This window comes from Vombatus ursinus, unplaced genomic scaffold (genome assembly GCF_900497805.2).
Source record: "Vombatus ursinus unplaced genomic scaffold, bare-nosed wombat genome assembly UNPS02014770.1, whole genome shotgun sequence".
NCBI classification, from domain to species: domain Eukaryota; kingdom Metazoa; phylum Chordata; class Mammalia; order Diprotodontia; family Vombatidae; genus Vombatus; species Vombatus ursinus.
In genome coordinates this window covers 36,500,050-36,643,224 of record NW_020954548.1, presented here as the reverse complement: position 1 = coordinate 36,643,224, position 143,175 = coordinate 36,500,050, and the positions used below count along the sequence as shown (strand labels likewise).

Genomic DNA, 143,175 nt, shown 5'->3' with positions numbered 1-143,175 from the left:
CACACACACACACACACACACACACACACACACACACACACACACACTTCAAAATCTTAAGAGCCTAAGAGAAAACAGTATGTGAGCTTTGAGGAGGAAAAAATTCACATTTAACTTCAGGAGGGGCAGTTTGAGAATGAATGAATAGGGGGAGAAAGCATTTATTCAAGTCTTCAAAATACAAAAGCAAAAACAATTCCTGCCCAGAAAGAACTTACATTCTAAAGGGGACAACAACACCTATAGGAGTGTAGTGGTCAGAGAGAGATCACTACTATGGAATGGTTTTCTTGGAGAGGCAGTCAGCAATGGAGATGAGGGGTGGGTGGAGTAGAATCATGTCTGATCTTGAAGATGAGTAGGCAGAGGGTCCAGAAAGTTGCAGGGATGATAAGTGAGGCCATAGTTAAGCATGTATACACACACCCTTCCAAGGAACAAAGGCAGAGGGTTCCAGGCCTGGAGGAGAAGGAAGTCGGGGAGGAGAGAAGGTCATATGCTTAGTAAGCAAGGCTTTTGTTATTGTATAAGAGTGAATCATTGCTAGTGTGTAAGTTAGTGTGTAAGAGTGAATCATTACTAGGGCTTTCCTGAAATAGTGATCTGGGTGAGGCAGTCATCAATGGAAATGACAGGTGGGTAGAATAGAATCATGCCTGACCTTGAAGAGGTGTGGGTAAGGGAAGGCATAGGAATCTGCATGAGCAGAGACATGGATGTGAAAAAACACAGAGAAAGGTTTCTATATAGTTGTTAAGTAAATCCTTTTGGCCAAAAACAAAAAAAAAGTAGTCTGTGGAGAGGATTGTATGAGGCCCAAAAAGGATTTGTGGTTCCAGATGTTAGGTCTTGATTGCCAGTCTAAGTAGAATAGAATTTATTCTGCAAGCAGTAGAGAGCCACTGAAATGCTCTGAACGGAAGTACTCAAAGTGAGTTGGGAAAGGGTGCAAGATGGATTGAATGGGGAGACAGAAAATAGGGAAGCCAATTCCCAGGCTGTTTCAGTAGTCCAGGCAGATGGTAATGAGGCATTGCGCTGGGGTGGTTAGCTGTAGGAATAGAGAGGATCAGACCTGCATGAGAGACTAGAAAAAGCTACTTGGTACATGATCGGATATGAAAGGTGAGGGAGGTCAAAGATAGTAAAGCTTCAGACTTGTGAAACTGGGTGAGCATTGGTGTCACTAATAAGAATGAGGAACGTGGCCAAACTGGAGCAGAAGAGAAGCGAAATCCAGACAGGTCAAATAATGTACTATCACAGGTGAATCGATAGTCTCAAACGTTAGGAGGAGGAGTTTGCAGGTAAAACTGTAGCCGAAGGTGAGCCCAGGAGCCTGTTTTAGAAGAAAATTCACCAACCTACTTGACAGATGAGTGAGAGCTGGTTTGGATCTTCGAGAGTAGCACCTGGGGGCAGCTAGGTGATGCAGTAGCTAGAGCTCCGGCCTTGGAGTCAGGAGGACCTGAGTTCAAATCCAGCCTCAGACACATAACACTTACTAGCTGCGTGACCCTGGACAAGTCACTTAACCTCAACTGCCTCACAAAAAAAAAAAAAAGTAGTACCTGGATTCCCTGGGTAGTTAAATGAGAGTATTGAATGGGGACTAATTGGCAGTGGCTTCACTGGGCTTCCAGGGTTGAACACAAATCCAGGCATAAAGACTGGGGACAGCAGAGTGAGGTTTGGCCCTAAAACCACCCCAGAAGCCACCTGTGAGCCGACCTTCAGTCAAGGATAATTATAATAGTCTTATAACTGGTCTGCTTGTGTTTCTCCCAATCCATCAACCATTACACTTTCCACGTGATCTCTTAAATGGGTTATTTTAAGCAAACCACTCTTTTACATAAAAACCTTGAGTGGTTCCTCATTACCTACGAAATGAAGCAAAAATTCGTGTCCTTAGCATTGAAGGCCCTCTACAATTTTCCTCTAATCTATCTATCTAGACTTATTTCGTACTGTTTCCCTTTATGGGCCCTATGTTATAAATAAATTGGACTACTCTCCCTCCCTCATTTATGTTTTTGAGCAGGTAGTCCAGGCATGGGCCTGAAATGGCATCCTCTCTGAAACTCCCTCACTCATAAATTATTAAATATTAAAATCTCCTTTAAGACCCAAATAAACAGTTACCGCCTCTATAAAGCTTTTCCCAATATGCAACAGGTAAAATCTCTCTCTCTCTCTCTTTCTCTCTCTCTCTCTTTCTCTCTCTCTTTCTATCACTCTCCCCCCCTTCAGATTTCTTTTCCACATTTCCTAGTCAACAAACATTTACTAAATACCTACTGTATGTACTAGGGATACAAAACAAGGCAAGAAGGGTCCTTATCACACTCTTTTCTCTATTATAGTTCCTTCCTCCCCCTCCCCCTTCAAATAACTTGAGAACACTAGGTTTTTGAGCTTGAAAGCATATTAGAAGACATCTAGTCTAATCTCTTATTACAGGTGAGAAAACAAACCCAGAGAGAAGTCACTTGACATAGTGAGTTAGAAGTAGACTTGGGCAAGGATATTCCCACTCTAGCATTCTTTTTCTAAATTATAAGTTCCTTTAGAGCAATATTTCTGTCTTATTTTCATTTCAAGGTACAAAATTGGGCACATAATAACTATTTGTTGGATTGGATTGAGTTGAAGTTCTACCTTATACATGAATCCTCTTGAAAGCATTCTCCTAAGTGGGTATCTAGCCCCCACTTGAAGATTCTACCCACTCTCCCCCAGTGGTGGGGAGCTAACTTCTCAAGGTTCCCATTGTTAAACATATATCTCATTCTTAAGAAATAGTCAATTGCCTTTTTAAAAGCCTGCGGACCAAAAAATCCCTACCTTTCACTATGAAGGTCATACGATCATTCTACAAGGAAGTTTGCAGTCAAAATTGTTCTCCCATTAGGGAGAAAAACAATTGCTCTCTGATAAAGTATATCCCTAGGTCTTTCAGGAATTTATCTTGCTCATTCCATAAAGTGGAGTTGATTTTTTTTTTCTGTCTAAAACCAAATCATTAAGAAGTCTTTGCAGATCTTCTAAAACAAAGTTCTTCAACCTTTCCATCCCTGTGGTCCAGGGACCTGTCCAAGATCAGTATTAATTTTCCAACTGGGTGACTATCTGCTTGCTTTTCCATGCTTGGCTAATTTGAGATGCTCATTTAACCTTCCTAGGGCAAAGTTCCTGGGCATGGGCCACCTCCAGAAATATGGACTTAGTCAAGATTGGCTCATAGATTTACTGAATGTCAGAGGTGGAGGGGAAAAAAGGAAAGGCATGTAGATTTAGAATTAGAAGGTACCTTAAAGGTCATCTTATAAAGGTGTTCTTAACTTCTATTGTGTCTTGAACTGCTTTGACAGACTGGGGAAGCCTTTGGACCCCTTCTCAGAATCATGTTTTTAAATGCAGGAAATAAAATACATAGGAAACCAATTTTATTGAAGTAGCTATCCAAATCATCATCATCATCATTATCATCATCATCATCATCATCCTCCTCCTTCTCCTCCTCCTCATCCTCATCCTCATCATCTAAAAAAATAGTTCATGGACCCCAGCTTAAGAAGCCCTAATCTAATGTAATCCTCTCAATATACCTGCCAAAGGTTACCTAGGTAGCAGATGTTAGAGTCCATTGCTGGGACTAAAAGAGGCTTTACAACAAAATTGTAAGATCCAGTCAGCATTGAATAAATTAATGAAATAAAAAACACTTATTAATACTTATTATATGCAGGCATGGTACTGAGCACTAGGTATATAAACACAAATAAGACAGTCCCTGTCCTTAAGCAGCCTACACTCTAATAAGGAAAGGCAACAGATAAGAGTAATGACAAATCAAGTCAACAAACATTTATTAAGCAGCTGCTATATGCCAGCCATTGTGCTAAGAGCTAGGGATACAAATGCAAACAGAGACACACCTGTCCTTAAGAAGCTTACATTCTAGTTGGGAAAGGCAACACATTAAAAGAAGCTGAAAAGGGGCATGGAAAGAGGAAAAGGTACCTGAGCATAGTGGAGAAAGTCCAGAGAGTCAAGAGTATAGTCCAGAAAGGAATGAAGACAGAGCTGGCTTGGCCAGCCTGCCAGGGCTGGTCCCTTTCCTTAAAATTGAGGCTCTGGAAGAACTGACCAATCAGAGAAAGAGGCCCTAGGGGTCAAGTGAACTTCCAGTATGAGAAGGCTGATGCTTGTCTATCTTGTTGTTTGTGAACACACCTGGCCTGCAATACCCCTTGCCACATAGTCGTAATCATGCCACATAGCAGTAGTCAAGGAGCCCTGACCTCTAACAGAATATCTGGATTTACAAAACATCTGATGGTCTTTCATAAGATTTCCTTGTACCAATACTGGAAACACATGGAACTAAAGCAAAAGAGATACCCACCATCTGTGGCAGAAGGAAAAGAATCTTTTCATTTGTGGCCAAGGATTTAGTAAAGGAAATTGGAAGAAAGAGTGACTGGAATCATAGGACAATGGACACAACCTTTCCAGGAATGGAAATAATTATGTTAATTTGAATGCTCTCAAAGCTAGAGTTGGAAAGTAGAGGGGAAGCAGGGCACATGTATGGTGACATGGTATAGAAATAAAATGGTGGATCAATCAGAAATCCAGGATTGCAGGTTTGGAGCTTAAGTACTGGAGAAGAATGGGTTTGGGAAAAAGATAATGCATTATGTTTAAACATATGGAGTTCGAGATACCTATAGGACATCCAGTTTGAAGTGTCTGCTAAACAGTTGGTACTTTAGGACTGGAGCCCAGGAAAGTAACTAGAGCAGAAGATATAAATCTGGGAGACATTTGTGTGGAGGAAGCTAAGTGGTTCCAAGGATAGAGTGCTGGGCCTCAAGTCAGGAGGACCTGAGTTCAAATTTGACCCCAGACTCTCACTAGTTGTGTGACCCTGGGCAAGTGTCTTAACCCCGTTTTCCTCAGTTTCTTCATCTATAAAGTGAGCTGGAGAAAGAAATGGCAAACCACTCCAGTATCTTTGCCAAGAGTACCCCAAATGAAGTCACAACGAATTTGATGTGACTGAGGTGATCAAACACCACTTATTTCCCCCATTAGACTCAATGAAATCAATTTCACAATCCATATAGGAAAACCAAATGAATGAAGAATACCTGTTATTATGCAGACTGATATTTCTGTTATAGTCATTTCATTAAGTACATAATTGCCTGTTATGGGGAAGGCATAGTGCTAGGAACTGGGCATACAAATACAAAAAGTTGAAAATAGTTCCTGCCCCCGAGGAACTTACTTTCTATTGGACTACTACAGGTGGGAGTGGGGGTGAGAGCGGTAAGGTAAGTAAATAAAAAAAATATATACACAATGTAATTTTGTAAGGGGTGGAAATAGTAATAATTGGATGGAATTGGTGCACTCAAATAGGCAGTCTATTGAAACAGTCCTATATATCTTGGATAGGCAACATCAGAAAGACCATCATATGAGTCTATGGATAAGAGAACACTTGAGGTTGTATCTGGAAAATTGTGCATTGCTTTTAACCACCCCAAAGTGCTACCAGATAAAAAACTCTTCTTTATATCATTAATATTCTTCAAATGATGTTTTACATTTGTAACGTATGAGAGGGAAAAATTATGAATTGCCTAAAAGACCATGCTGAGGTTCATGGAGGGTTTAAGTAGCCTATGGAACATTACACATGATGTATTTTGTGAAAGGAGAGGTAGGAAATGTATCCTATAAGAAAGGTATGATGCAAAAGGAGTGGGAGACAGACCATGTGGCAAGAATGGAGGATCACACTTAGATGGCCTGGTTCTGAACCAGGACCTGGGAAATGTTATTGAAAACCTAGAGAAGAGATCTTGACTTGGGGTCTGTGGATTAATTAATTAATAGATTAATCTCAGGGGGTCTTCGAACTTAGATGAGGAAAAAATGACTATCACCAATAGAAAGAAAAACAATTTTCATATTGCATTACAGTTGTTGAAGGTATATTAAAACAGCATTTATGAACATATGTACTTGGAAATTATTAAAGTTATTAAGCCTATCACTAGATCAAATGTGATCAGTTTTTCTTTAGTCATTCTATAGTAAAGAAGAGTGCCAAAACAGCAAAAACTAGGGTCTTTTAACCGAGGCTAGGGAACTGCAGTTCGGGTCACCACATGGCACCAGGATGCAAGAGTGCCCAAGAGGAGCAGAGGGGGAAAGGCTTAAATAACAACAGGAAGGGAGTCTCAGGGAAAGCACAGCCTGGGAATCTGTTACAGAAATTGTTTTGCGTAACAACCTAAAGTCCATAGAGAAGGCTGGGGGAGGCTTGGAATTGGCAACATCTGGTCAAAATGGTGAGCTCCTTTTTTTTTTTTTTTCTTCTCTTTTTAAAAGTTGGTTTTGATTGACCTCAGGCAATTTGAAATTCAGGGATCATCAAACAAGGTCAGCAGCTACATTAAACACTTTCTACAGTCTATATTTCAATAAAACGGCTTTCCTTTATCATCTTATATAGTTGGTTTTACACATTTCACTCAGTTAATAAACATTTATTAAGCACCTACTATGTGCCAGGAACTGTTCTAAGTGCTAAGGGATGAAAGGCAACAAAACAGCCTTTGCCTTCAAGTAGCTTACAGTCTACTGGGGGAGACAACAAAGAAATAAATATGTACAAATAAGTTATATACAGGAAAAAAAAGGAAATAACTAAGAGAATGCAGGCATTAGAATTAAGGGGGTGGAAAAGGCTTCCTATAGAAGATGGGATTTGAGTTGGTACTTCAAAGAAGCCAGGGAAGCTGATAGGTAGAGATGAGGAGGGAAAGCAATCCAGGCACAGGTGGACAGTCAGTGAAAATACCCAGAGTCAGAAGACAGGAGCATCCTATTCATGGAACAGCAAGTAGACCAGCATCACTGCATCTAAAAGTACATGGGAAGGTGACAGAAGATTGGAAAAGTAAGAAGGGGGCAGGTTGTTAAGGTCTGTTATTTGGTCTTGGAGGTTATAGGGAGAGAGGGGACCAAACACATTTATTAAGAGCCTACTATGGGGGCAGCTAGGTGGCGCAGTAGATAGAGCACTGGCCCTGAAATTAGGAGGACCTGAGTTCAAATCCAGCCTCAGACCAAACACTTGACATGTACTAGCTGTGTGACCTTGGGCAAGTCACTTAACCCCAATTGCCTCACTTTAAAAAAAAAAAAGAGAGAGCCTACTATGTGCCAGGCACTGTGCTGAGCACTTTACAAATATTTTATTTGATCCTTGCAGTAAACCAGGGAGGTAAGTGCCATTATTATCCCTGTTTTATAGTTGAGGAAACTAAGGAAGACAGGTTAAGTGACTTGCCTAGGGTCACAAAGCTAGTAAGTGTCTGGGGCTAGATTTGTGTGGGCGTCTTCTGATCTTCAGGCCCAGAGCTCTATCCATTATACTACTCAGCTGCCCCTGAATGAAAACTTCACTATACTGCCAGAAGAATCTAGGACACATACACATACAGAAAAGGTTAAGAACCTTGACTTCAAGGTAGGTCCCAATTGCATTCCTTATAAATGATGACATTAGAAGATGGACAAGAATCTCTCAGGATGAGGAGGTGTGTATGACTTGCAAAGATCCCCTGAAAACCATTTGCTGTTGAATAAGATCCTAGGACCTCTCAACAACTGAAGTATGTGAGCCACCTCCCTGCCTCACTTGGGCCAAGAAGGGGCATGGTGAAGTTACATGCTTATCAACCTCTCATTTTGCTGATTAGAACCAATTAGCTGCTGGTCAGTCTCATTAAGTAGGAGCTGGGCTTTAGGAAAACAAATGGCATTAGCCGGTCTGCAGCTTCCTTCAAAGTCAGAAGTACGGCCAGAAGTGAGATTGTGGATGGAGGATGGGGAGAAGAAGGAAGGGAAAGGAAACAAGCATTCATATAGCACTTATGTGCCAGGCACTGTGCTAAGCACATTTTTAATATAAGTAATATTTTATTTTTTTCAATTACATATAAGAATAGTTTTCAACATTCATTTTTTAAAAAAGATTTTGAGTTCTAAATTTTCCTCCCTCCCTTTTCCCTAAGACAGCAAGCAATCTGATATAGGTTGTACATGTACAATCATGTTACACATTAATCATGCTATAAAAGAAGAAACAGAACAAAAGGGAAAAAATCAAGAAAAAAGACGAAGAAAGTGAAAACAGTATGCTTTGATCTGCATTCAGACTCTGTAGTTATTTCTCTGGATGTAGATAGCATTTTCCATCATGAGTCTTTTGGAGTTGTCCTGGATCATTGTATTACTGAGAAGAGCTAACTCTATCATAGCTGAGCATTGCACAATGTTGCGGTAACTATGTACAATGTTCTCCTGGTTTGGCTCACTTTGCTCTGTGCTAAGCACTTTTAAAAATATTATCACATTTGATCCTTACAATAACTCTGGGAGGTGGGCACTATTATTATCATCCCCATTTACAGATGAGGAAACTGAGGCTAACCAAGGTTAAGTGCCTTATTCAGGATCACACAGCTATTATGTATCTGAGGCAGAATTTGAACTTGGGTCTTGTTGTTGCCAGGCCCAGATCTCTATCCACTGTGCCACTGGAGATGTGGGTGGGGGAATAATGAAAAATGAGAGGGTAGTCAGGGGAGAGCAGTCATTGGTGAGAAAGTTATCCATTGCATCACTTTTGCTCAGAGGCCTTTATGATAAAACTTGTAGCCATATTCTAAAGAAAAGCAGCTGCAGCTAGAGTACCCTGTGCTTGCAGAAATTGTGTGGTGAATTCTGCTCAAACGCACAGAAAGAACATCATGTTTCAGAGTCCTTAAAGGGATGCCATGCTGCTACCCTTCCCTCCATTCTAAGAATAGAGGCCATTCTCCATTTCCTGCTATTAATCCTTGAGCTTTGTCCTAGATGATCACAGATGGCGCGTTTATTACTTTCATCCTCATACTCACATCTGGGCTCCAAGGGGCAGTGTGATTTAATGGAAAGAACACAGTGTTTGAAACCAAAAGACCAAACCTCACTGCTTCTTCCTATATGTGAGACCTTGGGCAAGTTCGCTTCAGCTTTCTGGATCTCAGTTTGCTCATCTGCTAAATAAGTATGGGCTGATGCATGCTTTCCAGCGCCAAAATTCTTGGCCTGGATTCCCAGATTTGGCCAGGCCCAGAGAAAGTACCATGTTCAAATGCATCTGATAGAAATCACCACTGCAAAGCGGCCTGGCTCCTAAGGCAGGCCTGTGGCCTCCTCGAGGAATGAGAAAGGTACTGAGGGGGTACTGGTGCCCATTAACATATGGATGGAAATGATTGTTTTGGATTTTACCTCCAGAGAGGAAACATTTTAGTCTGTCTGCCTTCATTGGACTGAGTCTAGTCTGGTGGAAAGAACAAGGGTCTGGGAGTCAGTAGCCATGGCTCTAACGTTCAGTGGTTGTGTGGGTCCCTGGAAAAGTTCTCATCTGTAAAACAAGGTCACCAATAATACTGATGCTGTCTATCTCACTGGGGGGTTGCTATGAAGAAAACACTTTGTAAGCCTTAAAACATTATTGAAAAGTGAATGTGAGGGAAAAGGCTAGAAAGCATGTTAGGATCCCCTCAGAGGCATCATGGTAGGGTGGAAAACGGTGCTGGATTTGGGTCAGAGGATTCAGGGTTCAAAACCCACTTCACTCACTTACTACATGTATAATCTTGGGCCAGTCATGTACCTTTCCTGGGCCTCAGTTTCCTTATTTGTGAAATGAAGGGTTTGGATGAGATGGACAATAAGATCCCTTCTAGCTTTAGCTGTATGATCCTATGAACTAGGAATCTAATAGAGGGCACTGAAAGGAAAACAATCTCCATCTATTTAAAGGAATTTCATGTAGGAAGCCTCCCCTAAACAATCTTCAATATTTGGTCATATCGTGGAGAGGATCTTGTGCTCTCAGAATCAATTATCTTTTAGAACCTCACAACAATGCTGGGATATGGATGGTATTATCTACAGTTGAGGAAATTGAGGCAAAGGAGGTTAAGTGACTTGCCTAGGGTCACAAAGCTGGGAAGTATGAGAGGCTGGACAAAAACTTGGTTCTTCCTTAGCTTGGTCCCGAGTTGAGAAGATACAATCTCTGTTGAGGTAGGGACTCTTCTGCCACTTCAGTCAGTCATGTGGAAGAGGGAGCAGAGCGATTCCACTTATCCCTGGAAAGTTACTCGAATTGGAAGATGGATGTGATGAAGAGGCAGATTCAAGATCCATATGAGGAAAACTTTCCAAAGATCGGCTCTCTGAACAGCCATGTGGCTGCACAGGGAACTCTCCAACCGATTTAGATTGTAGAGAGATGTGTTTAGAAAATGGGTGCAAGAGCCAGTAATGGAGAATTTTTGAAGAAGGATGGCATTGTCACATCAGAGTCATGTCAGAAATATTAAAGTTTACAATAAAAAGAGGTTAGTTATAAAATCTTAGGATAATGGCAAGGATTGAATTGTTGTTTTTAAGCTATCCTGGGGAAAAGAGGAGACTCAAAATAGGGCTATGAGCACTTATGCAGCTAGGCAGGAAAGCGGATAAAGTGGTGGATTTGTGGAGTCAAGAAAAACTGAGTTTGAATCCTGCCTCAGACACACACTAGTTGTGTGATCCTGGGCAAGTCACCTTTCTCAGCCTCAATGCCCTCATCTGTAATATGGATATCGTAATATCGTTGAGGTTTCAATTTGTGTTGCTGGGTCATCTCGAAAGAATTCACAGACTCGGACCATCTTCAACCCAAACAAAGGCATTTATTGATGATCACACTCTTAGCAAGTGGGCTAGGCTCCTTAGAGGAACTAGCAACTAGCAAAGCAAGACAGGGATTTTAATAGAACAAAAGATGCTATTACATAACAAAATGTGTTAATATGCATTATAGAACATATGAATATTAAGATAGAGGAGGGGTTTGTTAAAATGAGGAAGGGTCCTTACCTTGATGGAACTGTGCATGTGGCTACCCATAATGCATACATAAAAGCCCACTGGAAAGGTATTAATGTATGATAATGATATTTTAATAAGCCTCTCTGTGTCATAAGTTCACGTAAGGGCAGTTCTTTGCTATTATTGCTCAGGCACCTACTAAGGGAAAGCCCCTTCTGTGATCTGTGGTCAAGCATCCTGCTCAGTATCCTGTTGGTGATGCTTTCTTATTGGCTGACTATCGTGGTCCTGTTTGAGACTAGCTGGATGGGCTGGTTATTGTGGTCCTTTTTGAGACTTGATGGATGATGTGGTTGAGAACATAAGCACACCTGTTGTTCTAATGAAGCAGTGAGGCCTATGAGGAAGTTGGGATGTTGGGTCTGGAGGCAGTGGCTAGCTAGGGACAGTGGCTAGGATTCCCCCAAAAGCACATAGACAATAGCACAAATTTGCTGTAAGGCTCAAGTGGAATAACATTTGAAGCTTTTCAAACTTCAAACTGCTATGTAAAAGCTAAACTATTATTAGGGAGAATGGGAAGGTGATAAATGAAAATAGAGAGAAGGCAAAGCTGCTAACTCTTCTTGTTTGTGCTCTCTGTCAAGAAAAAATGACTTTCAGACTGGAAAGTACAGAATAAAAATGACTACTAGGGAGTTGATACTGAAGATAAGTAAGGAAATAGTATTTGAGCACCTAGTTTCCCTGGATGAATTCAAGTTCCTAGGCTCAGATGTACCCCATCCTTGGATAATGACAGAATTAGTTCTTGCAATTTCTGAGTCATTGTCAGTGATATTCGAAGGATTACAGAGAATAGAAGAAGTACCACTGGGCTGGAGCAGGGTAAATGTACTCTAATCTTCAGAAGAAAAAAAAGAAGAAAGGAAGAATGAAATCTCCAGATTACAGGGGATCAAGTTTTGACACATCCCTAGCAAAATTCTAGAACTGATTTAAGATATTAGTAAGTATTTATAAAACAAGCAATGATCCCAAAGAGACCTCACAACTTCATCAAGAATAAGTAGAATGTCAAAAATGTGAATGCATAAAAATGTTTGTTTGTCTCCCCCCTCCCCAATCTGGACATTTGGGTTGCTGAAAGAGGAAGAAAAAAAAAAGAATATTGATTTCACCAGCTTGAGAAAAAACAAAAGTGTTTGAAGAAAAAAGTGCTTGAAGAAAGTCACGGACAGTTCTGAAGGGATCTCTCAGAGGCAAAAGGTGTGAATAGAGGTGGGGATGTCTGCGAGGTATTTTTGTTCATCAGTTCATTTTCAGATAAATTGTTTTCAGATCGCTTCCAAAGATATATAACTGAAGAACTATAAGTCAAACAACTGTTTGGGAACCATGGGAAGATTATATAGGGACTGCTGGGGTCATTTCTGACAGGTGGATTTTTTTTTTTTTTGGAGTGTCACATCATAAGGTAGAGATGAGTCATTAAACACAAGGAGGCATTAGTAGCTTTAAGGGATAGAGAAAGAAGCTGAGTACAAGAGGAGAATATGAGCATAGAAGACAAAGAAGGCAAGGAGAGACTTACAGAAGACAGAATCCTGAAACTGACAGAAACCTACAGCCTGACTGACAGGCAGGCTTTGAGGATGTCAGGGAGCTGTTTGATTTCACAGAAGCATTATAACTGCTAAAGATAAGAAGCATCCTCTGTTACTTGACAAACTATCCAGGCTCATTGCCCTTTGGCACTATCTATACCCAAAGAGAGAGGAAATCTCTTATGGTTGCCAGTGTTGTCCCCTTAATTGTCTTCTGAGATTGAGGAGGGAAACACCTTCTTGGCCTCTAGAGTATAGGCCTGATTAGCTTGTCATATCCTAGCCTTAAATGAACTGCTTTTCATTGAAAGTGTAATGCTATGTATTTTTCCAAAATGGTAACACATTTTTCAGTCCTGTCATGGAATGGCCATTTTCCCCATTGATGTATTATCCTTAGTTTTGCAGGGTAAGTAATTCTTGGTTGTAGTCCTTGCTCCTTTGCCTTCTAGAATATCATGTTCCATGACCTTCGATTCTTTACTGTTGCAGCTGTTGAGTCCTGTGTAATCCTGATTGTGACTCCACAATATTTGAATTGTTTCTTTCTAGTCACTTGTAGTATTTTTCCCTTGATCTGATAGTTCTGAAATTTGGCTATAATGTTCCTTGGCATTTTTATTTTGGGATCTCTTTCCTGAGGTGATTGGTGGATTCTTTCAATGCCTATTTTGCCTTCTGGTTCCAGGACATCAGTGCAGTATTCCTTGATAATCTCTTGAAAGATGCTGTCCAGGTTGTCCTTTTAATATGACTTTCAGGCAGTCCAACGATTTTGATATTATCTCTCCTGGATCTATTTTTCCAGGTCCATTGTTTTTCCTATGAGGTGTTTTACATTTTCTTCCATTTTTTTTTCATTCTTTTGAATTTGTTTGATTGACTCTTGGTATCTCATAGAGTCATTAGCTTCCACTTGCTCAATTCTAACTTATAAGGTATTGTTTTCTTCAATTAACTTTTGTCCTTTCTTTTCCATTTGGCCACTTGTACTCTTTAATGAATTGTTTTCTTCTGAGGATTTTTGTATTTCCTTTTCCATTTGACCAATTCTATTTTTTAAGCTGTTTTCCAAGCTGTTGACTCTTTTTCTCATAATTCTCTTGCATAACTCTCATTTCTTTTCCCATTTTCCTCCACCTCTCTTATATGATTTTTAAGCTCCTTTTTGAGTTCTTCTATGAGTTCTTTCAGGGCTTGAGGTCAATTCCTGTTTTTCTTTGGGGTTTTGCTCATAGGTATTTTGACATTGTTGTCCTCTTCTGAGTTTGTGTCTTGGTCTTCCCTGTCACCATAATAACTTTCTATGGTCATTCTTTTTTGCCTTTTTCTTTTCTTTTAAATTTGAACTCTGCTCCTGGGGTAGAAAGGGCTCTGTCTCTGGCTTCTTGTGCTAATGGCTGCAGGCCCTGGCTGTTTACCTGGTGCTGTGCTGATGTTGCCCTGAGGCTGCTGGGGGAGCCTTATGCCTGATGCTGTGCTGAGGGGAGTTGAGTAGGGGGCAGATGGCACTGCTGGAGCTTGTAGTGTCTGGCAGCTTACCTGGTGGTGATCTGGGGTACTAGTGCTGGTGCCTATTGTGTGCTGAGGTTGGTGGGCTGTTTCTGTGTTTTCCTGGGGCTACAGTGAAGCACATGGAGGTCTGCTCGTGGAGGATGCCTTTTTGCCCTGGGCTGTATGGAAGCATTTGGAGGTCTGGCCTCTGGAGGGTGTCTGCCCAGGGGCTAAACTGAAGCACATGGAGGCCTGGCCTACTTTGCTGTCCTGCTGGAGTATGCCTATTTGCCCTGGTCTATGCTAAAACATATGGTGGTTCTTGGAAATGGAGTCTGCTGGTCCCCCTGGCTACGCTAAGGTGTGTGGGGTTTCCTGGTGTTGGCATTTGCCTGTTCCACCACACTAGGGCCACCACACTAGGGCTCAGGATCTCCCACTCATTTGCTGAGATGGGGCTTGCTGCTGGTTTGCTGGGATGCTTCCTGTCCTGGAATGTGCTCCCTTTATACCTGAGTCAGAAGGATGTTTCTCGCCAATCTTTCAAGTTTCTTGGGCTAAAAGATTTTCACCCTTTTTGCTGGTTCTATTATTCCAGGATTTTGGGGGGGTGCTATTTTATGGTGGTTTGGAGGTGAATATGAGAAAGTTACAGTGATTTACTGCTTATGCTGCCATCTTGGCTCCTGGAAGTGGAAAGATTCCAGGGTCCTGTCAAAGGTACATTAAAAGAGCATGACACTGCAAGACCCAGTTGAAACAGGGAATGAACTTTTCCTAGTAGGAGATCTTTGAGGACAAGGAGAGGAAAAGATAGCAGAGAACTGGTTTTGCCTAGCAGGTGCCACATGGTGTATATTGTTACCTAAAGAGATTAAGGACCTGCCAAGGCTTCAGGGGTCCAACTGGTGAGTTGCCCTGGTCATGTGGTTTTCCTTGTTCATAAGATTCACTAGTAAGTTTCTGTAAATATATGTTCACTCCCTCTCCATGCTTCTCTTCCCTACAATGAGCAGTGTGTGCTGTGATCTGGGTTTATGGAAGGATTATTGCATTTTGATTTTACTTTTTTACCTTTTATTGAGTAACTGTTATGTTCTGAGTATTTTAGCTTTCGCCTTTTAATGAGTAATTGTCATCATATCTTTTGTCCTATCATTTAGTGAGTCTTTAACGTTTTGAGTCAATAGTGTCATTGTGACTGATTTTATGAAAAAATGAAAAATACCAGTGGTGGTTCAATGGTGCATAGTAGGAGTATATCCTCTACAACAGGGTTATCCTGGGGACTCTGAGAATTTTAGTTACATCAGTGTGTGGCAGCCATGATCACCACCACCAAACCTTGGTAGCATATTCCTCTCCCTGCCAGCAAGATTAAAGGAAAGGAAAGTAAACTAGTCTAGAGAGAAAGAGGAGGAATACTGGTAGCAAATTATGTTGGGTCTCTGGGCCACACATAGATAAAATAAGCAGACATCAATTGAGAAAATAAGCTGTCGTTTAGGAAAATAATTTGGACTAAATACAATAATAAAAAAGTCTGCAAGGGATAGGGATAAAACCTGTGATCTCATTGATATAAGGAATTGATAAAGATGAGGAGCTCTCTCTCTGCCAAGTTTATTATACAATATACATGTTTGTGTTTATTCCCTATATAAGCTCAAGAGCTATTTTCAATTTGATAAACTATCAAAAGATATGAACAAATAGTTTTCCCCATTTGAAAAGTAGTATAAATTCTCCAATTAAGTGGCCTAAGGACATAAAAAGTTTTCAAAAGAAGAATTTCAAACTACATAAGATTATTTGAAAACATGTTCCAAATCCCCCAAAAAGATAAATGCAAATTAAAGTAATTCTGAGGCTTATCTCACATCCTGAAAATTGACAGAAGTTATTAAAAAATGGAAAGTCAATATTGGAGAGGCCATCAGAAGGCAGGCAAACTAAAACATTGCTAGTAGAGATTTAAATAGTTCCAACTCTCTGGTTCTCAATGTGGAATAATGTAAGAAAACTGATTAAACTGCTCATACTTTGGACCCAGTGATTCCACTACTGGAATACACCCCAAAGAGATCAAAGATAGAAATAAATCTAATCTAATTCCATAAAATTTACAGTGTCGCTTTTTGTAGTAGCAAAGAACTGAAAATAATGTGGGTACCCATTAACTGGGAAATGTGTAGGGAAAAAAACTATGCTGTGTGAATGTAACAGATTATTATTATCCAATAAGAAATAAGGAATAATGAAGGATTCGGAGAAACATGAGAAAATTCACATGAACTGATGCAGTGTAACTAGCTGAGGCAAAAGACTAATATACACAATGATTATAACAATGTAAGTGAAAGGATTACTAAAAGAAACTCTGAATTATTTTTAAAAAACTAATACAATTACTAATGAAATATTTTCCCTTATTATGGCAGAGAAAAAACGGTGTGCTGGGACAAAATGTTTGATGTAAGATGTATTTACTTTATTGGATGTTTTGTTTAACTGATTTTATTACAATTAAAGATTAAATTTGAGTTGTGGGAAGTGGTGGCATTTGAAGTGTGTTTGTCGGAGGTGTATCTCCAGAAGTAGTTAGGCTATAAAAACAAAAGCTATCAATAGAAGATCTTACAAAAAAAAAGATGCCAATTCACATAATCCTTATTCTTTTACAGACATGGTCACTAAACTAGCAGATAAGGAGAATGTTTAAATTCAACCTCAATTAGATTTTTGCAAAGCATTTAAAAAAAATCTCTCTTGAGAAAAAGATGGCAGATGAATAAGCTATACAATAATACAATTAAATGCATTCAGAATGTGTAATCAACTGTGTAAACCTGGAAGCAGGTGTCCTCTGGGAGTGGCCCAGGCATCAGCTCTTAGTCCTTTGTGGTTTAAGTTTTGTTTTTTGTTTATTTTTGTTGTTGTTGTTGTTTTTGCCATAACTCGGATAAAGACAGATGGCACACTTAGCAAGTTTGCACATGATATAAAACTTAAAGGAACAGCTGACATAAAAATAGCAATCAAGACCTAGAAATATTCTAATGTGCTGACACATTGACCCAGTTCCACCAAGATGAAGTTTAATATAGATTATTAACAATATCAACTAGTGAATCAAATAAAATCAATGTTAATAAATAAACATTCATAGTTACACCAATGAATTATTAATAAATTGTCAATAAATAATTCATGTTAATATATAAATGGCATATATTGTGCTTTAAGGTTTGAAAAATACTTTATACTATCTCAGATGACCCTCACAAGAGCCTTGTGGAATAGGTGCTATAATTAGTCCCATTTTATAGGAGAGGAAACTAAGGTTGAGAGAGATTGTGACTTGCCCAATCACACGATTTCCAAGCCTAGATTCAAGCTTGGGTCTTCCTGACTTTAAGTCTAACACTATTCTCTATGTCACATAGGTGGCAGCCAGGTATGTCAAGAGCAATATCCTAACACATACACCCCAACAAGTTAGGCTAGTTGTTGTTGTTGTTGTTTTTCCATTAAAAATTATTGAGATATTCCTTGACTTGGTTGACTCAGGGACTAAGGTTTCAGACTGTTGAAGCCACTTCCTCATTGCCTGAGTACAAAGCAGCCATGAAGAGCACCAAGGAACTTGGATGCTTGGCTGATAGATCATGATGGAAGCATATCATCTCTGATGGGGGAATCTTTGAGCCTATGCTTCTGCTACACTCAACTCTTTTTGTTCACTGCAAATGACCTGCAAATGTCATTTTCTTCCAAAAAACCTAAACAATGGTGGACTGGCCTGAGTCAAGTCCAGCCCAAAACACTAGGGGTTCAAAAATATATGAATACAAGGTAGAGGATGCATGGTCAGACAGTGGTTTGTCTGAAAGAGATCTGAGGGGTTTAGTAGATGACTGTGGATTTATATTGAGCTTATAGTGTAATGTGGAAAAGCTGCAAAAAGCTAATATGATCTCGGGCTGTGTTAAGCAAGGCATAACCTTCAGGAATGAGTAGGCAATAATTCCACTGCAATCTGCTCTGCTCAGACAATATCTGGAGTTTTGTGTTCAATTTGGGGACCACATATTAGAAAATACATTGTTAAGTTAGAGAATGCCCAGAAAAGGAAATGCCACATGAGGATAAGTAGAAGGAATTAGGGATATCTCTTTGCACAAAAAGATATGAGGGAATTTGATAGCTGTCTCCAAATATTTAAATGGCTGTCATATGTAGAAGAGGTTAGATTTGTTCTATTAGACCCCAGAAGTTAGAACTAGAAGCAATAGATAGAACCTGAAGTAAATTTAGGCTTATGGTCAGGAAAAATAAATTAATTAGATATTAATTAGACTTTATGACAGTGGAATAGAGCTCCTTGAGAGCCTTTGTCTTGAGCCAGCTGAGTGGTTCAGTGGAGAGAAGTCTGAAACTAGAAATGGGAAGACCCAATTTCAGATATGGCCCCAGATACTTATTAGTTGTGTGACCCTGGGCAAGTCACTTAATTTCTCTGTACTTCAGTTTCCTCTTCCATTAAAATAGGGGTAATAGTAATACACTTACTTCCCAGCATTGTTGTGAGGATCGAATGAGATATTTGAAAAAGATTTTGTGAACCTTAAATCACTATGTGAATTCTAGCTGTTATTATTAGATACAGGGTTTCCTTTGCTGGAAGTCTTCAAGGCTACACTAGATGATGACTGGTCTATGATATCATAATAGGAAGACATGTTTTGGAAAGAGGTTGGGCTTTATGATCTCTGAGGTCCCTTCTATCTCTGGGATTCTGTGATTTAGATGCCTGTCATGCTGGTCCCAACCATAGTCACTCCTAGCTTCTTAAGTATTATTCCTTCTCCAACTGTTGTTACTTCAGGTGCCCAGCCACTGGATGTGAGGGCTGTGTTGCTTCCGTAAACCTACAGAAGAGCTGCCTACTTGCAGGTCAGAGAATGGGACTGAATGGCTCCTAGTGCCAACTCTGTGTTATGAAGTTTTGGTTGATCCTAGGCAGGACCGGCAATCTTTCCCCTATACAGTGGTACCTCTCACTAAATTAAATACACTCTGTTTCTAGTGATTTTCTGCCCTATATAGCACCTTCTTCTCTCTAGGTGCCCCATTTTCTCAAGCCACCCAATGCCAACATTAGAGCGTCTCTAAGCCTCCAGACCTTTCTTCCTTCTACCTCACCTTTGCCCCATTTTATCCCCTTAGCATCTTGTTCTCTGAGCCCTTTCTAATATGAGAAACTGATGCCAAGGTGTCAATGGCCAATAATAGTTGAAACTGTTACCCAAACAGATAACTAATGACAGTCTTCAATACTTCACAAAGGCTGTCCAAATATCAGAGCTAGAAGGCACTTTGAAAGATTGTTGCATCCTGTTCACTCATTTGAGATAGGAAAAAACTGAGGGGATGAAGAAAGGGGAAGGTCCCCAAGGTCACAGCAAGCTAGAGGTATAGATAGAACTGAAATCCAAGGCTTCCTGGTGTCTACCTCATCACACTAATCACAGGAATGACTAATGGTGGCAACTGCAAGCCATCGGATAGGCTGAGAAGGTCCATATTTTTACAATGGAGGTCCCTCAACTGCTCTCAAATCAAGTCATGTACACAAAGACTGCCTATATCTGAGCTAAGCACTGGAGGAAACGCTATGGGTAGGAAGGATTCCCATAAAGGACAGCTGGACACTTGTCATGGTGTTTGGGGCTAATCTGCACTTCTAGGATGGAAGAGGGTAGATGGTGGAGAGAAAAAACCCAGAGTGGCTATGAAACACCGTCCATTTTCTTAGTAGCCTAAAATTGAAGGGATCTGATGGCTGACTTTGAGAAGGGCATTCCCTCTTAGACACATTCTCCCACCAACCAGGAGATGTCCTGTCTTTGAGCTGCCTGGCATTGTATGGTGGGGAAAAACAAACAAATAAACAAAAGCCCAACTTTGGTCAAAAGACCAAGAAGGAAGGAAACAAGAATTTATTAAGTTCCTTCTATTTGTCAGGCACTGTGTTAAATACTTTACAGATAATTTGATCCTCGAAACAACTTTGGGAGGTAGGTGCTATTATTATCTCCATTTTACAGTTAAGGAAACTGAGGCAAACAGTGGTGGAGTGATTTACCCAGAGTGACATAACTGGTAAGCATCTGAGGCTGGATTTGAATTCAGATCTTCCTGACTCCAAGCCCAGAGCTCTATCCATTGGCCCACCTAGCCTCCTGAGTACTCAAGATACTTGTGTGACCCTGGAATGTTAAATTACTCCATCTCTTTGAACCTGTTTCCTCATCCATAAAGTGAGAATAAAACTTCCTCCCCCTCCCTTCCTCACAGGATTATTTTGAAAAAAGAGCTTCAAAAACCTTGAAACATGGTAGATATAGCCCCCTGCAGTCACTGTGGGAGAAGGGGAAATCAGATTCATTGTCTCCACTCTTCTATAATTATTTTCTGTAAATATTTTCTTCTTCAGTCTCAAACTCCCTTTCCTGGCTAGCTAATTGGAACCCAGTGAATTAGAATGCCTGGTGTTATCAGCTAAGCCCTGAGCCCCTTAACGCAGCTCAGAAATATTTGAATGGAAAATGACTTATAATTAGAGAAATCTTAATCACTTATTCTGAATAAGAATTATAATTAAGTTTGTAATTTCTCTTCTGTTTGGTTAGTTAGTTTGGGGGAGATGGGAATGGGGAGGGAGTGGGCATTGGGAAGGACCCACATCATTTCTTACATGAAGACAAAATATCACCAGTGGAGAGAAGGGAGGTTTCTTTCTGCAATGCTGACTATCACATCTTCTCAGGAAAGGAAAGACCAATGTGACTTGAGGCATAGTGCACAAAAATCTTTGCTTGTTTTTTGTGCCATCTTGGGAAGGAGAAAGGCATTTCAGAAAGGTCTAACCTAGTAACTTATCTCATCCTCCTTTTTGAATTCTGTTAGCTCATGCAGTGCCTTTGCACTTCAGCTTTGAACTCCTATCAGACAGGATATTTCCTGCCCTGGGCAGAACTGGCCGAATATGCCTGGCTGATGTCATTTATTGGAGAGCAAAGGTTTGGACTTTTAATTTCCCAAGTCAGAACGGTTAGCAGCCAGAGCTGGCTTGCTCCGGGGATAATGGGCCTCAGAGTGAAATTGGCTGCCACAGAGGACAATGCTCCCCCTAATGTAGTTCTCTGCATCATTTCAATTAAAGTACAGCAATTTTAGACTTAGTTTCAAAAAAAGCAGCCAACTCTCAGCTCTCTGTGTTAATGGGAGAGCACAGATAAAGGGAATCTGTGGGTCAGCTTTAAATGCCATCTGCACTACATTGTCTGAGCAACTGAACAGACCAAGTTGCTGCTTCTTTGATGAGACTGGTTAAAACAGTCAGACTAAATGTATGGTGCTGTACTTGTAGGCAGAGATTTCAGTCTTCTTCTCCATATGTAATCATAACATCTCAATGTTGGGGAGTTCAGAGTTCATCTCATCCAGCCTCCATTTGTGTCCCTTTACAGCACCAATAAGCATCCACCCAATCTTTGCTAGCTAGCTGTCCTCTAAGTGGTCAAGAACTTTCTGGTCATGGACCAGAAGGATGGAGTAGCAGATAGAGGTGGCCTTGTAGTCAAGAAGCCCTGGCTTTAATTCCTGCACACTTTAGCTGTGTGACCTGGACTGGGCAAGGCATTTAACATTTCAAAGTCTCCTTGGTGGAGGGAATTTACTTATTGAAATGTCCTTATGCTGGTAAACTACAGGTCTGTATCCTTCCACTACTACCAAAAACATACCCCAAATCCATAGGAAAAGGGATAACGTGCTTAGCAAAGTGCCTGGCACATATTAGGTACTTAATATTGATTGATGGATTAAAAGAGTATTTCTATAACTTGGACAATTAAGTTTCTTGTTTTTTCCCCATGTCATGGGTTTCAAAGGAAGCCTTTATAAGGGAGTGAGTATCATGATTCTAAAGTGGTCCTAGGGTATGGGAAGGCCCAAAGGTTCTCATAGATATTCCACAAAAGGGTATTCAAAGCAGCTTTCTTTAACAAGGAACATAGAGAAGCATAACTGTGTGCCTACCATGCTGACCCCAACATTTTCACTCCAAAGATAAGTAATATATCCTCAATATACAAGCCCTTTACTATCTCCACCTCTACCCTGACCCTGGCTTTACCTAAACAACTGCCATACTCTAATGCTATGTTTAGGGAGGGGAAGGCATGGGGGAAGAGAAAAAGGAAATGGAAGGGAGAAATAAAGGGATGGAGGAATATGATGCTAAGGAAAGGTCTTTGTAGGGAGAAATGGCGATAGGAAGGGTCTCTGCTGGGAAAGGATCTCTGTAGGACAGAGTATGATGCTACAGGAGCATTGCTATGGGGAAATGGGGTGTCCAGGAAAGAGTGTGTGGAAGAGAGCTGGGTGAGAACGTGCTTGGGAGACATCTGAGCATGGTATAAACGGAAATACCCTTGGATATGGAGTTAAGAGATCTGAGTTCACATCCTGGCTTTCTCCTGCCCTGCATGACCTTGGCACAGGTTTCCCTTAAGTTTTCCCATGAGTAAAATGAGGGGATTGGACAAAAGTCCTTTCCACCTGCAACACTTATTTGATTCTATAATCTGCTCTGCCTTGGCTTTTGAGAAAAGCTTATTGACTGGTTAATTAGGGGGATTAAAGAAACATGAACAGATGCTCTGTAGTGTCTTGGGAGCCAACTTGTTATGGGGAAAGGGATACTATATTTGGAGTTAGACTTGACTTTGCCTCTTGGCTTTGCTACTTACAGCCTGTTTGACTTTGGGCAAGATTCTTCCCCTTTCTAGGTCTTAGTTTCTTAAACTGTGAAACCAGGAGATTGGACTAGATAATTTTTAAGGTACCTTTCTGCTTATTCCCAAAGTCCTATAATCTATGATTTACTTAATTTGTGTTATCATATAATACTAATGATGATGATGAATCTTTCTGCTTATTCCCAAAGTTCCCTAATCTATGTGTGTGTCCATCATAGAAAAATAACGATGATAATAACTAGCATTTATATAGTAGTTTAAGGTTTATCTTCCCAACAACCTTGGGAGGTAAATGTTATTATTATTCCTATTTTACAGATGAGGAAACTGAGGCAGGTGGAAACGACTTGTCAAGGGTCACTGAGTTTTTAAGTGTCTAAGGTTAGCTTTAATATACTAGGAGGAAGATGTGTAAAAAATAAACACATTTTATTTAGCATAGCTAGTGTTTTCTATTATACTGTGAGGCTAGTCTTTTTTTTTTTTTAAAGACTAACAAGTATCTCTGTGAGTCTTCCTTTGCGATGGAATGGTTTTAGGAAGAAGGGTTTGTATCCCTATTGGTAGCCTGCCAGCCTGAGGGTGGTGGGGTAGCGTGAGCGATGTGCCATGCACTTCTCCCGGTCGATGAACAGACTATTAGCCTTGATAGAAATTTCCTTCTCCAGGGTCATTCGCGTATCCTCCAGGTTCCTCAGGGCCTGCTCTGATTCCAGTAGCTTCTGCTTCAGGGCTTGGATAGACATGTTTAGCTCTTCAACCTCGCTGGTCAGTCTAAATCACAAAGACACATGGGGATAGAAAACAGAAGGATTATGGGTCCATTCACCAGAGCCACTGAGGGGTGTGGCAGGGGAAGAGATGTCCTTGGATCCTATCATCCTCTGGTTCCATGAATTCAAACTGAATAGAATATCAAAGATAACTGAGTACATATGTATGTTTTCATTTTACAGGTGAGGAAATTGAGGCCAAGGGAAGGAGCTTCAAGGATTTGGTCATGTCACCATAGATAGTAAGTAGCAGAACCAGGATTTGAACCCAAGCCCTAAGATGTCCAATTAAGTGCTATTTCCATTATACCATTCTGCTTGTCCAAGTGGAATGGTGGTAGCAATGAGCTATGAAACCAGACCTCTGGCTGTGGTATCTCTTTTAATGACCTTGGATGCCTAAGTAGGGAGGTGTATAGTGGAAAATGGTGGGTCATGTGGATGTAATCCATTCAGCATCCACACGACCCACCATTTTCCACTATATATCAATAAAGAATGGAAAAATTCCTTAAATGTATTTATTCTCATCAAATAGATAGCTTTCTTTATTTTAATAAAAGGCTACTTAACTAAATTCAACATTTTTTTTGGTTGAATTCCATCAAAATAGGGTGTGTATGTGTGTACAGATTTAGTCTGGCAAGAAGAAAATCATCCTGGACCAGGAATCTGGGAAACTGGGTTCAGTGGTTTGCGAGAGGCACCTGCCATAGCCTCACTAGAACTGATTGTTAAATATTCAGTGTGAGAAGTAAATATTTTGGAAATTGGCAAATGCTATAAATCAGGGCTTGATTTATTATTTAGTTGATTTTTTATACTTTTAAATTTAATTTGCATTGTTAACATTTTCTCTATCACTTTTTCAAAGTATGTTTATGCATCCCACCCCCATCACTGCTCCCTACCCCAGAGCTGGTTGTTAAACATTTACCAGGAAAATCCAGCCTGGGTTATTATAATCTTGGCTCTACCTGATTTGTTGTGTGACCTTGGCTAAGTCTCTTTTCCCTATCTGGGCCTGTTTTGTTGTCTATAAAATGAACATTAAAAATCCTTGCTCTGTTTGGAGTTCTAATGCAGAGCAAGTGAGATAATGGATGTAAATGAACTTTGAAAACTACAGGTGCCAAATACCTAGAGGTGGGGTGCGAGTAAGTATGAGGGTGGAGGTAGGGAACACAGTAGCATAGTAGGCCCTACTTTTTGTTGTTGTTGAGTCATTTCAATCCTGTTTGAGAACTCATTTGGGGTTTTATTGGCAAAGATACTGGCACAGTTTCTATTTCCTTCTCCAGTTCATTTTACAGATGAGGAAACTGAGGCAAACAGGGTTAAGTGACTTGCCCAGAGTCACACAGCTAGTAAGTGTCTGAGGCCTGATTTGAACTTAGGAAGATGAGTTTTCATGTCTCCAGGCCTGGCACTCTATCCAGTGCACTACCTAGCTGCCCCATCTATATATCTTTAACAATCCATGAATCCAAATGAATGAAAACATTTTTTTTAATTTTAAATTTTTTTGGTCCTAGGAATTAATGAACCTGTCTGCTGAGTCATGGAAGACATGTGTTCTGTCACAGGGGAAAGAACCTACCCTGGCAAAATCATGAATCTCTTAAAGCATCAAAGCAATAATGGTGCTGAGACAGGGCCTTAATCCTTAATTGCTGGTTCTTATCAGAGCGTAGCTGACCTGATCAGTCATGCAATGAGGTAGGCCAGTGAGCCCAATCTATCTCTGAAGAGATGATGTGAAGACCTTAGGCATCTAATCTGACTTTTTAGATTGGATTTATGGAAAGCTTAGGTGAACGAGCCCAGGGTGAGCTGCTATATGCTAGTTCATCCACTTGTCTAATCTGGACTTGCTGCAGGCATTATCAATACTGTGTATGCTATTGACTTGCCCTGTGATAAACATTTACTAAGGTCCTATTGTATTCGGGCACAAGGCTTAGTGTTGCTGATATAAATGAAGTCAAAACACAGTCCCCACCCTCAAAGATCTCACAATGGAATAGGGGTAAGGAGAGATAACAATATGCAAACTATGTACAAACAAGATATAGACAGAGTCCTTGTCTATTAAATGGTGGTGCAGTGGATAGAGTGACACACCTGGCAGCAGGAAGACTTGAGTTCAAATCTGGCCTCAGATATTTACTGTGTGACCCTAGGCAAGTCACTTAACTGTGTTTACCTCAGTTTTCTCAGTTATAAAATGAGCTGGAGAAGGAAATGGCAAACCACTCCAGTATCTCTGGCAAGAAAACCCCAAAAAGGGGTCATAAAGAATCAGACATGACTGAAATGATTAAACAATGACAATAACAACACTACTTACCTCATAAGTTTGTCATGAATAAAGTGCTCTATAAATTTGAACATACTATAGAAATGTTAGCTATTACCTAGACCAGGCATGGGGAACCTGTGGCCTCAAAGCCACATCCAACCCTCTAGGTCCTCAAGTGTGGCCCTTTTATGAGTGTAAACTTCACAGAACAGATCCCCTTAATGAAAGGATTTGTTCTGTAAAACTTGGACTCAGTCAAAAGGCCGCACCCAAGGACCTGTGGCCTCGAGGCCACAGGTTGCCCACCCCTGATCCTAGACACATCAACCACCTTATCTGAATTCTATGCAGATAAGCAAATAACATCATACAGTTGAAAAAAGGTTCAAATGTGGAAAGAATTCAGAGGTGGGTATACAATGGTTCTTTGGCCTGGGTATTGTCATCTAGGTTTAGATTCACATCTGTGTAGATGCCCTTTCAGTCCCAGTGGGTCAGGCAGCCTTTTATCTTAGACACATTTTAGGACCCACAGGGAATCCCAAAATAGAGGCATCATTTACAGGAGTCTGGCTCAAAGTCCTGCTGGTTCCATGATTAGTGTAGACACACCCTTTGGTCCTTGAGACCATATCCTTCCTCCAAATGAACAGTAGAATCAGTAGCATATTCCCAGGTGTGTATTTTTAGCTTGGAAAGGCCTTGACACTTCTAAGGGATTATGAGATGAATAAAATGGTACTAGAAAATTACTCTCTAAACCAGCTTCAAAGGGGCTAGCTTCATGAAAAATCACAGGAGTCCCAAGAGCTTGATGCAGTTCATTGACATTTGGAGCCTGTGAATGGAAAAATCTCTAGCTAAATGATACTCCCTTTCAATATTTGGGGAGATATCACATACACATTAGCATATGTTTCTGTATATATATTTATCCATATGTGTGTATATGCACATATACACATATACACATGTGTATATATGTATGTACACATGTATGTATGCATACATATATATAATATACTTGTATATATGCAAATATAAATGGGGGAGCTAGATGATTCGGTGAATAGAGCACTGAGCCTTGAGTCAGGCGACTGATGTCATTTCAGTCATGTTTTACTCTCCGTGACCCCATTTTGGGGTTTTCTTGGCAAAAATACTGGAGCGGTTTGTCACTTCCTTCTCCAGCTCATTTTACAGATGAGGAATTAAGGCAAACAGGTTTAAGTGACTTGCCCAGGATCACACAACTAGTAAGGGCCTGAGGTTGCATTCGAACTCGTGAAGATGAGTCTTCCTGATTCCAAGCCCGGTGCTCTATCTACTGCACCACCTAGCTGCCCCAGAGTCAGAAAGACTCTAGTTCAAATCCGGCCTCAGACATTTATTAGCTATGTGACCCTGGGTAAGTCACTTAACCTCTGTTTGCCTTAATCTACCGGAGAAAGAAATGGGAAACCACTCCAGAATCTTTGCCAAGAAAACTTCAAGGACAGTACCAGGAGTGCGATGGTCCACGGCGTCATGAAGAGTTGGAAAGGACAGAACAACAACACACAAATATGAATGTAAACAAATGAGTTAATTTGTTTAAAGTGCTTCACAAACCTTGATGCATTCTATCAATGTTAGTTATTGTCGTTGTTGCTGTTATTGTTACAGCGGCCTATCACAATTGATAGTCATTCTCAGTCAGAAGGACCTGGGTTCCAGTGCTGCTTCTGACGCATACTGGCTCTGTGACTCTGGACAATTCATTTAAACTCTGAGTGTCCCAGCAACTTGCCAAGATTCTGAGTTGTACTAATCCTCTACCTCAAAGAAAGAGGAAAAGGACTCATGTACAAAAAAAAAATTATTTGTAGCAGCTCTTTTGTAGCATCAAAAAACAAATAAATAAAAAAACTGGAAACTAAGGGGGTGCCCATTAATTGGAAAATGGCTGAACAAAGTATGGTATATGGGTGTCACGGGATGCTATTATTATACCTTAAGACGTAATGAAATGGGTAGTTTCTGAAAAACTTGCAAAGACTTGGATGAACTGATGCAAAGTAAAGTGAGCAGCACAGAAGAATTTATACTAGGACAATATCGTTGTCAAGAAATGAACAACTTTGAAAGATTTAAGGACTCTAATCCATCATCAGTGTAGAGGATCAGTGATGAAGAATTCTGCCCACTTCCTGACAGAGATATGATGGTCTCAATATGCAGAATGAAGCACATATTTTTGGACATAGCCAAACTTGTATATTTGTTATAAGGGTTTTTTGTTTGTTTGTTTGTTTGTTTGTTTGTTTTTAGTGGAGGGGAATAGGAGGGGGAGGAAAAAAAAAAAGGAAAGCTTGTTAATTGAAAAAAAAAAGGGAGGAGTGGCAGTTAGATGGCATAGTAGATAGAGCACCAGCCCTGAAGTCAGGAGGACCTGAATTCAAATCCAGCCTCAGACACTTACTAGCTATGTGACCCTGGGCACTTCAATTTCCTCAAAAAAAAAAAAGCAAAAAAAGATTATAAATGGCACAAAATTTGTCTATCTGCATTGGTAATGGGATTTTTAAACCACATGCCAGGTTAAAAAAAGATCCACTGCCTTGGAGACTTAGAATGCCATGAACAAGGGTATTTCAATATAGAAGTTCAGGTGAGTAATGTGGTGAATGGGGAGTAACATAAACCTTGAAATGCATCTTTCCCTTCCTCATTTTATATGACCAAAGTTACTTTCTAAGAATAATCAGCACTGTGGTATAGTGGATCAGGCAATAGTCTTGGAGTTGAAAGTCTTGACTGCGTTCAAGTCCTATTAGTTACTAACAATAGGACTAAAGACAACTTATTTCTAGGGTCTTCATTTTCCTCATTGTAAAATGAGAATAATAGTGCTTGCATTGCCCATCTCATAGAGTTGTTGTAAGCCTTAAAGCGATATGCAAAAACAGGTTATGACAGTTATTATTATTAGTAACAACATTATTTATCATCCACTTGGTGCACAGGTAACCATTACTACATAATAAGGCTGGGCCTATACAGCACATAGGGAACATTGAGGAGGCAGGCAACATTTCCAGAGTACTTGGGTGACAAGTTGGCAAATCTGGGTTCCAGTCCCAACTCTGCCATAAACTCAGAATGATGGAATATTAGAGATGGAAGGGATCTTGGAGATCATTTGGTCTATTCCTCATATTACAGATGAAGTAACCAAAACCCAGAGAGAAGAAGTGACCTGGCCAATGGCAGCAGCAGACCTGGGCTTGATGCTAAATCTTTCGTTTCCAAATCCAATTCCCTTTTCACCATAGTCTCACTCTATGACCTCCACCAAGTCATTTTTCTCTGGGCCTCAGTTTCTTTTTCTGCTTCTTTCCTGTGTCCTTTCTTGCTTAATTCACACAAGGTTCAATAAGCGTATATTTAGTGGATCCTTGTCTGCGCTGAATTCATCATCATTTAAACCCTTTTAGAAGTCAAGCCTTTTAACCTCTCTTAGAGGACTGATCTAGTGCCCTTGCCTTCACTCTGCAGGGAATCTCATTGACATTTCTAACCAGGCCCTCTCCGGTTTAGGACTGTGGTCTTCAGTTTTAGTTTTGTTTTTATTTTAATTTGTTATTTATTAACTTTTTTTTTAAGTTTTGAGTTCTGAATTTTCTTTCTCCTTCCAGCCTTTCCCCCACCCATGGAGAAGGCATACAATGTGAAATGAATTATACATGTGAAATCATGCAAAATACATTTCCATATTAGCTATGTTATCAAAAATAAAGTGAAAAAAGTATGCTTCAGTCTGCACTCAGACTTTATCATTTTTCTCTCTCTAGATGGATAGAATTTTTTATCATGAGTCCTTTGGAATTGTCTTGGATCATTGTATTGATCAGACACAGATGATCACTATTTCAATATTTTTTATTAGTGTGTACAATTTTCTCCTGGTTCTGTTCACTTCACTTTGCATCAGTTCATAGTTTTCCCAGATTTTTCTAAAACCATCCTGCTTGACATTTCTTATAGCACAATATTATTACATTATGATCATATACCATAACTTGTTCAGCCGTTCCCCTGTTGATGGGCATTCTCTCAACTTCCAGTTCTTTGCCACAAGAGATGCTATAAATATTTTTTGTATATTTTTGTATTTATATTTTGTGTATATATGCATATTTTGTGTATGTATGTATGTTTCGCATACATACATATACATACATATAATATGTATATAGTGTGTATGTGAGTGTGTGTGTATCCTTTTCCTTTTCTTTGATCTCTTTGGGATATAGAATTAGTAAGTAGATTTGTAGATTTGCTAGGTCAAAGGTTATGTATAGTTTTATAGCCCTTTGGGCATAGTTCAAATTGTTCTCCAGTATGGTTGAACCAGTTCACAACTCCACCAGTAGTGCAATAATATCTCAATTTTTCCACATTCCTTCCAGCACATAGTAGCCAATCTGATAGGTATGAGGTAGTGAATCATAGCTGTTTTAATTCGCATTTTCCTTAATCAAGAGTGATTTAGATTTAGCTCTAGTTTGAAAGACACTCAGCTGGAAGTTGCCCTGTGGGATACATTAAAGGAGGAAATCATCCTTAGGCTGGAATCGGTGCTCTCTTGGAGCTAATAGATGTCCTTATATTCTTTGAATAGTAAACATCAGTGTTCTGCTGCAGTTGGGTGTGTACACATGGAGATCCCCTGTACAGAAAGATAGAGTGGGGAGGTGCCCATACAGGGCTAGAACCTGGGTTCTATTGATCTTTTCATAGAGCATCAGACCCATAAGGGATCACTTACTTCACCCTATCCCAATTTTACAGATGTGGAAACTGATGCAAAGAGAGGAGGAACAACTTATCCATGACCATTTGGCAGGGAAATGGCAAAGTTTGGGCTCCTCTTTCCTCTGGCCACTTTCTGTTTCAACCAGGAGAGCTGCTTTTCCCCCAGTAAGGTTGCATAATGATAATACCAGCCTATTTTATTGATACAATCCTCTATACTTGCCAAAGCACATTCATCTCACTATCTCCCTTAGCATGAGTTATTTTCTTTATTTAAATAGTTGAGGAAAGAAGCATAAGACCTGTGTTCTAGTCCTGTCTCTGACACATATTGGCTGCCTTTATGACCTTGAATAAATCACTCCCCCAGGCAACTCCTTATGACTATACATTTGCAAATTTGTATGAGTGAGGAAATTTTCTCACTGGGAATTCTCTACACCAATAAAATCTGAGTCCCAATCTTTTACGCCACAATGCTCCTATAAAGTAGGCACTATAAATTTTTTTTATAACCATAATTTTACAGATGAAGAAAATGAGATTTGGAGAGGTGAAAGGTAGTATTAGATTTTGGATTTGAGTCCAAATCTGCTGACTCCAAGTTCAGTGATTTTTCTTGTAACCACACTGTTTCTTGGAGAGCAAGCACGATATACAGTCACATGACCATGGCATCTCCAATCCCTAGATCCACATGTATATGACTTCAGGGCCAAGATAAGAGACTTCAGCTATTTTCCAACCTCTCCTGAAAGAGCCCTAGGAAAAATACTCCAACTTGGAGGATATGCCCTCTAAATACAGACTTATGGGACTAGAAATCTTGTCTGTGTCCTTTCATTATGTTGAGTATAAGAGGAATTAAAGGGAAATTAGATTATAACTCTCTGGAAGTGTAGTATATTACATGTATGGGCACAGAGAATGTTAAACTATTTAATTTCCTCTTTATTTAATATCTGAATTAAATGTTTTTGTTAATGGACCTATGCATCTCTAGAATGACCTAGGAATAAAATAATATAATCGATGGGGATTCAGACTGTAATATAAATTATCCCAAAGCAACCTCAATGATCCCCGATTGGCTAAGGGGATGCTGTATATGTACAGAAACATAAGCTATGTGAAGCCGGGCCATAGTCATTACCTGAATTGTGCTGCGTCCCTGCAGAGGTCCACATTGGGCCTTTGAGCTCGCTGATAAAGCCTTGTCTGAGCAACTTTCAGGGGGGTTTCTTTGTCTTTGATGGCTTGTTTGAGGGATGCAATGTTGTTTTCCTGGTCACTAATTTCTCTGAGTGTCTGTGGAAGAAGTAAAGTGAAATTGAGCTTCTATGGTTAACTCCACCATGTAGATAGCCAGGAGACTTAGGGAAAAAGCAGCAAGGTAAAAAAGACTTGGGCTGTGCCTTCAGCAAGTGCCAAGATAATGGCAGAGCTGAACCAGACCAGCAGATGGTACAGAACCAGGAATATGGGTATATGCCTAAACCCAGAGGCCCAAGTCTGCAGTAGCTTCCCTTTCCTTTCTGTACAAGACAGGAGACATGCCTCTCTAAAGCACACCCTCGAAATTCTATCTTTTACCACACTCTGTGAGCTTGACCAGAGGCAAGAATGGACCCACTGACTTCCCAACTTAAGCATTTGAATGATCCATCATGCAAATTTAGGGCTCAGGTTTTTTCCCCCTTTTATCATGTTTCCTCTTTGTATGCCTAAACATTGTATTGCTTCTGAGTGTATGTGTCTATTATTCTAATGGCTAAAGTAGATTTGTCCTTCAAGCACAGAAGCTTGGAGATGATGCTGACACAGCCAAGTTTACTACTTGGTCCCAGAGCTCTGTGAGCCAAAACAACCAGGGAAATGAGAAAAGGGGTCACAAGATATGTGTAGGACTGAGTGTGGAGGCTGCAGGAAATTTTCTGTGTTCTGCACCTCACCTTTGCTACTGGAACCTTAGTCCAAATTTGTTTAACGAAAGAAGTCATGGCCAATTTAGAAGTGGTAAAAGCTCCCATGAGCTGTTTGAGTCAAAATAGCTAAATTTCCTGTTCACTTAACACCCTGAAAACATTCTGCTGGGGTATAGGGGTGGTGGTAGTGGGGGGCGGAGATTATGGCAAGAGAGGACCCACAGAATCATGTAGCTAAGTTTATTAGATGTCATTGAGTCCAACTCCATCATTTTACAAATGAGGAAACTAAGGTACAGCAAATTGGGGGAGAAAGCATGAGTGGGAGGATCCTAAGACCCAAGTCCTGGCTGCATTACTCACTAGCATGTCACATAACGTCATTCTCCAAGCCTCACTTTGCCCATCTGTAAAATGCAGGTGATCTATGATGAGCTGGAAGGGACCTCAGGGGGCCTCCTAGGCTAATCCCTTCATTTTACCTATGAAGAAATTGAGTCAGCGGAGCCAAGATGGCAGAGTGAAAGCAGTGACTTGCTTGAGCTCTCCCCCAAACCCCTCCAAATACCTGTAAAAAACGGCTCTAAACAAATTCTAGAGCAGCAGAACCCACAAAAAGACAGAATGAAACAAATTTCCAGCCCAAGACAACCTGGATGGTTGATCGGAAAGGTGTATCATGCTGGGCTGAGAGAGGAATGCAGTTCGGCATGGGTGCACAGGCAAAACAGGCCTCAGGAACCTGGAGCATGCCTCAGAGGACTGAATCACAGGCAGCTGTGGTGGTTTCCAGACTTCTCAACCCATGAACGCCAAAGACAACTTGAAAGGTCAGTAGGAAAAGTCTATGTCTGTGGTGAGAGAGAAGTGTGATCCCAGCTCCAGTCCCCAAGTGTGGCCCTGGGGCGGATGCTGCCTCCAGAGCTTCTGACCCACAGACTGAGGGGGAATCCAGTGGCTGGGATAGAATTGGCCAAATGGAAAAGAAGTCCAAAAGCTTACTGAAGAAAATACTTCCTTAATACCACATCATACCTATCAGATTGGCAAAGATGACAAAATAAGAAAATGATAAATGTTGGAGAAAATGTGTGAAAATTGGAACACTAATGCATTGTTGGTGGAGTTGTGAAATGATCCAACCATTTTGGAGAGCAATTTGGAACTATTCCCAAAGGGCTATCAAAATGTGCATACCCTTTGACCCAGTAATAGCACTTCTAGGGCTATATCCCAAAGAGATCATACAAATGGGAAAAGGACTCATGTGTACAAAAACATTTATAGCAGCTCTTTCAATTGGGGAATGGCTGAGCAAGTTGTGATATATCAATGTAATGGAATACTATTGTGCTATAAGAAATGATGAACAGGCTGATTTCAGAAAAAAACCTGGAAAGACTTGTATGGTCTAATGCTGAGTGAAGTGAGCAGAACCAAGAGAATGTTGTATACAATAACAGCCATGTTGTGTGATGACTAATATTGATAAATTTAACTCTTCCCAGCAATACGAGGATCTAAGACATCTCCAAAGGCCTTGTGAAGGAAAATACTATTCATATCCAAAGAAAGAACTATGAAATTTGAATGGAGATTGAAGCATACTATTTGCTATTCTTTTTTCTCTTCTGTTGAGTTTTGTTTCCTCTTTCTGGTATTTCCTCCTATTGGTTCTCATTCTTACTTACAACATCACTAATGTGAAAGTATGTTTAATAGGAATGTATATGTATAGCCTATATCAGATTGTGTGCCATCTTGGGGAGGGTGGTGGGGAGGAAGAGGGAGAAAAATTTTAAACTCAAAAGCATATGGAAGTGATTGTTGATAAATCAAAATAAATTAATAAAGAAAAGAAAAAGGGAAAGAATTAAAAAAAAGAAAATACTTCCTTAAAAATTAGAATGGAGCAATTGGAAGCTAGTGACTTTATGAGAAATCAAAACATTGTAAAACAAATCCAAAAGAATGAAAAATTAGAAAACAATGTGAAATACCTCATTGGAAAAACAACTGACCTGGAAAATAGGTCCAGGAGAGATAATTTAAAAATTATTGGACTATCTGAAAGCCATGATCAAAAAAAGAGCCTAGACATCATCTTTCAAGAAATTATCAAGGAAAACTGCCCTGATATTCTAGAACCAGAGAGTTAAATAGAAATTGAAAGAGTCCACCAATCTCCTCCTGAAAGAGATCCCCAAAGGAAAACTCCTAGGAATATTATAGCCAAATTCCAGAGTTCCCAGGTCAAGGAGAAAATATTGCAGGCAGCCAGAAAGAAACAATTCAAGTAATGTGGAAGCACAATGAGTGCCACCTCCCTGGAGGTCTTGCAGCAGAGACAGAAGGCTGCCTGTCCAGGATATTGTACAGGGCATTTCTGCCCTGGCAGTAGCAGGACCAGATGACCGTGGAGGTCTCCCCCTCCCCGGTTCTGAGCATATAGGCCTCTGCTGACAAAACAGAGGAGTTGCTTACATTCATTCCCATCAAAACTCCCTTAGAATGTGACCTTCCTACAATGAGTCACCTCCACTTTATAACTGTAGCAAATTATCCCAAATGTCAAATTATTTTGAAGCAGCTGAGTGGGATCTGCTTTTAGAACAACCACTTTGGGGCTTGCTGGGGAAGTGAGGACTTGGGTGAGAAGTCCCCAGTGTTCAACTTTTATATCTGTAAGTCCTGGTAGAGGGGAGTCGTGGCTGCTGTTCTCCAGGGACTGGTGGCTAACTGACCATCTGGGTTTGGAATAAGGAACATTAGGGTGATTTGTGTACTTCCCCTAAAAAGAGCCATGGGGTCCAGATTAAGCTATGATTCTGGGTTGGAGGGACCATAGGGTTGACTAGGAGAGAATTACAAATGGCCTAACCCTCAGTGCTTGTGCCTGGCTAAAAAGAAAAATGTCACAGAACTAGGACCAGGGGCTGGAAGTCATGGAAAGAGTTACGGTCTTAGACACAGAAGATCTGCCTTAGGGGGCCAGCTTGACCACTGCCCAACTATAGGGCTATGGATGAAACATTTCACCTCTATGAATGCCATGGTTTTGTAAAATGAGGGTTTTGAACCAAATGAGCCACTTCTTCCAGCCCAGACATTATGTGGGTCTAGATAATAGGGAGGTAGTCTTTTGCTCAGTTCCAGGAAAAGCTTCCTAGCAATCAGAGCTATCTGACAACAGAACTAGCTATTTTAGACTATAATCAGTGGTCACTGGAAGATAATCAGTCAGGGTTCTACAGAAGGGATTTCTGCACTGAGAGGATGGACTAGATGACTTACAAGGCTCTGTCGAGCCATAAAAGGAGTTCTGCGTGACTCGAACTCGTCTCATATACTTGCTTCTTTCTCTCCTTTTACATTTGCCACTGCTCTGGCATGGGCCTTTATCATATCTAGACTATTATAATAGCCTGCTGGTTGATTTCCCTATCATGTTTCTCTCCTCACCAATCCATCCTCCACTTAGCTGTCAAATTGATGCTCCTAAAGTGCAGATAAGATTCTGTTGTTGGGTAGTCATTTTTTAATCATGTCCCCATTTGGAGTTTTCTTGGCAAATATACTGGAGTGGTTTGCCATTTCCTTCTCCAGAACATTTTACAGACAAGGAAAGGCAAACAGGGTTAAATGATTTGCCCAGGGTCACACAACTGTTAAGTGTCTGAGGCTGGATTTGAACTCATGAACTACTGACATCCGGCCCAGCACTCCATCCACTGAGCCACCTTGCTGTTTATGATTATACATACTCTTTATTCAATAAATTCTAGTGCCTCCCTATCACCTCCAGGATCAAAAAGTACAGTGCTTTGGAGTTCATTCCCCTCTTTTCCAATGTCCTTATACCTTACTCCCTTATTTACTCTGTGATCCAGTGACACTGATTTCTTTAATGTTCCTCACATAAGATAATCCATCTCCTGACTTTAGGCATTTTTACTGGCTGTCCCCCATGCCTGGAATACTCTCCCTCCTCATCTCTGCCTTCTGGCTTCCCTGGCTTCCTTCACATCTCAGCTAAAACCATGCTTTATGCAAAAAGCCTTTCCTGATCCCCCTTAATGCTAGTGCTTTTCTTCCGTTGATTATCTCTAATTCATTAGAGAAGAAGACTGGAGTAGGTAATGTGGAGCACTTAGAGCTTAGTCAGCCATCAAAGATGCCAAGGTCATCCACTGCATTCCAGACCATCTCCTGCCAGTTATCCTGACTTTTGTCAGGCCCTTGGTCTTCAATGACTCTGGAACAATGAGGCTGATGACTTTGTACAACTCAGCCTCACTTAAATCCAGTTCACTCGGGAGTCAAGACTTCACCCCATGATATCATTGGTCCTCTTCAAAAGCAAAGAACAAACAATAACAGCATCTCTAATTTCTCCTGTATGAAGCTTATTTGAACATAGTTATTTTCATGTTGTCTCCACCATCAGACTTGTGTGCTCCTTGAGAGAGGGACTATCTTTTTTCCTTTCTTAAATCCCCAGTGCCTGGGTGCCAGAGCACAGTGCCTGGCTCATGGTAGGTGTTTAAAAAATGCCTGTTGATCGATTAATTGGACTTCAAAAGCATGGGCCTGGTGCCCCGAGGGCTTTGAGGCAGGGAGAGATGAGGTGGGGAGGAGACAGGGCACAGCTAGAGGTGCTCACTTTATTCAGGTGGTACTGCAGCTTGTGTTTGGCATCCTCCATCTCGTCACAGCGCTTGGCAAAGGCCAAATTGACATTATCACACTGTAGGCGGAGGTCCTCGGCAGTGTCATTGAGGATGTTGTTAATCAGGAGCCGCAGGTTGACAGATGCCATCTTCTCCCGTTCTGCCCGGTAGATGGTGTCATGGCTGAACTTGGCCCACGTTTCTGGAGTGGAGACACTAAAGGGGTCAGAGGATGGTAAAGAAGTCAGTATTTCCTGGCCCCAGGGTGTGAGGAGTCATGGAACAAGAAGAGATCTCTTCTTGGAGTCAGGAGAAGAAAAATTTCCTGACTCCAAGGAGTTTCCACTCTAACTGAGGAAATGAAATAGACTTATGCGAACAAGAAGATTGTAAGGCACACTTTGTATAACGTATGCTAGGTTCTCAGAGCCCATAGAGGAAAAGAGTGATGAGCGAAGGGGGCTCACAGCAGGAAATAAACCTGGACCATTTTAGGGAGTGGCAGATGATGGAGGTCTTCACAGGCTACATTGACTGTGAGACATTAACCTTAAGTCTCTCCCCATTCTAGTCCATGCTCCACTCCACTGTGGAATTGATCTTCCTACAGCACAACCTGTCACATACACACACCCCTTCCCCCAGTTCAATAAACTCCAGTGAATTCCTATTGCCTCCAGATCATATACAAAATCTTCTGGCATCCAAAGCCCTTCATAACTTGCCCTGTTCCTACCTTTCCAGTCTTCTTACACCTTACACCCCCTCAGCTACTCTCTGATTCAGCAACACTGACCTCCTTTCTGTTCTTCACACACAATACTCCAACTCCAGGCTTTACATTTTCATTGGCCATCTCCCTACTGGCTTCAGAGATTTCCATCAAGTATTAACTAAAACACTGACTCCTCCTCTAATCTCTCTTTATGCTAGTGCCTTCCCTCTGTGATTATCTCCGATTTATCCCGTATGTTGTTTGTTTGATCATAATTGTTTTCATGGTGTCTCCCCCATTAGACCATGAGTTACTTGAGAGCAGGGACTGTCTTTTTTTTGCTTTGTTTCTGTATCCTTAGCACTTAGCACAGAATCTGGCACACGGTAGGTACTTAATAAAATGCTTATTGAATGACTCTACGGCACAAAGGAAAAAAGTAGGAATCTGGAGAAAAGAAAGATCATTGGTTGGTAGGGTTAACCAGATAAGATAAATTGGAGGAAGTATATAGGATTTGAATTAGGCAGAAGAAGATAAGATCTATGGGGCTTTCGGCAGGTGGCAGAATGCTTCTTGTCAGAACAAAGAAAACCCACAATCAGGGAGATAACTCATGAACTTACTGATCCCTCCTTGGAGGGACCATTTGGCATCCCTGGTGGACTTGATCAAGGTTCGCCTTCTCCAAGAAATCCTTTTCTAACTGCTGGAATCATGCCTCCTTTGTGGTATTTCTACTTTGATGTTCTTTAGAAAAGAATATTAGTTGACCTTCTGTGTTTGAGTATGTGTAAGATGTGGGGAAGAGATTTCAGCATTCTGGGTTGGGTTGCTAGACTTTATACAGAATGGTCTAGCTGAGTAAGGGTCCCAACTTCTTGGCCTTGGGGAAGTACCTAGTGGAAAGAACCCTTCCTTGGTGTGAGAGGACTCTGTATTCATATCCTGTCATTGTTCATAGCTCCCTGTAATGAGGGAGCGTAAAGAGTTCGACCTCTCTGAGCCTCAGTCTCTTCTCTGTGAAGGTAGAGAGTTGAGTTGGACTATAAGGTTTTCATGGTTCTTTCAAGCTATAAATCTGGAAGATCTGGGTTGTTATAGAGCATTGAGACCCTTAGCCTCTTTAGGGGCTGGAGACAAAGCCAGGAGAGAGCTGTTGAGTTCCTCATTGAAGTCCCTAAAAACCCTTTGACTAAAAAAACCAACCAACCAAACACAAAAAATACAGCCCATGGCTACAATGTGCCCAGAGAAGATCCTGGTGTCTGCCTAAGGTCCGTAAACGCAATACAGATTAGACGTTTGAATGGGCCCACTGTGTTCATACAGCAGAGGAGAGAAATAGTTTCCAGGAAGAATATTTACTTTTCCCTTTCTATAGCCCTGGGTGGGTTTGGCTACCAGTTGTGATTCCCAGGGCCAGAAGCTAATATCTGGCTTCAGTCTCTAGGTTTTGACTTGGCCTTGGATTCCTGTCACTTTGGCTCATAAGACCTTTGAAGGCAGGTATAATTCCTTCTTTTTTTGTGGGAGAGGAGCACCTACCATTATAGCTACTGGGTTCTCGAAAGAAGAATAAAGTTTGCTGAATCAGAATGAATTCGATACCCTCCATTAAACCTCATCCAGCTTAGGGCTACCCCAAATCCCTGTCCCTTTACACACAATACTCTCTCAGACTATCTCCCCAGATAGGTCCAATTTCATTTTTTCAGAAGCAGATGTCAAAAACTTATAAACTTCTATACCAGGGGTTCTTAGCCTTTTTGCTAATGGACCTCTTTGGCAATCTGGTAAAACCTATGGACACCTCAAAATAATGTTTTATTTAATTAGGGAAATACTAAATTTCAGTTAAAAGTTAGTGAAAATAAGGATGTATTTTTTTTTCATCCAAGTGCACAGCCCCCCTGTCATCTCTCCAAAGACCATGGACCTCAGATTAAGAACCCCTGTTCTATATGATGTCTGGTGAAGCTGAGGACACCAGGTTCACAGTTTCTTCTGCCCCATCCTCTCTATCTAAAACCACGCCGTGAGGGATAGGCAGCCTTGGAGACTCTTTTGAACCCCTGCTAGCTAGATGAGTATGAATAGAGTTCTAGACCTCGATGGAGTCTGGATGCATGTCTCTGGACAAGTCACTTGACCTCTCTCTGCCTCCATAGAGTTCTAGACCTCGATGGAGTCTGGATGCATGTCTCTGGACAAGTCACTTGACCTCTCTCTGCCTCAGTCCCCTCATGAGTAAAAAAACGGTGTTGGAACTAATGGCCTCTACAATCCTTTCCATCTCTAAATGTGTAATCCTATGAATCTCTCCCCACCTCCATTTCACTCTTGTCCAAAAGACTGGCTTATACTCTTCTGGCTTCACCAGCATCCCCTTGAACATTTGTCACCTTTAACAATTCACATCAGGGAAGAGAGGGAAAAAATACACTCCAGATAATCTATTTTTTCACTAAGCTCAAGACCCCTGGTGTGGATTAGAAGGCCTCGCATAAACCAGCTCTTCTCCGGGATAAACCAGAGGCAAGCAACCCATGTGATAGTGGGGGTCTGCCATCTGTTGGTCACTGGAAGAAACTACACAGAATGCCACCTCTCAAAAGGATGGGAATATACTGCAGAGTGGGAGAGTGGTGGGTAAGCAGATTCTCTGAGAGTCACAAGATGATATCATCTGTGAATCATGGGACTTCATCCACAGAGGCCAAGGGCAAGAGTTATAGCATCATCCTACCCAAAGGAGCAATGACCTAGGGAGGCCTCGGGGGACCTGAGCTCTAGACATTTACTAGCTAGAGAGATGGGGCAAGTTACTTTCTTTCTCCAAACTAATTTCCCACCTTTATAGTCAGCCATTAGTCAATTAGCATTTATTAAACATCTACTACTATATGCCAGGCCCTGTGATAAACATTGGAAATACAAAGGAAAGCAGAAGATAGTCTGCACTCAAGGAGCTCACAGCCTAAGTAGAGGAGAAAATGTGCAAACAATTACATACAAACAAGGTATATCTGGGAGATTAAGGAGGATCAGAAGAGGCTTCTCAGGAGAGATGGGATTTTGGATGAGGCTTGAAGGGAAACCAGGAGTAGGAGTGAAGAAGAACATTCCAGGCATGGAGAATGAAATACCCAGAGTTGGGAAATAGAACGTCATGTATTAGGAAGCTAGTGTCAATGAGCAGAGTATATGGCAGGGAGCATGGTATAAGAAGACTGGAAAGGTAGGAAAGGGCCAGGTTGGAGAAGGCTTTGAATTCAATTCAACACATACTTATAAAGCAAGGACTATTTTTAGGTGCTTTTCTAGATCATAGAGATACAAATACACAAATAGCCCCTATTTTCAAGGGGCTTAAAAACGAGGGGGATGGATTTGTTAGGTTCCTTGTCAGCATTAGAAATCTCTCTGAGTGCAACCTTTATTAGCTATTAGAGCTTGGCAAATCACTTTACCTCTACAGACCTCAGTTTGTTCATCTGTAAGTAATCCCTGTAGTCCTTACTTCATGAAGTTTTTGAGAAGAAAGAAATTTGTAAACCTTTGAGTTCCATGGAAATGTGAGCTATGATGAATATATATATATATATATATATGTATATATATATATATATACTATGTGGAAATTTCCCTTTTGTGGCCTCTCTTTGAAGTCCCTGGGCTGTTACCAAGGAGAATACTCTTCACCCAATCCGCATGCTACCCATTCAATATACTCACTGACTTCCAATTCACACAGACGCCTGTGTTTGGCACCAGAGAGTTAGGAGTAAGGTACAGTACAAAAGTGGAGAGGAGATGGGATCTCTTTCTTCAGGGATCTCATGAATTCTAGTAGGAGCTAAGGCATAGACCCACATAACTACAATACAATTGCATTGTACAGTACAATTAAGATTAGCACAATTTTAAGGAGCTAAGAATAATAAGCTCGTTGAAGGCAGGAGATCTTTTGTTTTTGTCTTTGTCTTTTGTATCCCTACTACCTAACAGGTTGCCATACCTGTGGTGCGCCCTTTCATAACAGATCATAAAACTGAGCTACAGCATAAGACAGAGGGGGGAAAATGCCCAAGGAGAAGTTACCCCCAAAAATGACCAAGGAATTCACAGTTAGGAGAGGGTACTTTTGGCTGTGGAGATCTGGGAAAACTTTCTGGAGGAGGCAGCACCTTAGCTGAGCCTTGAAAGAAAGATTGGCTTTAAAGAATTGGAAATTGAGGGAATGCCCATCAGCTGGGGAATGGCTGAATAAGTTGTGGTATATGAATGTAATGGAATACTATTGCACCGTAAGAAATGAGGAGCAGGCAGATTTCAGAAAAACCTGGAAAGACTTACATGAACTGATGCTGATTAAAGTGAGCAGAAATAGGAGAACATTGTACAATATTGTGCAATGATCAACTATGACAAACTTAGCACTTCTCAGCAATACAATGATCCAAGATAATTCCGAAAGACTCATGATGGAAAATGCTGTCCACATCCAGAGAAAGAACTATGGAGTCTGAACGTAGATCAAAGCATACTGTATTCACTTTTTTCTTTTTTTGTCTTTTTTTCATAGTTTTTTCCCTTTTGTTATGTTTCTTTTTTCACAATATGAGTAATATGGAAATATGTTTAACATGATTGCGCATGTATAATCTATATCAGTTTGCTTGCCATCTTGGGAAGAAAGAAAAATTTGGAACTAAAAATCTTATAAAAATGAATGTTGATAACTATTTACATGAAATTGGAAAAAATACTATTTACAAAAAAAAGAAGGGTTGGAGGGAAATATATTCCAGGCACAGGGGAAAACATGAGCAAGGGCACTTGGGGAGGAAAGTATGTGATGTGAACCATGAATAGCAAATTAGTTTGGCTAGAAGTACAAGGAAGTAGCATGTGATGAGTTTGGGAAGCTAAGCTTGGGGCCAGAATGTTGAGGACCTTGGATCCAGACCTGAAAGCTTAGCCTTTTTTTAATTGTAAATTTCTCTTACATTTCAAGTAAAATAAAGCTTTTTTTAGCATTCATTTTTACAAGATTTCAAGTTTCAAATTTTCTCCTTTCTTCCTTCCCCTGGTAGGCAGTTTGATAAAGTTTATGCATATGCTATCATGTAAAAATAATTTCCATATTAGTCACAGTTGAAAAAGAAGAAACATTTAAAAAAACACACACACACACAAGAAAGAGTAAAGTAAGTGGGGAGAAATTATGCTTCAATCTGCATTCAGAGTCCATTAGTTCTTTATCTGGATACGGATAGCATTTTCCTTAATGAGTCCTTTGTATTGGACTTGGATCATTGTGTCATTGGGAAGAGTTGAGTCATTCACAGTCGATCATCACACAATGTTACTGATAGTCTATAACAAGTTTTCCTAGTTCTTCTCATTTCACTTTACTTCAGTTTGTATAGGTCTTTCCGGGATTTACTGAAATCTGTCTGTTCATTATTTCTTATTGCACAATAGCATTCCATTACATTCATATACCACAGGCTTGTTCAGCCATTCCCCAATTTATGGACATCCTCTCAATTTCTAATATTTTGCCCCCACAAAAAGGGCTGCTATAAATATTTTTGCACCTGTAGGTCCTTTTCCTTTCTGTATGATCTGTTTGGGATACAGACCTAGTAGTGACATTGCTGGATCAATGAGTATGTACAGTTTGGTTGCTTTTTGAGCATAGTTTTAAATTGTTCTCCAGAATAGTTGGATCAGTTCACAACTCCATCAACAGTGCACCAGTGTCCCAACTTTCCCACATCATCTCCAACATTTATCATTTTCCTTTTTTGTCATATTAGCCAATCTGATAGGTGTGAGGTGGTATGTCAGAGTTGTTTAATTTGCATTTCTCTAATCAAAAGTTGTTTTGGAACACTTCTTCATATGCCTATAGATAGATTTGATTTATTTGTCTGAAAACTGCCTATTAATTCATGTCTTTTGACCACTTATCAATTGGGGAATGGCTTATATTCTTATACATTTGACTAAATTATCTATATATTTGAGAAATGAAGCCTTTATCAGAGACATTTGCTATAAAGATTGTTTCCCAGCTTTTTCCTTTCCTTCTAATTTTAGTTGCATTGGTTTTCTTTGTATAAAAGCTTTTAAATTTAACATAATTCAATTATCTATTTTATATTTTGTAATACTCTTTATCTCTTGTTTGGTCATGAATTCTTCTCCTCTCCATAGATCTGACAGACTATTCTTTGTTCTTCTAATTTGCTTATGGTGTCACCTTTTATGTCTAAATTATGCACCCATTTTGACCTTATCTTGGTATATGGTGTGAGATGTTGGTCTCCATCTAGTATGTGTCCTATTATTTTCCAGACTTCCCAGCAGTTTTTGTCAAATAGTGAATTCTTATCCCAAAAGGTGGCATCTTTGGGTTTATCAAACACTAGGTTACTATGGTCATTGACTATTGTGTCTCGTATACCTAATCTATTTCATTGATCCACCACTCTATTTCTTAGCCAGTACCAGATAGTTTTGATGATTATTGCTTTATAATATAGCTTAAGATCTGGTATTGTTAGATCCTTACTTTGTATTTATTTTTCATTAATTCCCTTGATACGCTTGACCTTTTGTTCTTCCAGATGAATTTTGCTGTTATTTTTTCTAGCTCTGTAAAATAATTTTTGTTAGTTTGTTATGATATTGAATAGGTAAATTAGTTTAGGCAGAATTGTCATTTTTATTATATTAGCTCAGCCTACCCGTGAGCAATTGATATTTTTTCCAGTTGTTTAGATTTGCCTTATTTGTATGAAAAGTGTTTTGTAATTGTGTTCATTTAGTTCCTGGGTTTGTCTTGGCAGGTAGACTTCTAAGTATTTTATATTGTTTAGAGTTATTTTAAATGGAATTTTTCTATCTCTATTGCTGCTGGGTTCTCTCTCTCTCTCTCTCTCTCTCTCTCTCTCTCTCTAAGGCAATTGGGGTTAAGTGACTTGCCCAGGGTCACACAGCTAGTAAGTGTCAAGTGTTTGGTCTGAGGCCGGATTTGAACTCAGGTCTTCCTGACTTCAGGTCCAGTGCTCTATCCACTGTGCCACCTACCTGCCCCTTTGCTGTTGGGTTTTATTGGTTATATAAAGAAATGCTGATGATTTACGTGGGTTTATCTTATATCCTGCAACTTTGCTAAAGTTGTTAGTTATTTCAAGTAATTTTTTAGTTGATGCTCTAGGGTTCTCTAAGTATACCATCATATCATCTACAAAGAGTGATAGCTTTGTTTCTCATTGTCTATTCTAATTCTTTCAATTTCTTTTTTTTCTCTTATTCCTATAGCTAACATTTCTAGTACTACACTGAATAATAGTGGTGATAACAGGCATCCTCCATTCACCCCTGATCTTATTGGGAAGGCTCCTAACTTATCCCCATTACACATAATGCTTGCTGATAATTTTAGATAGATACTGCTTATCATTTTGAAGAACGCTTCCTTTATTCCTGTTCTCTCTGGTTTTGTTTTGTTTTGTTTTGTTTTTTAACAGGAGTAGGTGTTGTATTTTGTCAAAAGCTTTTTCAGCATCTATTGAGATAATCATATGATTTCTGTTATTTTTACTATTGATATGGTCAATTATATTGATAGTTTTCCTAATATTGAACCAACCCTGCATTCCTGGTATAAATTCCACCTGGTCATAACATATAATCCTTGTGATATATTGCTGTAATCACCTTGCTAGTATTTTGTTCAGAATTTTTGCATTGATATTCATTAGGGAAATTGATCTATAATTTTCTTTCTCTGTTTTAGCTCTTCCTGTTTTAAGTAGCAGCACCATATTTGTGTCATAAAAGGAGTTTGGTAGTACTCCACCTATTTTTCCAAATAATTTCTATAGTATCAGAATTAATTGTTCTTTTAATATTTGTTAGAATGTACTCATGAACCCATTTGGCCCTGGGGATTTTTTTTCCTAGGGAGTTCATTAATGGCTTGTTCAATTTCTTTTTCTAAGGTGAAGTTATTTAGGCATTCTACTTCCCGATCGGTTAATCTAGGCAATTTATATTTTTGTAAATATTCAATCATTTCACTCAGATTATCAAATTTATTGGCATATAGTTGACCAAAATATTTTCTAACAATTGCTTTAATTTCTTCTTCTTTGATGGTGATTTCACCCTTTTCATTTTTGATCCTGAATATTTGGTTTTCTACTTTCTTTTTTTTTAATTAAATTAACCAATGACTTATCTATCTTATTGACTTTTTCATAAAACCAACTTCTAGATTTACTTATTAACTCAGTAGTTTTTTTTTAAGTTTTCAATCTTATTAATCTCACCTTTGATTTTTAGTATTTCCAATTGGGTGCTCAATTGAGGATTTTTAATTTGTTCTTTTTCTATTTTATTTTAGTTGCATGCCCAGTTCAGTGATCTAGGTTTTTTTTTCCATTTTGTTGATGTAAGAATTTAGAAAAATAAAATTTCCCCTAAGTACGGCTTTCTCTGCATTCCATAAATTTTGGTATGTTGTCTTACTGTTGCCATTCTCTGTAGTGAAATTATTGTTTCTATGATTTGTTCTTTGACCCATTTTCTGTCAGCCCCATCCTCCCCCCCCACTTCCCTGTCAGGTAAAATAGATTTCTATATTCAACTAATTGTGTGTATTATTCCCTCTTTGATCCAATATTGATGAGAGTAAGGTTCAAGTGATGCTCATTGCCTACCCTCCCATTTTCCCCACCACTGTAATAGGTCCTTAGCAGCTCTTCACGTACCAGGATTTGTTCTGGGGCTATTTTATGATTATTTGGGGGAGAATATGGGAAAGCTATAGCAATTTACTGCTTACTTTGCCATCTTGTCTCCCAGAAGTTTGAGAGCTTAGCCTTCATATAGTAGACACACGGTAATTGCTTCATAAATGCTTTTTTTTCCCATTCACTTGAGGTTTTTGAGTGTGTGTTGGGAGGAGTATTATGATAAGAGCTGTGATTTAGGAAGATTACTCTGGAAATCAGATTTTAAAAATGGTATGGGGAGGGGAGATGAGTCTTTTGACTGGGTGGATGGTGGAGGGTTAGTGAGGTTAGAAAGAGGATGCATACTTGCTCCTACTATGTCACATATTCAATATGGACTAATCATTCCATTTAAAACAAATATTAATGTAAATTTCCAGAAGATCAGGTCTGCTCACATTCAAACATAAGCTTAAAAATCCATTCCAAAGCTAACTGGAATTAAATGATAGGTTATACTAGGAACTTTTCCATCTATTGACTTGAATAAGAAGTGTAGACATCCAGGCTATTTCTCCCCCATCCCCAACTCATATCACTGGGCCTGATATATTAGCTTTCAAAGAAAACAATGGCCCTAAGTCCTGTCCAGAAGATAAGGTGTCATATAAGCAAAGGGGTCCTGACCTGTCTTCAAACTTGGATGAGTGAGGGTGGAATTGAATGTTGGTGCTTTGGTTGTTGTAACGGGCACACATCTCATCGATGTTGTAGGTCTCGACCTTATCTGACCAGTCCATTTCACAAATTTCCTTGTGGTCTCTGTTCAGCCTAAAAGGAAAGGAAGAGGAACATTGGTGGAAAGAAATTCAAATTTACAGAAATTTAAATTTATCACATAGAAGTGGAATGGAAGAGGCTGAAAGAGTCCCAAGATCCCCATCCTAGATTGCTGCAAGAGAACAGATTCAGTGTAGTGAAAAGAATGCTAAACTTGGTATGCTGAACTCATGTCTAGGTTCAAGACTTGGCTCTGGAAATTACTATCTGTGGGGCCTTGAGTAACTTCCTTCTTCTCTCTGGTCTTCAATTTCTACATTTATAAAATAATCAGGTTGGACTAGATAATCTTTAAAGGACACTCCAACTCAGACATTCTATATTCTATTTCAAAGATCTATTTTGCTGTTCTGTGAATCTCAGAATGACAGGCATAGGGCAAAGGACAGCTTATCAGTGTTAGTACTTTGCAAGCCCAAGATATCTTGTGGCTCATTGATGATAGCAAACCAGAGCCCAGGTATCTGGATAACCAAACTTTAACTGCAACTGCTAATATCTCAATGGGCAGCCTTGGGTGAGTTGCCTTACTTATCTGGGCCTCCTTCTGGTTCTACATCAGTGGGTTGTTACATAAATGGGTTGGTAGGGTCATCAAGAAAATGATTGAACTCCAAATCAGCTAATTGGGTAGCTAGTATAGCCAAATCCCATATGACTTTCTTACTGCATAACTTTCTTGATCCTACTCCCTGAAGCAAATATGCCCCATCCACTACCCCAACTTCTAAACCCAGAGAATACTGAAGTTTGTCTTCAGTGACATCCTACTCTCACCATCCTGGGCACTTCTTCTTCCTCCAGGGTCCTCTCATTCTCTATTTTCCTTTTCATCGCCCAAACTTGTTTTAGACATTTCATTTACTCATAAGTGACAGAGACCAGGGCAACTTAAAGCTATAGGATACCATAAGACCAATGAGCTGTAAGTCAGGAGAACAAAACATATGACCTTAGATAGGATATTTTATTTGGAAACCTTAGTTTTCCCATATTTATTTCTATGACATACTTCACAAGGGTATAGGGCCATAAGTTTGTATGCTGAAACAGATCTGGGAGACAACTAAGTCCAAAACTGCTCATTTTATAGATGAGGAAATGGAGGCATAGATCCAGTGAGGTAATGAAACTGCTTTCATACTCAAGCCTGTTAGGTGTGGGGTTATAGCCATTATGTAGAAAGGAGGGTTGGGTACCAACTAACAAGTTGGAAGGATCCCTTTTTAAATAAAGGGGTATCCCTCCCACTTCCAACTTCTATCACCTTCTTAGTCATACCATGTGAATGAATGATGATTCTGCCTGAATTTACATAAGAGCTTCAAGGATCCCACCCTCCAGCCCTCAGGAAATGTACCTCTCTGGACAGAAAAGACCATGGAAATTCTAAACTGTCTTGGTGTAATTTGGGCAGTGTGGGCTTTGACTTTACCTGAATGCATCATTTTTTATTGTCATTATTGTTATTATCTTCAGGGTAGATATTTCCCCCAAATAAATCAGATTGTAACACCTCAATATAGAGAACCATTATGACTTTCTGTGGCCAAATTGTTCACCAACTGATGACTGACCTTAGTGATGAATTTCTCTGTACTTAGCCAGGATGGTCCTTGGAGAATGGGCACACAGCCTGTTGCTGACCCCTACTTTTAAAACCTTTCTTCCCTGGTAGGAGCTTGCTCTATAATGACAGGGTCTTTGAGAGCCCAGGGCTACCACCATACCTGACACTGGAGGCTTTGACTGAAGGTACACAATACTAGATTAGAAAATCACTGAGGGGGGCAGCGAGGCGGCTCAGTGGATAGAGCACAGGCCCTGAAGTCAGGAGGACCTGAGTTCAAATCCGGTCTCAGACCAAACACTTGAAACATACTAGCTGTGTGACCTTGGTCAAGTCACTTAATCCTGACTTCCTCACCAAAAAAAAAGAAAAAGAAAAAGAAAAAGAAAAAAAAAGAAAATCACTGAGGGCCAGGGTTGAAGTGCTAACCATGGGCCAAAGGTAAAATGAGGAGTCTTTTCACCTGTGGCAAAATGTGTTGGGGGTGGCAGTGACACAGAAGCCACACTGACCCATGGATAGAGAAGACAGATCCTTTCCTTCCTTTCCTCCACCAACCTGGACCAAATCATCACCACAACTCCATCAGCAAGAGCTCATCTCACTTCATAGCATCATAGTTTTAGAAACAGAAAGGACCTTAAAAGATATCTAATCAAAGAATCACAGAATTTCAGACCTGGAAAGGATCAGCATTCGTCTATTCCAACCCTTCATTTTACATATGAGGAAACTGAGGTTCATAAAGATTAAATGACTTGCCCAATGTCACACAGCTAGTAAGTATCAGAAGTGAGACTTGAACCAAAGTCTTCTAGACTCTAAGTTCAACACTATACTATGAGCCTTATAACCCTGATGGATGGCCATATGACTCAAAGCATGAGGAATGTCATCTCTGGACCAACATGGAAAGGAAGCATACCTTCTAAGAGAATAAGTCTTCTTTTCCCCATATGCCAGCACCTGACAATCCTGCCCTAGTTACAGTTGTGAGCTATGAGTTCTGGAATCCCAGAGTTAGATAAGAGACCCAATGAGGTCATCTGTTCTAGTATTCCAATTCTGGGTATGGCAATGAATAATTATGTCCCTTGGGGAAGAATATGGCATACGGAAGAAGAATTGGACTTAAGTCTATGAGTTTGGACCTAGCTCTCCTATTTACTAGCTGTGTGAGCATCACTTAAGTCAATTAATCTCTCTGAGTCTGATTCCTCATCTATAAATATCAATAAAGGTGCATGTATTATATACTTCACAGTAAAAAATGTCTTGTAACTTGGAAGTACTATATAAATGTGAATTAATAACATTAATGTAATTATTCTTTCATCAGTGAATACACAGATGAGTCGCTGGATATGGCCAAGCAAAGGCTGGATGGAGACCACCTGTCTGGGATAGTATCAAAGAGATTCCTATTTAGGATTAATAATTTGGACTAGATGACCTCTGGGGGGCCCTTCTAGTTTTGAGATCCTAGGATTCTATGAAAATATTGGTCATGTGAACCTGAATATTCCAGAGAGACATCTATTTCATATTATCCACCAGGTGTCAGTATCAACCAAGAAATGAAAAGAACATGGGCTCTCATATTCTTGTTGGACATAGTGGGTTTGCTTCAAATCTCGGTGGATGTGTGTATAATGCACACATGTATAGGCATATGCATATATGTTGACATATGTATATCAGTATCATATGTACTATGTGACCACATATGTGTTGTATACATCACATTATTTTTCTTTCTTTTCTTTCTTTTTTAATATCATATTATTTGCATATAAATGTGAGATACCTATATATGTGTGTCATACATAGACGATACTGCTGGTCCACGGCCACTTGGGAAAAAACCATGATGGAAAGGGAAAAAAAAATTGGATTTGAAATTAGTCCTGGCTCTGTTGCCACTTACTAGCAGTAGGACCTTCCTTTCTCTCTAAGCTCTAGTTTTCTCATCTGTAAAATGGAAATAATCATTTTTGCCTAATAGAAACCTTGAATTTAAATTTGGAACAGACCTTAGAAATTTTGTCAAATTACCCCATTTTATAAATGTGGAGAGAAGCCTAGAGAAGATAAATAGTTTTCCCAAGGTTATAATGGTAGGAAGAAGCAGTTAGGATTTCAAGTCCTCAGCCAAGATTGTTGTAAAATACTGCATGCTAAACCCTGATGTTCTGTGACTACTACACTGGAGAGGGTAGTGGTGATACACTAAGACCACCATGTCTTTTATTCAGTCTGGCACTGTAACCACCCCAACTCTGAATTTCCTATGGGTATCCTCTAAATTATCAAAAAAGTCAAGGGGCTAGTCTTCTATACCTATTCACTGATAAACAACCAACTCCCTATCCCCCAAATGTATGAACAACACACTTTTATATTTAATCTGAATTTTTAACATTTTCTCCATAACTTTCTTAAATCTAGATAATCAACCAAATAATAAATCATGCCCTGATTTGTACCTATGACTAAGGGGTAAAGGCTTGCACTGAAAATTTAACAACTGGCTCTCAGATCTGGTACTCAATGGCTCCCAACACAACACATCCCTTTGATGATTCATGCATGAAATGTGTCTGTTCTTTATTTTGAGGAAAGGCTAATAAAATTTCAAGTGACCTAAGGCTGCTTCTAAGGGACCGGTCAGAAACATAAGAATGTTGGAAAGAAGGTGCCTTACCTTATCTGATTAACGGTCTGCATTAGAGTCCTTTTTAGAAGTTCTTGAATATTTCGGATGAGTTCAGTTTCCTGAGTTTAAAAAAGAACAATAACAATAAAACATAGTACTGCAATCCTGTCTGATCCCAGGCTTCTCATTTTTATAAATTGCAAGATTTAGATAGGACCTTAGAGATTATTGGGGCAGCTAGGTGGCAGAATGGATAGAGCACAGAGCTTTGAATCAGGAAGATTCATCTTCATGAGTTCAAACCCATCCTCAGACACTTATTAGCTGTGTGACCCTGGGCATGTCACTTACCCCTGTTTGCCTCAGTTTCCTCATCTGTAAAATGAGCTGGAGAAGGAAATGGCAAACCACTCCAGTATCTCTGCCAGGAAAACCCCAAATGGAGTCATGGAGGATTGAACACCACTAAACAACAAATAGGTATGATCTAATCCAATCCCTTCATTTTACACACAAGAAAATCAGAAGCCCAAATAAGAGTCAGGGACTTGTCAAAGGTCACACATGGTATAAGTAGCAGAGCCAAGACTCAGAACCAGGTTCTCTGATCCCAAATCCATTGATCCTTCTACTGCTTACACCCATCTTGGATAGCACTTGGGAAGTGGGAGAGGGAGGGAGGGAGGAAAGAAGGGCGGACATATAGGACAGAATCCTGTGAAGTACTCTATCCCCTGTATTAGACATCATTTCCCTCCCTTTCCAAAAACCAATGCCAAGAAAATCACTTCTAAGACTTGAAATTGAATATCTTGAGACTATTAAACCATAATTAAAATGCAAAGTAATTCAATAGGCACTGATCAGCAAATTGAGCCATAAATGATCAGTTTATTAAACATGTCAGGGGAAAAATGGGGGCTTTAAATAAGCCCATTCTTCTTTGATCATTAATAATGTACCATCTGTCTGGTATTATATGAAGATCAATTGTCATTACCATTATGTTTATGATGCTATTATTTTATACATCAGTGTCACTCATCCCTGATCTGCTATTTAGTCTCCTGATTTGTGTTTTAGAAAGAGGAGAGAATCCATCCTACTAGGAATTGGCATTGGTTGCTGCATAATTGTAAAGTGATGTGGTCCTAGAACTTGGAGTTATAAATATTTAAGTTCAAGCTCCAGTTTTTCTGCTCACTTGCTGTGTGACCTTGGGCAGATCCTTTCTGTTGAGTCTCAGTTTCCCAACTGTAGAATAGTGATAATAATGTTTGCCCCATAGGAAATGAATTTTTAAACAAACAAGTGGCAAAAGACAATTACAAAAAAGAAAAGAAATAATTTTGGTTACATGGAATTGGAAAGCTTCTGCACAAACAAAATGAATATATCTAGGATATATATGTGTGTGCGGGGGGGGGAATTGCTCACCTGAGAAAAATGTTTTGTATCAAATAACTGTGATAAGGGTTTGATATCCAAGATACATAGTTGTTGTTCAGTCAATTTTCGGTCATGTCTGACTCTTCATGACCCCATTTGGAGTTTTCTTAGCAGAGATACTAAAATAGTTTGTCATTTCCTTCTCTAGTTCATTTTACAGATGAGGAAACTGAGGCCAACAGGGTTAAGTGACTTGCCCAAAGCCACACAGCTACTAAGTGCCTGATGCTAGATTTGAACGCATGAAGTCTTCCTGACTCCAATCCAAGCACTCTATCCACTGTTCCACTTAGCTGCCCAAGATATACAGACCATGAACAAAAATACATAAAACCAAAACACCAATACAGAAGTAGTCAAAGGATATTAACAGACAATTCTCAAAAGAAATGCAAACTATTAACAACCACATGAGGGAACCCTCTATATCACTAATCAGAGTAAAGCAAATCTAAACAACCCTGAAGTTTACTTCACGTAATGTAAATTGGCCAAAATGACAAAAGATGAGAATGGTCAGTGTTGGAAGGTTGTACAAATATAGGCACACTAGTGTATTTTGGTCTCAATTAGTAGAACACTCTGGAGAGTAGTTTGGAACTATACAAATAAAGTGTCTAAAATATCCATCTGCTTTGATCCAGAGATTATACTGCTAGGCATATACCCTAAAGATGTCATTAACAAAAAATATAGGCTCTCTATATACCACTTTTTGTGGTAGTAATTAATGTGAATCAAGGTAGTTACCAGTCATTGAGCTAAACAATGGGAATAACAAACTACAGAACAATCTAAAATGATTGTTGAGAAGTCAGAAAGAAGAAATCTAAGCCCCAAAGAAAAGACAGGAAAAGAGGCCTCTCCCAATTTCTTTTCCAAGATGCTGGATCAATGGGTATGGAACATTGATTCAGTAGTGGACTTTTGATAGATCAATTAGTTTTGCTAATATTCTCTTCCTCTTTTTTTAATCTTTGATATAAAGGATGGATCTTTGGGAAGGGGAATACAAAGAAAAAGTGACAAAAAACAAAAGATAGCAATTAAACATATTTTTTAAATGTGAAAGAAAATGATCTATCTCACAAGATTGTTGAGCAGAAAGTGTTTTGTAAATGGTAAAGCTTATATAAATGTGAGCTGTTCTTTGTTTTTGGATATGTTTGTTATCATAGATTGAGGGACCTGTCCCATGCTAGGCAGCTAGGTGGTGCAATAGATAGAATTAACATTTGTAAAGGTACTTTGCAAAACTAAAGGCATTATATCAATGGTAGTTACTAGTATAATTGTTGTACTAAATGTTTTCTCAGACTCCATCTCATACCAACGGCACAGGGATGAATGACTGAGGATGTCAGATGCACCCCAAACTTTGAATCAGGCACTCTTCTCTTGGGATGGGAACCAAGAGCAAGCTCAGCTGATGCAATTCAGATAAGTTGTAGAAGGCTGGAGCAGAGATCATGGCTTTACTGCTTAGTTTCCCACACTGGTATCTGCTGTGTTTATGGGCTCAGCAATCACTTAAGGCCAATGCCTATGAACATCTCTCACGCCACAATGGTGATAAAAGGGGAAAAGACCCAAGACTGATACCATGGATGCCCCTGATGTTATTCAATGCTATATCCCCTCAACCAATCACTCTCCTATAAGAACTTCTCTACCTCACACCATAATGTCCCTTGCTTCTCATCCAAAACTCTCCATCACCTTTATTGTGCCCACATCAATGCAATTCTCTTCATCTGTCACCATTCATTATTGAAAATAGCCTAACTTCTCTGTCTTTCGGTTTTTTGCTTTGAAAAATGCAGAAGTTAAATATCACATAGTTGCAGCACTCTTTGCTCTCTAAAACCTGTGATTCTATGATCACTACTTCAATGAACCAATTAACAAGCATTTATGAGCATCTACCATAGGTCGGGCACTGTATTATGCACCAGGGATACAAATGCAAGTATGTTCTTGCCCATTCAGCCTGATAGTCGTAGAATAAGTTGAAGTGACAAGGACAACAAAGGAAGGAGAACCAAAAAAGGGGGATTTTTTAAAAAGTGTAATTAGTGAAAACAGGAAGATCAAAGTAAAGACAGGACTGTTGGCTGGGGTGGATAAGACAATGTTTACTGATAGCAGTCAGAACCCAGAATTATGGAATTACTCGACTCATTTTTCTTGTTTTCTCTGCTAAGAACATACCTTGAATGAGGGGAAAAAAAACAAAAGGACCTAATTTTTTTGGGGGGGGGTGTTGAAACACAAGATAAATAGGGGACATACTAATAGAGCTCTGAGCCACCATTAATGAAGTTCAAATCACCAACCCCAAGTGAACTATATCCTAGGGTGCTGAAAAATTGGCCAATGTGGTCACTGAACCCCATCAGTGATCTTTAAAGGATTGTGGATAACAGGAGACTTGCAGAGGCCTGGAGAAGGTAGAATGTTAAAGGAAACAGACTACATAGGCCCAGTGATCTTGGCTTTGAATCCTGGAAAAATTCTAGAATCCATTATTGGAGAGATAAGTTAGTGAACATTCAGAAAAGAAAGCAGTGTTCCTATCAATAACTGGTCATGCCAGACTAACCTCATTTCCTTTTTTTTTTGACTGGGTAATTATAGAGAGTCAGCTCAGGTGCCAGAGAAGCAATTGAGAAAGTCTCTAATACTATCCCTGTGGAAAGAATGGCTGGATCCAAAGCACAGTCATTAATGGTTTGATGACAACTTAGAAGGCATTCTTTTAGGACTGACCTGAAAATCTATCCTTGGTTCTGTGCTGTTAAACACTTCTTATCAGTGATTTAGATAACTGCAGGGCATAGAAGATATCTTTATCAAACTTACTAAGAGAATTGGCTATCATGTTGAATCAAACACAATCATGACAAGCTAGTTCATTTTGCCAAATCTAAAAAGTTAAAGTGAGGAAGAGCTAAATGTAAAGTCTTACATTTGGGTGCAAAACCAGCTCTGAGTACAAGATGGGGGAGGCCTGGCTAGATAGCAATTCACCTGAAAAGAATCTGTGGATGTTGCAGGTTCAATATGAGCCATCAGTTTGATATGGCAGCTAAGAAAACTAAGCTCTTAGACTGCATAAGGGGCTGGTCAGACCACGTCTGGGCTCCTTTAGGAGTGTCACATTTTTGGAAGCAATCTAGCTTATTCTCAACTGGAGAATATCCAGAAGAGGACCACTAGAATGGTGAAAAGAGCTATAAGATCATAAAGATCGAAATGGAAGAAATTAAGGATGCTTAGAGTAAAGAAGAGAAGACTCGGAGGAGACTAAATAGGTAGATTGAGCATTTATAAAGTTTTATTTTATATTTTATATAATTTAATATTATTAATAATTAATAATATAATAACACCATATTAATATACATAATATTATATATAATTGTTAATATAATATAATTATATTATTATATATCAGTCTTTGTGCTAAACACTGGGGATATATATATATATATATACAAGCAAATGAGGTAGTCTCTGCCCTCAAGTTCCTTATATTCTAACCCAGAAAGACAATGCCTAAAAGGGGGAATGTCTTCCTTAGTGGCATGGGGATCTGGGCCCCAGAAAGATTAGCAAAACCAACTTGTATGAACTTTGGGATCCATGGGTAGAGTCCAATTTACCAGTGGGGAGGTGATGGTTGAAGGAGAGGTAGCATGCTGGCCTGAGCTAGGACAAGTGATATTGTATCTCCCTCTTAGATATTTGAATGTCTACGAAGTAAAAGAGACTTGTTCTACTGGACCCAGAAGGCAAAAGTAGTAGTAATGGATGGAAGCTTTAGAGAGGGGGATTTAGCTGGATATAAGGAAATTTTCTTACAACTAGAGCTACTTAAAAGTGGAATGGATAATCTCAGAAGACAAAAGTTCCCCCCTCACCTGCAAAAGCTGCCTGGACACTTGTCAGGCATGTTTTGTTCCAATCCAGCTTGAATCAGATGGTCTTTGAAGTTGCTTCCAACTATGAAACTCTTTGATGGTGTGAAACTCACAGAAGGAGCATAGTGTAAAGAGAAACGTATTGAATCTGTAGTCAAAGGACCTTAGCTTTCATTCTGGTTCCATAGCATGGTATAATGGGTAGACATGCTGAATTTGGGGTCAGAAAGACCTGGGTTCAAACCCTGCTTCAAATACTAGCTATAATTCTGAACCTCAGTTTCCTCATCTATAAAATAAAAATGATAGCACTTGCCTTACAGGGTTGTGAGAATTAAATGCATATAAAGCACTTTGCAAAAATTAAAATACTAATATAAAATGTCAGTTATTATTGAGACTTTGCAAAAATTAAAGGACTAATATGTCAGTTATTATTGATTGCCTTCTTCATCATCATCATCATCATCATCATTATTTGCTAGATATATAGTCTGAAGCTTATTCGGGGCCTCAGTTTCTTTCCCAGTCTAAGCTGCACATACCATTACATAAGGTATGACAGGCTTGTGGGTTTTTCAAGGAGATTGGGAGAGAGAAGATAGCAAAGGACTAGGAGCCATCTGATGGTATTACCTCCACTCCCACTTCTTGGGCCATCTCCTTTGGAGGAGACACTGATAGTGTAGTAGAAGTAGTGACCATTCCCTTGGGGAAAGTCCAAATGATTTTATTCAAAGATGGAAATTCAGGACTGACATAAGGGCCTCATGCTGCCTATTTGCTCAAGCCATGCTACTGCTCTGCAGTTGTGACTCTGAGAGGGCTTAAATTTCCTGATGTGCATCAACAGATGGCCTGACTTCCAAGGCTTCATATGTGTCCATTGAGGGGGAAATCCCCCTTTTTACTCAGCTTCTGACTGGGAGCAACCAAAAACTGTATTTCCAGGTCACCTCCAGACTTGGACATAAGAGGGAAAAATGGATATTGGCCTGAAAGGGTTTCTTGGAATGAGTTGGGTATGAGGACTTAATGTAATGTATCATCTGTGTCTCTGTGATTATGCTGACTAATGCTTCTGCTTTGCTTTCCCTTTGATATTTTTCTTCTTTTGTTGGAGAAGAAGGCTGGGACCTGTGATATTATTTTTTTCCATATAGCAAGCTTCTTGGTAAGGAATTCCCTCTATCAATGCAGTCACTGTATCTCATCTGCAACTGAGTGCCCCAGGCAACCTTTGATTTATTCTGATTAAATGCTGATTATAATATGTCCTAGAGTTAGAGGTGAATCAATGAAACACACAACTGGGAATGAGAAGGTAAAATGAGCTTAGGTAAATGGGAACTGAGCTGTGAGGTGATACACAATAAATCCACACACTAAATCCTTAGATCAAGGGTTTTTGATTGTCCTTTCTGAATGTCATAAACTCTTTTGGAAACCTATGCACCCCTTCTCAGAATAAAATTTTGAATGCATAGAATAAGAGACATACAATTACAAAGGGAAACAATTATATTGAGATAAAAATATTTTTTTTTCCCATTCAGCCTGCAGACTCCAGGTTAAAAACCTCTGCTTTAGATTAAGGAGACAAACATTACCACTCACAAAAGCACAAAGCTAATGATAGAGAGGTAGCCAGCTCTCTGAGAGTCAGAGAGACCTTAAGCCTCAGGCTCTCACTCTACTGCTGAATGGTTCCCCTGACACTGTCATGTGAGCTGTTCTCTGATAATCCTGTCTGTGCTTCCTACAGAATAGAATCAGACACACGAACAACATCACAGGAACTGGGGGTGTGCTAATCAATATTTAACAACTGACTCTCCAAAAAGTTTATGGATGACACATTTTACAGTTTAATCTGCATTAACATTTTCTCTATCACTTTCTTAACAATCAGCTAACTTTCTAGATAAACAAAACAATAAAGGAAACCCTGATTTGTAGAATTTACTGATTTCTGAGATGGAAATGCTCACACTGAAAATTTAACAATTGAGTCTCAAAAGCCAGTATGAGCTAACTCCAGCACACCTGTGACTGCAGACTTAGTATTCTATCACGACATAAAGCCAGTCATTGTCACCAATTTTTCCCTATGCCCATTGGAGAATGTGGGATTTCCATGACTTGTTTAACCTGATAAAAAAGAAATTACTTCCCCTAATTTAATGGGGGTACTGTAGGACTGATCAAAAAAAGTAAAGAAAAAAACGCCACAAAATTATAATTCTTCATTTTAAAAGATAAGGAAAGAAATAACATAGAATGCCCTTGAAGTTTAGGGTAATTGGAAGGATGTCCTAATAACCAGGGCAATCAAAACTAGTCATGTTTCATTGCAAAGGAGTGAACTCCTCACTGGAAATGTTCAAGCTGAGGATGGATGACTAACTTTGGTGGATATTTTTGAAGAGGCAGCATCATATCATGGAAAGAGCATTGGCCTTAGAATCAATTAAAAGACGTGCGTTTAAGTTCTAATTCTGTTACTTTCTAAATGTTATCCTGATCATGCCCCTCTAAGACTCAGTTTCTTTATCTGTAAAATGGGAATAATACTTGTATCACCTACCTCACAGGGCTATTATGAGAAAAGTGGTCTCTAAATCTCAGAGTATTATAAAATCATAGGATACAGAGCACGAAGAGATTTTAATAAAACAAAGGAGTCGCACTAGATTCTGTGAAATTATCGCAGAGGAAATCTCTGCTCTGAAACTACCCTGACAGTTGTTAAGTCACTTTTCTCTGAGTCTCAGTTTCCCCCTGTGTAAAGCTAGGGTCTTGGACTCTCTGAGATCCTTTCTGTCTCTAATGATCTATGACTCTATAAGACTAGCAATCCTCCAAGTGTGTTGGTTTGGAATATAGACAGAGCCAGCTCAGAAAGGGTCTCAGAGAACTGATTGTTAAATTTTCAGTATCGAACATTTTCGCCTCAGAAATTAGAAAACTACAAATCAAGGCTTGCTTTATTGTTTCGTTGATTGTCTAGGCTTAAGAAAGTGATGGAGAAAATGTTAATGAAGCGGATTAAGTTTAAAAGTGTGTCCTGCAATTCGGAGAGCCAATTGTTAAACCTTTACCAGCACATTCCTGGGTAGGGGCACTTGGAGATTAGTCTAGGAAGAGGAGGTATGGGATTGCACTGGGAATTCTTTACTATCACAGTTGTATTACTTTCACACTGTAGCCCCTGGGAGTGCCTTTAATACTCTTCCCAACCCCAGCCCATGCACCTGTGTAAGGTGCTAAGTCAAGGAGCAGGCTTTTTCTCTGTTAAGTGGCCAGTGATTCCATTGTGTCTATGCATTAGGGTTCTCAGGGCTCCTATAGAGTTATGCAATGTCACCTTCTTTGAAGTGGGAATGATAGCAAGTTTCTTCTGACTACTTTTGGGCTGCCATTGGAAGAGTATAGAATGCCTACCTTGTTTATGTAAGGGTAATGGAAACCATTATCAGCCAGGTAAGTGATTTCAGGAGGGACTCTGCGCACCATAGACACTCAGTAAATGAGCAGATCTCAAACTATGCACAGATGGAAGAATTATTTGGGCTTGGAAGCAGACATAGGTCAGTTTTCAGCTGATTGCCCAGTTAACAACAACACCAATAATAATAATAATAATAATTAATAATTAATAATAAATAATAATAATGATAATAATAGTCTTCATTAGTGGCACAAGTGACAATCAATTGAGAAAGTAATGAATGTTTCAGATTCCAAGGCTGAGGCTGCAACTTCTTTTTATGATTCTGTGTAGTTCCAACACCAGCAGGGCTAGGGCTGCCCCTGATGGTCCAATACAGGCCATAAATCCATCCTTAGGCTGGCTTTATATTGATGAGTCTCTGCTGTGGAGGCCCAGCAGAAATATCCTTTCCATTTTTAAGACCGAAATTTTGTGATTCACTTAAATTTATGGGGCTTGTTTTCTGGTGAGTCTTAAAGGAGATTAAATTGTTATGTCACTCCCAGGGTTTGCAGGCTTTATGCTCACAGAAGTAGATTCCAACTTTGCCATCCTGAGAATCAGATAGACAGTGGACTTATTACGACTCCTCTTCATGCTCATGCTACGTTCTTTTGAGGTTATCATCTCCATTTTACAGATGAGGGGACTGAGGCCCATAAAGGAAACAACTTGCCCAGAATAACATAAACATTTGACCCCTTGGTTGAAATTAGAGTTTATGTCCTTCCAGTAGGGACCACAAGTACTCCTCTGGTCTTAAAGACAGAGAGTTCAGGGATTTAACAGCATCACAGGATTTCAGAGTTAGAAGGCACTTCAGTGGTCATCTATAATAGTCTAACTCATTTCCTCTACAAAATGTAGCATAACCTCATGGGGGATAAATGGCATCTCAGTAAAAATTATTTTCATAGGATTATAGCTTTAAAGCAGGGAGAAACTCAGAGGACATCTAGACCCATATGGGGTCTTGACCCACAGTTTAAGAAGTCCTGATCTAGACCATCTAATCCCCTAATTTTCAAGATGATTATTGATGATGATGATGGTGGTGGCTCATATTCCTATAATAATAATATCGACTTCTTGCTCATGAATCTTTTTTTCCCACAGTTCTTTATGAACATATCCAGTAAAGCATGGAGGCATCATGATTGCATAGGGTGGTGGGTGTGACCACACCAATGGAATTTTGTTCTTGTGGTCTTGAAGTAATAATAACATAACATTATTAAGTATAATCATGGAGTGTCAAGTTGTCTGACTGGTATTATATCCTTTTTGTTCCCTCTTTCTGGCTAGGTTAGGCAGAACTGAATCCTTCCCATGCCTATTTCTTTGGGAGGTATTTAGGGTGTGATCTTATCTCCTCCACACTCCTTTCTGGAGTCAGTTTGAACTGACTCAAGAGAACTGATTGTTAAATTTTCAGTGTGAATATTCACATCTTGGAAATCAGCAAACATTATAAATTAGAGATTGGTTTATTGCTTTGTGGTTTGTCTAGACCAGTGGTATCAAAGTCAAATAGAAATGGATCCCTGAAGGCCACATATTGACCTAGAAAACCACAAATTAATACTATCTATATTGCATTTCATTTTAAAATGAAAAAATTTCCCAATTATATTTTAATTGGTTTGGGCTGTTTGAGGGAGTTTTGCTAGCTATTTGTGAGTTTGACAGCTCTGGTCCGTCTAGATTTAAGAAAGTGACAAAGAAAATGTTAATGATATGGTTTAAACCTAAACATAAGCATGCATATTGGGAGAGCCAATTGTTAAATATTTACCAGCATACCACTTCCCCATTCCATCTAGAGATTTAAAAAGCCACACTTGTTGCAACAATTAGCTTGATTTTTAGCTTAGAGTCAATATTATGACTGAGAGGCCCACATGGTCTTCTTCCCCTTTGCAAAGTTTATAGCAGACAAAAAGTAGTGTAAACATAATAGCTCAGAGCCCCCAGTTAAGCAAATCCCTAACATTCAGAAAGAGATTTGGCTCTTTAAGATTTTTTTTTCATCTCCAGGTAATTCCTGGCCTCTCTCTATTTCAGGCAAGGTATATAGAGAAAATATTTAGATAAAAGAATCAGGCAGAATACATTACAGCATCTGTTACTAGAAAGGCATGAAGAGGGAAAGTTGAGGAAAGAACAGCCCTTTCTTTTCTTTTTTGTTGCTCTTCTCTCAGCCCTTGAAAAAATGAGTAGCTCACCTCTGTTCTGAGGTGCCTGGAGAGGCCTGAGGGCTCACCTGTATTTCCCCTTTCTAGGACAGCTCATTTCTTCTCTTGGTTACTTTTGTCTATTTTGCCCCTATGCCAACAATTCTTTCTAGTTTGACTTGGTAATTGTGGGTAGGAAAGAGAATATGCCCATTCCTCCCTTCTAGTCTGTTCTTTCCCAAGCTGTGTGTCTTTCTTTTACAATTCCTGGGAATGACTCTAGTTCCCCCTTCTAGCTCAAAGATCACAGTATTCTAAATCTTTCTTAGGGTTTTCAGGAAAGACTTATCCCTCTGAATCTCAGAGTGACATTCAGTTATCAAACAAAAATAACACCAACAATAACTCACTCTCATTGTGCTTTCTAGCTTACAAAATTATGATTATTCCTACTTTATAGCCAAGGAAAATGAGCCTCCTTGGAAAAAGTAGGTGCCTCACTGTATTATAGCATGATTCCATAAGGAGTCATGACTACATGAGCTATTGGACTGAGTTAAAGGAAGAGCCAGAAACTGTCCCTTCTTGTAGCAAAAAGATACTGCTACAAATATGGTTCCTGCCTTACCAGGGCTCAAAACTCATGCACAGAGGGCTATTAAGTTCTGTACTGTGTATTCAACACTGACTACAGGTAAGCACAGACAGTGTGAGCTACAGGAATTAAAAAAAGGGGAGGAAAGGCATGAGCTAGGAATTCTTATGAGAGATTTCCTGGAAAAATTTTTCCCAAAGTTGAATCTGGAGAATAATCAGTAGCATTTGAGTAAGAGGATAAAAAAAGGAAGGGCATTTTAGGTTAGAGAACAATGTGAATGAAGGCACAGTGGGAGGAATGAACTGGTTGTATCTAGAGGATGGTATGGTGGGGAAATGGACTTGGTCAGACTTGAGGGCACATGTATGGGAACAACTTGATATGAGGCGAGAATGGAGGACTGAGGCTCGCTTGTAGAGGTCTTTGATTCCAAGACTGAGGACTTTTCATTTTGTCCAAATATGGATGTGGATATGGAGGCAGTGAAGGATTTTGAACACCAGAATAATGTAGGATCACAGATCTAGGAAGGACCTAAGAGGCCACCAAGTCCAGCCCCCTTCATTTTTACAGATAGGGAAACTGAGGTCCAGAGTAGTTCAGTGATTTGTCTGTCATGCAGTAATATCTATGAAAGGAAAAAAGTTTAACCAAGTCCCTCTGCTGAGAGAAGAGAAAAGAAGAGAAGAACATTTATTAAATGCCTACAGTGTGCCAGGCACTGTGCTAATTGCTTTATAAATATTATCTTCTGAGGTAGGGTTCTTTCCACAGTACCACAGAGCTGTGCATTAATAAGTGCCTCTGGCAGTCTGTGTCAGTTGGATAGAAGAGAGAGAGAAAAGACAGGGAAGTCTAATCAGGAGGATTTAGTCAAGGTGAAGTAGAATGGGTTCAGAAAAACTTGGGAAGATTTATATGAACTCATGCAAAGTGAAGGGAGCAGAACCAAGAGAACATTGTGCACAATAACAATAATATTGTGAGGATGATCAATGGTGAAAGACTAAACTATTCTGATTAAGACAATGATCCAAGACAATTCCAAAGGACCCGTGATGAAAAATGCTATCTACTTCCTGAGAGAGAACTGATGAACTCTGAATGCAGGTTGAAGCATAATTTTTATACTTTCTTGATTTTTATTGTTTTATTTTGTTTGTGTTTTCTTTTGTTAATATGGAAAGATGTTTTGTATGACCCCCCATGTATATAATAGAAATCAAATTGCTTGCCTTTTCAAGGAAGGAAGAAGTGTGGGAGGGATGGAGAGAATTTAGAACTCACAGTTCTTAAAGAAATTATTGTTAAAATTTTTACATTGAATTGGTAAATATTTAATGAAATAAATAAAAGTAATTTTTAAAACTAGTCAAGATAAAAGGTGATAAGGGTCTGAACTAGGATGAATGCACCAGAAATGAAGAGAGGCAAGTAGATATGAGACATCTTGAAGAAAAAAAGTAACTGGTCTTGGGACCAGTGTTTCATGGTGGATAGAGGGAGTGAAGGAGAAGGAATCATTGAATATGACTCTGAGACTTCTAGCCTGGAAGATCATAGCACATTAATAGTGAAACAGTAGTTGTAAAGGGGATCCAGTTTGGGAAAAGGTATTGGGTAAGGAAAAGATAATTGAGTTTGATATAGCTGTTGTAAGAATCAAATTAGATAACACATGAAGTGTTTTGCAAACTTTAAAACACTATATAAATGCTAGTTATTGTTACTGTTAGTATTACCTCATGATTCTTCCCCAGATAAGCTAGGACATTGCTTCATAATTATTAGCAGATTTTTGCCTCTAAAGACTAGCAGCTGAAGCCTCATTTACATGCATAAAGGTGGGGACTTCAGGAGTGGAGAGGGAGGAAGGGAGAGAATTTGCAACTCAAAGTTTTAAAAATGAATGTTAAAATTTGTTTTTACATGTAATTGGGGAAAAATAAAATACTAAGAAATAAAAAAAAAATTGGTCGGGACTTCACAGATGATGAAAAATTACCTGCTTGGAGTCAATGACTTTACACACAGTGATTCATAATGGAACAGACAAGTTCCTGACCTGCATGAATTAGGCTGTCTAAGGGCCATGTTCAAGTCAGGGGCAGTGTGATAATGAAAAAGAGCCCTGGAATTGGAGTAACAAGATCTGGGTTCAAATCCTGACCCTTCAGCTTTAGTATTTTTGTTACCTTGGGCAAGTGTCTGGACTTGAGCTTTGTCATTTGTAAAATGAGAAGATGAACTAAATGATTCCTAAAGACTCTTCAGGTCTTTAATCCTTTGATCCTTTAGCCTCTTATTCCAGGCTAAGAACAGTAAACACAGGAAATGGACAAAAGAAGAGACATTGACTTACTGTCACTGATTTTTAAAGATGTTTAAAACAACAGGAAGGGAGGAAATATGAATTTATTAAGTGACTACTATGTGCCAAACACCTTGCTAAGCACTTTTACAAATACTATCTCATTTGGTCCTCACAACAACCTGGGAGGTAGGTGCTACTACCATGCCCATTTTGCAGATGAGGAAATAGAGGCAGACAGTAGTTAAGTGACTTGTCCAGGGTCACACAGTTAGTAGGTATCTGAGGCCAGATTTGAACTCAGGAAGATGAGCCTTCCTGACTTCAGGCCCAGCACTCTATTCACTGAACCACCTAGCTGCCTCTAATAATCTAAAAGAGGAGGTGGAAAGAAGCCAGAAAGCCCTTTGGTAGCAAATGTTCAATTTGATTGTCAAGCTGGGAGACGAGGCAGCCAAAAACATCACCAGTTTACAAGCTCATTTGAAAAACATTATGGTAGAAGGTAAGATAAGACTGTGAGCATTACCTCATGAAACATTGAAAAACAGTCAAGGAGAAAACATGTACGTGAAGTTTGCTGTGAGATCCAGCTAAGTCATATTGTTCAGAAATCATTTGTGGGTAAAATTGGAAGGAGGACAATAAATATGGAATGGAACATGTTTGCTGGCATTTGGATAACAACATATTATCCAGGTATGATGATGGAGCCATCGCTTTTGGACACTACCATCTTGTTACCCAACATACCATTTAAGGAAATAGGGAGGGCACTAGAATGATGACCAGGAAAGATTGGTAGACCACACCAGGTACACAAATAGAAAGTCCATGACCAAGGCAAACTAATTTTAAAGGCATTGGTGGGGGGGGGGGGTGATTTTTGAGATATTGAAAAAAATTTCCACCAAAATGGGATAACTTAGAGGTGAAGCATTTCTCTTCCTGCCCTCCCCCACAAAAGGCAATGGAAAAGCTAACAATAATTACTGATTCTCAAGTCTATTTTCTTAGCTTTCTAAACTGTGAAAATGATCTGTGTGTGCATGAGGTGTATCTTTGATGAAAACATGAGGAAAGCTTTGACCAAACAATTTTCTGTAGCAGATATTGATGGCTACACTATTAACTTCGAGGTGTAGAAAATATAAGATCCCACTGTGTATTTGTGGATTAGAAAGTTTTAACTTACAACTACTTTCTGTATCAACACTGATGTGGAAAGGGGCAGTTCCCCGTATTACTATTATTAGAGAAAGTGAGGATGGAGAGGATAATGCTTAAGCCCAAACAAATGAATCAAGAACAGTAAGGATTTTAGGTATGAGAAAAGAAATCTCTTGGGGACTGTTAGTGGAAATGATCTATTACAGTGGTCCTCAAAGTATGGTTCTCAGACCCCTGGTCAGTCCCAGAAAGCCCTTTATGGGGTCTTTAAGGTCAAAACTATAATAATATTAAGCTGTCATTTGCCTATTAAAATATTCCTCTTTTTTCCAAATACAGAAAAGGAGAACATTTTGATTTGGTAAAACAAAATGTAACCTTGAAGATTCTCATCCAAGTGTCTCCCATGGAGAAGTTAAAATTACATAAGAATGACAAGTATGTCTACAGAAACAACTGCTCAGTAATCTTCAAAGTATCTCTATCAGTCCAGATATGACAGGTTAGTAAATGTTCACCTAAGATGTTCCCTAACTTTATGGGCCGACTTCAAACAGAAGAATAGTTCCCCATTAATAGCAATGTTTTCCAAGTATTTCTTCCTGCAGATGAAAATATATTAAGTGCATTGAGCTCTGGAACACTGCAAAATATCCTCAGTGAAGTGAGTAGCTATGTAAGGGAGATTAGTCTGATCTGGACAGGAAAAATCATGTGAATGAAAAAGGCCTGTTATGGTCCAGGGGCGGGGAACCTGTGGCCTTGAGGGCACATGTGGCCCTCTAGGTCTTCAAGCATAGCCCCTTCATAAAAGAATTTTTCTGTAAAAGTTGGACTCAGTCAAAAGGCTGCACCCAAGGACCTAGAAGGAGACATGGCCTCAAGGCCACAGGTTCCCTACTTCTGAATGAAATGCAGCTGAATGGGCACCCCATCGACTGAATACACTTGTATGTATGTATATATTTATGCATGTGGAGACATACATAAGGCAAAGGTTGGTATCTGCCTCACTCCAGGAAATACACACATTTGTAAAAATCCACATGGGTGGATACATACGTGTACATGAAAAGGAGACACAAAGTTTAAATAAAAAAGAGAATCTTTTCTGGTTTTCCATCTGTGCTTCTTTTAATAGCTGGAGGAGGGGCATATACACGCATCTTATCAAGGTGCTGTAAATAGGTTTATGAGCTGGGCTAATACTTGAGTAAGAGAAGAAGATGAAATGGAATCTTATCTGGGAAACTGTCCAGCACTTTGAATGATCCTAAACTGCTCACTACTGAAAAAGCCCAGCTCCATCTCTTAAATTCCAATATTCTCCCAGTGACATTATATGACTAAAAATTATGCCATGATCTAGGAAAAGTTAATATTACAAGTAACCTAAAGGATAATAGAAAGATGCATGGTGGGAATAAATTAGATGAATTGGATTATGAATAATGGGTTGCATGTAAGACATGTTCAAAGGTTTAAAAAAACATGTATAGAGTGAAAACAAGATGCTCTGGTCACATGACAAGAATTAAGGCCAACAAATAGGTGGCCTTAATGAAACATTTCTGCCTTCCAGATATTAAAAGAACCGAGGAAATGCCTCCAGCCCCTTGGGTGGATCCTCCCTTGAGAATTGTGGAAAGACATGAACAAGAACCTCCTAAGATCAGAAGGCAACATTTAGGATGTAGAAAATAAACCATATTGAAGTAATTATGGATGGATCAATGTGACAAAGTTATCTGTGACTCTAATTAAAGCAGTGTCCAATCATGACTTGAGAAGACTGATGGTGAATCATTATCTTCCACCTGTAAGCCAAGAGGTGATGGATTATAGGTTTCAAATGAGGCATTTATTTTCAGATATGGCCAATGTGTTGGTTTGTTTTGTTTGAGTGTGTTTATTTAATTATTCTATTAATGTGGGGTAATGGGGAGAGCGATTCATTAGGATATGAGAATGATGTAAAAATATGATCCCAATATTTTTTTTTTACAAAATCTGTTTTCTTGATTCCAGAGTCTCTGTAAGGACAGGGGACATCTTTAATCTGAACTTTCTATTTCTTCCACTGCCTAGTACAGTACTCCATATACTAGGTATTTAATTACTAAATGTTGAATTGGATTGATTGATTTGCTTGATTTTAGCAAAGGAAAACACTCCCTGGGTTTGCTAGAAGGTGAGGGAGACTGAGAAAAGCTTCATATGGAATCTTCAAGGAATGAACATGACAGGTGCATCCTTGGACACTTTCCTGACTTATGGAGAATAATGAGTCATAAAACATTAGTGCTAGAACGGAACTAAGAAATCATTGAAACCAATCCACTCATTTTAGACATAAGGAAACTGAGGTTCAGGTTAAGTAAGTGACTTGGCCAAAATTAGAGCATAAAATTCTAGTCCAGTTCACTTTCCACGGCATTGGGATGACATTCTATGTACCACTATCTATGACCAGGGATAACCTTACCTGTGGAAAATACAAACAAAAATATACATTGGATAAGATGATGAAAGCTGAAAGCCTTTGGCCCTCTTGACTTTCCACTCTATGACTTCCCAACATTTGATGAGATGATGTTGTCTCATCAAATGAGATAATACTTGTAAAGTGCCTGGCATATAGCAAAAGCTTAATAAATGTCCCTTCCCTTCTCTTCCTTTTCTTTCCTTTCCCTTAGTACTGTTCTGTTTTGGTACCTGAAATTTTACCAGTAGAGTTTTATTCCTTTGGATCTTGGAGACTTTTGGGGTTTTGATGGTTCCTAAAGAAATTAGATACCTTCAGGAAAGAAAACACCAAAAACCTTATCAACCATCAAAAACAAACTCTGTCCTGTGTCCTAGTTTATATTTCAGGCACAGGTTAACCCTGTGGATTTACTTTGGGAAGCCAGAGTTAGTATCTGATGACAGACGAAGGTCCCAAGTTCAGGATCCTCTGCTGGAAGAGGGCCAGGTCCTGAGAAGTAGATAACCCACATGTCTGATGGACAGAGGGTTTCTCTTTACTTGCTACAGGACCTGAGATTGGTTTTGTCCCCTACAGAGCCACAGTTGCTGAAACATTCATGTTCACCAGCCCCAGGGATCATTATAATTCATCTCTTAGACTAAGGATAGAAATGAGGAAGCTGCCTTGGTGGTGCAGTGGGGCTAGGGGGAAGAACCAAACCTAAATTGCATAAACTGGAATGAGTTGCAGATAGTGGTTGTGGATTCTGTTGCCCTGGAAACCATGGTCCAATCAAATCTATGAGCATCCTAAATTATACAGTGAATAGGATTTCCAGGTAACACACTTTCTGTGGGCCAAGAGCATGGTGACAAATCCTATCAGATAAATGATAGGAAAGTATAGAGCAGAAAGACATTTTAAAGACCATTTCTGTTCCTTTAACCAAAGTGATAAGAACTCTGGGCTGGGAGTCAGGACAGTAGATTTCAAATCCCTTTCAGTCAGAAATTGACTATATGAATTTGGGCATATCACTTCCACTCAGACCTCAGTTTCTTCCATGATATGATGAAAGGGTTGGAGTAGATGACATTGAAAGTTCCTTCCAGCTCTGGCAGTCTATGAATTAAGGAGATTTGAGGTAATGCATTATTTTTCCTTCTTTGAATATCTAGCATAAAATGTGTTTTACTGTCCTTTAACTGTTCTATGAGTGTGAATGCCACTTAACCTTAAATTATGAGCTTCCTGAGAATGCGGATCTGCCTTTCAGGTCTATCTTTCATCTCTCTCTCCTGACAGCACAGCTGAGCACAAGGCTGGGCACATGAGGGAGCTCCTTTGTTATCTGAGTTATTGTTTACATAATGTGACAGAGGAAAGTACAAAAAAGCTGGAACATTAGAGATGGAGGGGCCTTTAGAGATCATTTCATAGTCCTCAGAAAGAGGTTAAACCAGCTTATCCTGACTCATACAGCACAATGAATGTTAGAACCAGGACTGAAGCCCAAATCTCCAGAGTTCAATTCTCTCATTTTCTTTACTATGTCATATTTCTTTCCCCAATATTCATTTAGATTGACTAGAAAAAATGTATTTTCCAACAGAAAAGCAGCATTTTAAAGAGGAGGGAACTGAGGAACAGAATGGAAGTGACTTGCTTAAAGTTATAGTGAGTACTGGTCCTAATATACATTTGGGGATAGAAACTAGGTGGCACAGTGGGTGGAGTGCTGGGCCTAGAGTCAGCAAGACTCTTCTTCATAAGTTCAAATTTGGCCTCAGACACGCATTAGCTACGTGACTGTAGGCAAGTCACTTAACCACTGTTTGCCACAGTTTCCTCATCTGTAAAATGAGCTGGAGAAGGAAATGGCAAACCGCTCCAGTATTTCTGCCAAGAAAACCCCAAATGGGGTCACAAAGAGTAGGACATGACTGAAAAATGACTCAACAATGAAAAGGGATGGAAAAGATCTTATTTAACATTGAGGAAACTGAGGCTGAGTGGTTAAGGGACTTACCTAAGATCACACAGAGAGTAAGCTGGGGAGCAGGGATTTAAACTCATGTCTTCCACTAAAGTAAAGTGTGTTCCTTGACTCCCTCCAAAAATTTGGGAAACGGATGAAAGGAAATGAAGGAAATGAGGCAAACTTCATGTGATATTACGCATAGGGGACCCTGGAACAGAACCTGGGTTTTCACAATATAATGAGCCTTGAACTTGTAAATTGTGTCCACTTCTCCTCCCCACGCCCTCTACTAGGATAGACATAGCTAAGGACGGACAGAGTCAAAGCCCAGCCTGACCAGAAGCAGAGAGACCCAGAATCCCATGTAGCTTACATGTGCGTAGTAGATATAAGGAAAGTTGAAAAGAACCTTGAAAATGCCTGTTCATAAACCTCTCATGGGGAAACTCCAGGCCAGTGGGGGGAAGTCACTTATTTCACCACAGGAAGGCAGCCACCAGACCAGGGACTAGAACTCTGGACTCCTGTCTCCCAGTACCCCAGCAATGTGTGAACAAAGGAGACAGGGGAAAGTAACAGACCCAGAATCTTCATTGTTCGGTGAGAAGAGTTCTAATCTTACTTCTTATGCTTACCTATGATCATAGGCCATTTAGTTTTCCTGGTTTTTTCTCTGTGGAATAAGTGATTTGGACTTGAAAATGACCTGTAGACTGTCCCTTTAAAAGGTCTTGCCCAACAATTTGTCAGCCCCATATTCTGACCACATTCTCTCTTCATTTTCCCCCATCCCTCCCCACACATTCAAGAGAGACACAAGTACCTGCATGTATCTGACCACAACAGAATATTCAGTATACTAATTTTGGCCCCACCTAGTTATTGACAAAAAACAGTGTGAAATTGGGAAAATCATGGTGCGCTGTCCAGAGAATGGAATTTGGAGGCAGAGAACCTAGATTTAGATCATTTATCCGCTATATGCTACCAATGTGACTTCTGGGCAAGTCTCTCTAGCCCTAATTTCTTCATCTGTTTAAGGAAAGTGTTGGACTAGCTAACCTTTAGGGTCTCATCCTCTATAAATTCTGCTTTCATGTTCTGAATTTATCCTTTTAAGCCCTCTAATGCCTCCACCCCTGTTCCTTCCAAAGTCATCAATAAAACCTCAACCCTGGCCCCTTCTGTCAGGGAGAAGCATGCTGTAGGTAAGTGGAACCCTACTCCTAATAGGTTTGCATTTTATGAGATGGCAACATTACCTCCAAAAGTAATGAAAGTCAATTGGTGGATGAGAGGGCACAGATGCCCTTACACAGACTGGTCTGTGGACACGCGACCCTGGGACGCTCATTCACCCTAGTCATTGGTGTCCCACACAGGCCATGGTTAGGAAAATAGTAACTTGGCAGCTGCCTCAGAAGTGGGGAAGTACGACCCATCCCTCTAGCCACCCCCCAGGGGATGAGGGGACTAAGCACCTTCAACAGCTCCATTTCCACGACATCCCTGACCAGGTCTGGAGGTTGTCTTCTCTCCCGGCATTGCAGGTTGTCTGTGGCAATGCTGAAAGGCACTTCAGTGGCATCCAGAGCCCTTTCCAGCCTCAGTTTCAGACCAATCAGTAAGTCCGTCTCAGTCTCGAGGTCCTCGATCTCCCTTTGTAGCTCTGACTTCCAAAAATGTATGTCTTGTAGTCTCTCCCCTACCTTCTTGGTGGAGTCCTGCTGCGTGCGCTGGCTCAGGGCCTCTGTCTCAGCTGCCAGCTGCTTGGACTCATGCCGGTTGCGCTCTGAGTGGTCACGGTCAGCAAAGGCCTCGTGGTAGCGGGTGTAGTTGTTCTGATACCATTCTTCTGTTAGGTACTTTGCTGTCCGGAAGCCAGCTGTGGCCAACCCTGAGGAGCTGTAGGGCCCTGTGTTGCGTTCGATCTCATAGACCTTGGGAGGAAGGTCACAGACCTGCACGGACTGTGGGGCGGGCTCCTGGGTGACCAGGATGCCTGACTGTGGCATAATCTCTGAGACAGATGGCTCCCCTTAAGGCAGGGAACAGAGAGAAGTCTGGCCTGGACTGCCCTGGGTGCCCTGACTAAAGCGACTTTCATCTCCTAGGAAACAGACACATACTCAACTCCAGCGTCCTGTTGCTAGGTAACAGGCTTTCCCCTCTCACACACAAGTGCTATGGGCACTTGGACAAGAGAGAGGAAAGACACACAGGTAGACTTGCTGTTCTTAAAGGGCCAAATAATGAGTGTCACACTATTAAAGAGTGTGGTATCCCTGGCTCTTTAATGATGCAGGGAGGTAGCAGGCAGTAGGGAGATCTTTTAGAAATTCCGTCACCTCCATACTCACTGTCAAATGGACTGAGCAGATCCAGGGATTGTGGAGAGTAGCCAAGCCAAACTCTGGACACTTGCTTCCCTTTAGAGAACCACTCTGGCGGATTCACCCTGCGCTTTTTGTTCTGCGACTGAGGAGTCGATCTCAATCCTAATAGCGAATCATTGCTATAATGGGTAATGAAATCTCCTATAAAGTCCATTTTCGAAGCCAGTATCTTATGCTTTAGAACCTCTAAACTTTACACATTCAATAACATCCAATAGTGATTATTCCCTATCGAGAGGCTCTGGCCAGTACTAGTGTCTGGGGGAGCAAAAGGGACATGGTTGCATTGCTGATGGTACTAAAATATACTCAACTACCTAGAAGGGGCCTCAGAGATAATATTATATAGCTGTATTGTTACTGAGGTAGAACTGAGTCCCTAGAATGTCTGATGTCTCCTGGCTAGTAAGCAGCAGAGACAGGATTTTAATATAACTCTTCTAACTTCAACAATTAAAGTGAGCTTTCCTCTAGACTAGGAATTTACTTTTTTTTTTTTTTGCTGTGGATTCTTTTGGCAGTATCATGAAGTCTATAGATGTCTTCTTAAAATAAGATTTTTAAATGCATAAAATAAAATATATAAGATTTTAAAAGAAACCAGTTAAATTAAAAAGAAAAATATAATTTTCCCCATCTAAACTAATGGACCTTCTGAAATCTATCCATGGACCCCATGGGGAGAGGTGGTACCAACTTAAGAACCCTTGATCTTGGGCTCCCTTAGGATTGATGCTGTGATAAATCTGTGATATCAATGTGGGAACTTCCCTCTCAGGGATCCAGATTGCAACCCATCCATGCCTATAATACCTGTTGACTTATGTTCTCTTTTGCCTCATGGTGAGGATACAACCACCATGCTGGGGCCTCTTTCTAGTTTCCTTGACCTTGGGAGGATGCTGATGAAACACACTGGCTATCTTTGTTCATCCTTGCTTTTCACCACATGATCAGCTCCTACTTTCTTTTCAAGTCCTACATAACACAGAACATCATAAATGAAGTTGGAGAATCTACCTAATGAGAGAATAGAAAGTTCCTTGGAGCCAGACAGATTGAGGAAGTCTTGGAGGGACTGGGTGACAATTTGACTTAAGCCTTGAAATATAAGTAGGATTTCAACACAAAGAAGTAGGTAAGAAATAGGTATCCCTGGCATAGGGAGAGTGTGATTGCTAAATTGGTAATAAATGCTTGTTGAATCAATGAATCATACTACCTGAATTTCACAACACCCTGGGGAGGGAGGCAGCAGGAATCCTCTCTTGGATCATATACCCAAGTTACTATTACCAGTGGTCACAAAGTCCATAGGATGGGCTCTACCTTTGCTGAGATAGCCAGCAGTGTGTGTATGTGTGTGTGTGTGTGTGTGCCTGCATCATACTTTCTGATAGAGCCCTCACTATTGTAAGGAGATAGCCCAATGCGATTGAAAAGACCCATGGTTAGTAACCAGGAGAATCTGGAGTTTGATAAAGGTTCAATCATTTACTGACTCAAAAACCTTACATAAGTATCTTCTCCTCTGTGGGTTTCATTTGTTTCCATCTTCTCAGTGGGAATAATAATCCTTGCTTTGCTTTCCTTGCTAGATCAAATGAGATTATTTATTCAACAAATAGTTAATATCAATTTACTAATATTCCCTAAATCATGAATGTCTTCCCCTTCTTAAACTATTTTAATTGAAATAACCATGTATCCTTCCAGACTTTGTTCCAATGTAACCTCTCCTGCCTTAGATGGTATAGCACCTCTACATATTATCTCTGATTTGTGTTATGTTACTGAGGCCCCAGTGTACAGCATCCTAGATTTGCCTTTTCTGATAACTAGTCAGTTGATAACTTCCATTGAACCAGAAAATCTCAGATTTGAGAGAAGGACTTTAGAAATTACCAAATCTGGGGAAGCTAGGTGGCACAGTGGATAGAGCACCAGCCCTGGAGTCAGGATGACCTGTGTTCAAATCCAGCCTTAGACATTTGACACATACAAGCTGTGTGACCCTGGAATAGTCACTTAATCCTGATTGCCTCTAAAAATAAAAAAAAAGAAATCATCAAATCTTACCCTCTTATTTTACAAATGAGAAAAATGGGGCCTAAAAAGGAGGCATGAATCACCCAAGGTTGCAACGTCAATTAGTAAAGCCAGATTTTGAATCCAGGCCTTTTGGCTCTAAGACCAGATCTCCTTTCACTAAGCCATTCTCTTTCTCATTAGGAACACATTCATCTTAAACACTTCATCTCTCTTGAAAATGAAATGTAAATAATTTATTTTTCATTCTACTCCAGCCAATGGGGGCTTTCAAAGGGCAGCAATCTCTATTTTCAATCAAGTTCATTTATGTTCTCATCTGACAAATTGCACTATTCTCAGAAAATCCCATTTATTGGTTCTGGCGGTCTACCTACAGGTTATCAAAACTCAGAGACAGAAGGCTCAGAAGATGACTTTGCAGGTAGAGACAAAATGATAGAGTGGAGAAGCACTCAGCAGAGTTCTCTCAACATTCTCCTCCAAACAACTTAAAAATAACGCCTAAAGTTGAATTCTGGAGCGGCAAAGCCAACAAGAGGTCAGAACAAGACATTCTTCCACCCCCAAACCATGTAGGAAATGGAAAGGGAGATCTCTGACATGGGGTGGAGGTTGTCCTTGAAGCCCATGCAGATGAAATACCAGTGGTGGGATTAGATGGTGGCAACAGAAGCAGCAGCAGTTTCAGAAGCTCTCAAACCAAATATGATAAAGGGACTTAGTAACTGGTAAGAAAGAAATTACAGGGCATGCCTGTGCTAGTACTAAACAAAGGACCAGACCCTGCTTGACAACTACATTGGCTATACCCACTTCTGGGTCATAGTTCAAGGGCAGAGAGGTACACTTTCAGTGAAAAGGGAGTAGAAGCCCCAGAGGGCAGTATAACTTCCAGCCCCAAGGGATCAGGGACCCTAAAGAACAGTATCAATTCTGATCCCAAAGGAGGGAGGGCACTGAAGAGCAGTATTGACGGCAATTCCAATCAATCAGTGGCCCTTCCTGGATAAGGACCAGAGTGTGGACAATGAGAGCAGTGACCATACCTCTCCCAAGGTCACATCACTTTGGAAGCACTGAAAAATTCCAAACCCCTAGAACTAACTTTGAAAACAGCAGTGAGAAAAAGTCTGAAGCCTCTCTCCACCCCCAACCCCCATCCACCCAACACTGGGAATAAAGTGCAATATTAACATAGAGTTCCAAATTAAGAAATAAGGTGGAAAAATGTGCAAATAAGAACAAAAGAGAACCAAACCATAAAAATCTACTATGGTGATAGGGAAGATCAAAGCACAAACTCAGAAAAAGATAATAAAGTCAAAACAGCTACAAGCAAAGCCTCAAAGAAAAAATGTGAAATGGACACAAGCTGAACAAGAATTTCTGAAAGAGCTGAAAAATTATTTTCAAAATAAAAATGGTAGAAATGAAAGCAAAGGAAGAAAATTATGAAAAGACAATGACTTGCTGAAAGAGGCACAAAAATACTGAAGAAAAAATACCTTAAAAGTCAGAATTCAGGGCAGCTAGGTGGCTCAATGGATAGAGCACTGACCCTGGAGTCAGGAGGACCTGAGTTCAAATCTGACCTCAGACACATAACACGTACTAGCTGTGTGACTTTGGGCAAGTCACTTAACCCCAATTGCCTCACCAAAAACAAAACAAAACAAAACAAAACAAAAACAAAAAAAAAAAAACAAAAAAACCCAGAGTTGTCCAAATGGAAAAAAGAGTTACAAAAATTGACTAACAAAAATAACTCCTTCAAAAGCATAAATGGCCAAATGGAAAAATGTGTCCAAAGCTTACTGAAGAAAATAATTCCTTAAAAATTAGAACTAGGCAAATGGAAGCTAATGACTTCATGGGACATCAAGAAACAATAAAACAAAGTCAAAAGAATGAAAAAAATAGAAGAAAATGTAAAATATCTCATTTGAAAAACAACTGACCTGGACTATGATCAAAGAAAGAGCCTAGATATCATATTTCAAGAAGTTATCAAGGAAAATTACCCTCATATCCTAGAATCAAAGGATAAAATAGACACTGAAAGAATCCACCGATCTCCACTTGAAAGAGATCCCAAAATGAAAACTCCCAGGCATATTATAGCCAAATTCAAGAGCTCCTAGGTCAAAGAGAAAATACTTGCAGCCACAAAGAAACCATGAAAATAACATGGACCCACAGTCAGGATCATACAATATTTAGCAGCTATCACATTAAAGGAGAGTACAGCTTGGAATATAATATTCAAGAAGGCAAAAGCACTAGGATTACAACCAATAATAACCTACTCAGCAAAACTGAGTATAGGGAAAGGGAAAAATGCAAGAGGAAAATGGATATTTAATTAGAGAGATTCCAAGTATTTCTGATGAAAAGACCAGAACTGAATAGAAAATTTGGTTCTCAAATACAAGACTCAAGAGAAGCATTAAAAGGTAAAAATGAAAGAGAAAGCATAAAGGACTCTATTGGGTTAAACTTATTTTATTCTTCTATATGGGAAGATAAACACATATCTTCTAAGATATTTATCATTATGAGGCCTGCAAGAAGGATTCTACATAGAAACAGGGTGCTGGATTGAGTCAAACATGTTGAGATGATGTAAAAATAATGGATAGGTAAGAAAGAATGCAAAAATGGAAAAATGAGGAAGGGAGAGGAAGGCTAGGGAAAAATACCTCACGTAAAAGAAGCACAGAAGGAAAAGCTTGGGGAAAATAGTTGGCGAGTGTAGACAATGTTTTAAACTCACATGTAAATTGGTTGAAAGAGGGAAATACACACACATACACACTCAATACATAATAGAAATCTATCATTTAATAAAGAAGTAAAAGAAGAAGGGGATAATGGGGGGTGAATAAAGAGAGAGTAGATAAAAGAAGGCCATGGTCAGAAGCAAAACAGACTTTGGAGGAAGGACAGGACAAAAAGAGCGAAAAAGATAAACAGAAGATGGTTCCTCCTATTGGTTCTAATTCTTCCTTACAACATAACTAATGTGAAAATACATTTAATAGGAATGTATATATATAGCCTATATCAGATTGTTTGCCATCTTGGGCAGGGAGGGGGAGAAAAATTTAAAACTCAAAAGCTTACGGAAGTGATTGTTGATAAATCAAAATAAATTAATAAAAATGTAAAAAAGATAAACAGAAGAAAATAAAATTGAGAAAAATGCACAGTTAGTAATCATAACCATGAATGTGAATGGGATGAACTCCCCAATGAAATGGAAGTAGCTAGCGGAATGGATTAGAAACCAGAATCTAATAATACACTGTTTACAGGAAATACAATTGAAACAGTGACACACACAAAGTTTAAAGAAGAAGCTGGAATGAAATCTATTATGCTTCAGCTGAGATTTAAAAAAAAAGCACTGGTAGGAATCATGATCTCAAACAAAGAAAAACAAATATACACCTAATTAAAAGGGATAAGCAGGAAAACTACATCTTGCTAAAAGGTATCATAGACAATCTATACTAAACATATATACACCAAATGGTGTAGCAGCCACAATTTCTATGGAAAATTTAAATGACTTACAGGAGGGAATAGACAGTAACACTCTACTAGTGGAGGATCTTAACTTTCCCCTCTCAGAACTAGATAACTTGAAACACAAAAAAATACGAAGTCAAGGAGATGACAACAATCTTAGTAAAGCTAGTTATAATAGACCTCTGGAGAAAAATCAATAGGAATAAAAAAGAGTATACTGTTTTTCTCAGCTGTACATGGCACTCTTACAAAAACTGACCATGCATGAGGGCATAAAAACCTCAAACCAAATGCACAAAAGCAGAAATATTAAACGAACCTTTTCTTTTTTTCCATCAAGTCAAGAAGCATTTACTAAGTATTGGGAATGCAAAGAAAGGCAAGGACAAGCCCTGTCTTCAAAGGGCTTACATTCCCATTGGGTAGACAACAAGTAAACAACTAGGGAGAAGCAAGATATATACAGGATAGATGGAAAGAAGGGAAGGGGTGCTTGGGTTGTGGTTCACATCATTGGAAGGAGGCCCTGCATGGATGAGATCCCAAATCCATTGAAGCAGAGAAGGAAAATGGCCTCAGTCTGCAGCAAGATGGAGTACCCTGAATACCCATAGAACCAAGAGAGGGGCCCATTGTCACAGTGACCAATAACATTTTCAGGAGACCAGAACAGTTAGGTTTTATTTTGTCTTCTCATTAGACTGTGAAATTCTTGAGACCAAGAACTTTCTTTTGTCTTTCTTTATATGGCCAGCACTTAACACAGTACCCTGCACATAGTAGGTGCTTAATAAATGCTCAATAAAGGAGTTAACATATGTAAAGTGCTTTGCAGACCTTAAGCACTATATAAATGCTGGCTGTTATTATTATTTACTGCCTGGCCACCTGAGCTTTGAGGTTTACAAAAACATTTATCCTGTGAGCTAGGTAGAACAAGTATCATTGTTCTCATTTTACATATGAGGAAAATGAGACTGAGGTTAAGCTCTTCCCTACTTGTCTATTTTCCAAATTATTCTCTTTCTCTCTCTCTCCATGGTTCTCTCCTTGAAGAGTCTGGAATCAATCTCAATCAAGAATGAAAAAGAGTCTATCTCCTCTCCATTGCTTTTGCACTCACTCTGCCCCTCACACAAACAGGTAGCATGGAGTCATTATTCTTTCTACCAATAAGGAGAGTCTTATGCAAATTCTCCAGGTTGAAAGTCTGGGTTACAGTCCTCTCCCCCCACTCCCCAAAATCAATCTCTGTGGTTCCCCTTCATCCAGCCTGAGCTTTAGCCTCCCGACACTATTCTTCCAATACTGCACCAACTTGAGTATTTGTCTTTTTTCCCTGACCTTCTTTTCTTCTCTATATAGCTTTAAAAAAATCTAAATTGCTTGGTGTGTTCTTTTGCATCTATACACATTAGGTTCTCCAAACAACTGCTTTTTTTCCCCCTCCTTAATTGAATTGTTTCTCTTTGTGTCTTTAGAATTTCATTTTTTCCTCCAAGTTCAGGGCTCTTCTCATTATTGGAAAGCTGCCTTTCTGGTATGCCTGATCAATGGAAAGACCTCTGGCTCTGGAATTGGAGGACCCAGGTTCAATTCTGATGCTTACTACTTGGATGACCTTGGATTATTCACTTAGCTCCTGTGTACCTCGGTTTCCTTCTCTGTAAAAAGAGGGGGTTCTAGGTGGCCTTAAGTCCCTTTGAGCTCTAGATCTAGAATTCTATGATCAGAGGTTTTCTATGTCCTCAGATTAACTGGAACTGGGTCTGCTGAGCAAAGGAAAGGAAAGGTCATCAGCCTGCATGGTCCCTATGCTCACAGCTGCAACTTCTGTGCTCCTGCCCCCATTCCAGACATAACCAGAGGCTGCTGGAGGCAACCTGTTGAGGGAGGGGCTTCTGCTCCCATCGCTGGCTGCCTATTGCTACTTAATCCTAGTGTAGAAACACTATTATGATTTTGGACAGGAAGGGATGGGAAAGGATGAGGGAGGGATTGCTGAAAACAAGGCTTCATTCATCTTTACTATTCTTTTGTAAGGGGAAACTGAGGCACATGTGAGTAATAATTGAAGAATAGGAGCAACTGAGGAACATCTGAGGATCATTGGAGGAACAATTTAGGAAGGGTTTTATGCAAAACATGGGGCAAAATACATTACCCTGATTATGGAATGTCTGGCAAAAGAGGTGGCTAATCATTCAGTAAGAATAAGAGATGACAGATGGATAGTGATACATTGGTAAAGTTGAGATATTTAGAGAGCTAGAGGAAGTGTCCCAGTGCTCTGAGGAGCTCTGGGGGATTTACTGGAAAACACAAGAATTATATAAGATGAGACTGATTGATGGAGGGGAGACAATAGGAAAAGAACTCACTAATGAAATCTCTGAGCCACCAAAGTACCAATTTAGGCACATCTGAGGGTTATCTCTATGGGAACAAAGATACCTTTGAAGATTTTGTTGTTTTTGTTTAGTCATTCAGTCATGTCTGACTCTTTGCGACCTCATAGACCACAGCACACCAGGCCCTTCTATCTTCCCCTATCTTCCAAAGTTTGTCCAAGTTCATGTTCATGGTTTCCATGACACTTTACATCGCATCTGCTGCCATCCTTTTTTCCTTTTGCCTTCAATCTTTCCCAACATCAGGGTCTTTTCTGATGAGTCCCCTCTTCTCACTATGTGGCCAAAGCATTTAATCTTCAGCTTCAGTATTTGTCCTTCCAATGAATAGGCTGAATTAATTTCTTTAACTATTGACTGATTTGAGCTCCTTGCTGTCTAAGGAACTCTCAAAACTCTTCTCCATCACCAGAATTCAAAAGCATCAGTTCTGTGGTGCTCAGCTTCCCTCATAGTCCAACTCTCACAGATTATCTTTGTATGTCTCTCTTGAATCTTGTGTTTGAACCTCAAATTTTCTGTTGAGGTCTGGTCTTTTTATCAGGAAGGTTTGGAATCCCCTATTTCGTTGAATATCCATCTCCTCCCCTGAAAGATCATGCTAATTTTTGCTAGGTAGTTTATCCTTGGTTGTAATCCAAGCACCTTTGGCTTACAGAATATTATATTCCATGCCCTAAAGTCTTTTAATGTAGAAGCTACAAGGTCCTGTGTAACCCTGACTGTGGTTCCACGATATTTAAATTATTTCTTTCTGGCTGCTTGCAGTATTTTCTCTTTGACCTGGTAATTTTGGTATTTGGCTACCATATTTCCTGGCATTTTCAATTTGATATCTCTTTCAGGAAATGATTGGTGGATTCTTTCTTTCTTTCTTTTTTAATGGTAATTTTTATTTTTATTAATTTTTTTGTTTTCAACATTTACTTCCACAAGATTTTGAGATCCAAATTTCCACCCCATCTTGCTCCTCCCCACATGCCAAGATGGCATGCATTCTAAATACCCCTTCCCCTAGTCTGCCTTCCCTTCTATCTCTCCCCCCACTTCTCTTATCCCCTTCCCCTTCAATTTTCCTGTAGGGCAGGATGGGTTTCTGTACCGCATTTCCTGTATTTCTTATTTCCCAGTTGCATGTGAAAACATTTTTTTTTAAACATGTGTTTTTAAAACTTTGGGTTCCAAATTTTCTCCCTTCCTCCCTCCCCACCCACCCTCATTGATAAGGCAAGCAACTAAATATAGGTTATATATGTGCAGTTATGCAAAACATTTCCATAGTAGACATGCTGTGAAAAACTAACTCTATTTCCCTTAATCCTATCCTGCCCACCCATTTATTCTATTCTTTCTTTTGACCCTGTCCCTCCTCAGAAGTATTTGCTCCTGATTACCCCCTTTCCAAATCTGCCCTCCTCTCTATCATCCCCCTACTCTCTTGTCCCCTCCCCCCCATTTTCCTGTAGGGTAAGACTGATTTCCACACCCAATTGAGTGTGTATGTTATTCCCTCCTTAAGTCAACTCCTATGAGAATAAGATTCACTCATTCCCTCTCATCTTTCCCCATTTCCCCTCCACTGTAAGAGTCTTTTCTTTTCTGTTTTGTTTTTTTTTTTTGTGGGATAATTTACCCCATTCTACCTCTCCCTTTCTCCTTCTCCTAGTATATTCCTCTCTCACCCCTTAATTTTATTCTCCAGATATGACCCCTTCATTTTCAACTCACCCTGTGCCCTCTATCTATATCTATATATACATACATATAATTTTTTCCCCTCCCAGTACCCTAATACTGACAAAAGTCTCATGAGTTACAAATATCATCTTTCCATGCAGGAATGTAAACAGTTTGACCTTAATAAGGCTCTTATGATTTTCTCTTTCCTGTTTACCTCTTCATGTTCCACTCGAGTCTTGTATTTGAAAATCAAATTTTCTATTCAGCTCTGGTCTTTTCATCAAGAATGCTTGAAAGTCCTCTATTTCACTGAATGACCATTTTTTCCCCTGAAGGATTATACTCAGTTTTGCTGGGTAGGAGATTCTTGGTTGTGATCCTATCTCCTTTGCTCTCTGGAATATTATATTCCATGCACTGTGGTCCCTTAATGTAGAAGCTGCTAAATCATGTGTTACCCTGATTGTGTTTCCACAATACTTGAATTGTTTCTTTCTGGCTGCTTGTAATATTTTCTCCTTGACCTGGGAACTCTGGAATTTGGCTACAATATTCCTAGGAGTTTTCCTTTGGGGATCTCTTTCAGGAGGAAATCGGTGGATTCTTTCAATTTCTATTTTGCCCTCTGGTTCTAAGATGTCAGGAGAGTTTTCCTTGATAATTTCTTGAAAGATGATGTCTAGGCTCTTTTTTTGATCATGTCTTTCAGATAATCCAATAATTTTTAAATTCTCTCTCCTGAATCTATTTTCTAGGTCAGTTGTTTTTCCAATGAGATATTTCACATTGTTTTCTAAGTTTTCATTCTTTTGGATTTGTTTTACAGTGTCTTGATTTCTCATAAATTCACTAGCTTCCAATTGCTCTATTCTAATTTTTAAGGAAGTACTTTCTTCAGTAATCTTTTGGACTTCCTTTTCCATTTGTCCAATTTTGCTTTTTAGGGCATTCTTCTCCTCATTGGCTTTTTGGACCTCTTTTGCCATTTGGGTTAGGCTATTTTTAAGGTGTTATTTTCTTCAGTATTTTCTTGGGTCTCCTTTAGCAAGACGTTGACTTGTTTTTCATGATTTTCTTGCATCACTCTCAGTTTTTCCTCTACTTCTCTTACTTGCTTCTCAAAATCCCTTTTGAGCTCTTCCAAGGCCTGGGACTGATTCATATTTTTCTTGGAGGCTTTGGATGTAAGAGCTTTGGCTTTGTTGTCTTCTTGTAGTTGTATGTTTTGATCTTCTTTGTCACCAAAGTAAGATAATATAGTCTGACTCTTTTTGCGCTGCTTACTCATGATCCCGGCCAATTACTTGAGATTTAAACTCTTTGTTAAGGTAAAAGTCTGCTTCCAATATGAAGAGTGTACTGTCCCAAGCTTTGGGGGTTTGTACAGCTGTTTTCAGAGGTACTTCCAGGGACCTGTAAATTTTCAGTTCTTCCAAGGTGGTATAAGGGGCGAGGTGTTTCCCCTCCACAACCACAGCAAGCTTCACTACACCAGCGTTCCTCCTTGCCCCAGGATCACCCCTCAGAACTGTGACCCAGATCCAAGCACAGGTAAAGCAAGAGATTCCTGCCTCCGCACTGCCAAAGAGATCCTGCAATCCCCCACTGATCAGCCACTAGATTCCCCCTCAGTCTATGGACCGGAAGCTCAGGAAACAGTCGCTGCCCTGGGTCAAGCTTGAGACTTGCGGCTGAGACCTAGCTCCTCTCTCACCACAGTCAGACTTTTCCCATTGACCTCCAACATTGTCTTTGGCATTCCTGGGTTGAGAAGTCTGGCAACTGCCACAGCTGACCGCGATTCAGTCCTCTGAGGCCTGCTCCAGAGCTGCTGTGGCCTGCGTGCTCAAGCCGAACTGTGCTCCTCTCCCCACCCGGAGCGATATACCTTTCTGATCAACCATTCAGGCTGTCTATGGCTGGAAATTTGTTTCACTCTGTCTTTTTGTGGGTTCTGCTGCTTTAGGATTTGTTTAGAGCCATTTTTTTTGGTATTTGGAGGGCTTTGGGAGAGAGCTCAAGAGAGTCACTGCTTTCCCTCCACCATCTTGGCTCCACTCCCTGGTGGATTCTTTCTATGGCTATTTTACCCTCTAGTTTTAGGACCTCAGGGCAGTTTTCCTTTATGATTTCCTGAAATATACTGTCCAGTCTCTTTTTTTCATCATGATTTTCAGGTAGACCAATAATTTTTAAATTGTCTCTCCTGGATCGATTTTCCAGGTCAGTTATTTTACCAATGAGGTATTTTACATTTTCCTCTGTTTTTTCATTCTTTTGTTTCTGTTTGACTGATTCTTGCTCTCTCAAAGAGTCATTAGCTTCCATTTGCCCAATTCTAATTTTTAACAAATTGTTTTCTTCTATTAGATTTTGTACTTCCTTCCTCATTTGTCCAATTGTATTTTTTAGGGACTTGTCTTCTTCAGTGTACTTTTTTTCCAGTTGCCCAATTATATTTTTTAAGGACTTATTTTCTACAGTTAATTTTTGTCCTTCTTTTTCCAGGCTATTAACTCTCTCTTGCATACCTCTCATTTTTTCTTCTACTTTTCTCATTTGACTTTTAAAATCCTTCTTGAGCTCTTTTAAGAAGGCTTTTTGGGCTTCAGACCAGTTCACATTCCCTTTAGAGGTTCCAGATGTAGGTTTGTTGACAATGTTGCCATCTTCAGAATTTCTCCCTTGATCTTCACTGTTCTCATAATATGAATCTATGATAAGTTTCTTTTTGCTCATGGTGTTTGCTTATTTCCTGGCTTTTAAAGAGATTGAACTCTCCTGCTGGGGAGCAGAGGGTACTGACCCAAGCTTCTTGTTTTGAGAGCCCAGGGTCTGGTCACTGGCGTTGTGTATTGGGGCTTCCGATGTTGGCAGTTGGAGGCTATAGGGTTCTAGCAGTTTACCTGGAGCTGGGCTGGAATCAGCAAGATTGGAAGTCTAAGGCAACTTTAGGTTGCCTGCTTTTTCTTTCCTTTTGCTTTCTTTTTTACTATTATTACTATTATTTTTGTTTATGTATTTTTAGTTTTCAATATTTACTTCCACAAGATTTTGAGTTCCAAATTTTCACCCCATCTCACCCCTCCCCCACCCCAAGATGGCATGCATTCTAAATAGCCCTTCCCCTAGTCTACCTTCCCTTCTGTCTCTCCCCCTCTTCTCTTATCCCCTTCCCCTTCTATTTTCCTGTATGGCAGGATGCATTTCTGCATCCCATTTCCTGTATTATTTCCAAGTTGTATGTGAAAACATTTTTTTAAAACATGTGTTTTTAAAACTTTGGGTTCCAAATTTTCTCCCTTCCTCCCTCCCCACCCTCCCTCATTGAAAGGGCAAGCACCTCAATATAGGTTATACATGTGCAGTTATGCAAAACACTTCCATAGTAGACATGCTGTGAAAAACTAACTCTATTTCTCTTAATCCTATCCTGTCCACCCATTTATTCTATTCTTTCTTTTGACCCTCTCCCTCCTCAGAAGTATTTGCTTCTGGTTACCCCCTTTCCCAATCTGCCCTCCTCTCTATCATCCCACTCCTCTCTTGTCCCCTTCCCCCCCTATTTTCCTGTAGGGTAAGACAGATTTCCATACCCATTTGAGTGTATGTATTATTCCCTCCTTAAGTCAAATTCTATGAGAATAAGATTCACTCATTCCCTCTCATGTTCTCCTGTTTCCCCTCCACTGTAAGAGCCCTTTCTTTTCTGTTTATTTTTTGTGAGATAATTTACCCCATTCCACCTCTCCCTTTCTCCTTCTCCTAGTATAATGCTCGCTCACCCCTCAATTTTATTCTCCAGATATGACCCCTTCATCTTCAACTCACCCTGTGCCCTCTATCTATCTATCTATCTATCTATCTATCTATCTATCTATCTATCTATCTATACATACTTATAATTCTTTCCCTCCAACTACCCTAATACTGACAAAGGTCTCATGAGTTACAAATATCATCTTTCCATGCAGGAATGTAAACAGTTCAACCTTAATAAGTCTCTTATGATTTCTCTTTCTTGTTTACCGCTTCGTGTTTGACTTGAATCTTGTATTTGAAAGTCAAATTTTCTATTCAGCTCTGGTCTTTTCATCAAGAATGCTTGAAAGTCTTCTATTTCACTGAATGACCATTTTTTCCCCTGAAGGATTATACTCAGTTTTGCTGGGTAGGTGATTCTTGGTTGTAATACTATCTCATTTGCTCTCCGGAATATTATATTCCAGGCCCTGAAGTCCCTTAATGTAGAAGCTGCTAAATCTTCTGTTATCCTGATTGTGTTTCCACAATACTTGAATTGTTTCTTTCTAGCTGCTTGCAATATTTTCTCTTTGACCTGGGAACTCTGGAATTTGGTTACAATATTCCTAGGAGTTTTCCTTTGGGGATCTCTTTCAGGAGGAAATCGGTGGATTCTTTCAATTTCTATTTTGCCCTCTGGTTCTAAAATATCAGGGCAGTTTTCCTTGATCATTCCTTGAAAGATGATGACTAGGGTCTTTTTTTGATCATGTCTTTCAGATAATCCAATAATTTTTAAATTCTCTCTGCTGGATCTAATTTCCAGGTCAGTTGTTTTTCCAATGAGATATTTCACATTGTTTTCTAAGTTTTCATTCTTTTGGATTTGTTTTACAGTGTCTTGATTTCTCATAAAGTCACTAGCTTCCAATTGCTCCATTCTAATTTTTAAGGAAGTATTTTCTTCAGTAATCTTTTGGACTTCCTTTTCCGTTTGTCCAATTTTGCTTTTTAGGGCATTCTACTCTTCGTTGGCTTTTTGGCCCTCTTTTGCCATTTGGGTTAGGCTATTTTTTAAGATGTTATTTTCTTCAGTATTTTTTGGGTCTCTTTTAGCAAGCTGTTGACTTGTTTTTTCATGATTTTCTTGCATCACTCTCATTTCTCTTCCCAGTTTTTCCTCTACTTCTCTTACTTGCTTCTCAAAATCCCTTTTGAGCTCCTCAAAGGACTAGGACTGATTCATATTTTTCTTGGAGGCTTTGGATGTAAGAGCTTTGACTTTGTTGACTTCTTCTGGTTGTATGTTTTGATCTTCTTTGTCACCAAAGTAAGATAATATAGTCTGACTCTTTTTGTGCTGCTTGTTCATGATCCCTGACAATTACTTGAGTTTTAAACTCTTTGTTAAAGTAAGAGTCTGCTTCCAATGTGGAGAATATACTGTCCCAAGCTCTGGGTATTTGTACAGCTGTTTTCAGAACTGCTTCTAGGGACCTGTAAATTTTCAGTTCTTCCAAGGTGGTATTAGAAGGGGAGAGGTGTTTCCTCTCCATTGCCACAACAAGCTCCATCATGCCAGTGCTCCTCCTCTTCCCAGGACCTCCCCTCAGAACTGTGACCCAGATCCAAACATGGACAAAGCAAGAGATTCCTGCCTCAGCACTGGCAAAGAGATCCCTGCAATCCCCCTCTGATCAGCCAGTCGATTCCCCCTCAGTCTGTGGACCGGAAGCTCAGAAGGCAACCACAGCCGGTGCTCAGGACTTGCAGCTGAAACCTAGTTCCTTTTCTCACCGCAGTCACAGACTTTTCCCACTGACCTTGTAAATTTTCTTTGGCATTCATGGGTTGAGAAGTATGGAAACTGCCACAGCTGCCCATGATTCAGTGTTCTGAAGACTTCTCCAGGGTTGCTGTGGTCTGCGCATCCAAGCAGCATTGTGCTCCTCTCCTTGCCCAGCACAATATACCTTTCCGATCAACCATCCAGGCTGTCTTTGGCTGGAAATTTGTTTCATTCTGTCTTTTTGTGGGTTCTGCTGCTTTAGAATTTGTTTAGAGTCATTTTTTATAGGTATTTGGAGAGGTTTGGGGGAGAGCTCAAGCAAGTCACTGCTTTCCCTCTGCCATCTTGGCTCCACCCCCCTCCTTTCACTTTCTTCAGTTCCTTTCAGATGGATGTTGCAGGGTATCTATCCACCTGGGGCCCTTTGTAGTGCTGCTTCCCTTATTTTTGCTGAGGCACTGGAAGACCTGTTTGCTATAGAATTCTGGGGCACCTGGTATTTTTCCATGCTGATTTCCACTGGTTCCCCCACCTTCACTGAGGCACTCAGGGGTCCAGGTGTTGATGTCTGCCTGCTCCACCACCTGGATTTCAGGATCTCCTCCTGGTATGTTGAGGTGGGGCTTTCCTCTAGCTTGGTGGGAAGCCTCCCTTTCTGTACTGCTTCCCTTCCCCCAAGGCAAGAGGGGCCTTTCCTGTTAATCCCTCAAGCTACCTTGGCTACTGGACTGCTGCACCCCATATTTCTTCTGGTTCAGCTATTCCAAGGTTTTTACTTGGGTGATATTTTCTGGGTTTTCAGAGGTTAATATGGTAGGGTAAGAGCGACTTAATTCTTACTCTATCATCCTGGCTTAAACGAACCTTTTCAAACCATAATGCAATAAAAATTACATTTAATAAAAAGCCATGGAAGCATAGATTAAAAGTTAATTTGAAACTAAATAATCTAATCCTAAAGAATGAGTGGGTCAAAGAAGAAATCATAGAAATATTCAATAATTCCATTAAAGAGAATGACAACAATGAGACATCAATCAAAAATTTGTGGAATGCAGTCAAGACAGTACTTAGGAGAATATTTATATCTCTAAATGCATACATCAATAAGAGAGTGAAAAAGTAAATCAATGCATTGGACATGCAACTAAAAAAAACTAGATAAAGATCAAATTAAATATTCCCCATTAAACACTGAACTGGAACTCCTTAAAATCAAAAGAGAGATTAATAAAATTGAAAGTTAAAAAAACATATTTAACAAATAAAACTAGAAGCTGATTTTATTTAAAAAAATAAAATAGATAAAGTATTTATTAATTTGATTTTTTAAAAAGAAGAAAACCAAATTGCCAGCATTAAAATGAAAAGGGTGAATTCACCACAAATGAAGAGGAAATTAAAGCAATGATGTAAATTAAATTTAAGCAAAAAAAGAGCTATTTTATCCAATTATATGCCAACATATATGACAGCCTAAGCAAAATGGATGAATATTTACAACAATATAAATTGCTCAGATGAACAGAATAGGAAATAGAATATTTAGATAACTTTATCTTAAAAAAAAGAAATTTGGGGTGGAGCCAAGATGGCAGCATAAAAGCAGTGATTGGCTTGAGCTCTCCTCCAAATCTTTCCAAATACCTGTAAAAAATGACTCTAAAAATTCTAGAGAAGCAGAACCCACAAAAAGACAGAGTAAAACAAATTTCCAGCCCAAGATGGTCGATGGGAAAAGCCTATTGCACCAGGCTGGGAGAGGAGTATAGTTCAGCATGGGCCATGCAGGCAAAGACTAGGCCAGAGCAAACCCAGAGCAGGCCTCAGGAGACTGAATAATAGGCAACTGTGGTGGTTTCCAGACTTCTCAACCCACAAATGCCAAAGACAACTTGGAAGGTCAGTAGGAAAGATCTGTCAGACCTGGATGAGAGAGGAGTGTGATCCAGCCTTGACCTTAGTGCAGCCCCAGGGCAGTGGCCATAGCAACAACTGTTTCTTCTGGAGCTCTTGGCCCTCAGGTGGTGGGGGGATCAAGTGGCTGGTCAGAGACAGACTGCAGGGATCTCTTTGCTGGCACTGAGGCAGGATTCTCTTGCTTTGCCCATGCTTGGATATGGGTCACAGTACTGGGTGGAGGTCCTGGGGAGAGAAGGAGCACTGGTGAGGAGAAGCTTATGGCAGTGGTGAAGATGGAATCCTCCTCACAGTCCTAAGGCAGAAAAGAGTGCTTGTGGTCACTCATAGACCAGAGTCCAGGCCAGGAAAGGAGTAAACACTTCTTTTTTAATCATACGACCTTGAAGAACTGAAAATTTACAGGTCCCTAGAAATATCTCTGAAAACAGCTGCACAAAACCCCTGAAGCTTGGGACAGTACACCCTCCACAGAGGCAGAGCTCTACCTTTAACAAAGAGTTAGGAAGTCAAATAATGGCTGGGAACACGAGCAAACAGAGGGAAAAAAAAACTCAGACTACTTTGGTGACAAAGAAGATCAAAACATACAACCAGAAGGAGACAACAAAGTGAAAGTTCCTACATCCAATGCCTCCAGGAAAAATATGAATTGGTCTCAAGTCATGGAAGAGCTCAAAAAGGATTTTGAAAATCAAGTAAGGGAAGTAGAGGAAAAATTGGGAAGAGAAATGAGAGTGATGCAAAAAAAATCATGAAAAACAAGTCAACAGCTTGAAGAAATAACTGAAGAATACTGAATACTGAAGAAATACTGAAAGAAATACTAAAGAAAATACTGAAGAAAAATACTGAAGAAAGTACTGAGGAAAATAACACCTTAAAAATAGACTAACCCAAATGGCAAAAGAGGTCCAAAAAGCAATGAGGAGAAGAATGCCATAAAAAGTAGAATTGATCAAATGAAAAAGGAGGTCAAAAAACTCACTGAAGAAAATAATTCCTTAAAAATTAGAATGGAGCAAATGAAAGCTAATGATTCTATGACAAATCAAGAAATTATAAAACAAAACCAAAAGAATGAAAAAATAGAAGCCAATGTGAAATATCTCATTGGAAAAACAATTGATCTGGAAAATAGACCCAGGAGAGATAATTTAAACATTATTGGATTACCTGAAAGCTATACTAAAAAAAGAGCTTAGACATTATCTTTCAAGAAATTATCAAGGAAAACTTCCCTGATATTCTAGAACCAGAAGGTAAAATAGAAATGGAAAAAATCCACCAATCACCTCCTGAAAGAGATCCCAAAAGGAAACCTCCTAGGAATATTATAGCCAAATTCCAGAGTTCCCAGGTCAAGGAGAAAATATTTCAAGCAGCCAGAAAGAAACAATGCAAGTATTGTGGAAACACAATCAGGATAACACAAGATTTAGCAACTTCTACATTAGGGGATCAAAGGGCTTGGAATATGATGTTTCGGAGGTCAAAGGAGATAGGATTAAAACCAAGAATCATCTGCCCAGCAAAACTGAGTATAATCCTTCAGGGGGAAATGGGCATTCAATGAAATGGAGGACTTTCAATTATTCTTGATGAAACGACCAGAACTGAATAGAAAATTTGACTTTCAAATACAAGACTCAAGAGAAGCATGAAAAGGTAAACAGGAAAGAGAAATCATAAAAGACTTATTAAAGTTGAACTGTTAGAATACTGTTGAACTTATTGAAGTTGAACTGTTAGAACTGTTAGGTAGACTGTGGTAAGTTATCTCACATAAAAGAGACAAAAAAAAACTTTTACAGTGGAGGGGAAGAGTTAGGACTTGAGAGGGAATGAGTGAATCTTACTTCCATCAGGTTTGGCTTAAGGAGGGAATAACATACACACTCAATGAGTATGGAAGTCTATCTTAAACTACAGAAAAATGGGGAGGGGGGAAGGGGGTAAGAAGGGACTAGGATGATAGAAGGGAGGGCAGATTGAGGGAGGGGTAATCAGAAACAAACACTTTTAAGGAGGGACAGGGTCAAAGCAGAGAATAGCATAAATGATGGGTAGGATAGGATGGAGGGAAATACAGGCAGTCTTTCACAATGTGACTATTATGGAAATGTTTTGCATGACTACACATGTATAACCTGTATTGAGTTGTTTGCCTTCTCAATGAGAGTGAGTGGGAAGGGAGGAAGGGAGAGAATGTGGAAACCAAAGTTTTAAAAACAAATGTTAAAAATTATTTTTACATGCAACTGGGAAATAAGATGTACAGACAATGGGGTATAGAAATCTATCCTGCCCTATAGGAAAATAGAAAGGGAAGGGGATAAGAGAAGGGGGGGTGATAAAAGGGAGGCAAGATTGAGGGAAGGGGTATGCAGAATGCACACTGTCTTGGGGTGGGGGGAGGGGAGATATGGGGAGAAAAATTGGAACTCAAAATCTTGTCGAAGTGAATGTTGAAAACTAAACTTTAATTAATTAATTAATTAATTAAAAAAAGATAAAAGAAATTCAACTTCCTAATGAACTTCCTAAGAAAAAATATCCTCAGGGCCTATTAGATTTACAAATGAGTCCAGACCAACATTTAAAGAACAATTAATCCCAATCCTACATAAACCGTTTGGAAAAAATAGATAGAGAGGGAGTTCTACTGATGAAAAATTCTATCCATCTACAGAGAGAGAACTGATGAACTTTGAATACAGAATAAAGCATACTTTTTAACTTTGTTTTTATTTTATTTTGTGTTTTCTTTTGCAACATGGCTAATATGGAAATATGTTTTCTATAACCTCACATGTATAATTGAAATAAAATTGCTTGATTTTTCTTTTTTCTTTTTTTCTTTTCTTTCTTGACTTTTCAAGGAGTGGGGAGGGGTAAGAGAGAGAGAGTTTGGAACTCAAAAAAAATAAATGAATTTTTTCATGTAATTGGGAAATATTTAACAAAATCAAAATAATTTTAAAAACTTCAGAGCTAGAAAGAAATTTAAAGTTTCTAGTCTGTACAGCATAATAGAAAGTGGGCTGGATTTGGAAATCTTGGCTCTGCTTTCTACTACCTGTATGGCCTCAGGTAACTCATTTAACTTTTCTAGACCTCAGTTTCCATAATTGAAAAATGAAGTGGTTAGAATAGATTACTTTTGAGGTTCCTTCCAGCTCTAAATCTATTATCCTAATTTTATATGGAAACTGAGGCCTTGAGGGGAGAAATAACTTGGCCAAGTTCACTGAGTATGCCAGGAACAGGGATAGTACTTTATAAAATGCAGGTCTCCCAATTGAATCTTAATCACTTTTCATTCTCTAAGATTGCTATATTAAATTGTAAATTGTCTTTAGAGGGAAATGGTTTAAGTGGTTATCAAATCACATTTAAATGAAGATTGGAATAGGACTGAGGGTTAGGAAATAAGACTTGAAAATGAACTTTGTCTTCTTCAGTTTGGCAGGTACTGAGGCCCCACTAATAATTACTCTTAAGCTAATTATGGTTTACCTAATAATTTTTAATGAGTCAGAACCATGAGAATTAACACAGCCAAGTTCCAAATGATAAACAGACTTTTGGGGTCACAGTTAAGCACAAATTAGCTCAGGACCAACATGGTCAAAGTAGATCAGAAACCAATGTTGTATCAGCACAGATTTTCTGAACTCTTATTGCTGTTGGGGTTAGGATGGAGGTGGGCTTTTCTGCATATCTCCTTATGCTAGTCTTTCTGCATATCTCCTTATAACTAGTCTGAGAAGCACAAAAATAATACAAGGAAAGAAGATGTTAGATCTAACATAGAAGATGTACCCACATTTGCCTCATCCATTTGTCTATGAAAGTCTTTCCTATTCAATTCATTTAAATTCCACAAAGATTTCTAAAGCACTTACTGTTTGCAAATCACTGTTCTTGATGCCAAGGATATAAAGATGAAAAGAAATACAGTCATTGTTCTCTAGGAATATCGATGTTTAAATGGAGGGATATCCACTCTGCCCCCACTCCACTCAGTAAAGACCTTCTTCTTTAGACCTTACAAGTTAGTTTATTTTTTACCTCTATTTTGTTCAGACCATATAATTTTGGTCTGAACCTGTTTGGTCTTATCTCCCTGCTAGCCTGTGAAGTGCAGGAGGGCAAGGAACTGAGTCTTACCTAAACTTTGTACATTCCCTAGTGTCCAGCATAAGTGTTCTTCATTGACTTCTAAGGCTTCTTGCAGCCTTTAGCTTATAATGCTAATGTTAAATGACTTAGCACTTAGCTAATGACAGCGTATCATTTTTCTCAGCACCCTATTAAATAAAATAAAAATTGTTAATGATTCCTTGGCTCATGAGCAGAAGAGGAATGACTTTGTCCAATAAGAGAGTGGCAAGGGCTAAAAGGGGAACAACTAGCAGAGAAATAGTTTCATGTGACACATCTTGTCCTTGTGAAAGAACAAGGACAATAATGCCTTTAATTGACCCAGTTATATGGGTTTTCCCTACTCATCATGTACCTCCTAGCTAGGTTTCTATATGTTTCTGTCCATTCTCCCTCATGGACACCAGTGTGCACTTGTGGAAGAGAGTGATCCAAATTCATGGGTGGAACATGATGTTTTGGTTAATTTTGTTTTTGTTTTTTATTGAGTAATTATGGTCTTTGATCATTCTTGCTTTTGTTACTTAGCAAATGTTTATTATGTTTAAAAATTGATGCTAAGTGTCATGGTTTTGTGTACTTAAACAATGAGAAACACACTGATGGGGGCTCCAGAACTATAATGGTAAGTAATAGGAGGATTACTCACCCTCCACCCCAATAATGAAGGAAGGAAAGCCTCTAAATGAAGTCATAGAAGTCCCTCTCCATCCATATATCTCATCTTCTCCACTTTTACCACAAGCTCTGTTAGGAGAAGTTGTTATAATAGGCTGACTTGTCCCACTACAGATTCATGTTATCTCACTTCAACTGGACCTTCACCAGGGCCTGACAATCTCTTTATTTTAATAACTACATTCACTACAGCAGCCGTTCCAAGCTTTCTCTCCTCTCTTCAATCTCCACATTCCTACCCCAAAATCCATCTCTTTGCTAATGACCTCATGTGAACCTGTATGTCTCCATAGAATTGTCCTACCAGCATCTCCAACTTAACAAGTGCAAAGTAGAACTCATTTTTCTCTTTGCTAATGGTGCCCCCAACTTCCTTATTTCTGTCAACCATTCTCTAAATTACTCAAATTTGAAACTTCAGGGTCCTCCTCTATTTTCTCCCCATTTTGCCCAGTACAGTCAATCTGCTGCCATGTCTTATCAACTCCAGTTCCTTTATTACTTCTCGTAACCATCTCTTTTTTTAATCACATAATCTGTATCCTAATTCAGGTACTTATCACTTCTCCTATGGAATATTATAATTCATTCCCTGCCTCCATTCTGCTTCCCTATAATCTAACCTTCACATTACCTGACTAATCTTCCAGAGTGTTGAGTCTGAAGTCAGGAAGACCTATGTTCAAATCCAGACTCAGACACTTACTAGCTGCATGATCCAGAGCAAATCAGTTAACTTCTATCTGCCTCAGTTTCCTCAAATGGAAAAGAAGAATAATAATAGTTCCAACCTCACAGTGTTGTTATAAAGACCAAATGAAGTAATATTTCTAAATTGCTTGGTGCCATACCTGGCCCATAACAGATGCTTAATAAATGTGTATTTCCTTCCTTCCTCCCTGGATAGGGTCTTGTTATGATCATATTGCCCTACTCAGATACCTGCAATAGCTTCCTACTATTCAGTCCTTCACAGATCTATGATTTCATTGGCCATAGATTTAGAGTTGGAAGTGACCTTAGAGGTTGTAAAGTCCAAATCTCTAATTTTACTGATGAGGCACAGATGTGCCAAGGTCACAAAGCTAGCAAATACATGAAGCAGGATTTGAAATCAGGTCTTCCTGAGTCCAAATCCAGTTCTGTTTCCACTGCTCTGTGAAGCCTCAGCAAGCCTATATAGAAACTCCTTTTTACTAATGCAGATCACAGTCCATTAATCATTTTAATAGGGGGTATTTGAGAATTATTATGAATGAAGATTTAATTATCCTGAATCCAACCAGATGATGAGCCACTCTGAATTTAGGGTTATTCTGAGATGAAACATGAAAGCCCAGTCTCCCAGGAGCAAACTCAAAGCCTTCATTGCACTGCCAGAACTTGTGGTCATTGGCATAGACTGGAACTTAGGATCACATCATCCTAAGGCATCCAAGGAGGACTTTAATGCTATTGATTTTAATGTAGAAGCTGCAAGGTCCTGTGTAATCCTGACTGTGGTTCCATGATATTTAAATTGTTTCTTTCTGGCTTCTTGCAGTATTTTCTCTTTGACCTGGTAATTTTGGAATTTGGCTACTACATTCCTTGGTGTTTTCAATTTGGGATCTCTTTCAGGAGGTCATTAGTGGATTCTTTCTATGGCTATTTTATCCTCTGGTTCTAGGACCTCAGGGCAGTTTTCCTTTATGATTTCCTGACATATACTATCCAGGTTCTTTTTTTCATCGTGATTTTCAGGTAGACCAATAATTTTTAAATTGTCTCTCTTGGGTCAGTTTTCCAGGTCAGCTGTTTTACCAATGAGGTATTTTACGTTTTCATCTATTTTTTCATTCTTTTGCTTCTGTTTGACTGATTCTTGCTCTCTCATAGAGTCATTAACTTGTATTTGCCCAATTCTAATTTTTAACAAAATGTTTTCTTCTATTAGATTTTGTACTTCTTCCCCATTTAGCCAATTGTATTTTTTAGGGACTTGTTTTCTTCAGTGTGCTTTTTTTCAGTTGGCTAATTGTATTTTTTAAGGACTTGCTTTCTTCAGTTAATTTTTGACCTTCCTTTTCCAAGCTATTGACTCTCTCTTGCATACCTCTCATGTCTTTTGCCATTTTTTCTTCTACCTCTCTCATTTGACTTTTAAAATCCTTCTTGAGCTCTTCTAAGAAGGCTTTTTGGGCTTCAGACCAGTTCATATTCCCTTTAGAGGTTTCAGATATGGGTTTGTTGACAATGTTGTCTTCTTCAGAATTTCTGCCTTGATCTTCACTGTTCTCATAATATGAATCTACGGTATATTTCTTTTTGTTCATGATGTTTGCTTATTTCCTGGCCTTTAAAGAAATTGAGCTCTCCTGCTGGGGAGCAGAGGGCACTGACCCAAGCTTCTTGTGTTGGGAGCCTAGGGCCTGGTTGATGGCTTTGTGTGCTGGGCCCTCCAATGTTGGCAGTTGGCTGTAGAATTCTGGCAGCTTACCTGGTGTTGGGCTGGAATCAGAAACACTGGAATTCTAGGGGTAGGATTGGGTAGTCTGGCCCCTGGAGATTTGCTGCTCACCTGGGCCTTTCTTTCCTTTCATTTTCTTCAGCTCCTTTCAGATGGATGTTGCAGGATATTTATCCACCTGGGGCCCTATGGAGCACTGCTTCCCTTAGTTTTGCTGAGGCACTAGAAGACCTGATTGCTATAGAATGCTGGGGCACCTGGTGGTTTTCCAAGCTGGTTTCCACTGGTTCCCCCACCCTCACTGAGGCACTCAGAGGTCCAGGTATTGGTGTTTGCCTGCTCCACCACGGGTTTCAGGATCTCTTCCTGATTTGCTGAGGTGGGGCTTTCCTCTCACTTGCTGGGATACCTCCCATTCTGTATTGCTCCCCTTTCCCCAGGGCAAGAGGGGACTTTCCCATCAATCCTTCAAGCTACCTGGGCTATTGGATTGCTGTACCCGACTTTCTTCTGATTTGGCTGTTCCAGGTTTTTTTCTGGGGTGATATTTTCTGAGCTTTCAAAGGTTCATAAGAGAGGGTAAGAGCAACTTATTTCTTACTCCATCATCTTGGCTCCCATAAGCAGAAGTCCAAAATCCTATTGATTTTACAATGCAATTTTAAAAATTATATAGGCTCTGATGCTCAGAAAAATTCCTTTTTTTCATAAATTAATTCCAAACTACCATGAACTTATGTATTTTGTATGTATCTAGTTATTTATATGTATATATGTGTGTGTGTATATGTGTATATATATTATATATATATGTATATTTATGTGTATACACACATATGCAGTACTATATCTATGTATATATATTCCTTGGGGGAAAGGATTGTTTTTTGTCCCTCTTTGTATCCTCAGCACTTAGACTGGAGCCTGACACAGAGTAAGTGCTTAATAAATGTTGACTGAGAAAGGACCCTAAAGGCTATCTAATTCAAATTCTTACTTTGTAGATGAGAAAACTGAGGCCTAGATAAATGAAGAGGCTTGTCCAAGGTCACACAGGTAATAAGGAAGAAGAGGTGTTTGAATCTGGTTCTTTTGACTCCAAATCTCATTCCATTATACCATGCTATCCTTGAGTCAGGCTAGAATCTAGCTTCTAGATGTTCACATAACTGTGACGTTCAATGTTCTAAGGTCCCTTCCAACTCTAAGTTTCCATGACTACGTTTTTAATTCATACTCTGAGGTTCAAATTGTAACATGTCCTTTTAGTACCATTTTTATTAAGACAACTGACTCAAGGAGTCAGAAGACCTGGAATCTATGACCAGGCTTCTCCTTGAACTCACTCTGTGACCTCAGGTAAGTTCCTTCTCCTTTCTGAAGCTCAGTTTCCTTCCCTATAAAAGATAGGTAAATAAAGCATTTGTCACATGCTCCTACATGTCAGGTACTCTCATAGGTGCTAGGGATACAGAGAAAAGCATACTGGAACCTCCTTGCCCTCAAGGAGCTTACATTCTAATAGGGGAAGACAACACATAGAGAGATGATGGAAAGAGGGGTACAACTGGAGGTATGGCTGGTGATATATTTTGGGAGGTAAAAGCCTGGGAAATGAGGTCAAATAAGGCCTGTCACAGCCCAGAGTGGTTCTAGGAATGGAGTATTCACTCCAGAGAAGAGAGTTGGACTAGATTATCTCCAACCATGGCTCCAATTCTTCAGCTGATTACACCTCCCTCTCCTCTCTCCTTCCACAGGAGAGAGTGAGACAGCTGACTCTGGTATGTTACACAGGGAGTCATTTATGGTGGTGATGTAGCAGAAAGCTTAATTTTTAAGACTTCCCGAAATTTACCCGTTTAAAAAAATTTTCAGACTTAATGTTCTATTAACATATTGCCTTCCTCTCCCCTCCCCCATCTAATTTGAATAACTCCTGAGTCTCTGCAAAGAAATGTTGTGACAGGGGAATCTTCTCCTACCCCACTCTGTCGAAAATCCTCCATCTCCAACTTGCTTTGGCTCAGCTATGCCATGTGTCTCTCATTAGGGAAGGAGCCATCTTGTCAGAATGTATTGTGGAGGTGACAGAATCACTTTGGAGGATCTGGAAGCCAGGAGGATAGCCAATGAGGCAATCATTCATCTATAAGTGCTATCATTTTCACAGAACTATACTGTTCCATCTGTATTTAAGGAAGAGAAATATAGCTCATGTTCAAAGAGAACTTTGCTAGATAGGATATATTGATATTAAAACAAGAGAATTTGATACAACAATCAGCAGGTACTTACTAAGTAGCTACTTAGTGTAATTCACTGCTAGATGATGAAGTTACAATGATAAAAATGAAACGGTCCCTCTCCTCAAAGAGTTTACTTTCTTAAGGGTATGGGGTCAAGGGCTAGGCAAACTATGCCATTTTCACCTATGCCCCCTTCATCTTGATTTGCAACATGCCACAAAACACAGGAGAACCTCTATCCTTTGGGAAAATGTCCACTTGAGTTTTTAACTTCAGCACAGAGAAGGGAAAATTCACTATTATGGGAGAAAGAACAAATTCATGCCATGTCATGGGGACCATGAAGTTCTAGTGAGAGAGGCAAACCTCACCAAGCCTAGCAGAGAAAACAGGAATCAACCACAAGATGACAATTCATGAGCATTAAATGTTTTGGTTCTGACCATGAGTTCTATAGCAATTCAGAGATGGGAAGGGTAATGACAGCTTCAGTGGTCAGGGAAGACTTCCTGGAGGAGGTGGAGCTTAAGCAGGGCAGTGACAAATGTGGAGAATATAGAGGGGGGGGTGGAGGTGGAAGGATGAGCAAAGTCATGAATCATCCAGCCACCAGAAAAAATAAGAATAGCCTAGTTTAGCTCAAGCTGTTAATTCATGACTGACCTCCCAACCTCCTCCATCCCATGTTTTCTCCACAGAGTCCCTTTCTGGCCTACTTTCTGCTCCTTAAGTAAATCATCTCCCTACCGTACCACCATCTTCCTTGCTCTCCAGAACAGAGGAATCATAGAATCTGTTTGGGAAGGAATATCAGAGGTCATTTAATATAGTTCAGCCTTTTTGAGGAGGTAAGAATACCTTTTGTGGAATCCTTAACAAGTGGTTGCCCAGGTCCTACTTGAACACCCTTCCATGATGAGCAACTTGATCCTCTCCAAGGAGGTCCATTCTATTTATGAGCAGCTCTGATCATTTGGAAGTCCTCCATTGGTCCTAGTTCTCTACCCACTGGGACCACAAAGAGCATGCCTAATCCTCCTCCATATATCAACCCTTCAAATCCTTGAAAACTGTCATAATGTCACGGAGGCCCAGGAAAGTTAAGTGATTTGCCAAAGTCACACAGGTAGTCAGCACCAGAGGCAGGGGCTGAACCCAAGTCTTAACTCAGGGAGCTCATAGTCTAGTAGGTAGATAAAGCACAGACCCACATAACTGGAATTCAGTAGACTATAAGCTCCTTGAGGGCAGGGAATCTTTTGTTTTTATCTTTCTCTTTATATCCCAGTACCTAGCACAACGTCATATACTGTCTCAGGTCAATAGGTCAAGAAGTTCATCATTATCAACCCTATTCCCACCCTCCGAGTCTTCTTTTCTCCAGGCTTCTTTCCCTGACATTTCAATAGACCCTTCTACTTACGGCAATTTTTTTCTAGTTTTTCTAGTTCCCATCACCTCTTCTTCTTTTAGATTCTCCAAGCCATTATTTTCTCTTTTTCATTATCATTACCTTATATTTAAAAAAAAAATCCCAAGAGTATGCACTCCTTCTCATCTCCCCCTTCTCATCTGACACTCTTTCCTCCTAATTTAACAATATCCCCCTTGACATCATCTCCTACCATTTTCCTCTTTACTCCAGTATCTAATGAAAAAGTGGCCCAAATCTTAGCCAAGGCCAAATGCTTTCATATGTATGCTTGATTCCATCCCTCTTGTCTTTTCCAGCAGTAGTAAGTAGCTTAGCGTGCTCTTTCTCTCTGTCTCTCTGTCTCTCTCTGTCTCTCTGTTTCTTGACTGTCTCTCTTCATCTCTGTCTCTCTCTCTCTGTCTCTGTCTCTCTCTATCTCTCATATTCAATCTCTCTTTCTCTCTGTTTGTTCTCTCTCTGCTGCCTACAAACATGTCCAAATTTTCCCCATCCTCATAAAAATCCCTTCATTGAAGGCCACCATCCTTGGAATTATCATCCCATAGCTTTCCTCCTTTTCTCAGCTCAGCTCCTTGAAAAAAGCCATCTATAATCATAGACTCCACTTCCTCTCCTTTAACTCTTCTCTTAATTCCCTGCATTTGACTTCTAATATCATCACTCAGCTGAAACTGCTCTGCCCAAAGTTATCAATGATCTCTTAATTGTCGGATTTAATGGGCGCCCCTCAACAGTCATCCTTCTTGTCTTCTCTGCAGATATCAACACTGCTGACCACTATTGATACTGTCCTTTTGGATACTATCTGGACACCGTCTCCTCTTTGACAACAAAGGTCAGATCAAAAATACCTGACAAGATTAGTACTAACTTAGAAAACACATTTTTTAAATAAACAAAAAAAACTACTAAAGTCACCTAGTACATGTACTGGCCATAGCAATCTCACTTTGCTATCACAGTGGGTAAAAGAGTGGACTTGAAAACAGGGTGATATAAGTTCAAATCCTTCCTCAGACAATTATTAGCTATATGACTGACCCTGCACAAGTTGCTTAATCTTTCTCAGCTTTGGTTTCCTCATCAGTGAAATTGGGATAATAAAAGTACCTACCTCACAGGGTTTCTGGGAGGACCAAATGATATAACATATGTAAAGCACTTTGCAAAATTCTTATAATTACAATTATAATAATTATTATTACTGATAGGGTCTTATTCAATGGTTCTCAGAGAGTATCAATTGTAGAGGATTTAGCTGTAAGTGTGCTGGGGTTTTACATGATATATCTATAAAATTTATCAACACAAAAGGGGGGAAGAAAAATTTTGAAAGGAGGAAAGAGTATCTAACTTGGAACTAGGAAACTTTGGTTTGAACTTAGATTCTGACCCTTATTAGCTATACAACCATAGGAAATCCATCAACTTCTCAGAGCTGCAGTTTCCTTCCTCTGTAAAAGAGAAAGGTGAACCCACCCCCATTACCTACCTGACAGGGTTATATGTGGAAAATACTTTGCAAACTTAAGGTATTATATAAATGTGGGTTGTTCTCATTAGTGCTCTGTTGGACAGTCCTGGGACTGAGTCCTCCCTCAGCTTCCATAATTCCAAGTGTCACTGGTGGAAGTAGTCTCAAACAGCCCAAGTGAATTATTCATACATTTCACCTACTCATTTGATTTCAAAGTAGGAGATTTTCAGCTCCTGTGGGCAAAGAGGGACAAACAGACCTTTCCCATCTCCTTAGACATTAGAGATCATTCCTGTAAGGAAGAGGATCCACAGAAGAGGCTACTGATTCTAATCTTCCTCCTAGGTCTCACCCCCCCTTTTTTTGTATCCTGGGGTGTTCTCAGAATGGTTTTCAATGCAAAATATAAAATAAATAATATTACATAGGAAATCAATTATATTGAAATAGTTATAAATTAGTAAAAACAAAGAAAACATGTTCAGGGATGTCAGGTTTAGAATGCCTGTGGCCTAAGGATTAAAAACTCAGAATAAGACCTTTTCAACTCCCCATGGGAAGGCAGAATGATAAAAAAAAGAAAAAAAGGCAAAACACAAAAATTATAGACCAACAGAGGGAGCCATTGTATTTAAAATACTGGTGTCAATCTCCCGTTACAGGACACCCCTGGCCTTTGCATTTTACTATTAGCATTAGGCCTCAAGTTTCTTTATTGTTGAAAAGAGAATAATATCTTTTACTATTAGCATTAGGACTCAGTTTGTTTATTGTTGAAAAGAGAATAGTATCTTTTCACAAAGGGGGTGTTCATTCAACAAGTATTTTTGGATACCTATTAGGAAAAAACACTATACACTGAAAATAAAGGTGTGAACCTTCAAAATCAGATGCTTTAGCTGATAGACCTCAAAGTCTTGATAGTACAAAGATAAGATGAGATCATAGGTATGAATGTGTTTTGTAGAACTGAAATGCAGCACACCTATTTTTATATTATGGAAAATGAAGAACATAGTATATTTAGTGAAATTCTCCCAAGTCACATACTAGTTTGATGAAGAGCAAAGAATCATAGGTCTTAGAACCAAAAAGGACATTTGAAATAATCTAGACCAAAAGTTCTAAACTTTTTGTATGCCCTGGACCTCTTTGGCAATTTAGTGATGCCCATGGATGAATACCTCAGAATGTTTTTATTTTTTGGGGGGAGAGGCAATTGGGGTTAAGTGACTTGCCCAAGGTCACACAGCTAGTAAGTGTCAAGTGTCTGGTCTGAGACTGGATTTGAACTCAGGTCCTCCTGACTCCAGGACTGGTGCTCTATCCACTGTACCACCTAGCTGCCCCAGAATGTTTTTAAATACATAAAATATACATGATGGCAAAAGAAACCAATTATATCTAAATACAATTATCAAAAAAAAATTTTTTTTAAAAGTCAGAGACCCCAAATTAAGAACTCTCAATCTAATCCAACCCTTTTATTTTACAAAGAATGGAAATGAGGTGATGCCCATTGAAAGGAAATGACTTGTCTAAGACTCACTGAGTAGAAGTCATCAAACTCAGAAATCTTTTTTTTTTAAATTAGTCTACACAAGCTTAAATGAAGCTTTCCAGAGACACAGGCATGTATCACGCCATAGAGTCCACAGTTGTCCAACCACAGGCTGAGCATGCTTCAATACTGGCTGTGATGTCCCCCCAAATTCCTGCTTTAAAAACAGTTTCTCCAAAATTCGTCTTTGTCTTCACATTCTGTTTCCTTTGTTGAAAGCCAGGGCCTTTCTAGGAAGGACCAATCCTAGTTTCCCTCCAGTGATACTAAGTTCGTGTCTCAAGTAAAGATGAGTTCACAGCGAAGCAAGGGAGCTAAGGCTCACCTACAAATAAGTGCAATAAATGTCCCATCCAGCACGGTGGGATAGAGACCAGATGACTGAGACTGACTAGTAGCTGCATTTCCACCTTCACACGTCTGAATGAGGTTGTTTCAAGTGTTGGCTGTCACTCGCTCAAGGTAACAGGGAGTTAAATTTGGGCATCGATAGCCAAGAGGGTTTGGGAATGGGGGTGGCAGAGGGTGGAAGGGGGTTCCTATTAACTGTCAAAATCCCTTTTATGGAATTTTACGAACTTTCAGGTCATGCCAGGCTTGTGGCAAATTGTGAAATGTGTTTTCCAGCTTCACCAAACCCTCTCTAGTTCTCAACCCCCCATCTCCCTTAACACTTCCTTAGGGATCTCTATTCCTTTTCCCTATCCCAAGTTCTTCACTCTTCCCTCCTCTTCCCTTTTCCAATCTTCCCTCCATAAAGATTCCGGGATCTCCTCAGTGAGATCAATCACTGATCCTTCAGTGACCATGTCAATACTTACTTCCTAGGTGGAGATCATAGGGCCATAGATACAGAGCTGAAAGGGATTTTAGAGGTCATTTATTGAGATCTAGAAAGGTGAAGTGATTTGTCTGTATTCAGAAAGGCAGAGTCAAGATTTGAATTTGGGCTATGTACCTTCAAGTTCAGGACTCTTTGGCCTCCCTTGAAAGCCTGAGCTCAGATCATCTAGGGACAACTTTCTAACATCAGGAAGTCAGTAAAAGATAGGAAGATGTAAGGGTGCGGGTAGGGGCTGGGGGAAGAGGGGTGGTCTTTCCCTCTTCTTAGAAATTAATCAAATAACCTACTTTTCCAATGACTGTATCTTATTCTTCCAAATTGATCTTTCATTGTCCCATGTCATACTGGATTTGGAGTTAGGGAACCTGGGTTCTGTGTTCCAATTCCATCTCTGCGACTTGCTACCTCTATGACTTCTGATAAATCACGTCACCTTTCTGGGTCTGTTTTCTCATCTGAAATATGAGGATATGGGACAAAGTGATCCCTGTGTCTACTTCCATTTCCAAATCAATGAACTTACACATCTAATTTAGAGAGGAGAAGATGTAAGGGAGACATAATCATTACCTTTAACTATTTTAAGGGGAGAGAGGAAGATTGGTTTTGCTGAGTCCTGGACGGCATGAATGTGTGGAAGTTATGGTGAGGCAGATTTCAGGTCAGGAGAAAGGAGTATTTAGAACTGTTTGAAAAGACAATGGGCACTTTGAAGTAGGAAGTCTTCTCTCTTTGGAGGCCTTCAAGCAAAGGATAGATGAGCCCTTGTCCAAGATTCTGTGAATGGATAGATCCATGCTATGAGTGGAAGCAACATAATCTGGGAGGACTCTTCCAACTCAAGTCATATGTAAAATCTCAATACAGTTGCACTAGTTTGTACTTTGTCAGGGGAAGCCATAGGGCGAGTATCTTAAAAAACAAGCAACTATGGAGAAAAACATTCATATCTATAATTACATTTAATCTTCTTATTATCTGGACCATGAGGTCTATTGACCAAAGCATCTGGTTTTGAACTAGAAGATTCAAGGATTCAAATCTTTGGTACGTATTTCTTTTGCCTAATAGGCACCCCATAAATCCTTGTTGAATCTCACCCATGTGAGATAGGTGGTGCTGGGCATATCCTTATTGCCCACAGGTAACTTCACATCAGGTACTTCATCACTTCAGGACCATTTTGAGATATGTGTCATCATTACCAATTCCCTGGGAACTCCAGGGCTAGACGCAATAGATGTTCCTATGTAAATTGTGGTCCTATAGCAATGTTTTTTTTTTCTTGTGCCAATTATCTCTCCCACACTGGTATTCCAGCAAAAGAAAAAAAAAGTGAATTTTCAGCAGAGATTCTTTCATAATTCTTTATATAAAGTAGAATTTGTATAATGTGAATTAAAGCAAAAACTGTGTATAGTGCATATAATGCAGTGCATACATATATACATATAAATATTTATGTACATATACACATACACACATGTGTATATATACATATGTATGTGTTTATGTTTGTATGTATGTTGTGAGCACATATACATCTATGTATATGTGTGTACATGCATGTGTGTATGTGTGTGTGTGTATATATATATATGTATAATTTGTAGGGGCTATAATTACCCTAATTTTACATGTGAGGAAACTAAATCTGAGAGCTGTTAAGTCCAGTGTCACACAGGTAGAAAGTATCTAAGGCAGGATATAAACTCAATTCTTCCTGATTCAAGCCTAGCACTCTGCCTGTTATAACTCCTAACTGCCTACAACTTCTTGTTTTATGAAGGGCTTCTCTTGACGTCAGCCTTAAATTGGCTTTTAGGCTAATGTCTCCTTCATGTGACAGAACCAGGAGCAATATGTAGACATTACAAAGAGATAAATTTTAGTTTAATTTAAGGATAAATGATCTAACTGTTAGAATTAACCCCAAGTAGAATGTGATCTCTTCACAGGTAGGGACTGATGCATCATTATAGCTCTTGAGATACACCAAGTACTTAGCAGGAATGTGGCATAAAGGAGTCTGTTGATGTGGGAGTTAATATGACTTATGCAGTCCTTTCCAGATCTGCGGCTCATTCTTCCCTAATATCATGCACATTCCCTGACATCCCCAGTCTGGCACAGACCTTTTCCATTTCTTGACTAGATAACTATAATGGCCTCTTAACTGGTCTATCTGCCTGTAGTCCCTGCCCCTTCTAATCCATTCTTGACCCCACAGTCAAAATAATCTTTCTGGTTTGTCAATGTCATTCTCCTGCTCCCAAACCTCTAGTCATTCCTTCTTGAGTATAAAGCAATCCCAACTTAGCTGGCATTCAAGGCCCTAAAGAGTTCATTTTCAATCTGCTTTTCTATCGTTGTTGTTGTTTTTTTCAGACCTTAACTACAGGGCTATACACAATAAGTATTTACAATATTTATTCATGGAATTTCATAGAATTATAGCACTAATTTTTGTTAAGTGTGGAAATTGAAGCCTAGGAGGGCTAATTAACTTTATCAAAGTCACACAGATAGTAAGAGGCAAAGCAAAAATTCAAACTCAAGTCCTCTGACTCCAAATCTAGCACTTTCCATTGTAGCCCACTGCTCCCCACATAAACTAAGATTATAATGAATCAAGCATTGCTAATAGAGGTCATTACGGTGGGAGTAAGGATTCCTCATATAAAGCGAGAGGGACTCACTTTACCAAGAATGATTTTAATTAATTTAGAATTTAGAGCTGGAAGGGGTCTTAGAGATAACAACCCACTTTCCCTGTCTTACAGATGGGGAAACCAAGTTTCAGAGGGCCCAAGTAATTTCACTGAGCTTACATCTAGATAGGTGAAGTAATTTGACTAAAATCAAATTGCAGTAAGTAGCCAGGCAGGGATTAGAAGCCATGTCTCTCCAGACTTCAAGACTAGAGCTCTTTGAACCACACTACCCTGCCTCTTCCTCTAAACTGTTTGTATCTGGACGCTTCCAAAGTGCTTGCGTGCCTGGCAACATTTGCTCTCCCAGTCCTCCTCCTCCTCACAAGTCTTGTGGACTTGATTAGCAAAGCCTTCAATTTCCCACCCAACCACTCCAAGTTCTCATGTGGTGGGGTCTCCCTTCTCCCAGGGACTGTGACTTATGAGGTGTCACTCTGCTACTACAAGTCTAATACACCACCAGAAAAGGGAAAGAATGCAGCTTGCCTTCTCTTCTGAAAGCACAGAGTATTAAGTTTTCTTTTGGCTCAACTCAGTCATCTTCTCTCCCAGAATGGAGGAGGGGGGTCGGGGGAGGCTGGCAGGAAGGGGAGACGCGAGAGAAGGAACGCTCCTCCTATTATCAGTTTCTATTTGGTGTCGTCTGAAGAAAGCTTCAGGACAGCTGGCACGAGATTAGCTGTGATGATATGCACTGAGCCCAGGCGGCATATTGTGTGCAAGGCAACGTGGGATGGGTGGCTTGTCTGAATTCAGACCCACCATAGGATTTTTTTTCCTTCCCTTGGGAAAGCTGATGAAAGGTTTCTCTCGCATGGAACAGTTTTGACAGAGCAAGCTGTTCCCCAGTACTCCTCCTTCCCCATCACTCTGTTGTCCTTCACACAACTGTCACCTCTTCCTTCCCCTTCCCTCTCCCTTCCTGCCATTCTTGGGACATCAGCAGGCTGAAGTACAGCAACCCAGACAGAATGGGGGAGGGGTGGTAGAAGGAGGTGACAAAGACTGATTTTAGGGGCTTGAGTGTGTGTGTGTGTGTGTGTGTGTGTGTAGAGACATGATAACTGTCTTCAAATATAGGAGGAACTGTTTAGAAAAGAAGGATTAGACTTATTTTACTTGGGGGGGCATGGGGGGGGGGTTCAAAGCTAGGACTAATAATAGGAGGGAAACATTTCAGTGCCGAGTAAAGAACTTTCTAGTGATTAGAGCTGTCCAACCATGAAATGATCTGCCTTGTGTGATGGTGGAAGGGCATCACTGGAAGGGCAAGGAGAAATCAGAATACACCTTATTGGAAATACTATAGAGGGGGCTCCTGTGCTTAGTAGGGGAGGTGGATTAGGTAGTCCCTAAAGTCCCTTACAATTCCAAGGTTCTAGCGTATGGCACGATACCTAATTGGTACTTAAATATTTGTTAGTAGATGCCCATCAACTAGGGAATGGCAAAATAAGCTATGGTACCTGAAGGTGATGAAGTGTGGTGATGTGGTAAGAATTGATGAGATGATGAACTCATAAGTGAATGGGAAGACTTCTGTGAACAGATATAAAGTGAAGCAAGCAGAATTGGGAAAACAATATACACAATGACTACAACAATGAAATTGAAAGAATAACAACAAGACAACTGAAACTAAATACTATGAAATTATAATGACCAAGCTCATCCCTAAAGAAGAGATGTGAATTTACATCTTTTGTAGATACCCTTTGTAGATGTAGGGTGCAGAACATTGCACATAATGTCAGATTTGGTTGGTGTGTTGGTTATTTTTTACTGAACTGCTTTTTTTTTTAATCCTTTGTTATATCCTGAATAATTTCTAAAGATCCTTTGTTATAAGGTACAACTTTCTGTGGGAAGAGAGGAACATAGGTGATATAAAAGCAAAATATAGCAATAAATATTTAAAATTAAAGTTTAAATATATTTGCGTAATGAAACTGGAGTTTCTAAGATTCTTCTCGTAGGTTTATAAGACTTAGAAATAATTTAGTCCAATCCTCTTATTTTATAATTGGAAATAACTAGAAGAGTTTTCACCTAGGGTAAAAATAGTTGAAAGTGAGGTGGACCTGGGAGGACTGAGTACAGCTAAGTCATCCTCCTAGGCAGTCATGCTGAGAGAGGAAAAAGCCCAGCTCATACTCCCACAGGGGCTGAAAGAGGGCCAGGCTTAGAAAAGAAGAGCCCTAGTGATAGGACCCTGAGGGTAGAGGGGGCAGCAGAGGAGCCTGAGACCAGGCCCTGTGGGGGGCTGAAGCAGTGAAGTGCTCTCTCCCGGGCTTGCTAGGATGCCACTCCCACGTTGATGCCCAGGGGAAAAATCCAGTTCTCCTGCATTAGTTATGACTCTCAAAAAGAGACCTGGATTGGGATATGAAATACCTAGATTTGAATGTGAGACTGATACTTCAGTTGCAGAGTAAGGATTGGAGCCCAGGTCCACCAGTTCAGAGCCAATGATCTTTCTACTAGATCACACTACTAGATGTACAGATGAGGAAAGTCTGGCCAAGAAATGTTAAGTGACTTGCCCAAGGTCACTCAGATAGTAGGTGTCAGAGCTTGGAATTGAAGCCAGATTCCCCGACTCCAGATCCTGTACTCTTTCTTCTTACCAAGCTCTCTCTTTCCTATGAGAGACTGATTAGAAATCACAATTTCTCTGGGCCTCAGTTTCTTCAAAATGATGATGCTTACTGAAGTCCGTTCCAGCACTGATGTTTAGAACTTTTCATTTTTATCCTAAATTTATCTCCCTTCCACTGGGGGCTCCTTGATTTCAGTATTAGGGGATTGAAACTGTTTTTTCTTTCTCCTTAACCTGAATAATCTCTAAAGATAGCGATCTACTTCTTTCTCAGCCTTTTCCGTGTGCAAAGGCTCAGTTGTCTTAATTCACCTTCCTTGGTAACTTCTCTTTCGTCTGGAATTTTAGGAAATTTAAAGAATCAAATAGTACTAGAGCTGGAAGAGATTATAAACATCTAGCCCATCTCCCGCTTTACATAGGAGGAAGCTGAGACCCAGAGAGCATCAAGGACTTCTTCAAGGTCACATGACAACTTGAAGGCAAAGCTGGAATTTGAACTCAAGTTTTTTCATTCTCAACCCAGGGATTTGGACACTCCACTAAACCTCTCCTTTCTACGGACCTCCTTAAGTCCTGTTAACTCTTTCCTAAAGGACAGTGGGCAAAAATTCCTCTAGTATCCCACTTGTGAATATATCATGTTTATCTCTGTGTATCTCAATTTAAATGATCCCTCTAAAGCAGGAGTTCTTAATCTAGGATCTGGGTCTTTTAAAAATATTTCAATAACTATTTCAATATAATTAATTTCCTCTATAATTCTATTTATTTTATTTTGCATTTAAATAATATATACATACATAGTATGATTATGTATGTATATATATTTTAAATAAAATTAAATAATTACATGATATTTTGAGAAAAGGTCCATAAGGCTTCATCAGAACATCAAAGGAGTCCATCCCTCCTGCCTTGAGGCTTAATTAGCAGAGTTTATCACAGATTTCTTTCCATTCCAGGCTGGTAGGACTGGACTCCATGGCCACTAAGGTGTCTACCAGCTCCAAATCTATGATCCCATAAGATTAAATTTTTCCTCACCCTGAGTAGCCTCCCTGCCTCTATCTATTCAGATCCTCCTCATCCTCCAAGATCTAAGTTCTACCTATTCCAGGAGTATGATCTGATTCTCCCCTTTTCCCTCTCTCCTCTTTTCTCTTCCCTCATACTCACAATATATACTTTACATTCCAACACTCGGTTATATAGTATGCTATTTTGTACTCTAGTTGCTTGTTTTATGCGTTCCACAGCTTGACTATGAGCTACTAATGGAAGAACCCTGTTTTTTTTTTCCATCTTATTCCCTGTCTCCAAGACTGTGAGCTCCCTGAAGGTAGGGCCTCGTCCTTTCTCGGTAGACTCTGGCATGTAGTCACCACTGCAGTGTATTCTCTAAGAAAACTCCAAATGGGCTCATAGAGTTAGACGTGACTGAAACAACTGCACGACAACAGGTGCTATGTAGGAATGTGTTTAGTTTTGTTTAAGACTATGGGGGAGTAGCGAATACAGTTCTCTTTCAATTGTCTTAGAGTTCTGTAGTCTTTCCTTTCTGCTGTTGACCCACAAGCCAAGTCAGGTTCTCTCTTTTGCCCTTAAAGTCAAGCATCCATGGAGATCTGCCGTATCATCCAAGTGCAGAAACTTTACAATGTTTGTAAGTGCTGATTGTCCTAAAGAAGGATATTTTCTTTGTCCAAAGGGTGGAAACACTTTTCTAATTAAGGAGGAGGGATCACTCTACTCCCAGGCTTTCATTAACCTGAGACAATGCTGGTAGAGCCTGACTGGGGAGCAAGCTTTGATTTCAAATGTTTTCAGTCATCAAGTTTTTCTCTGTTCCTGCCATGGTTTCTCATTTCCTTTCCCTTTTAATTTTTCCTCTTTAAACTGCAACCTTTTATTCGCTCATTTCATCATGGCATTCTCCTCTCCTCCACTTTGTTCAGCTTGGGCCCTTCACACAAATTAAATGGAAGAGAGGAGACTTTCACAATCTCTCTCTGGCAACAGCAGAGAACAAATCCAAGGAAATAAGCTTTGATAACAGCCTGAAAACACTGACTATTTTCCCTGGCTTCTTCTGGTTGGGCTCAGGGTAAACAGGATCTCTGTATTAAAATACTCTTGGTGTCTGATGTTTCCCAGAAGGTAGTGCTGAAGGGGACTTTGTTTTATGGCCCTGATGGCAATCCAGAATCCTGGGAGGGGGGGACTGCTGCTGTGAATTATGGTAACTATTAGCCTTTGATGGACTCCTGTGAACTGCAGAAAATATGGAGAGGTTGCAATCCCACATGTGCACCTCTTATGGAGAGGGGAATAGAATAACTGGCTAGAAGATTCGTGGGTAAGAAACACAAATGCTCAAAAAACATGACCTGTGAGATGCAGGGTCCAGTACCACTTGTCTAATGAATCTGCTTCAATCTTTCTCCGCTTGTGTCTTGGTATAGATGATGAATTTGTTTTTTTTCCTCTGAGACAGAGTGTGCATCTCCCTTCATTCCTTATCACAAGCTTCCAGCTTTTCCCCCTTGCCTGCGAAGGAAAAGATGTTACAATGCTTCCCAAGAGCTTGGCTCAAACATTTGGAAGCTTCTTGGTTTGTCCTAGAGACTTCCTACACAAAATGAAACCATTGATCCGGGTATTATTGATCTGGGAGCCGATAGAGTATCCCCTATTCTCAAAGAATCACAGGGAGATGGACTGAGTTTACTTCGCTCTGCTCTGTCTTTCCTCCTCCATATTAATATCCCTTTTGCACCACACTTGGCAAAAAAGACCCTGAACTAAAACTTGACATTTATATAGCTCCTTAAGGGTCACAAACTAAGTACATGCCTGAAGCAAGATTTGAACCCAGGTCTTCTCAATCCAAAGTACAGTGCTCTGTCTCCTATGCAACACTGTCTCTTACCCATTCCTGAATTTAACTCTGACTTCCCTTCCACCCTATACTCTTCAATCTTCTTGATTGAAGACAGTATGGTACCGTACTGTCATGCCACTGCACAGTACTCTCTGATTCTCTTACCATGTTCCATGATCCTTCCTATCTCACACTCTGTGATTCCCCCTACGCTCTACCAGCCTCAAAGATCCCCTGTCCTGTTCTCAGTCATCTGCATTCTGTGAGTACATTATGCACTTGGCCCCACTCAGGATCAAACTGTGAAGTCATTAAAATTCCTTTTGAACCTCCAGACTCCCCTCTCTTCCTCTTTTCTTAGTCTTCCCACTCCTTCTCCTCAGCCTCAGTGCTTTTCTGTTGACCTGGGTTGACCCTATTATAGTAGGATATGTGATTTTAGTTGAAAGCCCTAGGCTTGAAGTTAAAAATCTTGGGTTCAAATCTTGATCCTTCCATTTTGCTAGCTGTATGTTATTTGTCAAACCACTGGACCTTTCTGGACTTTAGTTTTCTCAGCTGTAAAACTAAGGAATTGTACATTGATGGTCATTGATGTCTTTTCTTGCTCTCCAGTTCTATGGATCTATAACTGCCTGCCCAGGAGGAAGGAATGTTGCATTTTAATGGAGACCAGAATTAGCAGTGGCTTGCTCCAGTTCCAATGATAGAATTTCAAGCCCTTTAACAGTCTAGTTGGGAATGAAGTTAGGGTACTTGGGGGCCTTCTTGCTGCCTATCATCTCACACCATGTTGGAGATTGGTTACTTTGCTTACATGCAGTCCTAGGGGCTAACAGTGTGTCTTTAAGTGAGGCAATGTTTCCTAGTGAACAGAGCCCTGGATTATCCAATAAATTTGTTTCCTAATTTCATCTCTGCCAACAACTCTCTGTGTGAATTTGGCCTTCTTTTAGCCTCCATTTCCCCATCTTTAAAATGAGAGTTGAACTAAACGATCTTTAAAGGATCCTTCCAGCTCTAAATCAAATGACCCTTAGTTATTTTCCCTTGCTGTACTTCATTTTCTTTATCTGTGAGACAGGGTGTGGAGTTGGGGGGGAGGCCCACAATTGGATGATCTTTTAGATCCCTTCCAGCTGTGACACTCCGGGATTCTCCCTCCACTCAAATTAGATGCAAAACTCCACATAGCTCTTCATATTTCATGAGAATACAATAACAAATTCACCATAAAAGCACCCCCAGCTGGGTATGAACCACCTTCCTTTGGACACCCAGCAACTGTTAGCTGGAAGATGATGCTTTCCTTCAAAGACTCTCTCCACAGGAGTCTACTGTCTCTCTAGCCATGTCAGCTGTGCCGCTTTATCAAAAGGATACCACAATAAAATACAACAAAATCAAAAAGTCTAAAAAATACTCAGACAGAGGAGTAAAACCAGGCAGTATGCTATAGTGATTGAACTGGAAGTCAGAATGACTTGACTTCAAATCCAGCCTTACTCACTGAGTGACCCTGAGGAAAACTGCTTTACTTTTTTTTGAACCTCAGTTTCCTCATCTGTAAAAAGATCACTCACCAATGAACTCTGAGGTACCACCCAGCTCTGAATCTATGCTTATCAGTGACTTGGTGTAACTAAGGTCAGGGGATTTAAAAAGTCAGAGTCAACTAAAGAAGGATTATAGGCAGGGGAACCAGATTGCTCTGGGTGAGAGTCATGAGATCATAGAGAGAGAGCATCAGGGTTGCAAAGGGTATGAGAGATCAGCCTGTTCAAACTCTCTTAGCATTCAGGTTTCTTAATTACCTGGGAAGAGAGCCGTCCATTGTAACCCACTACTGAGCAATGAATTTTGTGAAAGAACAAGTCTGGAAGGAGATGCCAGTTGTCTGAAGTATGGGAGATCAAAGCAATAGTCAGTTTCCTTTTCTGGGCTTCAGTTTTCTCCTCTGTAAAGCTAGGAACTTGTTTTTCATGATTTTCTTGCATCACTCTCAGTTTTTCTTCTATTTCTCTCACTTGCTTCTAAAAATCCCTTTTGAGCTCTTCCAAGGCCTGGGACTGATTCATATTTTTCTTGGAGGCTTTGGATGTAGGAGCTTTGGCTTTGTTGTCTTCTTCTGGTTGTATGTTTTGATCTTCCTTGTCACCAAAGTAAGATAATATAGTCTGACTCTTTTTGCACTGCTTACTCATGATCCCAGCCAATTACTTGAGTTTTAAACTCTTTGTTAAGGTAAAAGTCTGCTTCCAATGTGGAGAATGTACTGTCCCAAGCTTCAGGGGTTCGTACAGCTGTTTTCAGAGATACTTCTAGGGATCTGAAAACTTTCAGTTCTCCCAAAGTGCTATGATAAGGGGTGAGGAGTTTTCTCTCCACTGCCACAACAAGCTCCACCACACCAGCTTTCCTCCTTGCTCCAAGACCGCCCCTCAGAACTGTGACCCAGATCTAAGCACTAGTAAAGCAAGAGATTCATGCCTCAGCACTGACAAAGAGATCCCTGCAATCCCCATCGATTCACCCTCAGTGTGAAGGCTGGAAGCTCAGGAAACAGCCGCGGCCCCGTTCCGTGCTCAAGATTTGTGGCTGAGACCTAGTTCCTCTCTCACCGCAGTCACAGACTTTTCCCACTGACCTTCCAAGTTGTCTTTGGCATTCATGGGTTGAGAAGTCTGGAAACTGCCACAGCTGCCTGAGATTCAGTCCTCTGAGGCCTGCTCCAGGTAAGCTGCGGCCTGTGCGCCCACGCCAAACTGCGCTCCTCTCCCACCCTGTGTGATATACCTTTCCCTTCAACCATCCAAGCTGTCTTTGGCTGGAAATTTGTTTCACTCTGTCTTTTTGTGGGTTCTGCTGCTTTAGAATTTGTTTAGAGCCATTTTTATAGGTATTTGGAGGGGTTTGGGGGGAGAACTCAAGCAAGTCACTGCTTTCCCTCCATCATCTTGGTTCCACCTCTAAATCTAGGAACTTGAACTAGATGGCCTTTAAGGTCCCTAGTGAGATGTTGGGAAGTATAATAGTTAGCATTTATAATACTTGCCTTTATATTGTGCTCAAAGGTTTGCAAAACAGTTTACAAATATTTCATTTGATCCTCACAATGAATCTGAGAGGTAGGTATTATTACTATCCCCATTTTACAAATGAGAAAAATTGAGGCTAAGTGACTTGACCAGGGTCACAGAGCTAGTATATATCTAGAAAAGATTCAAACTTCAAGTTTTGCACTCTATGGACTGCATCCTGTAGCTCATAGTAAATAGAGAGCCAGATGTGACTTGTCTAAAAGAGATTTGCAGCAACTGAGAGAGACGATTAGAATCCAGGAGGAGAAACCCACTCTAGCTCAATGATCTGGGTGGGATGAAAGTATTCCCCAATCAGTCAATAAACATCTTATTACTATGTGCCAGGCACTGTGCTAGATGCTGGGGAAATAATGAAAGGTAAAAGATAGTCCCAGCTCCCAAGGAGTTCCCAGTTTGATGGGGAAAACACTGTGCAAATAATGATGTACAAACAAGCTATATACAAGGTAAATTGGAAATAATCTGAGTCCCCACTACTTACTAAGCCATGTGATTTTAAACAAGTTACTCCTCATTTTAGAGCCTCAGTTTCCCCCTCTATAATAATAAGGGTAATGATGCTTGTACTCACAAAAGCATGGTTGTGAGGAAAGTAGACGGTAAACCTTAATATACAATAGAAATCCAAGTCATCATTATTAATACCTAACTCACAAGATTGTTGTGAAGAAAACCTTTTGTAAAAAAAAAACAAGCATCACATAAATGTGAGCTGTATCATTATCATCCCTTTGCAACCTTTGAATTTTTTCCACTGAAAAAATACTCTAAGAGCAGGGTCAGCTGAGAGTTGGAACCCTGGGCTGGGGAGTCAGGAGATCCTGGTGTAGTAGAACCTCGTTAGACCCACAGATGCTAAAGATTCCACCCTTGAAGAACTCTGGGTAAGAGCAACTGATACTTTCTTTCAAGATGGAGAATCAGAAACTAACAGCTTGCATGAGACAAGAGCAGCTGTCCTTCAGGCTTGCCTAGCCAGTCATTAGCAAACTGATATCCTAATTCTCTCTGCCAAAGTCATCAACAAACTTTTTTTTAATTACCAACTATGTACTAGGCATTGTGCTAGCACTGGGGATGTAAAGATAAAAATTCAACAGTCTCTGCCCTCAAGGAACTCACAGTATATTAGAGGAGACAACATAAACTTCAAATACATATATATATTTATATATATATACACATAGTGTTCATATTTCCCCAGTCTGCCAATCACTTGGAAGGATCTCTGACTATAAGCATCCTAATGGACTTTCCAGCAAGTATTGTTGGACATACTTAAGTGTTTATACTATTATGTATTAAAATATTAAGTACTGAAGTATTAATATCATTAAGTATTAATACTAATAATGCTAACCAATAAAGGCTGAGTGAGTTATCCACATAGCTAAGCTGTTGGGTTCTACCCTTTGCTAGCTATAGGATCTGGGCTAAGGGCATCATCCAGAGACAATTGTAGATCCAGATGGACAGCTGTACTACTGCTTCTGTACTAATTCCCAGGTCCCTGCTCACCTGATGCGTAAGAATATCAGCCCATGTAAGAATGCAGGTACATATAAAGATGATCTGGAAGTTGACTGTCTCTCTCCATTTGGGTGATTTGCCTTAGCAACCTCAATAGAATATTCTACTTAAAGTGAACGGCCACATCTATTGCTTTCCAAGCATCCGAGTTGGCATGTTTGATTCTAGTCTGACTGATAGTTGAGTGAGAAGCTTAACCTTTCTGCACCTTGATTTCTGCATCTGGAAAATGGGAGGAATTAAATATGGACAATTACTCATTATGTCATCGGATTAATGCAAGTAAAATGAAATAACGGACTCTTAGGGATTTTTGAGAAGTATGGAAGGGTATAGAAAAACAATAGAAGCAAATTTGGTTACAACAGATAAAATATGTTGTAAAGAGATACAGAAAAGGCAGCATGCTGTAATGGCTAAAGAACTGTCCTCAAAGCCGGGAGGGTCCTGGTTCAAATGCAGTCATTGATTATCCTGGCAATATGATGCTGGGCAGGTCCCTCAATACCGCTTAGTGCTCCCTATGATGATTGTTGTTTGTCTTTCATTCTCAAAGAAAACCCTGATATCAGGGAGGTGATGCCATGACATGCAAGTGAATTGGATTTAAGTCAGGGAGGGCTGTGCAAAGTCACCAGCTCTACTTTTTCCTCCAGAGCCATCTGGGTCCAGTGGCAAGATGCAGATTCAGAATGAGTGGAGATGGCCCTGGATACAGAGGGAGACCTTGCGCTTTTTAAGCTAAGGTCTTTAACAGGTCTCAGTTTGACTGAGGCAACACCCATTCAGTGATTAAGGCTGGGTAAGAAAAAAGGTCTAGGTGGAACAGTGGACAGAGCACTAGCTCTGGAGTCAGGAGGACTTGTGTTCAAATCTGGCCTCACATACTTTATTAGCTGTGTGACTCTGGGCAAGTCACTTCACACTGATTGCCTTCCTAAGATGATAGATTGCAGAGAAAGGACTAGCCTGTATTTGTAGATAGAGTTTCTCCTCTTGGAGTTCCCTATGCCCATGAAATCATAAGTCTGATCCCTATCCTTGTGGAAATACATAAAACAAACTGGAAAGACCTTGAGCATTACATTCAGGTTTGTAGTATACATTTTAGGAAGGGTATTGATGAGCAGGATCACGTCCAGAAGGGTGAGACCAGGATGACGAGGAGACTCAACACCATGCTCCATTAGTTTAAGGAACTAGAGGCACCTAACTTGGAGAAGACAAGGTATAGGGGGAATGGAGTGAGGATGTGATATGTCCTAAAATATTTGAAGGGATATCATATAAAAGAAGGATTAGTCTTAAGTTGTATGGTCCAGGAGCAAAACTTGAAGCAACAGGGAGAAGTCTAGAAAAACGGCTTTGGTGTAAACATAAAGAAAGACTTGCCAACAATTTTGAGCCACTGCAAAGTGGAATTGGTTACCTTGGGGAAAGGTAAACTACTCAGAAACTGGATGATCACTTGTTGGGGTTGCTATAAAGGGAATTATAGCTCAGGTTTGGGTTGGGCCAGATATCCTCTGAGGTTCCCTCCAGTGCTACTTATTCAATTATTCTATAACTTGAAATCCCAAACCACGGGGGTTGAGGCAGAGACAGCCTCTGGGATTAGTCCAAGAAGAGATTGCTGTGGGTGGAACAGGACAGGTAAGGGAGCAGCTAGTGCAAGCATGTCAAAGGACTGCAAATGCTATTAGCAGCTTTGAAATTTTGTGTCCTCCAAAGGAGGTTCCCAGGGACAAAGCTCTTAGAGTTCTGCCACAGTTACATCCCTGGGTATTAGAAGTAATTTTTGTACTGAAAGTATAGAATCTGATCCAAACTCTCTTTAAAAGGCATAAAGTCACTTTCTTTGTTTCTTCCTTTGGCAATGGGCATAATTACCCTAATAATTAGTCCATATACCATCTCCTCCATGTAGCCTACCCAGACTCCTACCCCAACCCCTACTTGGAAATGACCTCTTTCCTCCTCAAATGTCATAAAGGAATTTGATCCCTCCTTTTCACATCTTGCATTCAAATTTTGTTCGGGTTATTCATTGCTCTGCCTTAACCTGACTTCCCTTACCTTCACTGCACACTAGATTATGAACTCTAAGAGGACAGGGATTTGCTGTTAGTGATACATGGAGCTTTTTCCTTGATGATAAACAGAAGGCCAGGCACACAGGAAGTACTTTATAAACGCTTATCGAATTGGAAGAGTCACTTCTCATTCTTCAATGTATAATTAATGTTGGCTTCAAATAGATCGAACTCCTTAGTGGAATTCATGTAGCATTAGGGCAATTCATTTAGCTTCTGTTTGCCTCAGTTTCCTGAATTGTAAAATGGGGATAATAATAACACTTATCTCACTGGGTTGTTATGAAGATCAAATGAAATACTATCTGTAAAAAATGCTTAGCACAGTGCCTGGTGCATAGTAGCCAACAAATAAACGCTTATTCCTTCCTCACTCCCTCTTACATAGTTTTTGGAAATTTACAACACATTGTTAAAGGCCTGGTCTCACTTGGTGTTTAGCAAATACTAATAACATTTTAGTGTATCAACAATTTGGTATCTGTGTGTTCAACAGGTCTCTGCCTTAAGTCTCTCTTCACTCCACTCCATCTTCTGTTCAGCTGTCATGTCCCTTCCCAACCCCATTCAATAAACTCCAGTGCTCCCTAATGTCTCCAAGATCTAATATCAATCCTTTATTTAGCATTTAAAGTCCTTCACAATCTGGCCCCTCCTACCTTTCCATTCTTCTTAGACCTTCCCTATACATACCAGTAATACTAACCTCCTTGGCCCTTGTGCAAGATACGTCCTCTCCCTTCGTGGGACATTTTCTCTGGACGTCCCCCATGTCTGGAATTCTCTCCCTCCTCCTCATCACCTCCTGACTTCCCCGACTTCCTTCAAGCCCAACTAAAATCCCATCTTTTGCAAGAAGTCTTCCCTGATCCCCCTTAATCCTCATGATTTCCCTCTGGGATTATCTCCAATTTATCCAGCATGTATCTTGTATGTACATAGTTATTTGCATGTTGACTTTACCATTTGACTGGAAATTCCTCAAGAATAGGGACTGTCTTTTATCTTTCTCTGTAGCCACAATGCTAAGCACAGTGGCTGGCACATTGTAGGCACTTAATAAATGCTGGTTGACTGACAAAAACAATATTTTAATATATTAAAGTATCTGTGATTTTACTGATATGTATACCCAGTCCAAAATGTAGTTTGCAACCTTTTCAGAAACTAATTTATGAATTGCCCAAACCTAAATAACCATCACCTGGCAGTCACTGCTCTGAGGATGGGCCCCCCGACACTTTACTATGCCGGTCCTCAGACAACAGACACACAAGCTGTCACCCGGCCTGTGCTTAGACACTTCACAGCCTGGTAGAAGCAGCTGCCAGGGCAGCCTGTGTTTCACTTGAAAACCCAAGGTCACCTCCACACCATGATGAGATGTTAGAATAGGACTTTATATGAGGAAGATCATCAAGCTCAATGAACCTCAGCCTCCCCCCCCCATTTGTTACTATTTTATTTTGAATAGTAATAATGTTGCTTCAAATTCAGATCTGTTCTCCACGATTTTTTAAATCATTTTAACACACATTATCTTATTCAATCCTCAGAACATTCCCCCATCAAATAGTTAATACAAATATCTTTATCCCATTTTACAGATGGGGAAACAGACATCTAGAAAAGTTAAATAACTTCTTCAAGGTCATAGAGTTAGTAAATGATGGATCAAGGACAATGTCCGATAGTATCATTAGTATTAATTGATAATCAATATTATTGTAAAATTATTATTAAATTCTTATAAAATAATTATCATTAATAATGGACATTGATGCAATTTTTTGAAGTTTGCGAAGCACTTTATAGACATTATCTTATTTGAGTCTTACAACAAGCCTGTGAGGTACTTAAGTGGGTACTATTATCATCATTTACAGATAAAGAAACTGAGGCTTGGAGAGGTTAAGTGACTTGGCCATGGATCATAAAGTTTCTGAATGTCAGAGGCAAGATTTGAAGCCATGACTCCCTGATTCCAATTCTAGTACTTTATCCACCCATCACATTGCCTTCCAAAGATGAAATAAAGCATAGCTCCTGGGGAATGTAAGGAAGGAATACTACAGCTAGCTAAACAACCATAATACAAATTGATCTGCAATTTCCTTTTCTAGTATTACTACCATAATTGAATAGTAATGATGTTGTTTCCAATTTGGGAAAAAAACAGAAATAATGGAACTCAATAACTCAAAGTTCAATTAAATTTGAAAACATTAATTACCTAGGAAAAAAACTCTTGTTTTTTGTCAAGAATTGCTGAGAAGACTGGTAAGCAATGTGGCAGAAATTAAGTTTAGATCAACATCTTACACCATATTTCCCAATAAAGCCAAAACGCATACTGACCTGAATATTAAAGATCATAACACTGAAAAATTAGATGATAACCAGATCAGATACTTTTCACAGGTATGTTAGCCAGGTTAGGGTATAAATTAGTTTTTTTTTAAACCAAGGTTTTATTGATAGAACATTTTCATACAATATTTTTCATCATCCTTTCAAAAAATACATTTGATGTTATGCTTTAGATATTACTGTCTTCAAGTAGAAAGGGTAAAATATACCTTTATAGATTTATTCTGTTGCACTTGCACATATCATAATTTCTTATTTCAGCACTTAAAAACCAAATTACAATATAGTCTTTAAAATCTGACGTTTTCATATGCAATATGAGTTAATACTGAAAGACTTGGTTAGATGCCTTAGTTTTCACCGAAAACTCAAACCCTATTAAAAGAAAGCAGGGAGGTTGTGTATTCTGCAGCTCAGTTTGATGTCCATTGGTTGGAATGGTTTTGGCAACTTTTTATTCACAGTACTTTAGATGCAAAATATCCTACTATGTATCTGTTCACAAAATCCACACTAACTTGCAGACACACACACACAGCAGTCAAGTCACTGAGGTTTACTGCAGTTGGAGTAAATGTAGACATAACTTATGAAAACTTAAGACCCACTACCTCTAATCTAAATATATCCAGAACAGAGTCACCAACTAGTGTGAAAAACACATGACATACAATTAGACAAAAAATTCCATAAGAAAGCTTTCCTGTCATTAGAAGAGACTGTATGTTGGAGCAGAGAGCTTTAAGATAGAGTGGCCACTGCAACTTAAGATATTTGGAGGTAGAAGAAAGAGAATGAAAGTTAAAATAAATACATGATTTGTCATCTAAAAATTATTTTTAAGTGTAAAGCCTCCTTACTCCAAAGGAATTTGGTCTCCATCACTTTCCAACTTGATACACTACAATCAAAAAGACCCATTTCTTTTGGACATTATGTTAAATATATATGTCTTCACAACTTAGACAAATAAGGGAATGATCAGCACAGAATGGAGACAAGTTTGACTTTGGAATGTTCTGTCAGAAATACCTAAGCTCAAGATATCTTAGGTTTTGTATCCCCAGTCCTACTAGTTTGCTATGTGACAATATATGACAAATAAAGTCTTTCTCCTGCTTCCACTTCATCTATTAAAAAGAAAAACCTACCTCAGAATACTTTTTTAAAGTCCAATGAAAATGATAGTCCTTTAATTTGTATGAAATATAGTAGGAATGCTGAAAGAGTTATTTGTGCACCATACTTATTACTTGCTCCTTACTTCAAGACTGCCCTGCTATATATACCCATAATATCCATTTATTCAACATTGAACAGGTACCTTTATTAGGTACTTTTGTGCAAACACTATGTTAGGTGTTGGCAGGGGACTCAGAAATGTAAGACATAGCTCCCTTCCTTCAAGGAACTTATGGTACAACACTTCCAAACACTATCATAATTAACAAATTCAAAAAAACAAACTTTCAGCATTTAGAAGCAGTTTAAAGTTAGATGTTTTTTTCTTATAAATGCAAATCACTTAATTCTTTGTATAGCTCATCACTTTACACAAAGATTTAATCCTTAAAAGCTGAAGCTAAAACAAAAATAAAATCCTGTTTCAACATCTCTGTAAAATTGAATACCTGATCAGAAAAGGAAAAGGAATCTCATATCAAAATAAGTTTAAGAGTTTGGCAAGGAAGGGACTGTAATGGGGCTTCATTTATCCTATCTAAGAGTTCCCATTAGCTGTCTACCTTATGAGAGTCTCCAGGAAGTAAAACTACCTCTTTGGGGTATGAATTATTAAGAAAATAAGTGATACAGGCAACCACAACAGATAAAATAGATAATGTTAATTGCATAAAATTTAAAAGCTTTTGCATTAATGCAACTAACATAAGAAAATAAATGATGATGAAAATCTTCGTTCAAATATCTCTGAAAAGTCTGATACAGATATATTTGTACATTTCTGTGTAGGTATATATAAGTATACGTGTGTGTGTTTGTGTATGGACAGAGAGAGAGAGAGAGAGAAAGAGAGAGAGAGAGAGAGAGAGCATGGAAACCTTTCTCCAATATAGGTGGTCAAAAGATATGAACAAACAGTACTCAAAAGAAAAATTTCAAACTACTGCCATGTGAAAGAATGCTTTGAATCACTAAAAATTAAAAATGAAAATCAGAACAACTCTTAAGTTTTACTTTATACACAGTAAATTGGCACAGTTGACAAAAGATAGTAACAGCTAATTTTGGAAGAATTTCGTCAATTTATAGAAAGATGCACATATTAATTCATTGTTTGTGGAGCTGTGAATTGTTTTAACAATTCTGGAAAGGAATTCAGAATTATGGTGAGGAAAGGGGCTAAAGTGTTCATACTCATTGATCCAATGATTTCACTGCTTGGCATATACCCAGGGAGGTCAATGCCAAAAAAGAAAATCCAATAGGCACCAAAATATTTATAGTAACACTTTTTGTAGTAACAAAGAAAAGGAAACAAAATAGATACCCATTGGCTGAAGAACAGACTAAACAAATTTTTACATGAATGTAATAGAATATTTCTATGAACTAAGAAACAATGAATATGAATACATAGAAGCATGGGGAGAAATATAACTGATAGTACAGTAATCAGTATCAAGAAAAAGTATGTATAATGACTGTAACAATATAAATGGAGAGACCAACACAATGAATCAATCAAAATAGAATTTGATAAAATTATAATAAGCAAGTGTGGCCCCAAAGAATAGGTATGAGAAGGCACTTCCCCACCTTGCACTGCAAATTGGGGGACTATGGGTATAGAACAAAACACATAATGACAGATTTTTTTCAATATACTGGTTGGTTTTTCTGAACTACTTACCCCCTTTCCCCATCTTTTTTATTATTAGATATTAGGTAGAAGTTCTTAACCTTTTTTATATCATGAAACCCTTTGTTGGTTTGGTGAAACCTATAGACAACTCAGAGTATGTTTTTTTTTAAAAATTCATAATTAAAAGTAATGCCCAACTTTAGTTAGAGGTTAGTGAAAATAAAGATGTGATATTTTCCAATCTGATTTTACAGACTCCTTGAAATCTGTGCACAGAATCCTTAGGAGTTCAAGCATACCAGGTTAAGAACTCCTGGTATAAAGAATGGTTCTCCGTGTGAGAGTGGGAAGAGAGATATGGGCATAAAGAGATACATTGGGAAAGGCAGGCAAAATGGAAACAAAATATATCAACATAATTTATTTTAAAAATAATGAGGGGGAATCCATTAAAGGTGTGAGGGTCAGTATAAGAAAAACATGGAGGTAGAACATCATGGGACAAGAACGGGGAACTATGAATAGTATGTTGTTGTTTAGTTGCTGTTCAGTCACGTCCAACTCTTCGTGACCCCCTTTGGGGTTTTCTTGGCAAAGATACTGGTTTCTCATTTCCTTCCCCAGCTCATTTTACAGTTGAAGAAACTGAGGCAGATGGATTTTAATGGCTTGTTCAGGATCACATAGCTAGTGCCTGAGGATAGATTTGAATTTGGATCTTCCTCACTGTACCACCTAGCTGCCCTATGAATATTCTAGTTAGATTTTAATCAAGCAGCCTCCAGGTCACTTTCCCTCCTTGATTAAGGATTTCATTGCTTGGTTCCTAGACTTCATCTCAACCCTAATCTCTGAGGCTCCGTAATTGGGGCCCTTAATATCCACTCTGATGTCTTTTCAAATATCCTGGCTTTCTAAGTTCTTCGACCTCCTTAAGACCCAAGGTCATCATCTTCTCTGTACCTGTAGCCACCCACATTGGTGCATCCAATCTTATATCTTCACCATCATCTACCATTCTGCCTCATCATAATCTTGAACTCAGAAATTTTCCACTCTAACCCAAACTTTCTGTTTTTCAATTTCTGTTTCTTCCTCATTCCTCCTAAAACCTAATCTTTGTCTTCCCTATGATTTCTATTCCATCACCTCCATTCTGTTCTCACTTTCCTCTCTTCTAATTCTTGACCCAATTAACCAGTGAACTGTGCACTATTTTCTACCTTCTAATTCTTGGTTCTGTGTGCTAACAGGGCTCATGCCTTGCTAAACCCTAACCATACATTGCTACTGACTCATTCCTGTGGTGCTAAATAACAATTAAAGGAGTCATTTTGCCAACTGATCCACTAAAATTCATGTTATCTTAAATGGACCCTCAATATTTCATAACAGTTTTAAAAGTATTCCTTGATTGAGTTGCTAATACACTCCCCACAGAAGCTATTGTAGCACTTTTCTTCTCTCCCTGTGCCCCAGCTCTCTAAGCGAAGTTCCTGCACACAGTTACTACAGTAATAGGAATAAAATCAATACTAGAAAAGGTCCTGAGAAGAAACAGCATGATAAATAGGTGGAGAACCAGGAGAGAGGTGTCATGAAAACCCTGACAGGAAAGAGCATACAGAAGGAGAAAGAAATCAATCAAGAGTATCAAATGCTATAAAGAGGTCAAGACTGATGAGAGCTGAGAAAAAGCCATCTGAATTGGTGGTGGAAAGATCATTGGATTAGAAATTAGTATCCAACAATATTTTGTTTAAAAAAAAAACTACACTTGAAACATAAAGGTTACCATAGAATTAAAATGAGAGGCTGCAGTGGGATATACTATGCTTCAAATGAATTCACAAAAGTATAGGTAGCGATCATTTCAGATAAGGTTAAAAGATTGAACCAAAAAGACTAGGCTAGTGAAATAAAAACAATACGTAATTTGAACACACCAAATAACACAGCAGTGAGGTACTTGAGGGAAAAGTTAACTTAATTAAAAGGAGAAATAGATGGCAGAAGTATATTAGATAGAGAACCTCAATGTGTTGCTTTCAGACTTATTCAAATCTAACAAGATAGACAAGAAAGGATTTAAGGAACTGAATAGAATTTTAGAAAAGTTCGATATAATAGCTACCTGGCAATTAATGAATAGGAAAAAAAAAATCTTTCTCAGCTATATATGGCACCTTTACAAAAACTGACCATGTGCTAGAGCATGAAAACTTCATAGGCAAATGCAGAAATGAAAAAAAAAAATACTAACCTCATCTTTTACATCATGCTTAGAGCTTGTCAGACATCAAAGATGCCAGAGTCATCCACCATCACCAGTCATCCTGACTTGTCTTGCCACTGGACTTCAATGACTCTGGAAGACAGAGTGAAGTTAACAACTTTGTACAATTCTGCCTCACTTAAATCCAATTCACACACAGGTCAAGATATAACCCAATGATGTCGTTGGTCCTTTTCAAAAGCAAAGGATTAATGGCAACAACAATAACAATAACCAAAATTATAATCAATAAAGGGTCTCAGAAGAAAGGATTTAGACATAGAGACCAAATAATTCTAAATAATGTCAAAAAACAAAACATAGAAAAATTAATTTCATTAAAGAAAATAACATACCAAAACTTTTGGAATGTAGTCAAAGTTATACATGGGGGGAAAGTATGGATCTAAATAATTTCATCAACAGAAGAGGGAAAGATGTAAGCTAATTGGGTGTGTAAATTTTAAAATAATACTAAAACTCAGCAAATAAAAAATCCTAACTGAACATCAAAATAGAAATTCTCAAAATCTAAGATGAGATACAAAATATTAAATTGATAAAACAAGGAACTATTTTAAAAAAATAAGTTAAAAAAACTGTTAGCCAAATTGATAAAAAAATGAGGAAAACCAAATTACCAATATGAAAAATATAAAAGGATAATTCACAAGAGAAAAAAGGAAATTATTGGAAGCTATTTTGCCTAATCATCTGCCAATATCATCAATAAATTGGATGAAATAGATGAATAACTTTAAAATATAAAATATCCAGAATAACATACCCAAGAAATAAAGAATTTAAATAACTCAACATTAAAAAAATAAATTGAACATGCTATAAAGAAACTTTCAGTGGTGAGGATGAGGAGAGGATTGGGAACTTCAGGACTAGATGAATTTACAAATGAATTCTATCAAAATTCAAAGAAAAATTCCAGTATTTCATAAATTATTTTAAAAAGAGAGAAATAAGAGATGCAACCGAACTCCTTCTATGGGAAGAGAGAAAGAGAGAGAGAGAGAGAGAGAGAGAGAGACAGAGAGAGAGAGACAGAGAGAGACAGAGAGACAGAGACAGAGAGACAGAGAGAGAGACAGACACAGAAACAGAGAAAGAAGCCACTTACTGAATGTTCATTATGTGCCAAGAACTGTGCCAAGCACCTAAATACCACTGATTATACAAATGCAAGCATTAGTCTCTACCTTCAAGGAAGCTTACATTCTAATAGGAGAAAGCTACATAATGGGGAGCTAGAAAATAGTGATTTGGAGAAGTATCTCAGAATCTGAATCATGAATGGAAGATGACTAAGACCCTTCTTCAAACAGTGATCTGGGAATTCAGTCACCCATCAGGAGAGCAGGGCCTCAGTGAGGAGAGTTCTCTAGGGTAGAAGGTAGGTGGCAAACAGAGGAGATAGAGTCTAGAAAACATTGGGGTCTTTTCTTAAAGAGTGCTCCAGAGATGGGGCAGGTAGGCGGTGCAGTGGATAAAGCACCAGCCCTGGAGTCAGGAGGACATGAGTTCAAATCTGACCTCAGACCAGATACTTGACACTTACTGTCTGTGTGCTCTGAAGTGCTCCAGGGCGCTAAACCTGAAGTCAATAATCAGGAGAGTGGAACTTCAGGGAGGAGATTTCTTTCGGGGTAGGAAGGTAGCTGGTGAGAAGAAATCTGCCTTGGAGAATGTGCTGAGGTCACACACCCTGCTCAGCTGACTTACATTTCCATATGATTATGAAAACCTCCTTTTATTAACTGAAAAATAAGTCTGACAAAACAAGGCCTTATTACCTAAACAGAGCAAAGCAGAGAAAGTACACAATAGACCAAGATCTTTATTGACTAAATTATTAATAAAGAGATTTCACCAATATATTAAAAGATTCCATACTATGACTTGAATTTATACCAGAAATATAGGTCTGTTTAAATATTAAGAAAACTATAAATGTAATAGATCATATTAATAATAATACCACTAAAATACATTATTATACCAATAAATATGGAAAAGGCCTTTTCAAGATACAATATCTCTTTATGTTAAAAAAAATACACACATACATAAAATTGGACCATTTCTTACTATGGCAAATAATAATAATCTAAAAGCTGTCATTGTCTATAATGGAGATATACTAAAGATCTTTCCAATAAGATCAGAGGTAAATAAAAGACAGCTATTGTTACCACCATTATTTGATATAATTCTGGAAATGCTATCTATAGCAATAAGACAAGAAAAAAAATTGGAGTAAGATTAGTCAAAGAGGAAATAAGACTCGCTTTTTGCAGATTACAGGATGGTGTACTTAAAGAATCCTAGAAACAGTTAGTGATTTCAATAGCATAAAAAGGTAGGAAATAAACCCACAAAAATCATCAGGTTTTCTGTGTATTACCAACAAAACAGCAGTGCAAAATGGGGGTGGGGGAATCCCATTCAAATTAACCGCACAATGTATATGTTTATTTCTAGAGTCCAGCTACCAACCCTTTCCCAGAAATTATATTAATAAAACAACAAAATACTGCTTATAGAAATAAATACATACCCAAGTAACTGAAGGGATATTAACTACTCATGGTTAAGCCACGTCAATATCATAGCAATAATACTAAGTCAGTTTACATATTCAATATTATACAATTCAAACTACCAAAAGGTTAATTTAAAAAGCTAAAAAAATAATAACTATCTATCCAAAGGAACAAAATATCAAAATATTAAAGGTAAATAATGAAAAGAGAATTTAGATATTTTGATTACGTAAAATTGAAAAGTTTCCACACAAACAAAATCAATGTAGTTAGAAAGGAAAGAATTGATAGGGAAAATCTTTGTAGCAAATTTCTCCTGAAGGTCTATTGTCCAAGATATACATGAAATTGATAAAAGTATAAGAAAAAGCCATTTCTCAATAAATAAAAGGTCAAACTATCAACAGCCATTTGGGAAAACATGCCTGAAAACACTAATGAGAAAAATGTAAATAAAAACAACTTGGGATTCCACCTTATACCCATCACACTGGTAAATATGTATACATATATATATATATATATATAAAATGACAATTGTTAGAGGACAACACATTGATGCACTATTGATTGAGTTGTAAATTTGTATAGCCATTCTAGAAAGCTATTGAGAACTATACTCAAAAGGTAACTAAATTATATATGTACTTCAAACCAGTGATATTATTATATATATGCCCCAAAGAGATAAAAAACCAAAGACAGAAAGAACCCATATGTACAAAGAATTGAAAGTAGAGTCCTCATCAATTAGAAAATGACTAAAATCATGGTATATAAATATAACAGAATAGTATTATACTATAAAAATTATGAAAAATCAAATTTATAGCTGCCTAGGAAGATTTGTATGAACTGATATAAAGTGAAGTTATCAAAACAAAAAACAATGTACACTATGACTACAATACTGCAAAGACGATGTTAAAAAGACTTCAAAAGACAGATGGGTGCATTAACAATCCTGACTGGAGAAGGCCAATAATGATGCATGCTTCCCACCCCTCGACAGAGAAATGATTAGCTAGAGTTGCAGAATGAGGCCCATATTTCAGACATTATCAATCTGGCACAAATGTGTTTTGCTTGATTATATTGATCTGTTACCAGAGAGGGCTTTTATTTGGGAAGAGGAAGATTTGGAGACTAGACGGGGTGGTAGTGTTCATGATGAATAAAAATTTAAAAGGAAAAAGAAAGAAATAAAACAGCACTATATGAAACATCAAAAAAAAAAAAACCTCAGAACAGAAAGGAATTCAGAAGGGGATATAGATCAACAGAGCTATATTGGTACTTCCACTTTCTATTTAAATGATATTAAAATTATATGTAATAGATTCACGGTTTTATATGTAATCATCTTTTTGTAACCTTTGCATATAGCAATGTTCATGTGTTTTGGTTTTCTAGTTTAAAAAAATCTATTTTTGTGATATTTTCAGTGTTCTCAATGTTCAGTATCTTCAGATTCTTTTCCCAAAGAATATATCCATGATACGTACACACATGACTTTTCTATAGCTTAAAAGCTTTTGTCCTCTTTTTTTTTTTAATCCTGAGCCATATTTTCCAACATAATTACTTTTGTCACCATCTCCTATGGTCACCTCTGTACTGAAATAAATGATTATTAAAATAGATGTTGATTTATATTAGAGCATCTTACTGAATTCTTTGTAGATTTTCTGTGCCTTTTCATGTTAGACAACAGATGGTACGTTAAGCTGGAATTACCTCCTATATGGTCTTTTTTTGCTTATGCTTCTCAGAAGCGCTGCAATACAAGATGACCAAGTACCCTGTGAAATCCTGGTTCTCATTGCCTTTGGATGCAAAATAGAACTAACTCTACTAACTTCTTTTTTTTCCCTCTTGGAGAAGAACCTCTGAGTCATTTCACTGTGATTTCCTTGGATCTTCTGGTTTCATTTAGAGTGAGAATGTCAATATTGATGTTATGCTATCCTTTTAGTATCATGACTTGTTAGTCATTGGACAAGGATTTCACATTTTTAGTACCAACAGATAATAGATGTTTATAGAAGGTTTAAAAAGCCATGTGATTTTTTTCATGCATTCTGTTGCTGTCACTGTAGACACATAAGGGAGTGATGGAGAGCAATTTGGTGTTATTCTTTCTTTCATAGTTTTACCATGGCTGGAGAATTCATTACCTAGTGGCCCTCATCTGGGGGGTGTACCTCCCTACTTGGTTACGCTACTCTTCAGAAAACAGTTGCAGTCTGTTGCCAGAACCAGACCTGAAGACTTTTCAGCATGGTAAAACTAGCCAGAGCTTATGTTCCATTGGCGTAGCCATTAAGAACTCAAGGTCACTTCCATGTCACAATGAGGTATCAAAGCATGACTTCTGTGCACAATAATATAAGGCAATAAAACTCAGGTTGAATATAATGGATGGAATTTATGCTATCTTATTAAAGATTTAAAAATTATTTTTATTTTTACAATAAACACCAAAAAGGAGCATTCATATATACACAGCAGAATACAAATAAAGGATTATAGATGAGACTGAATATCCACTTCATACCACTCATTTTTTAAAGGATATAACAAAGCCTATACGTAACTTTCAAAACCACCTTGCTTGTCTGTGTTTCCTCCAGATGTTTCAATGGTTATCTTTTTTTTTTTTTGCATCATTATTGTTACACTCTCCATCCTGTCCCCCCATCCTCTGTCCACACTATTCCACCAATTAAAAAAGAAAAAAAGAAAGAGGAGGTGAGAGGAAGTCATGTGACAAAAAGTCAAACACAGTGAATCCCCACCATGACCTTGGCCAAAAATGGATGTCTCTTTCTGCACTTTGAGTCCATCACCTTTCTGTCAGGAATTGAGTATCATATTTCATCAAGGTCCTCTGAAGATGGGACTAGGCATTGCATTGATCCTTAGATTCTAGTTTCCTCCCATCTCCTCCGTAGGATGGTTGTTTTTTCTTGTGACAATTCCCTCCTTGGTATTTTCATTATTCTCCCTCTCAATTCCATCTTCTTCTCCCCATCTGTATTTGTTTCCCTGTTGAATCTGATATATTCTTATCCTAAACTGCATATGTGTGTTGTGCCCCCCTTTGTCCGTGTCAGATAAATCAGGGTCCTCCCATTTCTGCTCCCCTGCCCTTTCCTCCGTGTTTATATAGTCTTCTCATACACTCCACTTTTGATAAATAGCAAGACCCAGCTTCCCTTCCTCCTTTTAAACACTAACTTGTCCCCTTTGCTCTCATTTTACTTTCTTCTCTTAAAGTCTTCCAAACAGAACCAGTCTACCTCACGTCCTTTGGCTTTCTTGTTCAACTTGCTTAATACTGTTTAGAGACATCAAGCAAGCTTCTAAAGGGATATGTTTCATCTTCCCTTGTTAGAATGCTGGCAAATTATCATCATACTTGTAATTGCTCAATTAAGTTCTTATCGACTTTTCTGTTTGTATTTCAAAGTTCACAAGTTCAAAGTTCTTTTCCTCAGAAATGCTTGTTAAAGTTCAAACTCACAACCTTCTGTTCTTTTAACAGAATGTGGGAGACTGACACAGATAGAGAGAAACTCAGACACACACAGACACAAACACAGTCACACAGACACAAAGCACAAGTTCTACCAAGTAGAACTCTTGTGATGTGGTTTTTAGTTCTCTTGCCATCACCTCACCATAATGGACACCTTCCTCTGGAAAGTTTGTCAGTCCTTCCTAAAATGTGGCACCTAGAAATGAATACAGTACTCTAGAATGTAGTCTGATCACAGTTGGAGGCAAGAGGGAGAAAGCAAAGAGAAGAAAGACTGTCACTCTCCTCATTCTAGACATCATATTTCTTTTAACAGTGTTTCAGTTTAGAATGAACCATAAAAGAAGTCGTGCAAGGTACTGGATTGTGATCCAGCCTCTGAGTCAGAAAGACAGGGGTTCAAACCCTGCCTCTGATGTATCCTAGCTGTGGGACTTTGGGCAAGTCACTTTAACCTCTCAGTGTCCTGGACAACTCTCTAAGACTACAAGTTGCAGAAAAGTTGCTGTTCTGTAGTGGTAAAAGAATTTCCTACTCAGGAATTCCCTATATAAATGAAATCATAGGACTAGATTACATCATCCTCCCTTCCCCCACCAAGCTCATTCTAACTCACAAACTGATCCTTCTATAATATATTCCAGAACCAGAAGTACGGCTTATTAGTCTATTATTGAAAGAACCTATTATTTTCTTCTTTGCAAAAATTAAGATATTTGCCCATGTCCATCCTAGACCACCATCTTCTTTTCTCTAGATCTTTCAAGGATGACTGTCAGTAGCTCAGCAATTACACTTGCCAAGGTTTGTTTGTTTTTGTTTGACTTTCAGTCCCCTAGGGATATAGTCTGTGTGGGCCAATGGTGTTGGACTCATTGAGGGCATCTAGCAATTCTCTTTCTGAAGAATCTGAGTTGGAATTGTCCTTAAAGTCCATGTAGCTCTGCCTATGCTAATAAAGAAATCCCTATTATAACTCCTCACCCCCCTCAAGTAAAGGAGTTATCCAGCCTCTACTGGAAGGCTGGGAGTCTTACTCTTAGATCCACAGGCACCCTATTCCCCTTTGGAGCAACTCTGCTTATCAGTAAGTCAGTTATCATCCCCCATGTTCCACTAATATTCTCACCATGTCTAGAGGAATCTAAGGAGGCCCCCAGCACATTGGGTAGATGCTCTGTGTCAAACATCTGGGAGGGCCCCAACAATCACCTGGGCTGTGTAGGTGTGGATAGGTTGTGGTCTGCATCATGGCAGGGAATGTGTGCCCTGATGAGTACTTCTCTGAAATTTCTCCTTTTTCTTGCCACCACTCTGCCTCTTTAGCCTTAGTTGTCAGACTGAACAATTTTCTGTACTTCTTCCACTCAGCCCCCTTTGTTTACTGTTCAATTCATACCTATCCTTTAAAGCCTAACTTTATGAAGCTTCCTTCCAAAAGCTTTCCCTGATTCCCCTCAATCTCTCCAATTAACAGTAACTTTCTCCCTTAGACCTCACAAAGAACTTTATTTCTAATTCACAGCACTTATCATGAAACACCATGCCTTATCTCTGTCAATGACCGCCCTGCTAGGCTGGATGATGGTGTAAGGAAGCTTTGTTTTTCTACCAGTGCTTAGGCTGATGTCCTACACCCAGCAGGCTCTTAATAAATGTTTGTCTTTGCAGATTTGTCTCCTTATTAGATCTGGGCTAATACCCTGGTATTAGAGTACGTGTTTATAAAGACTGGAGGAGGTTCAGGAAGTGCCTGTTCCATGTTAGAGGGTTTATTATCTTTCTCCTCTAAGCCCATTGCCAGTAAAGTACTCACCATTACACAGATCGTCCTGGTAGAGCCCAGATGGGGCAGCTAGGTGGTACAGTGGATAGAGCTCCAGCCTTAGAGTCAGGAGGACCTGAGCTCAAATCTGGCCTCAGACACATGACACTTACAGGGTCACTGTGTGACCCTGGGCAAGTCACTTAACTTTGTTGGCCTCAGTTTCCTCAACTGTAAAATGAGCTGGAGAAGGAAATGGTGAGCAACTCCAGTATCTTCGCCCAGAAAATCTGAAGTAGGGTCATAGAGAGTTGGACACAACTGAAAAAATGACAACAGCAGAGGCCAGATACTTCACAGTGGTCCACAGAGCTGTAATGAAGTCAGACTGCCCCATGCTAAAATGGACAAGAAAGCTGAGATCTAACGCTAAGCCTGGACTAGGGTGATGATAACAATGATAGCTAGCATTTATAAAGCATTTTAAGGTTTGCAAAACCCTGGGCATGTGCTGTCTCGTTTAATCTCACAACAGCCCTGTGAGGTAGGTACGATTATTATCCCCATTTCACATATGAGAAAACTGAGTCTGGGAGAGGGTAGGCAATTTACCTACGGTCACACAGCTAACAAATGTCTGAGGCAGAATTTGAACTCAGGTCTTTCTGACTCTAGTTCTATCACTATATCCACTAGCCGTCTAGATGCTTGGCAATGGGAGTAGTTTGGAAGTCACGCGCAAGGGATATTGGAAAAATAGAAAGAGGCAACTGATTGGATGTGGAAAGAGGGGGCAGAGAAAGGGAATAGTCAAGTGAGTTTTCTCTCCTGGGTCTTCAAGGTCACAGAGAGAATGTCTGATGCTTTTCCCACTCCAAAATCTCCCTCCGCCAAAGGTTTTTCATAAACGAGGAGCTCTGTCAATCTCAAGTACTGTCATTACGGGAGTAAGTTATCCTGTAACAGCCTATGATTAGTGTCCTTCAAATGTTGAACCTTTCCAGGCACCACAAGGTCTTTGAAATTAGGACAATAATGACAGTGAGACTTGAAGAAAGTTGGGTAGTTTTGAGAGCAATTGTTCCCTCACCAAAGGAGCCCCACAGCTGGCTGCTTTCTTGCATGGACGAAAAGCCCATTTACAGCCTCATTTGTTCTGTCCTGTTCTCTAGGGCAAAGTGTGTCTGATGAGCTAGATGGAGGGCTAGGACAGGCCCTTGACTGACAACCATAGATGCTGAGATGACACGGTATTCCCGTTTATCTTTCCTTAGCTCCTGAAATCACCCACTTGCTTCCCCTACGTAGGTCTCCCTCTCTTCTTTGGAATTAATTTTCCTTCATGGAGACAAATGAGAAGTATGTATATTCCATCATATTCAGTGTATATTTTATCATATCATGTCCAGAGTGGTTTTATTTCCCCCAAACAACCTGGGGTCACTGGGAAACTGATAGCTAATAATGCAATGTGGTATAATGCATTCAATCAACAAATTCTTATTAAATGCTACTGTGTGTACGGAACTGTGCTCTGTGAGTCCCAGAACACAAATGATTTGCCCAAAGTGACACATAGTAATTAACAAAGCTAGGATTAGAACCCAGCTCTTCTAACTCCAGATCCCTTGATCTTTCCACTGAATCACAGCTCCCTACTCCAATGAAAACCCACATTCAGTTGTATTTTATACTCACATGACCCCAGAAACACCTACAGGGTCCTTGAAAAATCTATAGGACCTATAAAAATATAAGTAGCTGTGATAGGGAAGGGCACTGCTGGAACCCATGTTGCCACAGATGAGGCAGTGCTCCCAAGTGGTTACCCACTCCTATTCATTCCTAGTGTGATTATGACCTGAGACTAGGGGTACTGACTAATGGCTTCTCTTCCAAATGGAATTAAATTACCTCCTAATAACTATCCATCAATTACCTCCTAATAACCAAACACTGGCCCTTTCTCAGTTCCCATCCTCCTTGATCTCTGCAGATTTTTATACTGTAGACCGATTCCTGAATATTCTTTCTTTCCCTAGATGCTGTGACACTGGTCTGTTTCCTGGTCCTCCTCTTATCTATCCACCCTCCCCTGATGGCAGCTTTTCCTCATGCCTGAACCCAAGGCTCTGTCTTTAGCTATCTTCTCTCCATGTACTTTCTCCCTTAGTGAACTGATATACTTCCAAGGTTACACTTATCACCTCTATGTAGATCCCTCCCAGATCTGTGTCTCTTGCCTCAACCTATCTTTCCTGAGCTCCAGAACCACATTTACCTGAACTTTCATTTCGCTCAGATCTTTAGTGTTCATTAGGCTAGGTACCACATTTCCATGAGGCCTACAATCAGAGTTCATGAAGGTGTGGTCATACGGCCTTGAGCTCATTTTATAGCATGTCTTAAGGATGGTACCCGAGTCAGAGGTAAGTAAATCACAAGGGACTATCTGGTTTGTCAATTTAGTCATCTGTCACAAAGTGGTAAATTCTCTTTAGAAATGTGATTGTCAGATTCTGGACGCTTAAGGGCTTAAGGTTTGGGGGTTGGAGTATTTTATGGCTCAAGGGAGCCAACCTGATTTAATAATAGAACAAAGCATCTAGGAGACATACAAAAAAGCCGAGAGTCATCACTCTTTAGGATTTCACACACAGTTGATTCTCATGAGATGGGGGGATAGAGGGGAAAGGAAAAAGCTAGATTTGGTGATAGAAGGTCTTTGTTTAGGTCCTTTCCCTTATTAGCCTTAGGCCTTTGTGGAAGCCACTTCCCCTTTTAGCCTCAGTTTCCCCACCTAAAAATTGGGACTACCTCCATTCAAGGACTGTTATAAGAATCAAATGAAATAATTGAGGTGACGTATTTTGCCAACTATAAAATGCCATGAGAGAAACAGCCTAGCATAGGCAGGAAGGCCTGGGTTCAAATGTTGCCTCTGATATATGCTTGCTATGTGAACAGGCCACTCTCTTAATATTACATACCTTTCTAACACAAATCTCACCAGGAATTCCAGGAGTTGCCTACACAGATAAAGTTCCATGTTAATCCCCACAAAAAAAGTGAGGAAATGCCATCTTTTTATTCTTTGGTCATGATGACTCATGAAACTTAAAAATTAAGGGGCTATCCATGACCTACATCAGTAGAGGAAATAACACGTTGATGAAATCACAGACATTTTGAGATTTCCTTTGAAATATAGAAGTATTATTATTATTAGAATTTTGATCCAGAGAATAACTTTCTCACATTTTATTTTGTTTTAGGAAAACCTTACTTTCAAATTCAGTCTTACTGGATTTCAAGACAGAAGAGCTATGTTCTAGTCCCTCGAGTCTGACATCTATTCAATGAGTGACTTTGGGGAAGTCCTTTCTGTTTTGGCCTCTATTTCCTCCATTACATAAAATACTAGGTCGGTTCATAACAGAAGTTCATGCAGGTGGGGTGAGGCAGGATTCAAACTCAAGTCTTCAGGATTTGAAGTCCAGTCTTCCTCACTCTAACATTTACTAGCTGTGTGACCCTGGTCAAGTCACTTAACTTCTATCTGCCTCAGTTTCCTCATTTGTAAAATGGGAGTAACAACAGCACTTCCCTCCAAGGGCTATTGTAAGGATCAAGTGAAATAATATTTGTAAAATACTTTGCAAGTCTTAAGGTGCTATATAAATGTTAGCGCCTATAATGATGGTGATGATGGTCATTGTTTTATATACAATCTCTCTTTTTTTTTTTTTGGTCATTCTTTGCATATTGAAAAGTTCATCCAAGAACCTTTCAAAATGCAAACATTTAACTACTTTCTTATTCTAGGGAGGCTCTGAGAGTTGGACCCTTGGGCTCTTGCTCTGTATTAGTCTAAGCAAATATGTGTTTAGAGGTCAGAACAGGAAAGCTATCCTTGCTCTTAAGTAACACTTCATATCCTGGCTTTGTTAGAAAAGGCTTACATGTTTGCATTGAGGAGCCACAGAATTCCAGAGCCAGTAGAGATTTCAGAAGTAACTTCCTTTTAAGAAAAGGAGACCGTGGCCTGAAGAGTTGAAATGACTCATCCACTAGGTAATTGGCATGGCTAAGGCTAGAATTAAGACTTTTGGATGCTAAGCCTAGAACAGTGCTGCTGTCTTGCTTCCTTCACACCATCCCTGAGATGAGAGATGGGCAGGGGCTTATCAAAAACTTGGATGATTGATTAATAATTGATAGAATGGGCTTTGTGTATTTTTGCTTAGAAAAAAATGGATTGGGTTTAAAAGGTGTTACAAGCAGCTCCGATTCTAAAAATACTATTTGTGTGAATCAGTAATTCCAGTCAATTCATGAAACTGCACAAACATATTACAGAAACACTGAGATTAAAGCGGCCTCAGGACAGAGCATAAGTATCAGAGCCCAGAGGGATCTTAATGTAGCTAATGTTGATGCTGGAATGGACTTTAGAGATAATCTAGTCCAATCCTTCCATTTTATAGAGGAAAAAAATATTGAAGCCCAAATAAGGGAAGTGGCCTACCCAAGATCACATAACCATGTGGCAGAGGGGAAAGAACACTGATTTTAGAGTCAAAGAGCTATGTTCAAATTCTTCTTCTGATGCTTGCTATGCTTGTTACCTGTATGATCTTGGATGAGGTACTTAGCCTCTCTATGCCTCAGCTTCCTCATCTTTAGAATGAGGAGGTTGGGCTATTTAGCCTCCAGAGACTCTTCTGTCACTAGATCTTTTATTCTGCACAGTTGGGTTAGTCAATGGGTCAATGCCAGAGCAGGGACAAGACCCCAGATCTCCTGGCCTTGGTCCTTCTGCCCTTTTCACCCTGCTCTGCTCATACTAACTTTAGAGCAGATGAGGTAGCATAATTTCCATAACTAGTGGGTTCCAGAGGTTGAAGGGAAAATAAAAGAGGTCACCAGTAACATGCCAAGCCAAATGAAAGAAGGGAGGGGTAGCCAAGGTTTGGTGTAAGCACTTCCTGCTGAGAGACTTCAATTTTAAATCAACTTGAAAGGCGGCTTCCAGCTACTTAGAGTCCAAAGTTACCATGAAAAATTCATTTTCCAAGGTCTCAGTGTAATTTAAGTCACCAAAGGTCTATCCAATCTGATCATCTTCACTGTGAATTTTGTTTGAAATGTCATTTTGGTCTGGAGGATGACAAACTTAGAGAGACCATTTGGCTCCTCTTCTATTGCCCAAGGACCAGCCCTTGTGACTACTGGAGAAAAAGCCTTGGAAGCTCTGCCCATGTCATCTGGAGGTGAATTCAACAAATTCCATTCCATTCTAGTCACCATAACTGGACAAACATTAATTAAACATCTACAATGTTTAAGGCCTTGTGCTGGCTGCTAGGGATGTGAAGGTAGAGATTATCCAAATCCTTCTCTGAAAAAGCTTACACTCTAACAGGAGAAGAAAGGAGGCAGGGATGGAGGCAATACGTTTAACCCAGATAACTGTGGTACAAGGATAAGGGAGATCCACCCCCCAAAAAAATTCAATTCAAGTCATTTCAATGAAAATTTATTAAGCACTTGCTATGAAGCAGCTAGAAGGCCCAATAAATAGAGAACTGGACTTGAACGGCAATGAGTTCAAATCAAGTCTCAGAAACTTACTAGCTTTCTGACCCTGGGCAAGTCACTTAATCTCTGTCTGTCTTTTGTTTCCTCATCTTTAAAATGAGGATAATAACATCTGCTTTCCCAGAGTTGTTGTGAGGATCAAATGAGATATTTATAAAGTACCTTGTAAACCTTAAAGCACTAGATATGTAATAATGATAATAATAAGCTGCGCTTATTATTATTATTAAGCTGTGCCTTCCTTCCTTTCTTTCTTTTTCTTTCTTCCTTCTTTCTCTCATTTTTCCTTTCTTCCTTCCTCCATTTATCTCTCTCTCTCTCTCTCTCTCTCTCTCTCTCTCTCTCTCTCTCTCTCTCTCTCTCTCTCCCTCTCCCCCCCCCCCCCCCCCCCCCGCCCTCCCTCCCTCTTTCCCTCTCTCCCCCTCTCTCTCTCCCCCCCCCCTCCCAAAAATAATCAGCTGTGCTCAAAGTGCTTTGCTAGGTGCTGTCTTCTACCGGCTGATACAGCATGTTCATAGCTAAGTATATGAACTCAAAAAGCTTAAAGTGGGAGAAAATATTAACAGGCGATTAGAGAGAGGTCAATAGAAGGCTTCGCTGAGGGAGATCATTCATTGGGAAGTACTGTTATATGTCATGTAGGCTCTGTTTGTTTTCGTTGACTTGTAAATAAAGCTGCTCATCCTTTGGGCCCTGTGAGCCATGATCTCACCAGGGGGGTGGAGACAGTGTCCTTAGGGGTGTCAGATATGATGCTCTCAAAGTGTCTGGGTTGGGAGCAATTAATCAGAAATCTAATAAGTCTCTCAAATTATACATTTCATGTTCTGTAAAAGCTTCTAATCTTAGGGTTACATGAGCAAAGGCATGAAGATGGAGAGAGAAGAATGATAATGGGGGACTGAGAGTACTGCAGTTTTGGTAAAACATACAGTGTGAGAAGGAGAGCATAAATGTAGGTAGGAATTAAATCCTGGATGACCTTGAATGTCAGAATCATAAACTGATAATTTCTTTGGGAGACAAAGGGGAACCCCTGATAATTTTTAAATAGATAAGCAAGATGATACAGAAGATACATAAGGAAGATTATTTTGGCAGCACTGGACAGATAGATTAGAGAGGCTGTAGCCAAGACTAGGCTATTACAATAGTCCAGTCAGGTGGTCAGTAAGACCTGAAGTAGGGTGGTAGCCGATAGAATACAGAAGAAGGGTATGCTAGAGATATTAAAAAGAGAATTATCAGGGAAACTGATTAGATATGTAAGGTAAGGGAAAAAAGAAGGGTCCAAGATTATTCCCATGATATTGACACAGTGATGGTGTAGTCTAAATTTTTCTGTTTTCCTTGTCTCTTCTTGTCTTCTTTCTTTCTTTTTCTTTCTTTCTTTTTCTTTCTTTCTTTCTTTCTTTCTTTCTTTCTTTCTTTCTTTCTTTCTTTCTTTCTTTCTTTCTTTCTTTCTTTCTTTCT

At 39.4% G+C, this 143,175-nt stretch overlaps 1 protein-coding gene across 1 annotated transcript; it reads right to left on the bottom strand.

The window, feature by feature from the left end:
• Positions 1-23,249: 23,249 nt before the first annotated feature.
• TEKT4 (tektin 4) lies at positions 23,250-73,545 on the bottom strand. The gene is made up of 6 exons (XM_027863220.1): positions 72,946-73,545; positions 51,944-52,014; positions 47,517-47,660; positions 37,352-37,574; positions 31,917-32,071; positions 23,250-23,665 (listed from the first exon to the last, which is right to left on the bottom strand). Exons 1-6 carry the CDS (start codon positions 73,477-73,479, stop codon positions 23,449-23,451), a joined length of 1,344 nt encoding a protein of 447 aa, XP_027719021.1. The 5' UTR covers positions 73,480-73,545; the 3' UTR covers positions 23,250-23,448.
• Positions 73,546-143,175: the final 69,630 nt, after the last annotated feature.

Excerpts from the sequence above, each read along its gene's own strand:
- TEKT4 (XM_027863220.1), bottom strand. The coding sequence starts at position 73,479 with ATGCCACAGTCAGGCATCCTGGTCACCCAGGAGCCCGCCCCACAGTCC. Across the intron at positions 47,661-51,943 it reads CAGACCGTTAATCAGATAAG|GCTGAACAGAGACCACAAGG; the intron begins GTAAGGCACCTT and ends CTTTCCTTTTAG. Across the intron at positions 32,072-37,351 it reads TGCAGTACCACCTGAATAAA|ACACTCAGAGAAATTAGTGA; the intron begins GTGAGCACCTCT and ends CTTCTTCCACAG.